Below are 144,179 nucleotides of genomic sequence, written 5' to 3' on the forward strand. Positions count from 1 at the left end.
AAGGCATTACCTCTAGAAAGGAGAGGGAGTAGTAATTGAAATAGACTCCTGAGAACTGACAATGTTCTCTTTTTTTTTTTTAAAGATTTTATTTATTTATTTGACAGACAGAGATCACAAGCAGGCAGAGAGAGAGGAGGAAGCAGGCTCCCTGCTGAGCAGAGAGCCCGATATGGGACTCGATCCCAAGACCCTGAGATCATGACCTGAGCCGAAGGCAGCGGCTTAACCCACTGAGCCACCCAGGCGCCCCGAATGTTCTCTTTCTTGAGTGGGTACTGGTTACATGGTGTTTTGTGTACTTTTCCATGTATATGCTCATTTTCAATAAAATATTTATTTTTTCCAATGAAAAGATTTAAAAAGAAGAGAGCTGACATAAAGAAAAATAGTTTTAAAATAAGGCAGCATAGTCAAATGACAAAATTCACAAAGGCCATGTATGAATAAATTATGTTTGAGAATTAAGGGATTGGATGACCCATGTACCTTTATGATTTGAGGATTCAGTGAAGTAATCAATAATAGGCATAGACAGAATAAAAACAGAGACAGAGAGAAGAGGAAACAGTAGTGAGGAGTAGCTAAGAGCATAAGCTCTGTAGTTAAAATGCCTGGTTTGGAATTATCGAATCATCACCTGTTGTTTCTATGACCTTAGGCAAGTCACTTAACCTCTCTCTACTCAATCTCCACATTTGTAAAGTGGTAATAATGATAATACCTATTTCCATGCTGCTCTCCTAGTTTCTGGTGATGCCTGATATTCCTTGGCCTTTCCTGGCTTGTAGATGCATCTCTCAAATCTCTGTCTCTTTCTCCACATGGTGGAGAGTCATTTTTAATATTTTGGGGGCCAGTATGCATTCCAGATTTTCACATTGTATTTGGTTTTATTCTGGAACAGTGTCCTACCTTTTCCCATCCTTTTTTCATTTCGCTTTTTTTTTTATATTTCATGAAATTTATCTTTCTAAGAAGTCAGGTCGGTAATTATATAGAAGATTCCACATTATGAATTTGTGTGGTTATTTCCTTTTGGTGTGTTTTAGCCTTTTCCTCTAAGAACTTCCTGATCTTGGTTCCAAATTGACGTCACCTTGGAATATTATTTTATCTGTGTGTGTGTGTGTGTGTGTGTGTGTGTGTGTGTGTGTATCCATACCACAAATGGCTGCTATGAAGTCCTTCGATGCTCACAATAACTTCAGAGGGAAGCAAGAGAGGAAATGGTTTTTCCACTTAGCAAAGGGATCTGGGAGAAAAGTAACTTATGTTAGGTCACATAATAAGTGGCAGAGCCAGGGCGTAAATCTACGACATTCCATCCTTCCTTCCTGTTGCTTCGAGGTAGATTGAGAAATACAAAAGTAGATGTAGATCCATGTTTGTCTCTATCCGTTGATGGATATACAAGTAACTAGTAACAGCAGTTGTCTGAAGTACTGAGTTAGGAGTCAGTGAGAGACTTTTCATCATTCTTTTATATTATTTGAATAATTTTCGTGAGGGTAGCAGGAATAATGTAAGTAGGTACCGAACACAAAAGAGCTTTATAAATCATAAAGCATCATTAAAATAATAAAGGTTTAATGTTACTATTATCTACCAACAAAAATTAAAAATTGGATGTTTGGAAAAAGTCGAGTAAATTAATTTAGTACGTCCACGCGTTCGAATAAGAGTCTATTTTTCTTTTAAAAATCACCCTTTGACATATTTAATAACATTGGAAAGTGGTGAAGTGGAAAAATATACAAACTACATATATGTAAGAGTACAATTTAATGTGTTCCCCGTGTGAACATAGAGATACACAAATAGAAAAGAGACGGGAGGGAACCATCCACAATGGTTAGAAGGGAGAGGGGTGATAGGAAGTATTTTCTTATATTTTTCGTTGTAGTACACATTTAGTACAAGTTAATAAATGTTATTTCGGAAGATAAAAAAACACAACTAAATCTTCAAACTTGGTCAGAAAGTTATTTTTTTACAGCTTCGTCGACTGACACGACGGGAGGAGAAAAACGAAAAAGCGTGCGTAGAGCGAAGGACAGAACGGAATCCTCCTCCCAAGCTCGGAAGTGAATTAAGGACTACAAGGAGAGTCGAGAGATGCCGGCCTCCACCACGGCTAGAGCGGCCACTAAGATACATCGGAACTTCCGGGGCGGGGCCCCATTGGTCCTTCACCTTCCGCGGGGCGAATGTGGGCGTCTTGCAACGTGAAAGTTTGCAATTGCTGGGCCGCGACTTCCGTCCCTCTGAGACGGTGTTTGAAGTTGGGGGCCACCATGGCAAAGAGCAAATTCGAGTACGTGCGGAACTTCGAGGCTGACGACACCTGCCTGGCCCACTGCTGGGTGGTGGTGCGGCTGGACGGCAGGAATTTCCACCGGTGAGCGATTTCGGCTCGCGGCCACATGGTGCGCCCGGGCTTCCTGGGACTCCAACGCAGCTCTTTGCGGCGCCTGGTTACCGGGCGACGCGACAGCCAATGAGCGCGCGGCATTGAGCATCGCCCGACGTGCCGGCTGCGACGTGCCGGCTGCGACGTGCCCGGACGCGAGCTGGTTTGAGTAGTTAGACTGAGGCCGAGTGCGCTCACGGTGAGCCGCGGGCCTGTGGTGCCGGTGAGCAGAGACCTGTCGGCAAAGTCTTGATGGGAAAAGTCACTCCCTGGTGCACTATTTGAGCTCTTCAGCCGAGGGCCTGGCTATGTCGTTAGCGGGTTTTGAGGGCCGTTTAGAGGCCTGTTAAGGTCTTGCTGTGGACAACACTTGACAGTATGTTTTTGTTTCATTATGATTAGGGACTGGACAGGTCACAGAAATACGGAGATTTAATTCTGGAAAGTGTTATTTTATTTTATTTTATTTTTTTTTTTTTAAAGATTTATTTATTTATTTGACAGAGATTACAAGTAGGCAGAGAGGCAGGCAGAGAGAGAGAGAGGAGGAAGCAGGCTCCCTGCTGAGCAGAGAGCCCGATGCGGGACTCGATCCCAGGACCCTGAGATCATGACCTGAGCCGAAGGCAGCGGCTTAACCCACTGAGCCACCCAGGCGCCCCTGGAAAGTGTTATTTTAATAATGGTTATTGTAACTAACATTTGTGGAGCACTTCCAAGGCGCCAGGCACAGTTACACTTTGATCTCTCTCTACTCTTCAGAACAGCCCTATGACGTAAGCAAGCTTTATCTCCATTTCACAGAAAAGGGAATGGAGACTTACAAGTTAGGCCCCTTTTTCTCAGGGCAGGAAAAGTCTAGAGTTCTTAAGGAATGAATGAGCCAGGTTGTGGCTAGTAGAACTAGTACGCAGCTCCCTCTCTGTGCAGTCTTTGATACCTGGTGTTAATGACAAGCTCTCTTCCGCTCATGCCCTTTTCTCTCCTCTCTTCCCTCTATGAAGGTTTGCTGAGAAGCACAACTTTGCAAAACCCAATGACAGCCGCGCTCTCCACCTAATGACCAAATGTGCCCAGACTGTAATGAAAGAACTGGAGGATATCGTGATTGCATATGGACAGAGCGACGAGTACAGCTTTGTGTTCAAGCGCAAAAGCAATTGGTTTAAAAGAAGAGCCAGGTAATTCCGCGGCCTAGCTCCTTCAGAATATTTCTTACCAGCGCGTTTTGTTTTGCTTTTTTTTTTTTTTTTAAAAGATTTCATTTATTTATTTGACAGACAGAGATCACAAGCAGGCAGAGAGGCAGGCAGAGAGAGAGAGGAGGAAGCAGGCTCCCCGCTGAGCAGAGAGCCCGATACGGGACTCGATCCCAGGACTCTGAGATCATGACCTGAGCCAAAGGCAGCGGCTTAACCCACTGAGCCACCCAGGCACCCCTGGTTTTGCTTTTTTATTGCTGATTTACGAACTACAGATAGAGTCTGCGGTATTTGCAACGGCAGAATGTCTGTTTTCTGTTTAGACTATTGTACTTTCGTCTGGTATTTGAACATACGTATGCCTCTCAATCTGATTCCCCTCCATTCTTCATCACCTTAGCTTCTAGATAGATCTGGCACTTAAATATTAAGACTAGAAACAGAGGCCATCAGAAGATTATAATTTTAATGATTCATAGGTTTGCTCTAGCTAGTGACAGCATATATGTGCCTTACAGTATTGCTCAAAGTTTTAGTTAAGGAGGGTCTCGAAATAGACAAATTAGATATTTCATTTGGCAGACATATTGAAACTTTCACAGAAAACAGAGCATATAGCGAATTGGCATGTTTTTAAAACAATGGTTCCCTTCCTTCCAAGACTGAAACAAAAAATCTCTTGAACCATAAATTTACATCACATTCTACAGAGAAAAATTTGGTATTAGGAAGTTACTGATAGGACTGGAGAGAGGTGGGCTGCTTAGTTTTTCTTGGCTCAACACATTTTATGTTGTGGCGTGCCGAGTAGTTTGTGTAATCACTCTGTTGCACCCACAGGCCCTTATCATGGTTTTGAATTAATATCTTGTATTTTCTCTTTTCTTGCTCCACCCAATGTGCCTTACTTTTGCAAGTAAGTTCATGACTCACGTGGCTTCCCAGTTTGCCTCCAGCTATGTGTTTTATTGGCGAGATTACTTTGAGGATCAGCCCCTTCTGTATCCCCCAGGCTTTGATGGAAGAGTCATAGTGTATCCTAGCAACCAGACCTTAAAGGACTACCTCAGTTGGCGGCAAGCAGATTGTAAGTAAAACCAAATAAACGGATGTAGTTAAAACCACCAATTCCATACATTAGAGGTGATGATTTGGTTCAGTTTTGGTGCATGTATATTTTGTTCAGAATGGCAGTATTTCAGTTTTTTTTTTTTTAATTAGTTGAAAACAATCAAACTATTGGGAAATTTATGTAAATAATTCCTTTTTTCCAAGTTTTTTGGGGAAAATCAGAAGACCTGGCAATACTAGGACATCATTCCAACTTAGTATTGGACATAACCTGTACAGGGCAGTGACTGCTGTCTTAACACAGAGACACACGTGTGCGCAAGGTGCCATAGTCTCTACCATTCTCTCTTATTCCCCCAGGGGTCACCTATTCTGCTTTGTGCTTTTATATTTAAGGTGGCCTCAGTGGGTGATTTGAGTTGTGACCCCTGCCTTACATGACTGTGGTGACACGTTTGTGAGACTTAATTCATTTTGTATATCTTGATTTTGCCAGAAGAACTGGAAAAGAGCAAGGAATAATCTAAATCAAATAACTTTGAAAGTATTCTTAAGTGTAGTTTTCAAGTTAACCAGTTCATATAATGCATAACTGAAATGACAGAATAGAACTTTTTAGGAAATAAGTTTGTTTATACTTGACCACTTCCCCACTGTGTTCCCAGTGTATGGTTCTGGGCATATCACTAAATGTCTCTGAGATCTCTCTACTTTGGAAGAGAGAGGTGAAGTTCTAGTATTCTTTGAACTGTGAATATTGAATGAAGATTATGTATAAACAGTACTACTCTTCTCTTACAGGTCACATCAATAATCTGTATAATACAGTTTTCTGGGCACTTGTACAACAGTCTGGACTAACACCAGTACAAGCCCAAGAGAGATTACAGGTATAAGATCTTACTGCATTAATACTTAACCTTGGGGCTGTTTTCTATACTCTCCCATGGCATTTTGCATTCTTTTAAAGCTCTCTTTACTGCTTTGTTTTGAGAGGATATAAAAATCATACTAGTAGCAGCTCTGCTGCTTGCTTGCTCTGTGACTGAGAGTGAGTTACTACTTTTCCCTAGGACTTAGTGTCCCCAGCTGGAAAATGGAATTAGTGACACTGGCTCTACCTTCCCACATGGTAATGCTTGGCTGGTGCTGCATATTGGTTGCCTTCTTTAGACAGGGCATGTGCTCTTCTTTTTCATCAGTCCCACTTGGCCTCTTCATCATGGCCATTCCCTGCTGGGTGTGTGTATTGGTAAGAGTATAGGCTCTGGGAGTCAAATAATTGTACTCAGGGACTTCTGTTTAATTTTATCTTCTCTACCTTAGTTCTTTATTTTTTTTCTTTAATTATTCTTTTTTTAAAAAGATACATTTATTTGTGAAAGAGTGAAAGTGTGAGCAAACAGGGTGAGGGCAGACAGAATCTTGAGCAGACTCCCTGATGAGCAGGAAGCCTGATGTGAGGCTCAGTCCCAGGACCCTGAGATCATGACCTGGACAAAATCAAGAGTCAGACACTTAACCAACTGAGCCACCCAGGTGCTACCCTGCCTTAGTTCTTTATAAGTGAAACATAGGAAATAATGTTCCCACCTCATAGGTTTATGGTGATAATTAAGTGGCATGATGCATGTAAAACACATAGCATAGTATGAAGCACATTGTAAGTACTTAATAAAACACTGGCTTTCATCATTAAATGACAGCGCTACTTGTAGGATGACTGACTCTGCAATGAGGTGATTTATCGTAACGGCTCCCAACACAGTGCCTGATACATCGTAATTACATGATAAATGGTTGTCATAATGATGATGAGGATTTGCAGATACCATTAATAGGAATACTGGTAGATTTATCCAGAGCTTGGAAGAGCCAAGTTTAGATTTTGATTTTTCTTGGAAGAATAAAAGCAATCTTTAGCTTTAGGCAACTTATATAATCTTTCTAAGCTTCGGAGTTATGTTCTCTCAAGTGGAGACGGTAATAAGGATCAAATAAGATAGCGTTAATGATGTACGTAGTACAGAACAGGTCCTCTTACTTCTAGTTCCTGTCACCCTATCACAGTAGTGACTTCTGAAGCCAGTTGTTAAAGAAGACAATTCTTTGAATTTATACATCTAAATAAGATTTAAGCTGCTCTCTAAATGCACATTCATTAATATCTATCAGAGGTTTGATAAAACCCTTCCACTTTTTGATTTGTGGAAATTTAGATAGAGTGGGTAGGTACGATTATGGCAGAGAGCAGATATAAAAGTCTGTTTTTTATCTTTTTATTTTTCTCAGGGAACTCTTGCAGCAGACAAGAATGAGATTTTGTTTTCCGAATTCAACATCAACTACAATAATGAGCCACTGATGTATAGGAAAGGGACTGTGTTGATATGGCAGAAGGTAATGCTGTTGTGTCCAAAGAAAAATGGAGGTCAGAAAGACAAAAGCCTGTGCTCATCCCAAGCTTTGTCTTGCCTACTACATGTATGCAGAGTGATTCTAGTCACTAACATGAATTAGATCTTTTTAAAAATGAAATGCTGTATATTATTTTGGATGCTTTTTTTTTTTGTCAGGGCTAATTTTGCTAGTTAGTGTTCTTTATGGTTTAGAATTTCTTCTCTAAGTGGCATCACCAATTTTAGAATTAGTACACTTATTTTTCTGTGTCCTAAACTCTCTAAATCAAATAAAACCCTATAAAGGGTACACTGCAGATAGAAGGATGATTGCATTCATAGAACATTTCTTCCACACTGGATAATACCATTAAATAGTCCATCCATCCCATGACAACTCTAATATGAGGCAGTAGGTATTGTATATGAGGGTTCTGTCACTTGCAGAATATTCTGGAGATTCCCCAGATAGTCATACTTACCTTAATATTCTGTAATAAGTCTGTACATTTACCTAAATTCTTAATTTTCAATATTTTCCCTCCATAGCAGCTTCTGAGCATGATTTCTCTAAATTTATCTCCTTCCATGTAAAGTAGTTTTTCTTTTTAATGAGTGTTTCCAGGTGTTAAGTGGTGCCTTAAGAATTAGTCATCCCATTGGCAGCTTTAGCTTATTAGTATTTTTAAAGCACATTTGCTCTTTAGCACAGGCTTGGATACTTCTTAATGCAGATGAGAGAGCAGAATTACCTTTAATTCTGCTGATAAGGAACATGGAATCACTCCTTTGTTCCTAAGATCTTGTTTGGAAATATAGCAACATAACTTTTTTAAAAAGTTTTTAACTATAAGCAAATTCATAAATGTTGAGATATGTGTATCTGTATATCTACTTGATAAATATATATCACTCAGAAATATAAAATAAAAAACTAAACTTCCCTCATATCCCCCTCTTCTCTCCCAAACCCAGTTAACAATGTCAGTATTTTAACTTTTCCTTGTAGGTGGGTGAAGTCACAACAAAAGAAGTTAAACTGCCAGCAGAAATGGAAGGAAAAAAGATGGCGGTGACCCGGACCAGGACAAAGCCAGTGCCTCTATATTGTGATATAATTGGGGATGCTTTTTGGAAGGAACATCCAGAGATCCTAGATGAAGACAGCTGATCCTTTGCTTTTAGCCCTGGCATGCATAACCATGCAAGACCTGCTGTTTCCCACCCCCCAAGTCTCCTGGCCTTAGGTGCCATAGGATCCCTACTACTAAGAACAGTGTGCCAGGAGTGACACATGACTGCTCTGAGAGGGAACAGGAAAGAAGGGATGGATGGGGTGGTTATCTTGTTCTGCTTTAAGTAGAACATTTTTTTACAATGTTGGAACTTGGTTCCTTCTGTAGAAGTGCATTTTTTTTTTTTTTTAAATCGTGGTGCTATTTTTATAAAGCAAGAACTATTTTATGCTTTGCAGAATGAATCATTTTTAGATTGTGGCATAAGTCTTATAAAAACTTGTCAAGCCTTTTCTACCTATGATAGAATATGAATCCAAACTTTATTCTCAACCACCTGTTCTTAACTACAGACTCCACTAACCTTGAAAATCTCACCTTTCCTACCCAGGAACACTGAACTGGAGGTAAATAATGGGTTGGTGGCTGCATGATGCCTCTGCGTTCAGAATTCCAGGGAGAATTAGGGTTTTGTGCAGTTCCCAAGTTGGCAACTTTGGCCGAACAAATGAGTAGTAGTTTGGATGTCCTTGAGTAAACATTCCATAGATTGATTTGTGGAGTTGTCAGCATGATCATTGTCTCACCAGGGGTATCTCCAAGGCCACTAACCTCTTTCTAAGAAGAAAGAATTATGTGTATATATGAGGAAAAATGTGAAAATGAATGAAAAAGGAAGAGAAAACACTGACTCCATGTCCTGTAAATACTTCAGTTCTAAAATTTACCTTCCTGCTGGACTTCCTGAAAATGATTCTCAGGTAGCCTCTATGTAATCAGAACACTGACATTTGAGTTAAGACAGTAGAGTGGTCAACACTGGGTCATAAGTGGCAGGTGTCAAACAACACCTAATGGTCCCAGCTCCTGATGGGCCCTTGTAGGTGAGGGAGGAGCAGCAGTAATTGCATGTTGCCACGCTGCTAGCCTCTGAAGCGAGGATAGGTGGTGGGAGAACTCACATTGCCCATTGTCCTCGTTTCATATTTCAGAGGAAGATGATTTGGCTCCATCAGGAATTAATTAAGGGACACCTGAGTGGCTCAGTTGGTTAAGCATCTGCCTTTGGCTCAGGTCATGAGCTCAGAGTTCTGGGATCAATCCCCACGTCAAGCTCCCTGCTCAGTGGGGAGTCTGCTTCTCCCTCTCCCTCTGCTGCTCCTCCTGTTTGTGCTGTCTGTTGCTCTGTCAAATAAAATCTTTCAAAAAGGAATTAAGCGGCAGCCTACATTTTACAGTCACGAAGAAAATGTATTTTTGAAGGCAACAGCTGGTGGTCTTCACTAGCTGATACCTCATCTATCCGAATCATTATTTCCCTTCCTGTTCTCATTATACAGGAAGAGATTTGGTGCATGTTAAGTAATTAATAAAATCTCTTTAAAAAAAAAAAAAAAAAGGTTTCAACTCCGTTGGCCTCGTTTTTCATTTACTTTTCTCATATGAATCCAACTTCTGTATATATGTGTCTTCTACATAAGCCAGGATAAATGTACCTTCATCACAGCAGTGGTTCACAGACTTCTGCATACAAAAATTTACCTGGAATGCTTATTTTAAGTGCTATTCCAGCCTCCACCTCTCCCCCTATGAAGATAGAAAGTTTGCTAGTTCAGTTTTTAACCAAAGAGGCTTGTGATGCCCATGGTAGATGATACATGACACTTGGGGCAACGTGGCCCTCAGTATACTGTGATAGGCCAAATGAGGCAATAAGGTAATGTTTAGCTCTTGACTGTCCAATGTAACTTAATGGTAAGTGAATGGATAGCATTTTAGGTCAAAATCTACATAGGTATCCACTATATAGATGAATTTAAATACGGGCATTAAATTACAGACTTTCAGGACAAAACCACCTGAAGAAATGTGCTTTCTGTGGGTGCTATGTGATACTACAGAGGCCCAATTTTGTCCTAAGATAGGGGTGTGAGCACATAATCATTGAACTAGCAGCAGTTTGCAGCTTTGTTTTATGTTTGGGCAGGAAGTTTTGAGCAAATGGATAGACATTTAATAGCCCTGCCATAACCCATAGTGCTCTGCGGAACACCCTTTGATGGCTTTTCTTTGCTGCATCATGTATTCTTTCCAGGGTTTCACAGTTGTTTATTAACTTTCATCTTGCTTTCTAAGGTAGAGAACAGCATTCTCTTGGGCTTTCCAAAGCTTAAAGAAATGTTAAAACACAAACGGCCAGTATACAATTATAGTTAAGGAGAGTGGTGGCAGGAAGGTGATTTGTGTGGCTTGTAGGTAACTGGAAACACCTTAGCTGTGCTGGATGAGGTAGTAATACCTGGCCTTCCGTACAAACGTTTACTTTAATATCAAAAAGCAAAAATGTTTTGCTGAACAGAAGCTAAAAAATAATCAAGTGGTACAACCAGGTCTTCTAAATCTTCCATCATCCTGGCTTCCAAGAGCTGGATCCTAGTTTCCTCCACTTGCCTAAGCAGTGCTTTAGGAAATCAGTAATCCAGTGAGTTTTCTTTAATACTAAGGTCGCTCTGGTATTAGTGCAATTTACTTTTTGCATAGGGTGCAGGAAATGGAGGACTGGGGTCCATCCTAGCTTCATTGTCTAATCCTAACTAACATAGAGCGTTTATATGCTCTCCATGCAGTATGTCTTCATTTCTTAGGAAAATTTGGTGGGTTAGGTACTATTTCTATCATATTTCAGGTGAGAATGTAAAGACCCAAAGAAGCGAAATAACTTGAGCCCAGGTAGGCTCGCCCCCAGTGAGGCTCAGCATGAAAGCATACTGGGACTCTGCCCTCTTCCAGCCTCTTCCCACCAGCTCAAGCTGGGAGTATACTGCAGTTTGAGAGCAGGGAAACGCCTAGGGAAGCTCGTTAAAATGCCGATTCCAAGATCCACCCCCGGGGAATCTGGAGTATTAAGAAACACCCTAAGTGATAATGATATAATTGGGGAAACACGCGTTCAAACAGATTAACCTGTTATCCAACCGGTGCAAAGGGCCCGGCGGGCCTGAGCGCGGACAGATGCTGCCCTCCGGCGGCCACGCCAGCGCAGTGCAACCCCAGTCCGCGGCTGCGCAGTGCCGCCCTCTGGCGGCTCCGCTCCTTCTTCCCATCGGCCTCGGCTTGCGGGCCTTTCAAACATGGAGGAGCGGGAGCGGGGGGCGAGGTCGGCTCGCGCCGGGAGCCCCGCGCGCCCGCCGAGCCCGCGGCTGGATGTCAGCTCTGACAGCTTCGACCCTCTGCTGGCCCTGTACGCGCCCCGCCTGCCGCCCATCCCCTACCCCAACGCGCCCTGCTTCAACAACCTGGCCGAGTACGAGAGCTTCCTCAGGACCGGGGTCCGGGGCGGCGGGCGCGGGCGGGCGCGGAGCGCGGCCGCGGGCTCGGGGGTCCCCGCCGCCGCTGCCGGGCCCTCGGCCAGAGCCCGCCGCCGCCAGGACGCCCCCGCTCCAGACCCCGAGCGCATCCAGCGCCTCCGTCGCCTCATGGTGGCCAAGGAGGAAGGGGACGGGGCCGCCGGGGCGCGCCGGCGGGGTCCGGGTCGGAGCAGGAAGGCGCCGCGCAATGTGCTCACGCGAATGCCCTGTGAGTCCGGCGGGCGCGGGCGGGGTGGGGGGTGTGGGGACGAGGGCCCCGCGGGCTGCCCGGAAGCTGGTGGCCCAGGGGGCGTTTGCAGGGCGCTAGGGACTTGGAGTAGGTCCGCACGCATTAGGGGGAGGGTCTTGGTGAAGGCTGCGGAGATAATCCTCCACCTTAAGGAAGTTCTCCATGAGTCAAATGGCTAATGGGAGTGTGGGGAGGGTCTTCTGGAGTCATGAGAGGTCTGCAGGAGCGGGGAGCGGGGGAAGAGTGCTAAGGCTGTAGAGGTAATGAGGAGCCATGGGAAGGGTCTGGCGGGTAAGGGTGTAAGTCCGCGGAGGTAAACGGGGTCCGTACAAGTGGCTGCAGGGGTGAGGGGCCTGCAGCGAGGGTCTGCGGGTGTGATGGGGATCAAAAGAGGTGGTGGGGCCCGGAAACGGGACATCACAAGGAGGATCTGCAGAGGTGATGAGAAACCTTGGGGACCACGGCCAGAGGGGAGGGCACAACCAGTATTCAGGAAAGGAGAGTGTTTGGTTAGGGGGATTGAGGATGGTAGGATGGAGTGTGGGGAGACCTGTCTGTTCAGTTAGACCAGAGGGCATAATCTCATAACTCCTGCACATTGACAGCTCCTTCCAGGGTGCTTATAGGAGAAGGGCTATGGGGTATTGATACACATGTTTGCATTACCAAATCACAAGTGCTGGAATGCAGCAGGCACACATGCCACTTAAACCCAGACACTGCTTCACAGCCATTCTGCCAGGATGGGCGCAGGAGTGTGTCTGTCAGACTCATATTACCATATGCGCAGGTTATTTTAAGTTCTGAAGGTGTAAAATGCCACAAGGGAATCTCTTGGACCTTCCTAATAGATCCTTGGAGTAAAGCTGTAAACAGGGGAGGTTGCTAATGTGTGAGTTAGGTCTTATGCACATGGAATAAAAACAACCAAGGGTTATGTCTTTTGTCATCTGGCAAGCATTTCTGACATCTGCCACTGAACGCCATGACCTAGTTAGCCATTCAAAGAAAGCATCTGTATCCTGATAGCTAAATTGTAACATTATTAAATCACTGCCTTTAGAGGGTTGTGCTAAGCAGGGAGTATTTTGTTTCATTCCTAGAAGTGTTTATTAAGAAAGAAACATCCTGAAAAGCTGTCTGCAGTTAGATGTATCTTTGTCAGATCATTTACTGTGACAGTGCCAGAGCATTCTTGCCAAAGCTAGGGTGAACCCCAGCTTGCTTGCCCAACAGTAACACAAAGATAAAGTATGCGTGTTCCTAAAATAAGAGCAGTTTGGGGGACCTTATTTTGCCTAGACTTTTTGCCACTATCAGATCTTGGAAATGCACTCCAAGCCTCAGATTGTAACATTTATTTCCATTTTGCCAGTTGTTGCTTTGCTACTGAGACTGGCAAGGGAAAGACTTATTTCTATATGGCAAGTGGTTTTAGCTTTACCTATAGAGCACTGTGGTATATTGGGATGACAGCATGAAAACACCTTTGTTGATTTCCCATGGTTAAATATATGCCTGGAATCAATATCTCAGAATGTGCTATAGACGCTGAAAATTTTATTTTATTTTTAAAGATTGATTTTATTTATTTATTTATTTATTCGTTTATTTATTTATTTATTTATTTCAGTCAGAGAGAGAGATAACAAGCAGGGGAAGCAGCAGGCAGAGGGAAAGGGAGAAGCAGGCTCCTTGCCGAGCAGGGAACCTGACGCCAGGCTTGATCCCAGGACCCTGGGATCATGACCTAAGCTGAAGGCAGATGCTTAACTGACTGAGCCACCCAGGCACCACAGCACTGAAAATTTTAATCACATCACTAGAAATAGCTGTTTCTCATATACATGATAGTATACGTAATAGAGTATATATGAGTATACATGAGTATCCATGATAGAGATGGGTAGACATCACTGAGAACTGGTGAGCTTCAGGAAGCAAGAAAAGTGCAGGCGTGTCTGGATGTCTCAGTCGAATGTCTGACTCTATTTAAGCTCGGGTCATGATTTCAGGGTTGTGAGATCTATCCTGGGCCCTGCCTGGGGATCCCCACTCAGCAGAGAGTCTGCTTCTCTTCCTCTCCCTCCCTCTGCCCCTCCCCCTGCTCATGCACACACTCTCTCTCTAAAATAAATAAATGAATCTTCAAAAATCAAAAAGGAAGAAAGTAAAAAAAGTACAGAAGCAAGGGTGAAGATTAAATTTATTCAGAAAGAGTTCCCGGAAGATTTTGGCTTCAGATCTTAAAGTTAATTTTAAGGAGGGACATGGTTGAAGATAACAGTAATTATTTAAAAATTAAGCTATTGAGGTATAATTTACACATAACAAAATAGCTTTGAATGGCTAACTAGGTCACTGTGTTCAGTGGCAGATATCAGAAATGCTTGCCAGATGACAAGCATTTTGAGTGAGTTTTGACGAATGTGCAGTTGTGAAATTACCACCGCAATCAAGATACAGAACAAATCATCATCCCAGAAAGTTCCCTCATGTCCTTTTTTAAGTCAAGAGACAATTTCATTGTTGCTAATTATAGCTACTGTTATTTAGCTGGTAAGTGCTGTGTACTTTGCTGTGTACTTTGCTAAGCCCTTTAGATGCCTTTTATCTTATTTTACCCCTAGATACTATTTTATAAATGAAGTTTGTTGTGCTTAACTACTTGCCCAGGATCACATAGCTAGTTAGTTTGCATGTGAAACTTAATGCTGAGTTTGTCCAAGTCCAGGGCCTGTGTGTCTGGGCCTTTATGCTAATCTCAAGTAAAGGAAGAGGGGAGTACATTCTCATTTTTCTTGTTTCTTTGGTGGGTGGAGGGTGCCACATAACTGAGGCAGAGGGGTGTTTGTCTAGGGTAATGAGAACTGAATTTGGGTCCAGAGAAGGATTTATTAAAATACTTTAAAGACCAAAGAGTTTCTCTTTGACTTTGTTTTGATAGACAGTGGGAACCATCATGTGTATTCTTAAGTGAAAGCACTTTTAGGGCAATGTTTCTAATAACTTACTTTCTAGTAGTAAAATGTATTTATGGAGGTTTAGACCACAAACTCAAGGGTTTGACTGCTGACTTTTTTAGTTTTGAACACTGACTCCTCCACTTTCTAGCTGTTTTCAGTAGGTAAGTCACTTAAACTCTTTGGGGCCTCAGTTTCCTCATCTGTAAAGTGAGAACAGTAATAGTATCTACTTATAGTTGTTAGGTTTAAGTTAGTTAACCCATTCAAAGCTTTACACGTAGGGAAATTCTCAGTAAATGTTAAATGTCATTGTGATTGTTACAGGTTATTGTTGTGGTTATTGTTTTAGACTGTCATAATTAAAAGCTCCAGGTCAGGATGTAAATATACCCTGCCTGTATCGGGTGTTGGCTCAGCTGTTCACTAGGTAGGTAACCTTGAGAATTTACTTATTTATTTTAAGGATTTATTTATTTATTTATTTGACACAGATCACAACTAGGCAGAGAAGCAGGCAGAGAGAGAGAGAGAGGAGGAAGCAGGCTCCCTGCTGAGCAGAGAGTCCGATGTGGGGCTTGATCCCAGGACCCTGGGATCATCACCAGAGCCAAAGGCAGAGGCTTTAACTCACTGAGCCACCAAGGTGCCCTGAGAAATTATTTACATAAACATTTCTGAGCCTCATTTTCCTCATCTATAAAGTGGGACAAAATAATAGTACCTATGTGTTAAAGTTGTGAGGATTAAATCAAATAACATGCATAGAGTTAAACTTACCCCAAGGCCTGGCTCATACGGAGTGCTCAGTAATTGGTGATAATTGATGGTGTCAGAGATGATCTGAGGGGAACTGGGAGACTGTTGTAGTAAACCAATCATCTGATAAGGCACTGGACTATATTATTGGTTGGGGAAGGAGAAAGGAAAGGTTATGTCTTAGTTATTGAGAATCTATTGTCTGAGCTTAGTGTGGCCACAAGTAAGGAGACAAATGGAGTTAAGAATGACCTGGCTTGGGACGCCTGGGTGGCTCAGTTGGTTAAGCAGCTGTCTTCGGCTCAGGTCATGATCCCAGCGTCCTGGGATCGAGTCCCACATCGGGCTCCTTGCTTGGCAGGAGCCTCTGTCTCTGCCTGCCACTCTGTCTGCCTGTGCTCGCTCTTTCCCTCTCTCTCTCTGACAAATAAATAAAATCTTAAAAAAAAAAAACAAAAAAGAAAGAAAAAGAATGACCTAGCTTGGGGCACCTGGGTGGCTCAATGGATTAAGCCTCTGTCTCTGGCTCAGGTCACCATCTCAGGGTCCTGGGATTGAGCCCTACATCAGATTCTCTGCTCTGCAGAAGTCTGCTTCCCTCCCCTACCCCCCATCCCCGCCTTTCTGCCTACTTGTGATCTCTCTCTGTCAACTAAATAAATAAAATCTTTAAATTAAAAAAAAAAAAAAGGAATGACTTGGCTTTAGAATAATGACAATGGAGAAGGAGATCTGGAAGAATAACTGTCTTCAAAGATAAGGCATATATTTTTATTGTATTAAATTTAAAAGACTGGCTTATACATATCCATTTGGAGTTTGTTATAGAGACTGCTGTAAAGAGATCAGAGTGTGCATTCCAAGTCAGAATGTGGAGCTCATTTTTGCCTTGGCAGTTTGCTGTGATAGGTGGTGCTAGTGTTATATTTTTGATGATAAGGAGTGAAGTGGTCCCTGGAATTACACCTTATTAAATCTTTGGAAGAAAAAAGTCAAGAGAAAAGTACAGATATGAGAGTTGAAAGACCTGAGTTTATCATTTGTTTAACCAGAATAAGAAACTGTTGTTAAGATGTGTGTTTGTGTTTTCTCTCTGGTTTGGGGGCTCAGGGGGCAAAGTAGTACTTCTGTTTATTTACAAGTTAGAAAAAGAATGGTCTTCCCACTGTTGGAAGAAACACACACGGGGGTGGGGGGAAACAGGGAACGTGTATATGCAAAGAGACTGATCCAGGCAGTATGATCAGTTTCCAAGAAATTGAATTATAGAGACTTATTTCTGAGATGAATCTAGAAGATAACTAGCCTAACTTCATTTTATGAATAAGGAAACTCAGACTTGTGGAGAAAAAGTCACTCAAGCATTCATATAATTTCAAAATACTGCTATTGCCATAGCAAAGGTAGATGATGAAGGTCAGACCAAGGTGCTCATGTTCCTTTCCAAGGCCTCTGTATCTGCCACACACTGCCTTCAACTGTGCCTTCTTGCTGATTTTTCAGTCTGACACAAACTCCTACTTCTCATCTGCTAAGTTACTTTCTTCAAAGAGTATTTTCTTTTATTAAATTATCACTGCCATCATTTATAAGCTGATCTAGGAGTGAGGGATAGGGAGGGGGAAGGGGATAGTGAGGGATATGAGTGAGGGGTAAGAGGGTCAAGAGTAACCTGCTTAGTTCTACAAACCGAAGTGCAGGACTGCTGTTCTCTTTCATGCCACTAGAAACAAAACAGAAATTTTTGTGTATTTGCAGCTGATGGCAGTAATCAGTCTCCAGAGGATTTTCCCTTGCAAATCTGGGAGGAAAGACTGAGACTGTGTATGCGTGAGTGTGAGTGTAAGAGTGTGTGTGTGTGCACATGTGGTTTTCTTTTGGAAGGTTTTATATAGTATAGCCTTCATATTGTGAAGGCTAAGTTAATGTGAAGTAATAAAAATAAAATTCATCTCCGTTCCCAAGCTCTGAAAAAAAGAATCCATCAGAGTAAAGGCTGCAATTTATAGTCCCAGCATTCTTCCCATGAGTCGTCATACTCTTTTTATGTGATACTTATCAGCAGTATCATAGGAGCCTAATGCCTAGCAGGTGCCTCTGTATCAGCCAGGCTTGGAATGCAATCACGTCTCTTCCTCCTAGTGTGAAGACGATGTGCACTGGAATCTAGCGGCTTCAGAGAGCTTAGGCATGGAGTGTCTTCAGATGGGTGGCCGAAAGTCCCTTCTGTCTTAGAGCACTGCACATGATGAAGGGCGGATGTTTTACGTGGTTTGTTTCCTTTAAACATATGAACATGCTGTTTGGTTTTGGGTTTTTTGGTAAAGAGTCAAGCTGAATATGTGCTTCATGAGAATTATCCTTAAAAATGTTGTCCTGGGGCACCTGGGTGGCTCAGTCAGTTAAGCGTCTGCCTTTAGCTTAGTTCAGGATCTCCAGGGTCTTGGGATCAAGCCCCACATTGGGCTCCTTGCTCAGTGGGGACCCTGCTTCTCCCTCTGCCTGCTGCTCCCCCTGCTTGTGTGCTCGCTCTCTCTCTCTGTCAAATAAATAAATAAATAATATTTTTTTAAAAAAGTTTTCTTACCCAGATATAGAACTTAGAAGAATTTTGCTGCTGATGTATACATTTAATATGGGGTTTTTCCCAAAAAAACATTTTTAAATAATGGTGCATCTTAGAATCAATGACATCATAGAACACAGGATGTATGAGTAGTGAAACACTTCGATGATAAACAAATGTATGCTTTATCTCCGTCTGGTGGAATCTTGCCTTATTTCAGTGTATGTTGCCTGCACTAGTTATGTTGCCCATTGGGCCTTCCTCTTTCCATAGTGAGGTTTCCACTGCACTATGTTGCCTAATGTTGCTAGAAATGGTTAGGTGGTCTTGGTTGTTAATTCTGGGAACGAGAGCAGATGTTCATGCTATGCTCACTGTTCTTGTCTTGTTTCAGTGCATGAAGGCAGCCCTCTGGGTGAGCTCCATCGTTGTATCCGGGAGGGAGTGAAAGTGAATGTTCACATCCGCACTTTCAAGGGTCTTCGGGGCGTCTGTACAGGCTTCCTCGTCGCCTTTGACAAGTTCTGGAATATGGTAATTAAGCCTTTCTTAAGAGGCTGGAGAACTTCTTAGTGATTACATCTTTTGTCTGTCTAAAGTAACCTTATTTAGGAAAACCTATAGAATAACTTCCCAGAAGAACTAGGATTTTTGCATTCTTGGCTGACAACAAAAGAGTACTTTCTGTTGATTCCTTTTCTTTAAGGCATTGGCTTTCAATCAGAATAGTTTTACTCTTCTCTCCCTCCTAGGGACATTTGCCAGTGCCTGGGAATATTTTTTAAATTGTCATCACGGTGGCATAGGGTATTATTGGCATCTACTGGGTCGAGGCCAGAGGGGCTGCTGCACATCATACAGCACACAGGATAGCCCACCAACAGCAAAGAAGTATCTGGTGCACGATGTCAAATGCTTACTGTGTATTTACCCCAAAGTTACAGATGTAGTGAAAAGAAGGGCCATCTGTACCCCAATGTTCATTCAGCAATAGCAGAACTAAGATGCCCTTCAAAAGACGAATGGATAAGGAAGATGTGGTCCATATACACTATGGAGTATTATGCCTCCATCAGAAAGGATGAATACCCAACTTTTGTATCAACATAGACGGGACTGGAGGAGATTATGCTGAGTGAAATAAGTCAAGCAGAGAGAGTCAATTATCATACAGTTTCACTTACTTGTGGAGCATAAGGAATAACACAGAAAACATTGGGAGATGGAGAGAAGGAGTGAGATGGGGGAAATCAGAGGGGGAAACAAACCATGAGAGACTGTGGCCTCTGAGAAAAAAACTGAGGGTTTTGGAGAGGAGAGGGGTGGGGGATTGGGTGAGCCTGGTGGTGGGTATTGAGGAGGGCACGTATTGCATGGAGCATTGAGTGTGCTGCATAAACAATGAATTTTGGAACACTGAAAAGAAAAGAAAAGAAAATGGAAAAAAAATTGCATAACCTAAAAAAGAATGTCAAGTGCTATGGTTAAGAAACCCAGCCTTAAGGAATAGTTACCTATTCCAACTGTTTAGGAATTTTTTATCAATTTCCTACTGACCATTTTTCATTCATTTCAAAATATTTATTGATTTCACACTTTGACTAGTATTTTACCACAGAGCTAGGTACAGAAATTTCAGAAAGGAATTTTACTCTACAGTTTTAGGAAGATAGATGAAGATAGAGGGGAAGCAGGCATCCTAATAAGCCAGACACGTTGTGTGGTATTTCCTTAGGAAGGAAGTGTGCCCCCAGTCTCCTAGAGGCTGTCTGCTTACTAGACATTTGTGGGAATAAAGAGATACATTATAGCACAACTTCAATATGACGCAGTTAAAATAGGAACACCAGGCTTTCTGGTACTTCTTTTTCATATGGTCTTCCATCTCCAACTTTTCTTTTTCCTGCATTTTGTCTTCATCCATGCATTCTCCTAGATGAGTATAGTAGTTGCTGGCATTTATTAAGCACTTAGCATTTGCTGGATAGTATACTAAGGGTTTATCTCAATGAGCAAAGTTTACTACTGCTCTATTTTACAAATGAAGAAATTGAGGCTAGAAGTATTGAATGATTGGCCCAGATTATCCTGTCAGTAAGTGGAAGTTACTGTCAGTATCCTGTCAGTAAGTGGAAGTTAATTCCAGGTGTTTCTGACTCCTAAGACCATTTTTTCAACCACTGTGGAATGGAAAGACCTGGATTTGAATCCTAGCTTTACCACTTGGTAGTTGTGTTACTCTAGGCAAGGTAATTTCTCTGAGGCCCACTTTTCTTATATCTAAAATGTAGGGAAAAGTACTTTACTGTTACAATTTTACCTTTGAAGGAAAAGTATTTAAGAGAACATCTTTGATATGATGGCCATAATAATAATCCTGACAGCTTATATTTGTGGGATGAGTTACACTTTTCAAATTGATTTCTCATACATGATCTCACTGAATCCTAAATAGCTGTCCTCTGAGACTGATCTCTCAGGGACAAAAATTCACCAGCAATTTTATATGAAACTCTGGTTAATACCTGTTCATTGCTGTCATAAGACCTAGAAACTGAGGAAGGAAAAGAAGCAGTAGAATAGTGTTTCTCAAAGTGTGGCCTAGGGGCATCCTACATCACAATTGTAGAGTTTCTGGTTAAAGCAGAAAGTTCTTGGGCTTTATCCCAAATCTACTAAATCAGCATATCTAGGAAGTAGCCTTGGATTGATATTTTAACAAGCTTCCTAGATGTTTATGCATACTGAAATTTAAGAACCTCTACCATACCTTTGGAAAGGCCCCTTACCATATAATACCAATATTATATGATGATAGCAACTTGGAAATCTTACACAGAAGGTACCAGGTATTACCATTTTTTTCTGCCCAAGAGCAGAGTCACTTGGTAAGTTTAGTTCCTTTAAATGAGATGTTTATTCTGCTTTTTAAAATTTTTCCTGGAAGCTATAACAATAATATTTTTAATTTTCTGAATTTTTTTCTCCTTTGGGTGTTTTTCTAGGCACTTACTGATGTGGATGAGACCTACCGAAAACCTGTTCTAGGCAAAGCATATGAGCGGGATTCTTCATTGACTCTAACTAGGGTAGGCTGTTTCCCCTGACTTCCTGAGTACCCAGTGTGCTTTCAAGCTTAGAAATGGAGATCACTGAGTGTGGCAACCAGATTTCCTAGTGGGAGAGCTCAGTTGCTGTCCACTATGTATGCCTGAACGAAGATCTTTGTTAGTCTCACTTCTCATGCTTTCAGTTAATCGTAAATGAGTCTGCTTTTGACCTGGATAGTATTTAAACAAGAGGTTACCTCTTGAAATCTTTCCATTTTATACCAAAGGAAAAAGAAGGTACCTTTTCTCTTGACATTATTGATTTATCTGTATTATGGCTACACACAAAAGATTTATTACTAACTTTTTTAAAAAATGCACAACAGGGAGCCTATAAAACCTAATTAAGCAATCTGGTGGGGTTTTTTCTATATATTCAAATAGGGATGTCGGAGGCTAAAGAGAAGGCTGATACTTATCATTGCTTTCCTTATAGCTGTTTGATCGCCTAAAACTTCAAGATTCTTCCAAAAAAGAAGGAGATTCTAAGTCTGCAGTTGAAGACTCCACTCTGTCCAGATATTCCCAGACGTCTACTTGGAAGGTGGCTTCAGTGTGGGGAAGAGGAGATACTGACCGGGGCTCACGCAGGCGTTCCCGCTCTGTTCCTTCTTCCCTGCAGGCATCTGCAAGGGAGGAGTCCAGGTCAGAGATGTCAGGGAGGACTACACGGACAGAAGGGTCAAGTGCGGGAGGTACCTTTTCCAGGGCCACCACCCTTTCCAGGGGCCAGCCCCGTAAGAAAAAGCGAAAGCCCAAAGTGGATTACCAGCAGGTATTCACTCGACACATAAATCAGATTTTCATTCGAGGCGAGAATGTCCTGCTGGTTCATCTTGCACAGTGACCAGCTCGGCCTCATGGGAGCTTTGGTTTTTAGAAATAAAATGCATGAATTGCTGCTATGCTGTATCCTAGTACCCCAGTGAAACTCTGAGTTGGAATAATTCCCTCTGGTCATGCATGTACAGAGCATAGAGCCAGGCTCAGGCCCTCTGGAAGAGGAGCTCCCTCCAGGGCACAGAGGCCTTAGGAGGGTGGGTATTTGCATTAATATCAAGTCAGAAGCTGTACGGAGGAAACAACCTGCATCTTATTTGATGTCATGGTCAACTTTAGACATTGAAACCAAGTATCAAATCTTCATTTGAATTAGAGGTCTGGTATGAATTAAATTCACCCCAAAGATACTATAAGGATGGAAGGGGAAAAAAACACCTCAAAAAAAGTTATTTCATTTCTAAAAGCTAGTGCCCTAAGTACTCATGAATTTGATTCTAAGAGTAGCAGTATAAATTTCCCAGTAGTCTTGTATCCACAACTTGTAACTGACCTTTGAATTTTGCTCTACACCATTCTTCCTTCATCAAGATATGTAATTTATTACCTTTGAATAGCTATAAAACTAAGAAAGCTACTAACTTATGAAAGAGTAAAATTCAGGTAGCTGGTATGCTCAAAGCAGCCAACAACGAATATTCTGTTTTTACCCCTCCTTATTATTTAAAGGGATACGGGACTTTGGGAGTCTTCCCCACTTACCAGAGGTAGCTTCTGAGACTGGCATGCCAGGTGGGACTAGAAGATTCTCATGAGGTGGCTTCTTGTCCTTTTCCTACACTTCTGTGGCATGGTGCTAGTGCATGTACCCAAGTATTGCCCTTCTGTATGTAGTGTGAACTGTTCTGTGAGCTTTATGGCAGGTGACTGTGACCTTCATATATGGCTTCAAAGAGTTCTGCATGAACTCAGTAGTACGTATGCATCACATGGTTGAGAGTTCCCTTTCCAGTTAGGGCTGGACTGTGTAGAGTAACTTTCAGAATGGTATTTCCATGAAACAGGAGTGCTAGTTTTATTCCCTCGTGTCATGCCGAAGAGATTCTTACAAAGTACAGTGGGTGGCATCTATAAGGGACACTTTACTCACAGCCTGGCTTGAGTAATGGGAACACTGTAGCACCCTCTGTTACTTCTACTTGAATCATAATATATGCTTTTTCAATCACTAGTACAGAACAGGCTACATCTAGACACAGACTGTTAGGCAATATTGATTTTTCATTTTGTTTGTATTTGGTTTTATTTTAGAATAACTTGTTCAAAGTGAGAATAAGAAATAGATAACTAGTTAAAATGCTTGAAAAAAAAATTCCCCTTCTGTGTTTTTTTATGTAACTTAGGTAAGCCTTCTGAGAAGCAGGGTGAATAACGTCGAGGGAGTTAGGCCACCTGGTCCTTCTGCTAGCTGGGCCACAGGCTCATCATGCAGTAAAGGGAGAGCAGACTTAACCCCTCCGTGCCTCAGTTTTTCCCCTCAGACACCTACCTCACAGGGGCACTGAGACAGAGAATTTTAGGAAGGCATTTTAAAGTCTCTAAACATATTTAAGTGCCATGAGTAACTTTTACTAACTATATTTCATAGCTTGGTAAGAGTTCTATGTCTTAAGAGCAGGGTAGGTGCTACATACGAAAGTCATCTCTGTAGGTGTCATAATTTTGAACTTGTCCTCAGAAGGCAGTGATATCTTCAGGAACTGTTTTCCATAATCCATTTCTTTCTCCTAAGGCAAATGGAAGTTCTTAGAAGAATATCCTCAATAAAAGAAGAGTAGTGTTTCTTTGCTGCTTCCCTACATCCCAGCCCCAGCCCTTTTCTGATTATCGTCAGAAAGAATTCCCCTGAACTTTTCAAGGGATTTATACGGTAGTACCAAAGGGACAATGCACATCTAAAAATGACACATCCCCAAAGGGGAATTGTGGAAGATGTTTTGTTTTGTTTCGTTTACTTGCTTTTATTTTAAAATGCATTGTAAATATTTTTCTTTAGAGCCATATCAGAAACATTTAGAGAGGTTCCGTGTTACAAAGTCAAGCAGTTACCTTTGGAATCTGCTCATCTAAATTCTCGTCTAAGTGGTATGTCTAAAATCTCAGTTACTCAGTTAATAGTTATCTTGTTTAATCATCAGGCACCCCTGCCTCTACCTCTTTACCAGTCTTTCCTGTTAGGTGTTTTTCTGTGTCTGCCGTTCTGTCCCTCGGCTAGAAGCTGCAGTAGATACCAGGTTTTCCCAATAAAATATAAGTTTGGTATCAAAAGGAATATATCCGTTTCCATTCATTTTAGTGCCTGACTAAATCTAATGTGATTTATTTTAAACACATGCTGCATTTTCATGTTTGTATATAATGTTCATATGTCTAGATAACGATTGGTTTGCTACTTTTCTGTCTAATCTAATAATTCTGGCTCTGAAAATTATTTTAAACTCATGTGATCAGTCTGATGTGCCCATATGCCCCTCTTAGTGATTCTAGGATGAAAACTATTTAAATAGTACATGTGGTGTTTTCTATAAAGTATGACAATTCTTTTTTAGGAAAGTCAATTTTTAAAAGTATTGCCTTTTCTTTATTATTGTAGAAATATTTCAAAAGGAACAAAAAATTGGTTCTATTAACTTACATGCTGCTCAAAATATGTCATCACCTAGAACATTTTAATAAGTTGCTATGAAAATAACTGAAGTCTTCCTCAGGAGAAGGAAAGAGAAAAGGAAAGTGATAGCCAGAATGGTAGAGTTCTGGAGGCCCCCACAAGCTCACTTGAAGGGGTGCCCTACACAGCTGAAATGCAACAAAACTGGTTTCAGGTGTTCTCCAGGGATTTGGGCTTAGGACATTCAGTAGGAATAGTACTTATTTTTGAACATCCAACATGGGTTCTTCAAAGTAATCTCTAAACATGGGAATTCATTTCCGAGACAGTTCATGGGGCATACCTGTGCACTTCTTGAGGTCTTCTCAGGAGCACTGAGCCATGGGAGATGTGGTTTCACACCCAGAGTGATTTCATGTGGCATTCTTTGTGCACAGAGGTGATCCTGTGCCTCTACCACCAGGAGAACTTCTGCTTTAGGTTGTTTGTTCTAGAACTTGGGAAGCATTTATGCTCTTTCAGAGACCATCTTATGATGGCGGGCCATTTGTGAGATGGGTAGCAGCGTTAGCTGTGTCTAAGGCAGATGGCTTTACACCAGTCAGTTTCTTGCTCTCTGTGCATGGTGTATATCAAGTCAGAAAGCCTAGAAACCATTCGCATTAAAGTCTAGGTGCATGAGAATCCTTGCTCTGAGTTGTTGGGTCAGGAGGGGCTTCATCTCTCCTTGTGATAAAACTGTCCAGGCATACCTTTAGAGATTGTCAAAGCATGAACCACGAGCTGTCTTTAATCCTCAGAAGCTGTGTACAGAAGTCTAGGAAGCTTGAGAGAAAAATAGAACCCTAAGTTGATGCTGAGGGGTTTTATATTTCTATTTGCAATATCCCCAAAGCCACTGACATGGGCAAAATCATGAAATAGAATTGATTCTGTAAATTTTCTCTTAATTTTTGCTTTTAGGAAAAATTAAAGTTATTCAAAGACAGCCGGCTGTCACTGGTGCTGCCTCAAAGCTTTTCCATTTTTATGTATTTTTTGTGAACGAAGTGGTTGCTATGGGAAGGCCAGGATTCACCTTCGAGTATCATGGTATAGATATAATGGTTTAGCAAGTGTTTTAATTTTTCTCTTCCTGTGCCAGATACTAACTTCAATCAACCCCTTTTCAGTAGCTTCTATGCATCAACCTCTGTTTTCCTGGGCAGTAACTCCCAGATGCTTTTCTTAGGGATTGTAAAGCAAGAAAATCTTATCTGTGCCTATGTTGCAAAGGTGGGTGGTCTGTCATTACTTGCAAATTGAGTTGGTGGATTTTAGATAAGTCTTTGGGGTTCCTGTCACAGGTTCCTGGGCTCTGAGGAAGGGTTGCGCCTCTTTTACTCTCAGTGTTTTGAGTATTTTTCAAGTGTTTGTAACTTCTATTGCACTCCTCTAATAAAAATGAAAGCTATCTGTCAAGGAATGGCTTTGGATGGCTCAGAGATCTAGGGAAAAAGAAATAAGTACACCTGAGACCTTCAGTTGGTCTTTTATTTATTTAGAATGAGAAGTAGTTTGATAAGCTACCAGAGTTAGTGCTGCTTTAAAAACACTCTCTGAAAAGATGGCAACTGTCCCTCAGGAAAGCTATAAAAGCTATTCCCAATACATTGCAATTGCTTTTGATTTTTAATCCTTTGGAGCAAATGTCTGATGTTATGTCTGATGTTATGTTTTTAGAGCTGTGGGGGAAAAAAAAGTCTAAACAATCTTGGGAGGTATTATTTAAATGATTATCTGGCTGAATTATGTGTAAGCTAGGTTCTAGGGCAGCTGTCCAGTTCTTTTTCTGTTGTCCTGACAGTAACACAGATAGTGAGCGATATCTTGAAAAGTGATTTGCTTATTTCATATTAACATCTAAAGACATTAGCCTTCTGTTTGGCAGCCCTGGGGATACCCCTCTGCTCCGTGACTTATTAATGTTTTTTTAGACAAGGCTAACCTGGATGACTCTCTGTATTTATAGTTTGAGTATTCATATACCAGCTGCTAAAAGAAAAACCATAACTTATAATCTTGTCTTGAAATTACTCCCAATTGTGAAGTTCACCTAAATTCTTCATGTTTAGGGAGGATTGCTGCTAATAACGTCAGTTTGCAGTGTTCTGCTTTAGGTATGTGTCATATGGGAGTCTGGAAACTGTAATAAATATGATTGTATTAATGTACTGACTGCTTTGTCTCTGCTGATTTTGAGGGGTAGTGGAGGGGAGGAGGCAGGGGAGTTTATTACCAAGTGAAGACACCCCTTGAAAGTTAATGCGTTTCAAGCCTTCTGCCATCTCATTGTTGTAACCTTGTGCCTTTTCTTTACCAAAGCACACACATCTACATCAACTCTCCTTGGGGTGACTTTGTTCTTCCATGTTTAACAGAAACTCCTTCTTAGAAAAGGAGCTAGGCCCACATCATGAATTATCTCTTCCAAGCTCCAAGCAGTGGTAATTGCCCTGTGAATTTATTCTACCTAGTAGCTCACTGGCATTAACCCCCTCTCTTCATGCTAAGGTCACCCTTCACTCTGCTCCCTCTAAGGGTTTGACCACATTTGACTAATTGATCCTCACATGGTTCCGAAAATATTTGAATTTGTCACCAGCTTCTTTCTGTGCATGTACCGGAATTTGAACTGCCCCAAGATTTGCCACATGGACTACTTGATCTCCTCTGTGTGCTTCCAGAACTGAGTCACTGGGGTAAGGTAGACAAAAATCACACTGATGCTTAAGGAAACCTCAAGTTAACCATCAAGATCCAATTCTCCGCTTTCAAAGAATATATTGAGCTGGGCTTAGCCGACATACAAGAATTTTCTAACCAATACAGTGGAGGGATGAGAGGCGAGACCCACGTACTCCAATTCTTCCCCTTGCTTGTTTGTTTTGTATCTCAAAGACTTCTGATTAAATGAGAATGTCCTCATTAATCAAAATAAAGGCAGAAGAGTCAGCTAGCTTGATATTTAAAATGTACGGTGACAGTTAAATATGGGCAGGGGGATGGAAGCCAGTGGAAGGAGAGATATCTATTATCTTTCCCTAAACTTCCTGGATTTGAATGGCAAGGACAAGAAGTTGATTGCCCCACCACATTCTTTCCGAAACGGAAGAGAAGCACTCCTCAATCTGCTCAGCCGCCGCTAGGTGGCAGTGGGTTCAAGAGAATGGCGAAACTGGAGTCCCCAGAAGGACGTGAGTCTCCCGCACGGCTACCGCTACCAGTCATTGTTAAAAGCTCACCAGTCTGAATCTAGATGATGGAGGAGAAACAAGCTATAATCAACCCAAGTGGCAATATAAACGTTTCTTCCCAATATTGGATTTGCCTAATTTGAAGCCTAGGAAAGCTGACTGATGGCAATCAGCCACTGAATGTGCTTGGAGAAGAGTGGTGAACAGCGAACTTGCTAAGCATCCCCTGTTTCAGAGTGGCTGTCACTGGTCTCACATCATGGTCTCACGCATCTGGTCAGCTCCACCCAGCCTCTTCCCAGCTGCTGGCTAAGGAGTACCCCAGGGAAACCGTCTCGATGCTCCCATTTATCAGCAGTTGTCTCACTTTTGGAAACAATTCAGTTCCACCTAGTGTTGATGCCCAAGAGCCCGCTTATGAGAAAGGTTGCGTTTGTCTTACGGGTCCATGACCAGACTTGGGTCTCCACTCTGAGACCAAGTAAATATGCTCCTGAATCAAAGGAAAACTTATAATGGACACAGAAAAGTCTGTTGTTTTAGGCTGGACTCGGGGGGTATAAAGGGTGAGTGGTCAGTGGTAGTGAGTCTCCTAGCACTTCACGTCAAGGCCTTCAAAAGACCTAGTCCCCTCTATCTCAAGAAATAATTTCTCAGAAGCATATAATAAAGAGGATTACCAAATATGAAATAATAAATAGCTACGGTCTCCAAATGAATAATTAAAGATAAGATTATAATTAAAAAATTTATCTTGTGCCTTTTTGGACTATAGTAACTTGCATCACATTTCACTCAATCATGCTATGTGAAGGGGCAGCAGACAGATCAGGCAATAAGAAATACTGTCATTTTTGAGTATCTCAGCCCTGTGCCAAGCATATTATAGGCATTACCTTATTCAAATACAACCGCCATAAGAGAAAGATTTTTGTCTCTCCTACATAGGTGAGGCAAGTAAAACAGAAAGTAACTCGGGACGCCTCAGTGGCTCATTAGGTTAATTAAGCATCTGCCTTCGGCTCAGGTCATGATTATCGAGGTCCTGGGACCACCCTGCTTTGGGCGTCCCTGCTCAGCGGGGAGTCTGCTTCACTCTCTCCTTCTGCCCCTTCCCTTGCTTGTGCGTGCGTGTGCTTGCTCTCTCTCTCGCTCTCGCTCTCTCTCTCTCAAATAAATAAAATCTTTTAAAAAACCCACAAAAAATAGAAAGTAAATTGCCAACACCTCTGCTAATCATTGGCAAATTTGGGATACTATCTAGGTCTGACTATTGAGTTTATTATTAGCCCGCTGTAACTTTAAAATATTAATTTTCTCAGGCACTGACCAGGAAACAGACAAAGCTGAGTCATCCCCTCTGATTAATCAGAAACCAGAGGGCTGTGTTAAAATATAATTTGGGGATCTGCTTCAAGTGTCTCTAGTCCCTTTTTGATTCATACTGTTCTTTAGCTGGAAGTGAACATGCACACAGGGCTTCGTGGCTTCCAAAGAGGATAAGGGTGGTGGGTACCCCCAGGGCAACAGGCCCACTGTGACTGTGGGACTAGTGGCTGCCAAGTGAGCACCAGGAGGTATTTCATCCATCAGTAAGTTTGGCCCTAGAAGGGGTATCGATCCAATAGCCTTGTTAAAAAGCAGCTGGGGTAATGCAGGGGTCTTACCCAGCTCTTCAATATGCATAGTCTGCTGTCTCTTTCCTTCCAATGTTTTCCAACATTTGGGAAAAATACATTCTTTGGGCCTTGACTATAAATTCATCTTTTTTTTTTTTTTTAAAGATTTATTTATTTGACAGAGAGAAATCACAAGTAGACAGAGAGGCAGCCAGAGAGAGAGAGAGAGGGAAGCAGGCTCCCTGCTGAGCAGAGAGCCCGATGCGGGACTCAATCCCAGGACCCTGAGATCATGACCCGAGCCGAAGGCAGCGGCTTAATCCACTGAGCCACCCAGGCGCCCATCTTATTTTTTTTTAATAGTAATTCATCTTCCTAAGCTCTTGTCAGGGCTGAGCTATGGAAGTGCTAAAGCAAAGAAAAATAAAGAGTACTTGAAGGCTTCCAGTCTTTCTTCTGAGACCTGAAAGGGGACACAAGCAGAAAGGTTTGGCAAGCTGTCTGTCCATCTTGTAGAATTTCCCTTCAACCTGATAATGTGTGAATTTCCAGAATACAGCAATCCTGAAAGGAGTTCACTATTGTAGGCTCCTGCAAGAGTTACTTCAGAGCCTCAACTTCCTGATCTCTAAAATAGGGATTAACCTATATCAAACGTACCTCATGGGGTTGGTGAAGGACAGTGGTTGGTCCAGACAGCAATCACTTAATGTCATTTACACTGTGACGAGCTTGCTGTGAGATGCTTAGCATTCATAACCTCCCTGTGCCTGCACTCTGTGTCCTGAGACCGGGCCTGGCAAACGATGGACAGAGCGGAATGCTGTTGTCATCCTTTTTTCTAGCACACAGGTGTTCGAAAGATTGTTCTCAGGCTTCTTGAGTTCTCCGTGCTTTCTTACTTAGCTTTCCCTGGGTTAAAACATCGGAATATCATCAACTTCTCCACTTCTGGGAGATCAGTGTGCTCCCCCAGGAATGACATTAGGCTCCACGGGACATTCATTAGTTGGGGTTACGAGAGGACCACAGGGCACTGGAATGGTAATTTCCTACATGGGACCCCAGTGACCCAGAGTGAGCTAGCTCAGCTGGTCTGAGCATGTGGCTAATGAGGGAAGGGTCATGGTTTCACTCCTGTGTGGGCCAATTAGTGTCACGTGGAAAAGCACGCTCCTGGGGCATCAGGCAGCAGCCTTACATGTGTGTGGCACTGGTCTCCAGGATGGCTCAGTGTGGCCATCATCACCATCGGAAACTCAACCCAAAGCCCACATCTTCTTTCTTTTTATTACATAGTTCGTTTTTTCCAAAACATGGGTTAATTGCAGAGCTCTTTCACCATTTTTGCTTTATCCGAAAGAGACTACTGCTTAATTATTCAGTATTTTTCCATAAATTGACTCACTTTTTAGCTTACACTTAAAAAGAAGCTGTGCATCACTACCACCAATGGCAAGTGCGAAAATTTGCCCTAAATTGAAAGTACACATTAAAAGAAATATACAACTATTGAAATTAAAATGTTTGTCTTCATACATTTTATCTGCAGACCTCTCCCATGCCACAAGTGATCCGTGTACCTGTGTGTTAGTAAATGCTGCAATATATAAGCTTCATGTGTTTTATAATACACACAGTGTCTGTAATAAAATGGTCACATTAGCCGAGACAATATTATGAAGCTGTTGCTTCAGTGGGAAGAGTTGGGTTCAGTGACTGGGGAGTTTCACACTTGAAGTGATGAAATTATTCTTGCAGGAATTTCAACACCAAAGGTCTTTCTAAATGCCGTAAATGTATAGCTATAAAACCTCAACTCTGAACAAATCCAGAGTTTAATTTACATCTAGCTTTTGCTCAAAAGTCATGGCTTTTGTTCACACTGTCTACTGGTGCTATCATTAACACTGTGCTTCTTACACGTCCTTATCATTATCACCTGTTTTATGATAAACAAAGCACAAACATGCAAAGCAGATGTGTTGGCCACACATCTTTGTTCCCCTCCAGTCATGAGCCAGTTCATACTAATCTGCCTGGTTGGCCAGTTCCTTATAGAGATCGAATTATAACCAGCAGTGGTGTTGGTAATAAAAATGTATTCCCTAATTAATTGAGCATGTTACATCCAATCCAGTTATGAAAATGTGCACTGGAGGAAAAATGCACATAAAAAGATACACACACACACACACACACACACACACACACACACCCCTTCAAGGTTGAGAGAGGGCCCAGCCACTTCCATTATTGGAGACTCCCAATATACTAAAAAAAAATGAAGAAAGGTCAAAGCCAAGTTGCAAACTTCGCAGTATATTTTAAAAATTCAAGTTGAAAGATAGCATTACATCCTCTTGGTGTGCCTGTGAGTAGGTGTGTAGCCTCATTTAGAAATAGAGTCCCAAGGGGTGCCTGGGTGGCTCAGTGGGTTAAGCCTCTGCCTTCAGCTGAGGGTCCTAGGATGAAGCCCCATATTGGGCTCTCTGCTCAGCAGGGAGCCTTCTTCCTCCTTTCTACCTGCCTCTCTACCTACTTGTGATCTCTCTCTCTCTCTCTGTCAAATAAATAAAATCTTAAAAAGAAAGAAAGAAATAGAGCCCCAAGTCTGTACGTGAGGTCTTCATGAATGTGAAGTCCAGAAGGTCCGCCCTTCCTGCCCCCACGTCCAGAGATGAGATTCACCAGAAAAAGGGACTTATAAAGGGATCTGGGTTCAAATCTACCATAAGGCAGAGCCTAACATTTTAGCAATGTAGGAACAGAGAGTGTATTTCCTTCTGTCTCCTCCCTTACCTTATGGACTCTTGCAAAAAGCCACTCCTGTTACTTTCGTGCTGCCTGGGTTTACTTTTATACTGGTTACTTTTATTACTTTTTTACTGGTATACTTTTATAGGTTTCTCATGATCCTTGGAAAGCCATTGATTGGGTAGCAAGAGGGCCAGACCATTTTATAAATGCCAGAAGACTTACTTAGATCAGAAAATCAGAATATTAAGAAGCAGGAATGCAGTTATAGTTTTCTTCCACTGCATGTAGACCTGATGAGTACTTTAACCACAAGAACCACTTAATGACTGCACACTCGTGCACTTGTGTACACACACCCACACACCGTACAGAGCAAGGAAACGACTCCATGCCATTAACATCTATAGAATTCTCAGTGCATGATTCTTGCTGAAACAGTAAGACTGTGTAATGGGGAATGTTGTGTATGTATTTATGTAAAATAGTATAAAATAGTATTTACTTAGGAATATCTGTTGGGTTTCTGTTTGTATGACCTTGTTCTAAGATTGATGCATACTTGTGATCTTTGCCTCTGAGGGCAGAAAGCAATTAGTTCATTTGGTAGTCTGTGTGAGAAATCTTAGACCTGTGTACAGCCTCTTCCCTACCCTTGCCAGGTCCAATTATGCCTCAGCTTAGTCCTCTTACCCCTCCTTCTCCCCGGTCCCCAGAGTCATCTGAGCACATCTGTTGCTCCATGAAAAGTGTTTTGGCAGAAACTTTCCTCACCTCTGTTGGGAGTCATCTGTCCTCACAGTCTTGGAACTGTTTTTTCTTATTTTATTTATTTAGATAGATAGATAGATAGATAGATATAGATAGAGGCACATCTATATATCCTTATATATTAATATATATGTGTCATTTTAATAGAGAGATCAACATTATGTATGACATCAAACCAAAAGTAATACAGATTCCAAATCGTTTGGGAGAAACTGCTCTAAACCCTCACATGACAGAGGAAGAGTCTGGAAGAAGTCAGAATGTTCCCTTCCAGCTCTGCCTTCCACTTTGGTCCTTCCTAGATCTAACCCTCAGTGATCATATCTCAAATCTACGTTCTCTTTGAGTGAGTATTCAAAATTTAATACAAACTCTTCATATTGAAAACTATTGGCAAGGATCTGGTAGACCTCCTTCAGGTCACAGAGATCTTCTTGGCAGAATTTTTTTTTTTTTTTTTTTTTTTTTTTTTTTATTTGACAGAGATCACAGGTAGGCAGAGAGGCAGGCAGAGAGAGAGGGAGGAGGAAGCAGGCTCCCTGCCGAGCAGAGAGCCCGATGCGGGGCTCGATCCCAAGACCCTGGGACCATGACCCGAGCCGAAGGCAGAGGCTTTAACCCACTGAGCCACCCAGGCGCCCCTTCTTGGCAGAATTTAACATGCCGAGGAACACACCCCGCATAGGACTGTCCGAACAGTAAGCCATGGCATCTAGAGTGATATAATAGATGACTCCGTTCTTGTAGCACCTGGAAACTCTGGACCAGTCACCTCCAGCCAGAAGCACTGACAGCTTCATCAAGGTCCCTCGAGGGTGGCTGAGTGGAACAAGGTAGGAAGATGTAGCCCATGGTCATGTCAACATTGAACCTGGTGAGCCTGATGATATCCAGATCGTTACGCCACCTGTCAAGGAGCCGAACACAGAACCTAAGAGGTTGCTTCCTGACTCAAAAGGCAGCGGTAACACATGCCATTGTCCATCGTGGGCAAAGGCACATGGTGGCTGCTACTGGAGGAGTGTGTGTTCCAGGTGCCCCAGAGACCAACACCAGCTACATGACTTGCAGGGCCCAGTGAAAAATGAAAATGCAGGGCTACTTGTTCAAAAATCATTTGAAGATGCCAACAACAAAGCCAGAAACCAAGAATGGGGTCCTTCGGAGTGCAGGGTCCTGTATGGCGGTCCAGGTTGCATACCCAGGGAGCTGGCCCCGCAAATCGCACAGCAGCAGGCCGAAGTGTAGCTGGTTGCAAGTTCAACAGGGGCAGGGAGGGAGCACAGAGGTTCTTGGCAGGCACAGCGCCGAGTCTGTCTTCACACGTATTGGATTCTTCCCACTGTGACTGACGTGCCCTTTCCGAGGTGTCCAAGTTGGCTGTGCTTAGTAACTACTCTAACTATGCATGAGTGATCTATGAATTAAAGCATTTTTATTATTTTGAAATAATTTGGTTTGAAAAAGTTCCCAAAGATTTGAAATGCAGTCACACAATCTCAAGGAATTCCAATAGGGCAATTGTCAGTGAAAGAAAAAGAACAGATAGATTCTTTAAATATGACTCAAATATTATAAAATTTGAAATGGCTTCAAAAAATGTTTTACTGGGGCCCCTGGGTGGCTCAGTGGGTTAAGCCGCTGCCTTCGTCTCAGGTCATGATCTCGGGGTCTTGGGATCGAGTCCCGCATGGGGCTCTCTGCTCAGCAGGGGGCCTGCTTCCCTTTCTCTCTGCCTGCCTCTCTGCCTGCTTGTGATCTCTCTCTGTCAAATAAATAAATAAAATCTTTTTAAAAAAATGTTTTACTTTGTTGGCATTACTAACTTGTGTGAACAAAGTTTATTGTTCATGGTGACTATCAAGAATTTGGAGAGACTGTGATTAAAGAATCTTGACTGGATTACGAAAGTCTTCTTCAGGAATTGCTATTTGAAGCACAAAATCTTGTGAAAAGCTATAGTCATAAAAAGCAAATGCTAATTTCTCATTAAAAATTAAAAACATTATTTTTTGGAAAGCTTATACAAATTCAGTGTTTAATATCTTCCCTAAATTCTGAATTTTATTTTCTTATAACTATATAATATAAAGAAAAAGAATCATAAAGGCTTTTGCCAAGCCCCATACAGATGCCCTAAGTTCCCTTCAGCGTGCCTTAAAATAGTGTCATTTTCTCTGTGTGTCAGGAAGTAAAAAAAAATGTTGGTGACAGCCGTATAGCCAGCAGCTCTCTCAAGGGGTCAGAAACAACTCATCTGCTTTCACCTACTAGTGGTGGCAGAGGCTACTGGACTTCAACTTGGCAAACCAAGGCTGACTGAAACAGAATTCAACCATGGTGACAATTCATGGGATTTTCTAGAACTGTTGAAATGATTCCATGCGCACTGCCTGTGAAGTGCTTAGAACAGAGCCTGGAACATGGGAAGTCCTCAGTTGAGGGAGATCACTGTTACCTGGCACCGTGGATAACTAGTACATTGACAGAGTCTGCTGAATCTTGCCCACAAGGCCTCTGCTCTGTTCTTGACCTCACTTTCCATTCCTCCTGTTCCATCCCACCATAGCTTAGTGTTGTATCACTGCTCAAATGGACAATTATATTAGCCTCTTAATTTGTCTTTTAGCTTTCAGTGTCTTCATTTTTGACCCATCTGATTTAGTTAAGATGCGTTAGGGGGCAAGTAACAGACTATCCAACTGAAAGTTATTCTTTCATGTAGTAGGATGTCCAAAGTTTCCAGAGTTGGTTCAGCCTACTCAACAATATCAGAGCTCTCAGGTTTAGCGTGTGTGTGTGTGTGTGTGTGTGTGTGTGTGTGTGTGTGTGTGTATACACGTGGGCAGATGTGTGTGTATACTGTTTTGTTGTTTTGCCTTCCCCTCTCATGGTCTCAATATGGCTGCTATAGCACCAAGTATTACCTTCACTAATGATGATATAAAAAGCATGGAGGGAAAATGTGTTCTTGTGTGTCTCTTTTTATCAGTAAGGAAGATCCTTCCAGAAATCCTCTTAGAGTTCATCAGAACACATCCACCATAAACCAATCCACAGGCAAAGGGCAATGGAATTACAATAATAGGTTTAGAATTTTCATCATTTATCCCTGGGCCTACATTCCCTAAGCATAGTACTAGTGCTGTAGCCAAAGAGAATGGGATTCTGATAGCCAGGAAAGAACAGAGGCTCTTGAGTAAACAACCAACAGTTTCAGCCAGTCCTTCCTACACACCACTGGTAGATTCATGAAACATTTCTTGCTTGAATAAAACTTCCCAACCTGCTGGGTGAAGTCCCTGTCTGTTCACCTGGAAGTAAGTGTTTGGTCCCTAATTTAGCAGAGGAGTTCAGATTTCGCCAGCAAAATCCTTTTGGAACATCCTATACTTTTCCTTTGTAGCCTGTTATCACCTTTTGTAATACACATGAATTTAGGGAAGTGCATGACTGATATCTCCAGTCCCTAAATTCCATCAGGACTGTGTCTGTTTGGCTTACTGTTATACTCAACACTTAAAACACAGTTCTTGGACGGAGGGGTATCATAAATATTTGTTGAGTGAATGGATGTCTGTACTTGTCGAAGGGAGCTAGCAGCAACTTCAACACTTAGATATTTAATCTGGCAAAAGCAGGTTTCTATGTAGCTATCAAAAGAGCTTGAAAGAATTTGGTACCTCAACATCACCAACATTTTGTTAAAGGACTAATTGCCAAGCCCCGTGTGCATGTGGGACCATTAGTAATTCTGTAGCTATGCAAATTAAAACAGTGATGTATGATTTATAGCTTTAATAACATTCTGAAGGCTCTTAAATTTTAATCACTTGCAACATCCTTTTTAATATTCAATTACTTTATTAACTAATTAGGTCACTTGCTGAAAAAGCACATAAGGCTGGTGCTATTTTAATATCAGCTGAGCCTCACAAAATACCTTTGAAATGGTGCAAATGGTTTATTTATTTTAAACAGATCATTAAGATGCTATAATTAATAAACCAATTACGAAAAAAGGCCCGATAGTGATAGATGCACAAGTACAGTAGCAGTGTCTGATGGATTAGTCATTCTCATACACATATATCAAGGGGCAAAACTTAAATGAAAACCCACTGTAAAAAGTGCTTTCCTAAATAATTAATTTGTGCAATGACTGATAACCCTATCACGGCAAACCTAACTTGAGGCTTGTTCATTACGCAAACCTGTAATGTGTACTTTCCTTTCATCTAATGACACTCAGGATGGAAAATCCACGGCACGCTAAACTTGGTGTTCCTTGATTACTTACAAAGCCTTAATTTGCAGACAGAGCTGGGCACTTCATGACTTATCAGTGCATTGGAGTGAGCCAAGCCTCCCAGAGGAGAATCAGAAGGAGACATATACAGGGTCGGCAGCATCCCTGCGTATTGATTTCTCAGCATCGTGTTAAGGTCTTCAAAGCAAACAACGTGAACAAAGAAAGCTGAGGCCAAGCCTGTGGGGATTTTTCACCCCATATTCACAAAGGAGACCGTACATCGTAGCACTAAGCCTGCATTGCTAATTCACAGATGTGTTGGGACTATGGCTGGGGGTGCAATTCTCAGGTTCAAGTAGAATTTTATTTTAAGGGTCAGGGAGAAGCAAGAGAAACCAAATCATTTAGCTGGGCTGGGAAAGAATATTGTCAAATCTTAGAGGCCAGGTAATTTTCTTTTTTCTGGCTACCAACAACTTAATCATAAAAACATAATAACCACCATTTACTAAGTGCTTTCTGTCTACTGACTAACATGTACTGAACGTCTGGATCATCTTGCTGGGTATTTCAGGGTATTTGTTTAGTGGACATTTATTTCCTGAGCACCTCTGGGGCCAGGCACTGTTCTAGACCCTGGAGATACTGGAATGAGCGGGACAGACAAGTTTCCCGCTCTTATGGTGTTTACATTCTATCGGGGAAGTGAGACAAAAGCCATACATCTCCAGGAAACAAGGTAGAAACGACTTCAGAAGACTCACAGTGCCTAGAGAGAATCGAGCAGGAGAGCGGAGGTTGTGACAGAGGGTGACTGAGGGTCAGGGAAGTTCTCTTGGAGGAAAGCAACATTTGCAAGTGGACGGGAGGGTCTGGTACAACTTCAGAGTGTGTTCTTCCTGCAGTGTTTCCAGTTGTTTTCTGCTTAGTGTCCCTTGCAAGCTAGTGGGGGGTGGAGGGGGAAGGCCACTGGGGAGGGGGAGGCAGGGTGGAGGTGAGAGTGTCGGGGAGCAGAGACTGAAGGAAAGCAGGAGGTGGTGCTCTTCTGTCACCCTCGGTGGTATCCTGGTCACTCGTTTGCAAGGGCAGGCGGTCGGTCGTGTGCAGTTGGCCTCCAGGGCGAACTGGCGTGGATCTTGTCATCCATATGTGCGCTGGGAGGCAGAAACCTACAGAGAGAGCGGTTTCCGGTCCCTACTTCCCGCCACAGTCGTGTTCCGCAAGTGGTTACAGTTCTGGTTTAGGTACCACCAGTCTCTCCTAGTGCCTTCGTGATGTGTTGATGGAACTTTAAAATATTCATAAATCTCCACATTGTCCCATGGATGCTAAGTTCTTTGGGAAGGAGCAACCCAGCCTAAACAATGAATCTGATGTGGGCTGCTGCTCAAATTTGTGGGGAAAAATATCATTCCTCCTGGGTCTCTGTCAACTGTGAACTAAACAGCATTCCAGCAAGATGTGCCCTTCCCTTACCTAGTGGGCCTCTGGGACTTTTCATTACCCCCACAGGGATCGATTTACGTCCAATTCCCAGCACAAGCTGAATGATCTCTGAGAGGTGTGTTAAAAACCTCCTTTTTGAATGACACAAGAAAAGGTTTATTGTAAGCAGACCCCTATATAACGAAGAGCTGCTACGGGGGGGGGGGGGTGTTTCCCCCTCTTCACTGACCCAAAATAGATCCTACCCAGGAGTGTTAGCGGAAAGAGCATGCTAGTGATACTTCAGTATTGAAGAGGAGAAGAGCCATGAGTTTTGTCCAGTGAACCTGGACGAGAGAAAGCTAGTTCAGTGTCTCTTTCATGTCCTGGAAGCAGACTAGGGGACCTTTTCAAAGTGTTTGCACGAGTCTCCAGTTCTCATTCTTGTGGCTTTCCCTGTGGTTCAACATAAACTGTTCTTAGACATTTTTGTTCCACTTAAATCACTAGCATTATAACAGCATAATAATCTATAAATCGTCTTTGCAACTACTTCTGCCACACTGAGTGTTAAATAAGTATTTTCTAAGAAAATGAATTACTATAAGCCATTTTTACGGGAAAATAAATTCCGAGTTATAAATGCATAGTGAGAAAATTTGGGAACATAGTCCATCTGTGGCCTGAGTTGTCTTTCCTTTTTTTAAATTTGGAACTCAAATAAGATGGTTAGGTTTTGAGATTTCCAAAGGGCTGTAAAAAGACAGCATAGGATTCCTCTTGGACACCTCTTGGACACCCTTCTTTTCTTCAGGAGTGAATTCTTCAGAGTCTTCTGCCTTCCCTCAGGAACAGATTGAGAGAGAGCAGGTGTACCTAGAGTGACAGACCGCAAACCCACCAACAGTATGTTTTTTCTCATATATGGTAGTAACTGAACTATTTTGACTAAACATATGATTCATTAAATGGTGTTTACTGTCCGACCCCAAATGTACATTCTTATAAAATAGATGTCTGCTCTGTCAGTGTGCCTATTAATCATTAGTAAAATTTATTTTTCTACATTTTAGATAAAATAAATACAGATAGATATCTCATCCTCGTCAGCCATGAGGGATCCTCTGGCATTTTCCCAGGGCCTGTGTGAACCTACCTTTGATAATCACTGTACTGAGCCATTGAGGTAACTTGAGATAGACGTATTTTCTTGCAGAAATATGTCCCATGTTGATGGAGAACAGATCTGCTAGAAGCATCTTAAGAGCGTTTTGAACATTTCTCACATATGAATCCAGATGGAAAATGTATTAAACAAAAGCTTCTTGCTTTTGACCCTCTCTGGAGCTTCTCTGGGGCGGGGGGTTCACTGATGAAAACAATGAAAGAGAGGTGGCATCGTGTCACATACCAGTGTTTCCCCAAGTTCTGCCCTTCTCATATTACCACCACATTTTTGCCTTATCAACACCATGGTATTGTTATTTTAGAAATACTTTGTTTTAAATTTTCTCATTTGCACTTAAATTATTATATTCAAAAATATCCTTTATATCATGAAGGAATTCCTTTATTCCATGAATGGAATGCCAACCTCACTTGCCATGAAGTGAAAGAAATAAAACAAGTAGGCATATAATTACTTTAAAAAACTACAATGAAGGGCGCCTGGGTTGCTCAGTTGGTTAAGCGACTGCTTTCAGCTCAGGTCATGATCCTAGAGTCCCGGGATCGAGTCCCGCATCGGGCTCCCAGATCCATGGGGAGTCTGCTTCTCTCTCTTACCTTCTCCTTGCTCATACTCTCTCTCTCAAATAAATAAATAAAATATTTTTTAAAAAACTACAATGACATATCACTTCACCCCTGTTAGAATGGCTGTCATCAGACAGACAAGAGAGGAGCCTGAGCGGTCTTGAGGTGACAGCAACTGCAACGATGACTCCCCTAGGTGGAGGAGGAGGTGGACAAGGGGAAGGCCAGGTGATGTCGATCTTCATCTGAGATTGTCACGGAAAGATAAAGGAGAAAGCCTTCATCTTCTGAGCCACCTAAGGTAACAAAATGTTAAATGGAAAACCAGAGGATGTTCACGTTCAGTCACCACTGTCCAAACTCAGAAGGGACCTCCCTCTGCAGGGGATACATAAAAATGAGTTTCTTTTAAGTAAACAGAAAACAAGAGATAAATGTTGGTGAGGAGTTGGTATGAAGGGAAACTTTGGGCACTGGCAGTGGGACTATAAATTGGTGTAGTCACTGTGGAAAACAGTGTGAGATTCTTCAAAAAATGATCCCGCAATTCCACTTGTGGGTACACATTCGAAAGAAGTGAAAAGAACATATTGAAAAGATATCTGAGAGGTGTGTGGGTGGCTCAGTGGGTTAAACCTCTGCCTTTGGCTCGGGTCATGATCCCAGGGTCCTGGGTTCAAGCCCTGCATCAGGCTCTCTGCTTGACGGGGAGCCTGCTTCCCACTCTCTCTCTCTGCCTGCCTCTCTGCCTACTTGTGATCTCTGCCTGTCAAATAAATAAATAAAATCTTTTTTAAAAAAGAAAAGATATTTGAGCTCCCAGGCTCATTGCACCATTATTCACAATAGCCAAGCTATGGAATCAACCCACGTGTCTGTCAGTGGACAAATGGATAAAGAAGATGTGGTGTACGGATATCCTGTGGGATATTATCCAGCCATGACAACGAAGGAAATCCTGCCATTTGTGACAGCAGGGATGGACCTTGAGAGGATTATGCTACATGAAATAAGCCAGACAGAGGAGGACAAATACAGCAAGGTATCTATCACCTATATGTGGAATTTTTTAAAAAGTTAAACTCACAGAAACAAAGAATAGAAAAGTGGCTGCCAGAAGCTGGGGGTGAGGAAAAAAGAGAAAGTTTGACAAAAGAATACAAACCTTCAGCTATAAGATGAATAAGGTGTGAGGAGCCACCATAGAACATGGTGACTGTAGTTGATAACACTGTATTGTATAAGTGAAAGTTGCCAAGAAAGTTGAACTTAAATGGTCTCGCAAAAAAAAAAAAAAAAAAAAAAAAAAGGGAAGAAAGAAGAGATAAATATGTGTGGGGCTGGATGTGTTGAAGAACTGGAGGGGGGGGGTGTTTCACAGTGTATATGAATGTATCAAATCACCACAACTTATACTCTAAATACCTTACAATTTTATTTGTCAAATATCCCTCAGTAAAACTAATATTTTTAAAAAGCCTTTAAAAATGTTCTCCCCGCACAAAAAAAAGTTCTTCCATATGCTCCCCAGTATGACTGAACCAACCCAAACAAGTGAAAAAACTCAAGCACCGCACGTTGGAAATATTGTCCTAAGTTATTTAAAAATTAATACAATACTTGCTGGATCTTCCTGATGTGGTTTTGCTGGCTGTCCTGACACCTGTGATCAAGCAACAAATTCTACCTTCAGCTCCATCATGTGCTTTCCTTGTCCATTTGGGGACCGTATGATTCACAGAGTATAGCCCTCTCTGCCAGGGCCCGGGGCTGGGGCCTAGCTCTCCCACTGATTCTGACGGACGCCCTGTGCAGAGCAGGGCTCCAGTCCCCACACCAGCCATCCACAGATCTGAATCTCTAAGAAGTCAGCACTACTCTCAGTTCTGTCAAATGCCAAAGGTTCACTTCCCACATCACACATTTCTGTTTTGTATTAAGGAAAATGACCCGGTGCCCAGGTGGCTCAGTGGGTTAAGCTTCTGCCTTCGGCTCAGGTTGTGATCTCAGGGTCCTGGGATTGAGCCCCGCACTGGGTTCTCTGCTCAGCAGGGAGTCTCCTTCCCCTTCTCTCTGCCTGCCTCTCTGCCTACTTGTGATCTCTCTCTGTCTGTCAAATGAATGAATAAATAAATAAATAAATCTTAAGAAAAAGAAAAATGACCTAATTTGGTGTTGGTGACAGTAAATATTTGAGAATTTACTTTTCTAGTCTCTGGAAATATTGAATCCCAGTTTTTCAATTGGCTCTCTCAACAAAATTATAGGACCCAGCAAATGACAGAGTAATCCACCGTGTAGGCCTGGTTCTACAGATGAGGAGCAAACTGGGGCTTGGCCAGAGGCGGGGAGGGGAGGATGAAACAGCATTGCTCACTCTTCACAGAGAAGAAAGGGTATGCTCACTGCCAGACTCTGGGTCTGGGTGAAGGTCTCCAGAGTCCTGGGGCCAGGACTGGATGGACCAGTGTCAGGGAAAGAGAAACAGGCACTCAGGGGGTCAGCACTGAGGAGTGGTTTCTTTGGGTTGGCACATGGGAGAGGAGCCAGGCATGAAAGTCTGAAGGTGTGGCCCATGATTAGAGGGCCTTGAATGCCTGGGCTTGATTCCACTGGGAATGGGGAGCCCTCGGTGATACACGAGTCGAGGAGACATGAACAAGACTCTTGGAAGTAAAAGAGGGGCTAGAAACACAGAAACCAGTGAGGAACCTGTTACAAAACATTTGTGAGAAGTCATTCTAAGCTTCACCAAGAGTGTTGGCTGAGGAATGGAAAAGATACTAGTTGATTTAGAGAAATGATAATCGTGTATATTTTTGGAGCAGATCTCAGATATTTTATTGTTCTTTTTTGCTACAAAGAGTTATTTATTACATCTTCTTTTTTTTTTTTTTTAAAGATTTTTATTTATTTACTTGACAGACAAAGATCACAACTAGGCAAAGAGGCAGGCTGAGAGAGAGGAGGAAGCAGGCTCCCTGCTGAACAGAGAGCCCGATGCGGGGCTTGATCCCAGGACCCTGGGATCATGACATAGGCCGAAGGCAGAGGCTTTAACCCACTGAGCCACCCAGGCGTCCCTTACTCCATCTTCTTAAAAGTTTTTACCACTCAACAATGAATTTTCTTAAAAAAAATCCTTTCAAGTATAAAGTATGGAATTCTGAACAACATATGGGAATTTAAGTAATGACTTAACATTATTGAAGGATTTTATGAACCACAGCACTGAGGGCTGAATCCTGAGACTGTAACTGTTACGGGAAGCCCATGGAAAAATCCCCAGTGTGGGGTCGGGGACCCACCTACACATGTTTCAGAAAAATAAAAACATAACATACAACCTTGACAGGGAAAAACACCATCTCCTCAGTACCAGCGGAAAGAAACTGAACTTATCATCTGCCCCAAATAGCTTTGAAATGAGGTGGGATAAAGGGAAAGAAGAAGAAGCGAATATTAAAAAGAAGTTGTCCTGCAAATGATTCACGAGGGGTGATTAAATAGTATTATTTACATCTCCTGAGTTTAAGCCATTGGTTGGCTGACGTCTGAGAGAGGCATGTCTAAGTCTGTACAGGATGTACCACGAGTTTTTAAGGAAATTTTTTTTCTTAAAAAGAAAAATTTATTTTTTCATCATATTTGGACTGAAAAAGATACAGTACTGTCTCTGCCCGTGTATGGCACTGGATTCCTTCAAATGTCTCCCCACCTGCTCAGGGTTAGAGAATAGTATTACAGATCCAAATATGACTTCCGACTGGATTGTGGTAGAGAATATTGTCATATTTAGGTGAAAAATATGAATTGTCCTTCCGTACCAAACCACTTTCTTGTTTCTGGGGAACCCATCATTTGAAGTTTTGGGTGTTTGGCTTTCCAATTGTAATATGAGCGTAGCAGATGTGTGGTAGTTGTGGTGGTAATTTTCATATAGTTTTGGGGGAAAATGAATCTTACATCCCCATGAATAAGATGATGATCTCTGGGTAGGAATTCAGGGTGTTGCTTTGTTTAATAAAGGAGCCACCCCCACAACTGAGAAATTAAGTGGTTTTACATATGTATTCAATGCTATGGGGCTTTTCAAAAAGAACCATAATTCTCAGCTTTTGATAGAACATCAGTCTGTGGTGTTGTAGGGAGTCACTGGGCCTTAATTCCCCCTGACTTCTTTTTAAAAACACTTATTCCCCATGATGGATATTTTTATTTATTTTCCAGACATGAAATTAGAAAAAAAAAATTAAAAAAAAAAAAGAATAAACTCTGAGGTTGTATTGGTTTTTTTCCTCAAAGGTACCAGGGAGGAAAAAATGGAATCTGATTGAAGGCGCTATGTCAAGGAAACAACCAAAATCCAAAATAAGCAAAATGACACTTCGTCAAAAATTAAACATAGAGTTACCGCATGATCCAGCAATGCCCCCAAAGAATTGAGAGCAGGAATTTGAATTCATAACAGTATTATTCATAATGACCGAAAGGTGGAAACAATGTAGATGTCCGACAGATGAATGGATAAACCAAATGTGGTGTGGACATACAATAGAATATTTTTCAGCCTTAAAAGGAATGAAATTCTGATGATATGGATGAACCTTGAAACATCCTAACAGGAAAAAGCCAGGCACAAATGGACAAATACTGTGTGATTGTACTTTATGAGGGATCTAGAGGAATGGAACTCATGGACAGAGGTAGAATTGTTGCTGCCAGGGTCTGAGGGGAGTCGGGAATGGGGGTTTAGGGCTTACTGATGGGGAAGAAGAAAATTCTAGAGAAAGCTGGTGGTCATAATTGCAAAACAATGTGAAGGTACCTAATGCCACTGAACTGTACACTTCAAAATGTTTAAAATGGGAAATTTTATGTTACTTACCACACTTGTACACATAAATTTACACACTTATACACATAAGATAAAATAGGCATGTTTTACCACGACTTAAAGAGATCATCAAAATGAAATAGAAATGCTACTTAAATTTACAAGAAACTTCCAGCCTTCCTCCTTGCCCTTAATATTCCCCCAAAACATATATGCAAGCACTTGGATGAGACTAGAGTGGCGGGTATATATTTAGCTAAGAACATGCAAGCTCTTCTAGGTATAATCTTCACTTAACCAGGATAATAATCTCAAGCAAATTCATAGAAAAAATTCATAGAACATGGCCCTCAAGGAATCCCAGCCAATAAATGGGGCAGGGATGGTCCTAATCACACAACCGTAAGACGGGATCTCATGGAGACCAGTCATGAGGGTCTGAGTTGCTACGTGCAGATGGGTGAGGGTTTCCCTCAGGAGGACCCAACAGTTCCCAGATTTCCTGTAGACACATGGAAGTTTAGTTCTAAACATTTTCCAATTCACTGGAAGTCCATCTCATACCAATTTGATCCTGATATTTTCTGCGTTTCTTATCTGGAGATGACGCCTTTGTTTTAAAGCATCTTGGCAAATGTGTGGTTTAGTGGAACAAAATGGAAGGGATTTTTGAAACACAGACGTTGTAAGGCTCAAATCAGGCAATCAGGAGCAAGAAGTTGTACATCAGATACGTGGCCATCAGTCTGGGAAGAGTGTTAGCACAAGTGCAGAGCTACGGAGACACGAGTAGCTAACAGTTGATTGTTAACCTCCCAAACTCGATTCAATGTGACAGTGACACTTCACAGCACATTGCATCCAATCTCATTTGAAGCTGACAAAGATTGTTTCTGCTTTACATCTATTGGTTTATTAATGGTCTACAGGCTCTTAAGCAGATGCATATTCATTAGGTAGCCAGCTGTTAGGAGGTTCCCAGATGTCGAATGTAACTCTGTCTTGGAACATTTTTTTTTTTCCTTATCATGAAACAAAGTAATTGAGGACTTATTAAGGAACCAGTTAATTACTAAAGCGGTACCTTATGGCACCCTTTTTATCATTCAAATCTGAGAACTCTTGGGACATCTAAAAAATTTGGTGAAGAGACAGTATTTAAGAGCCAACCTTTATTATATATTTATATAGAGAGACAGATACTGTTCTGTGTGGAGACATACATACACACACTTCCATGTTGGAGGGATTAAATGTGGAAAGTTCTCAACGACTGAGAAATTTTCAGCTACAGCATCGCTTCCTTGGCTCATTACAGGCGAAAGAGACGTTGGTAAAGCTAGTATATTTACTAAAATTAGAGATACTTTAACATTTATTTAATCTTATCACTTTCCTGTAAAAGATGACTTGAGAAATGGTTTTTCAGCCATTCAGTCATCTCAACTTTATATATACTTCATTTGATATTTTCTGTTAAAGCTACTATTTTTCCTATATAAAAAATAATTCAACTGCAGGCAAACTAGTTTTCAAATTGCCACATTTCTAAATGGCCTTTAAAAAGAAGCCATGTGTTTCTAAATGCTATTTAAAAAAATATTAAAAATAAATAAATAAAAACTTACTCTAAAGATGTCAATTCAAATATTCCCTTAAGAACACCTTAGATCTGGAAATCCCATTTCTAGTTTTATTTGGTAGCTGGGCATCTCAATTCTGTTTCTCAAATGCAAGAATCACAGGAGCAAATAAAAAATTGCCAAGAGCACACAATCTTTAAAAAACATTGCTGCGCACTTTTTGAAATGGATTTCTTAAACAAGCAATCCAAGGCCATCCACCTTTCCTGCAGTTTGCCCTTAACATCTCTTCTGATTCCTTGAGGGGCCTTTGTGCTATACTGCTCCAAGCCTGCTGGAATTTTCTGCATCTGATTTGGCTAATGTCTTATGCTAAGTTATATCACCATTTCTACAAAACAAACAATAGGTTTACTCTTCAGAAGAGATGAGTTTTTATTTGCTCTGTGGCTCATCTCCTGCTGGTGACCTTTAGAAAATGCAAATAGATTTCATAAACATTCAGTGCTTACTTTAAAAACATATTATTTAACAACCATTTCCTAGCTGTCTACCCTATGTGGAGTTTTACATGGCACTTGGGACAATGTGGTAAGAGATCAAGGAAATGGGAAGAAAAACCTGACGATCTGAATGGCAGGTACAATCTTTAAATTAAGAGGTCTGAGATATTAATAGAGGAGAACTGAGGGATAGTGGACTAGAACTAGAGTTGGATTCCAAAGACCTGTCCTGAGAGATCTGACTTCACTAACTACTTTGCTTTCCTGGAGCCAGTTTCATCATCCACAATGAGGGGTCAGTGATGGTCTTACCTTCTTAGCTTAGCTTAGGGTGACTGTGAAGATCAGGGAGGAAATGAGGTGACTCCACCCTGTAAACTATAATATGCAAATACAAGTAATTATTACTTGAAAGAGTTTAGGGCGCCCGGGTGGCTCAGTGGGTTAAGCCTCTGCTTTCCGCTCAGGTCATGATCTCAGGGTCCTGGGATCGAGTTCCACATCGGGCTCTCTGCTTGGTGGGGAGCCTGCTTCACCTCCTACCCCAAATCTCTGCGTGCCTCTCTGCCGACTCGTGATCTCTGTCTGTCAAATAAATAAATAAATAAGATTTTTTTTTTTTTTAAGATTTTATTTATTTATTTGACAGAGATCACAAGTCGGCAGAGAGGCAGGCAGAGAGAGAGGAAGGGTAGCAGGCTCCCTGCTGAGCAGAGAGCCCGAGGCGGGGCTCGATCCCAGGACCCCAGAACCATGACCTGAGCTGAAGGCAGAGGCTTTAACCCACTGAGCCACCCAGGCGCCCCAATAAATAAATAAAATCTTAAAAAAAAAAAAAAGAAAGAGTCAGTTTGTATTTATATAAGTGGCCCCATTGGACCATCCTTATATGCATATCAACCACTGATGTATTTCAGGTTGGACAGTAAACATCAAACGATTGCCATGTAATCTTCCCCTCGAGTTTTTCAAAGTGAACTCTGTGACTACCATGGGTAGGACAGCACTCGAGGTCTTCAGAATATACCATCTCGGATGGGCATAATCCCGTCTGAGGAACTTTGGGGGAGAGTGAAATAATTACTTACCTCAGCATCCTAAATATCGACGATTTTCTATCCTTGCCTATCTCCTCAGCTTTTCTTTTACATCGACCACCCACCACAGCCACTAAGCTTCTGATAGGTTTTGGGTTTTGTTTTGTTTTGTTTTTTTCCCCACTTGGGAGTCTTCACATGTCTGGTTCAAGTTCTGCTGATCTCTGTATAAAAGGTCCCTTCTCCGAGAGGCCTTCCTGAATTCCCCCGCCTAGATTAGGCCTCTCCGTCTATCTTTGTGTAAGAGCCACTTGACCGTGTCCTTCAGAACACTCAGACGCGCACACTGCCGCGTGCTGACCTGATGGGTAGGTTCGGTTGCAGTCACCACTGTGCAGAACTGGAGGTAGTGCCGGCAGCAGGCACCTAAGGAGGGAAGGGGGCACCCGGGAGGCTCAGTCAGTTAATTGTCTGACTCTTGGTTTTGGCTCAGGTCCTGATCTCATTGTGTGGGATCCAGCCCCTCTTCTGGTTCTGTGCTCAGCAGGGAGCCTGCTTGAGATTCTCTCTCATCTCTCCCTCTGCCCTTCGCCCTGCTCCCAGGTGTGCTCTCTCTCTCTCAAATAAATAAGTAAATCAATCAATGAATCAATCAATATTTTAAAAAAGAAGTAGGAATAAACACATGGAATAAAATTTAGGTAGTGGCCCATGGCCATATTACAGTCTGGTTTCCTAGCTAGGAGGATTTAGACGTTCTGTATTTTTATCATTGACTGTTTTGCTATTGTTCCTTTTATTTTTTGATTAACTGTGAAGTAAAAATACCATGAAAAATAGGAATACTAGGACCCAGTCTACTACCTAATATTTAACTGCATTTTACAAAGTAGTTTAATGAAACAGGTTTATGAATCACCAGACATGAAAGATCACATCTTCAGTGCTTCATTAACAGAAGCTGATTCTGTGCCCATTATATACTGATTTCCAAAATTTCCAAGAGGGAGTCCTGCCGAGGATTTCCTTCTCTTTCTGTGGCAAAAACTCTGCCAAACGTACTACCTGGGGGCTGACTTTGCTGATCAGTTACTGAAAATCGAGAGTCTCCCTTTCTGGGACCCTGCATAACAATCTTCGCAAAGTTACATTTAACTAGTTCCGGACATCCCTGTTCTGTATCTATCAGAGGGAGGACATTCTTCTCTAGCTTATGAGAACGAAGGGAGTTGATGTTTATAAGGTGAAGGTGTCCAGTACAGAGCTTGCTCCTGCAATTTCATGAATGGATGGAAACTTTGCTGGATCCCCCCAGTTCAGGAGATCAGATTTATCCAGGCTCACCAGGAACATGATCACTGTGGGTGCACGATTTCTATAGTCTTAGGCTTCTGTGAAGGGTTTGTCAGAGAACACAGTATACAACCTTGCAAGGCCCCCTCGGAAACAAGTCAGAGGTCTTCAGGTTTGACCCATTTTATGCTCTTCTCAAAGGGCAGAAAGGGAGGCTTAAAAGGTTTACAACACACCAAGCACTCAACACTCAGTCTCTCAGTCTAAGATTTTCTAAAAAACTCAACGTGGGTAAAAATTTTACTTCTTCATTAAAAGCTAGGAAATATGCACTATATATCAGAAGAAACAAGCTGAAAAACTGAGCAAACACTGATGTCACAGAGTTCTAGAACTCAGTATCCGGAGAGATTTCATGTGACAGTCATTCTGCCTGAAGAATGTGACTGAAGTGAAGAACAAAACCAAATTCTTTGTACCTCAAGCAGATTACCTTATAGACAATAAATCAAGCAAATGGATAGTTACTATGAAATAATCTTACCTTTTAATTCTCAATAGACAGCGATGTGGCCTGAGGACCACTGGGGAGCCCTGAGCAACTTCCCACCCTTTCCAACCTCATATCCCTGAGCCCAGACTTTTTTCATGTATTTCCACCAAAACAACATAGCACAGCAGACTGAATGCAGAAGAACTTAATTCAGCTGTATTCTATTAAGGGAGGTAATAAAGAGATTTTCAAAAATGTTAAAAAAAAGTTACTCTTCTCATAGATTTTTATTTTGGAAGTTTTAAAATTTTATTTATTATAATTTGAAATTATAATTTGACAGGGCACCTGGGTGGCTCAGTTGGTTAGCATCTGACTCTTGTTTTCAGCTCAGGTCATGATCTCCAGGTCACAGGATCCAGCCCTACATATGCATGCCACAGGGAGCCTACTGAAGATTCTCTCTCCCTCTCTGGCTCGCCACCCCTGCTTATACTCCTTCTTAAAAAAATCGTAACTTGACAGGTAATGGGGTTACTGTAAAAGTCAGTATTTTTAAGGTTGTTCAGGTTTTATTTCAAATACAGTAAATATTGATATGACCCACATAAACATGAAAGTTCTTTGAGGTTCTCAATAATTTTTAAGGTATAAAGGGGGTTCTGAGATCAAATTGCTATATATACTAACTCTAAGCACTCAGAATAAAATGGTAGAGCATGCTTGGAGCACTTAAAGAACACAGCTGCAAGGTGTATAGTTAAGAAAAATCAGATGGAGAAAAAATGCAGGGTTTCACAGTCCAGGACTCAATTATTTCAAGTAATGACATTTATTTTATTTTATTATTATTTTCTAAAATTTTATTTATTTGACAGGGAAATCACAAGTAGGCAAAGAGGCAGGCAGAGAGGAGGAAGCAGACTCCCTGCCAAGCAGAGAGCCTGATGCGGGACGCTATCCCAGGACCCTGAGATCATTACCTGAGCCGAAGGCAGAGGCTCAACCCACTGAGCCACCCAGGTGCCCAGTGACTTTTTGTTTAAAGAGTAACAAATAAAACCCATGTTTGCCCATCAGGAATTTCAAATCCCTCCAAAATCCCTGGGAGGCTAAGCATCTAAATTGGTTGGATGAAGGTTCCCCCACCCATTGGGCTGAGCAAGTGCAGTGTGAAGAGGTGCCAGGGGCTACCTATTGTCTGCGAGGAACAATGCAAAGTTGCCATTACTAAGAAGACACACACACACACACACATAACACACAAGAATTAAGGTCATAATGAGTAAAAGTTAAAAAAAAAAAAAAAAAAACTTTTCATGGATTTTTTTTTCCAGTCTTTGTATCTGATTGCTTATCTGGATGTAAGAACAGCAAGATCTTAGTCAACAGAACTGCAAGAAGTCAATAGAAAAGTTGAGATCTCGCCTCCTCCTAAAAGCTAGGAACATTCTAATGAGGGTTATTTGTGCAGCAAATCCCATACCACCTTCATAGTTTTCTCTCTCACATCTGCACTAATGTGGTTAAGTAGAAGTGAGTCAGTACATTCACAAAATAGCTCATTTATAATTTCCTTGTCTGAGATTGGAATTAAACTCAGGCAGATAGGAAAGCCCTCAGAAATCAACTGCGTATCAGTCTCTAAGGTTTTCTTTCTTTTTTTTTTTTTTTAAAGATTTTATTTATTTGACAAGACAGAGATCACAAATAGCCAGAGAGGCAGGCAGAGAAAGAGGAGGAAGCAGACTGCCTGAGGAGCAGAGAGCCCGATGCAGGGCTTGATCCCAGAACCCTGGGATCATGACCTGAGCCAAAGGCAGAGGCTTTAACCCACTGAGCCACCCAGGCGCCCCTCTAAGGTTTTCTTAACTACATACTTCTTTTAGGAATACAACTGGAATATCAGCTTTGGGGTTTGTTGCATGAATGGTGTGCATGTGAATTCTTGAGCAGTGACTGGCATGTAGCCTTGATAGGTGAGCGCGTTTATAAAAAATAAAAATGGGAGGCAGAGAAGTACTTTGTGCGCTTATGTCCATGCCAGTAGATCTGACACATCATTATTCATCCATCACTTCCCTATTTCATTCATTTTAGGAAAGATTTCTTATGGCCCAGAGAAGTCAGGTAAATTGATCAGTGTCACACAGATAGTGTGCATAGCTGAAATGGGCATAGATCTGCTTCCAAGTCCATGGTCTTTCCACAGTACAATGCTGTCTCCCAGCAGAGTTGAAACACAAAGCCAATTTACTTCATAAACCTATTTACTGGGTGTGTTCTGTGCTTAGGACAGTTAGCTTTATTTTGCTACATATAAATATTTGCTTCATAAATATTTGTGGAAGTAACTATAGGCCTCAACTTACTGATTACCCCAAACCCAACATTATGGGTATCATTGAGACAATTTATTATAATCAAAAAAATAAAACACCCAAAGTCCCATTCGAGAACATTTGTGGTTCCTGAAGATTTTGTCAGAGAGGTTAAAAAAAACCTCAAAAGGGAAAAAAATGAAATCTGGTATGGCAGTGGAGAGTCACCTGTACATTTTGAGAACAGTAACCATGTCCCTCTCCCCCAGCAACACACACACACACAGAACCACAACAAAAAAATGAAACATTAGGCAGAAGCTGGTAAAAGGGTGAAGGGATATAGGATCGGCAGAAGGGAGCTCAGCAGACTATTTAAGAGTATTTTCTTGCCAACTCCAAATTATTTGCGGGTATTTAGACCTTTCTTTGGTAATTTTGAAGTATCACTTAGTAACTCTTCCAAAAGTAAGTCACCGGACTGGATGGACCCCTTAATGAGGCAATTCTTTCCTTTCATGGGCTCTGAAACAAAAAAACTGATACCGAACTGTACGTTGAGGTGCAGGAGATAGGGCTGGCTCCCTTCTGTCTTCAGAGACACAATACAGGAAGGAGGCATAGTACAGAAAATGCTTTACAGATAAATCTTAATTTTATTAGAAAAGAACTTTTCAACACAAAAGTTTAGAAACAAAATATTTAATTCCTCCAAGAACTGTATGTATTTGGAAAGGTGATGCTAGACTCTCAGTTTAATGAAAAAATTCTCTTAAGATGACAGGTTTTAAATATCAGTGAAGATATTCTCCATGCTGCCACCGGAGCCTGGGTTGACTGTTCTGAAGTAACAACACTTGAAAGCTCCTATTCTTTGAAACTAATTTAAACACATTGAATTGTTGAAAGATTAAAAACCACAGTCAGCTAATTACACTCCCTCTCATCTCTTATTCAGCAAATGAATCACTTTTCATTACCACTTAGCTGAAGTACATGAATTTCTGCCTAATTAGAAATGTTGTAGATGGAACATTAGCAAGAATGGAGTGGGTCAGAATATCTCTGCTGCTTCATTTTTAATTCCTAACAGCAGAGTCTGAGAGGAAAGAATAGAGAAGTCATTAAATAATTTTAAATTATTTATAAAAATTACTTTGCCCAAATTATAATTATTTTTTCCCCAAACGGTCTCAAATGTCTAACAGAATGAAAGAAAAAGCAGTTCAACATTGATTTTAATGAACATTTTAATGTTATGTATAACAGAACATTATGAATACAATGGAAACAAAGTTTTATCAGTTTAATAAAAAAAAATTTCAACACAAAGTGGGGAGGTAATAATTTGATACCTATATTATAATATTTATTTTTAAAAATATTCCCAGCTTGAGGGTGAAACAATTAATTGTGCATTCCAAACTCTAGGATCATGATTTTCATGTGAGCTTAATGCAGAATTACAGCAGGAAAAATGAAAACATTTTAATTAATCTCCTTTATTTGCCATTAAATCAATAAAACCTTTTGACTGCTACAGGTCTCCTTTAATAATATATATTTAACTCCTCTCTATTGGAACCATACTGGTAACGCCGTATTATATACACTCAAAACCAAAACCAAACGAATACTGTATAAAATCTAAAAGCCAACATTGCTGAGTTCTAACATTTATATTTAACTTAAGGTTTTAATGAATTTTTACCTTTTCAATTTTTTAAAAGACACCAAAAAAATAAAAATAAATATTTTTCTCTTTCGACTGTTCCTGACTGAGAAGTGGTGGCTACACGGACAAACACGGAAAGAAGCCTTGCCAAGTTAACCACTGCAAATTGTAAATAATGACTGCTAAAAACAAACAAAAATACTGGAGGGTTTTTTTTTCTTTTAAAGGAAACCATAGAGCAGTCCTGAAAAAAAAAATTTTTTTTTCCTCGTTCTGCAAAGGATAATTATAGCAGAAGATATGGGAAAAGTCCCATAGCTATCACAAGTCGCTTGAAGAGGTTTTGTTACAATAAAAATTTGGAATAGTATAATAGGAATAGCAGAGTTGCTGGAACATTAGCAAAAGTATATACATTCCAGTTACCTTTGATTTAGCCATAATCACATATGTATGCCTTTTTTTGGACAAAAATATATATTTTTATAAAAAACTGATCATCCAACTTTAATGATTTCATTTATGGACTCAAGAGTGGTAGTAAAAGGAACAGACCCAATTATGACAAGGCGATTCAGGGACAGAAAAATCAAGTTCCTCAGGAAAAGAAAAGTATAAAATTAGAGATTCAAACACATTTATTCAGCCCTATTCCAGTCTTCCCACAAATCATGATGTTAAAACGGGCTCTTCAATTTATAAAGGCTTTCAAGGTCTCACTACCCCACGAGTGGTCTATTCTCACTGGGAAAAATAATTTTGACTGCCTCATCTGAAGTGCCCTTGCCTGGTCATCTGAAATACTAGATATTTCACTTTTATAAAACAGCCTTTTTTGGTTCTTTATGTAGATTTATTTTAACTAATTAATAAAAGAAACGGGAGTTGATTAGCATTTTCCATCCCAACATCACCTATCTTCACCACTAAAAATCCTTCATTCAATCTGCTCCTTTACCATTTCTCATTTGCTAAAGTTGGCAAAATTTGCAAAGGCATCTTGCTTGGGTTGCACAGTTCCAGAAGTCATGGCTAAGTTGGGCATGCCCATTCCCATTGTGCCTGTGAGGCCCATCCCAGCAGCTGACATCCCCATGTTCATGTTCATGCCCATCATGCTCTGGTTCATCATTGGGGTGTTTCCCAGAGGCGCTATTCCCATGGTGCCAGTCATCACACTGGGCATGCTCATAGGCATGGGTCCCCCCATCAAAGGGTTAGTTTGGGGCCGGACAGGAATTATGTTTGATGGAGAACTGAGGTTCACAGCTCCAAAGCTTTGGGTCATCACATTCATAGGCTGCTGCATATCTACCAGAAGGAAAAAGACAAAACTTTACATTAGATCCAGCAGAGTAATAATACAATATTCCTGACCATCAACACTTTAAAGCCCTAATAAAATTCCTTTACAGTGATTTTACAAAGTCAGTCAATTAACTCGCATTATTTGTTCTAGAAAAATAGTTTGTGGCTGTTAACTCTGGTTTCCCACAGACGTAGAAACAAAGAGTGGGCTGGGGGAAAACACGAGGCACTTTACAATCATTCCAACAAAATTTATTGTTGAATCCAAACTAACAAGGTATCAGGAGCCACTGTGTATCAAAAGCCTTGTAAAACTTTATACCCTTTGACTCACTTTATTTTTAGAACATTACATTAAGGAAAAAAAAATCCCAAGTACAAAGATTTATATAAAATCACGATGGAGCTGTTTATAATTGCAAAAAGCTAAAAACAACAGAAATAACCAACAATAAAGAAATTGTACACTGAGGGGCGCCTGGGTGGCTCAGTGGTTTAAGCCTCTGCCTTCGGCTCAGGTCATGATCTCAGGGTCCTGGGATCGAGCCCCACATCGGGCTCTCTGCTCAGCAGGGAGCCTGCTCCCCCCTCTCTCTGCCTGCCTCTGCCTGCTTGTGATCTCTGTCTGTCAAATAAATAAATCAAATATTTAAAAAAAAAAAAAAAAAAAGAAATTGTACACTGATATAATGGTAACTATAAATAGCTAAATCATTTTTCCCTAAGAATATTAAATACAGGAAAAATGATAACTTTATGCAAAATAACAACGACAAGAAGTAGAATAATATAAGCAGTGATTTCAAGTATTAAAAATGTGGTTAGAAAAGACAGAAAGAAATATCAATTGGGACGCCTGGGTGGCTCAGTTGGTTGGACAACTGCCTTCGGCTTAGGTCATGATCTCGGAGTCCTGGGATCGAGTCCCGCATCGGGCTCCCAGCTCCACGGGGAGTCTGCTTCTCTCTCTGCCCTTCTCCTCACTCATGCTCTCTCTCCCTGTCTCTCTCTCAAATAAATAAATAAAATCTTTAAAAAAAAAAAAAAAACTTTAAAAAAAAAAAAAAAAAAAAAAAAAAGAAATATCAATTAATGGTGATTATCCCTGGATTATGGAGTTATGATGATCTTTGTTTTCGGGTCATATTTACCTAAAAATAAAACGTTTTCTACACCAATTACTTTTATTTTAGTGATCAGACTCTCCAAACTCACCAAAATACAGTCAATGTAATCAAGCCAAAAGCAGAATACAAAGTAATCCAATATGCTGGGATGTCTATCAAGTATCACAGGAAAAAAATCCTAAGCAATCACACAGTTGCCTTCGGTATGGTCTGTGCCATGTATTCTTATTTCATGGCTTGAACCAGTCCTGGCAACAGGGTAAAGATTATAAGTGCACAAAGAATCAAGATGTCTGGCAGTAACTTACTCTGCTGTTGAATCATTGTGTTGAGTGATGGTTGCTGGGGTTTGGAAGGCTGCATACCAGGTAGTAAGTTGTCTAGGCTGATGTTTACACTGGGGTCAGACCAAGTAGAGGGCAGGGTTTTGCTGACTGGTTTCTGGACCATATCTGTATTCTGATTATAGAGAGGATTAGGCTTCTGCAGCACTGTGCTAACATTTTGCAAAGGCTGGAAAATAGAAAAATGCTCTAAAAATTAAGCTTGGGCTCTATAAAGGTCATCAGATGGCAATTTAATCACAATAACTCCAGATATACAAGACTTAGTAACAAACTCCTGAAACCAGAAAGAACCACAGAAGTGCTAGGCTAAGATCTTTAAGCTGAATCACTAGCTTCCCCCCAAAGTTCCTCTGAATCCCAAATCATACTTGGCATTAAAGGAAAAAAAGAAAACAAACCCAACATGTTTACATGAACAATTACTCTCCCATCACCCAAAGTCTAGAAGCCACCATCCCAGGGAATGACCAACTTCAGGTTAGTACAGCTTTAAGGAAATATATGAATGGAAATTTATTATCACAAGATGGAATTCAGGATATGACTTCCCATGTTATAAAAAGAAAAACTACAAAACCAACAAATTATATTGCACAAATTCTGACATCTTCCTGCTCCATGTACATTTCCCTTGCCTAAAGTGAGCAACATTAGTGGAACTTGATACATGTGGACCAATTCAGGAAATAGGAGAAATTCAGGAGAAAGAAGCAGGGATGCCTCGTAGTTACTAAGGAAAGCTATGAAAAGGACAGAAAAAAAGAAAAGGAATAGAAACAGGAAAAATAATTAAAAAGGTACCAATGTGAAGAATTACAACATAGCGCAATTAAGACTGCAAATAAGTAAACTGGCTTTATGTACAGACCACATGAAAGAAACTCAAAAAGAATAAACTGGTTTGGGCCTGTTTAGAGGTGCATAGTTCAATTTAATGGCACTGGTGTGCCTTTCATATCCTTTTTTTTAGTGTCAAGTCCAACTTCTGTTATACAGAACAGTCACCTTTCTGCTTCTTTCTTCTGTTCCTCCATCCTAACACCCAAAAGGAGAGAATCTACACATTAAAATGAGTAATTAGCATCATAAAAAATACTCAGAATTGCCTGAATCAAAAACAGCACTCTGGTACAACTCAGACACATGTACTCTAACACTGTGCTTGCTTGCTTGTCTGAATTCAAGTTAGTATTAGGTAATTTAGATTTAACTGTAAAAAAGTGAACTTAGGGGCGCCTGGGTTGCTCAGTGGGTTAACTTTGCTTTAGGCTCAGGTCATGATCTCAGGGTCATGAGATCGAGCCCCATGGGCTCTCTGCTCAGCAGGGAGCCTGCTTCCCCCTCCCTCTCTGCCTGCCTCTCTGCCTACTTGTGATCTCTGTCAAATAAATTAAAAAAAAAATCTTATAAAAAAAAAACTTAAAAGAAAAGTGAATTTAAAAAACTCCCATTTAGTTGTTTTTCTTTATGAAAATGAGCTGAAAGAAGAGCCTATATAAAAATTACATAATGTAGAGCAGGCCCAAAATAGGGAAGAGCATTCGTCATTTTAGAGAACGATTTTCTATATTGGTAACGACTGCTTGCAACCAGTAAGTGACATTTCTTTGAGGAACAGATATTTTACTAAGTGAATATAGGCCACGGGTGATCTCTAGTCCTTCTTAAAAACAGATTTTTTTTAAACACCAAATACCAAATTGTTTATGAATGCAATAAACTTTTAGCAATTGCCTCCTCTGTGCAAGGCATCATGCTTGGCTTTGCACGGACTACAGGATGGGTGAGAAAGCCTTGATCTAGAACTCAAATGACTACCAGGGGAACGAGTGTAAAGTAACATGCCATATGCAAAAACCATCTATGTATGGCTTTTTTTCCTGTCTCACGCAAGTCTACCATTACATTAGTCACAGAATCTCTAAGATTAGAAATCAAAGTTTCCAAGGGAGGCAGACAACTTACCTGTGATCTTGACATTGGCAACCCCAAGCCTACAGTATTAGTGCTCATCATAGAGAAATTCATACTCTGGGAAGATGTCATAGTTGCCTGGGATGAACCCATAAGATCAAACAGGTCCGAAGAATTTGAGGCAGCTGGAGGTGGGCCTAAAGCTGGTTGAGAGCCACTGACAAGTTCCACAGCTGGCTGTGAGGCACTGCCAAAGAGCTCACCACTGGAGGCACCAGGGCCTGATGGGGCTTGGTTGAAGGCACTCCAGTCACCAAAGTCTCCATTCCCACTTGTCGCTGTAACTAAGAGGGAATAGTAAGGGTAAGAAACTTTCTGAAATGCGCAGAGCAAAACAACAGAACTGAAAAAAATTAGAGCTGATCTGTGTCCATCCAGATTAACATCTGCAGGTACCATCTCCATCTGGACATTATTTTTCTCATGAATATTCCACAAATGTTAACAAGGTGGCAAAGGAAAGAAAAATCCACCTCTTAGCAGGTCTGAGGTGATACACAGAAACTACAATCAAAACTTTCCTCCAACCTAAGTTTGCGTATCATCAAATATGCTACCAGCTAAACAACTATGGATGAGTCCAAAACCCTGAAAAGTGAGAAAACTTAACTGGTTAAACTTTTGGTTGGGAGATTGAGAATCTTCACATGACGAGACACTCAATAAAATCAAAGAATTCAACTCATTTCACCCATTCATTATTTGGAAAGGTTCAGAGAAATTAAAGTATGACTTATATGGTCTCAAGTAAATAAAATCCCAAATTCACGATATTAAACTCATAAAGAAACAAAACAGAAAAGCATGGAAAAGAAAAACTCAGTGAAATCAAGAGTAGGGTTAGTAAGTTTCTGTAAGAAGTTCTTACCCTTTTGGCCACACTTTCACTGACAACACAAGGGCTGCAGAGAGCCATGGTATAACCCTAGTAGAGTGCTTACTCCAAACGGGACTGTTCTATTTAGTTATTTAACTAAAAACTAGGGTATAGAGGGGAACTCAGGGGGAACTCTTATCATTATATTCAAAGATAATTATAACAAGTTTAAGATTTAATGCATTCAATAATATAAAAATTGGTAATAGGTTAATTAATGGACTACAGTGTTTAAGAGCATAGATTTTGTACCTTACTAAATGAGTGACCCTGGGAAAACTACATAACCCTCTCCGTGTCTCACTTTTTAAAATCTAAGTTGTGAAAATTAACCTTTTTTGTGTGTGAATTTAATATGTTAAGTGCCCTTTAGGGTTTATTATTATTACTATGGATTAATTGTGAAAACATAGGTGAGGGCCAAAGGCATCACATTTTCTTTTCTTTAGGTACGCCATAAAATAGTATAGGCCAAACTTCTAAAATTCTGCATACATATACTATTTAGATCATAATAAATATAAAGGCAACAGATACTAAGGAAAAAAATTCTTTAAATAGGCTATGCATGACTCTAAGTAAATAAATCTAAGAAAGGAATAAATAGATAAATATGAATTAACAGAAGTTGAAAAAGCAAAGGTGAAGAAAGAGCTACATATAAACGGTCATCTGAAAAAGAATAGTATATATTTCCAAGTTAATTAACACCATCTCTTTGTACTCCATGTTCACTTACAACTTGGAAATACACTTTGTCTAGTCTATAAGGTAACCAACCACTCCAATACTGTGTCTCATTATGCTAAATATCTAAAGAGAACAATAATATTAAGTCTTTAAAATTATATTTCTCTATTACCATATTATAATGGTAATATATAATGTAAGCCCCTTCAAAAGAAAATAACTCAGAAAACCGTTCTACCAACAATTTAATATAAGAACTGGGCTAATATTCATCACCTCAGGGTTTTATTAAAATAGGTCTTTGATCTTCTTTACAAAAAAGACTGATTTAAAAGTTTTACAATTAATTCTATATATTAAACAATTTAAAGTAATTTAAGAAAGACTTGCTGGATATAGGTAAACTTTATGCTGATTTCCTATGTGCTTGATCTATAAAACAGAGTACAAATGGAAACTGGGGCAAAACGCGTTGCCCCATCTGAAAACTTTATCTGAAATGATTAATCATAGGAGGAAGAGATTTCTAGTGGGGCATATATTGTTCAGAAAAGATTAATTATTGTTACAACAGTTTCAGCCCCTTGCGTAATGGTGATCAGGTTATATTAATCACATGCATACAGATGAAGAGATGTATCACTTAGCAACATTAAGATATTCTAATTATTTGCATAGTAGGCAACTTTATATACATAAAAACTTTAAGAATTACACAGGCAGTCTGTAAAATTAGGGTAATGTTTATCTTCCACTTGATTTGCCTAAAGTAAGGTATTAACCCTTCGAAGACAAAACCATACTTCTAAAATGAAGTTAATTACTGCACAATTCCGGTTTCTGGGTAATACTCAGAATTTATACAAGAAGGCTACCAAAATAACCCCAGATGATTAAAGCCTATGTATCTTTCTTCCTAAATCCTGACAAAACTACATCAGATATTACTAAATATATGTTTTAATTCAACTAATCTAATGGCATTAACTCTACTTGAAACGAGTAAGACAAATTCAGCTAAATTAACACCTTTTCTTCCTGCTTCACTTCACGTTTAAAATTTATAACTAAATTGTCATATTCTCTCTCAAACTTCAGAGTGACTAGATTTTATACAAAAAACCACTATAGCCAACTCCTTTACAATTTGAAGAAGAAAGCACACTTAGCAACATAGTCCCTATTCTATACACTTCTACAGAAACTACTTTATATCCTTATAAAGAACCATGTCAAAAGGTGTTCCTCATTTTAGAAAGTTGGAGGCTCAGCAGCTTTTCCGAAGTTAAACAGCTACCATACTATATGGCAGAGGCAGTAAGGTAAAAATATTCATAATGGGGAGAAAAAGACAAATGCTTCACCTCAATCTTTGATGTTTAAACCTGTGTTGTTAGTTTCAAGTACACAACATAAAGATTTGGTTCTGTATATACTGCGAAATGATCACCAGAATAAATTGAAGGCATTTTAAAATTTCTAATCTAACATGGAGGGAAGTTTTGCCTGAGATTCAACTGCTCTCTATTTAAGGATGTGTCAAAATGTAGTTCGGTTATGTCTTATAGAAGTGCTCTTAATATATCTAAATAATAAAGAAATGAATTTTATTAAGATAATCTGCTCAATCCCAATGTCTTTGGAATCATTATCATATAACCTAAACATAAACCATAATATTCTTCCTGCTAAATTGAGATTATACTTTGTACTTATTCATACTCCCCACAACACTATCCCTCCCCCACCAAAAAAAAAAAAAAAAAAAGCTAAATAAGAGTTGCTTATAAATGAGGGCAATTTTATTTAGGTGTGCCTGCCTGAGTAGTTTACAACTAAATTAATTCATTTAGCATATTTAAGACACTGACCCAATAAAATACCTTTGTGAATAAATTCTTTAGGATTTAGGAATTATAAATACTATAAGGAGTAAAACACCAAAAAGAAGCTTATTTGGTAGAGGAGGGAACTGTTTGCTTTGATAACCTTTTCACTGCCCCTCAATTTCTGGCCGAACTGTATCATACCTTGGGAAGGGAAACTGCCTGATGCAGCAGTTGAGCCAAAGTCAGCAAATCCTCCAAATAAATCAGCTGATCCTCCTAGAAATTAAGCATGAAGAAAAGTTAAATTGTTAAAACCACAGAATAACCGATACCAATTTCAGGAAGCCATTTCAGCACCACACTTAAAAATTACCTAATATTAGAGGCTCCAGACCTATCACAGAAGCTAGCTTGCTGATCTAAGTTTTCACATCACCATGCTCCTTTTAAGCTACCACAAACTCTTACGTTCTTTATCTTTTAAGTAATTGACACTACATTTGTGGTTAGTTATCCTTCAGTTACACTGCCTGAACACAGCCTGGACCTGTGGTTTATCCAATCAATTATGCTTTTTATGCGTAATCCAAAGAACCTTTGGTGGATGCTAAAACTTGAGTAAAATGTTGCTAGGGAATATTCACATAATCACCAAACATCACCCCACAGATTACTTGATAAATAAAAAGGAATGAACCTACTTTTACAATAGAGAAATTCAATAGATATTGACCTAAACAGCTGATCAAATTTAATGCCACTAATAATCAGAGAAAACAGTATTCATGGGCACTTTAATGCAAGGGACTGAAAGGAGATCATCACCCATGTTAAGAATTCCAGCCAAAAATATTTAACCTGAATGTAATCATCAGGAATGAATCAGACAAATTACAAAATTGAGGGACATTGTGCAAAACAACTCTCAAGACTCTTCAGACAATGTCAACATTGTTTTTTGTTGTTTTTTTTTTTTTTTTGATAGAGAGATCACAAGTAGGCAGAGAGGCAGGCAGTGAGGCAGGCAGAGAGGGGAAGCAGGCTCCCTGCAGGGAGCCCAATGTGGGGCTCGATCCCAGGAGCCTAGGATCATGACCTGAGTCAAAGGCAGAGACTTAACCCACTAAGCCACTCAGGCGCCCCCAATGTCAACATTGTAAAAGACAAAGAAGACTAGGACTGCTACAAATTAAAGGAGCCTAAAGAAATATGACAAATTAATGAAATACATAATCCTTGATTGGATCCTGGATTTTTCTAAAAAGTGCTAACCTGAAATGACATAATTGAGACATCAAGGAAATCTGAAAATGGTCTGTGTATTAGACAATACTGTTTAAATGTTAAATTTCTCAAGTATGATAATTATATTGTGATTATACAGGAAAATGTCCCTGTTTTAAGAAGATACATGCTTAAGTAATTTTGGGGGCAAAATGTCCTGGCTATTTCCAATTTTCTCTCAAATGGTACACAATAAACAAATGGTATATAGTAAAAAATAAATGACCTAGAGAGAGAGATGAAGAAAATGTGGCAAATATTCTGTAGGTTCGAAATTTTTTTTAAATAAAAAGAGAAGAATTTTTGAGGCTGATTTGCATAATAATCAGTTTTAATATCTACATAGGAAAAAATGAATGCAATGATTTTGGTGGACTATTTGTTTTCTATTATCTACTCCACGAACAGGTAAATACTTTTAATCCATGAAAAAATAGCAGCTTTTTGCTACTTCTAGACTGGTGTTTTTAAAGGGGTGAGATCCAAAGGTTGCAAAATCAATCTCTGTGCATAAACAGCACATTCACATACAAATTTTTATCTGTAAACACTATGTGGATAAGAATATTTACTTTTACCTACAATTTGAACAATATTACACGAAATTTTAATATTCCATTTCTGTCCAATTCAGTTATCAACAAAATAGCAGTAGTCAAAGGATCTAAAACCTTAAATAGCTGTCCTTATTTTTCTTTGTCCTTAAAGATTTCACCTCTTAAGAGTCACAACCTTAGAAGTTTAGAGCAGCAGTTCAATTATGGTGCTTTTAGTGTTATGCGAACATTATATAGGTTACATCACAGCTGCTTAGCCCGCAGTGCTTAGAAACTAGCCAGGTGGGACTGGAACATCTGGGCTGCACTCAAATACCACCAGGGACAGATTCCAACATCTGGTGCCATTTCTGAATTGTCTTATCGCTGCAAGACATTCTGCCCCATCTGCTACACTCAACTGGGTTAATTAAACTAGAACCATCTTCCTTTCTTAATAAATGGCCAGCAGTAATAAAAGGAACAAATCAGTTTCTGATACATGTGTACCTGGTATTTCTTTTTAATGCACATTTACTGTAGTCAACTATCAGCAAGCATAACAAATTTCTCATTTCTTTACCTCATTACAGATGCACATATTCATGTATCCTCACTCACCATGAACTAACCTAACTCCCACCAAGGCCAAGATTCTCAACTTCTACCAACACTATAGCTCATCTGGCTAGTTATCCAAAGGATGATATAACAGCAATTTGTTTATCTCTTCTTTAAAGATACATAATCTGATAAAATGTGGTGAGAGGCAGAAAAGATCAATGAGCTATAGTTTTAAACTATATAAACAAGCACATGTATTAATAAATAAAGCACATGTATTAATAAAAAATAAAGCACATTAATTAATAAAGCACATGTATTAATAAAAACAAGCAAGGAAATGAATGTTGCAAAGAGATGCTGCTTTATATTCATAAATTTATCTTCTGTATTGCTCCTGAATGTTAAAAATATTGATCAAAGTATAATATTAGGTAATAGAATGACAGTTAAATCATTTGCTAGAACATTAAGGGATCTGAAAATTGGGGATTATTTTAATTTGCTTCATCCAGCAGTGAATAAACATCAATATGTAATTTATTACGCTAAACAAGTTAAGAGATTTTCAAATCTTATCCAGTCTGCGTTAAGAAGTGCCCATGTAGAAAAAGGCACTTGAATACTATAGGATCATAACTTCAAACCAGATATTTTAATTTTATCATATCCTGATTTAGTATTTCAGATAATTACCAATTTTGTTCTTCCACTGCTTTACCTTCTAACATCTGAACTGAAATTATATTGTATTCATAATTTATCTACAGCAAATATTATACCTCTCCACCCACACTATAGAAGTTTGATTTCAACATAACCAATTAAAGAATACTGCAAGAATGGAAACACACATAAGTATTTTACAAATAAAAGCTACCTTTTCTTGAAAAGGACTTAAGTTTCGTCTAACCTTCTGAAGTGCCACAGATTATGCTTCTCCTTGGGTTTTACACAATGTGATCTTCAATCTGAAAATGATCTAAACTATCTCAATAATTTAAAATCTTTTATTTCTTTTAGGAAATAAATCCTCTCTCCCAGGAGGGACTATCCTTATCTATACGCGTGATGTTATTCATACCAGTGCCTCAAATTCAACAGAAATTTTCTATACTGAAGCATTTTCCCAGATAACTTCTATCTAAGGGAATTTAAGTAAGAGTGTACCAAAAATTGCTGCACATAGAAGACTGCTAAATTTCACAAGACCTATCCTTCAAGATTGCCACATGAGAGCTGTCATTATAAATGAACCATTTCCATCTGCCTTTTCAGGATAGCAAGGAGGTTATTTACAATCACCAGCTGGGAACATGTATTTTCCAAAGCAATACTGTGAACAGGAAAAATATAGCTCAACTAGACAGTGCTTAGGCTTCAGATGAAAAGTTCTTCAACAAAGAATTTAATCTAGATTACATTATAAAGAACTGTGCAAGAAAAATTCTAGCAAATTTAAAATTAAAGGAACTGACAAAATGCAATAAAAAATTATAAACATATGACAAAGATTAATATATATGTAAGAAGCTTACATAAAAAACACTAAGGATAAATAGCTCCACTAAAAGAAATGGACAAAGGAACAAATGGCCTATAAGAACAAGGAAAGTATGCAAACTCAGGCATCAAACAAATACAAAATAAAATGAAATACTACTTTCTCCTTACCAAACTGGATGGTTTTGAAAGATGCTACTCCACTACTTTTCCAAAAGAAAAATTTGGAAACAAAACAAAACAAAACCTAATACACCAAAAATAAGAGACTGTCTGGTTAAATAAATTACAGCATACTCATACAATGTTAAGATATAAAGCAATTACCAGTCTGTAAAGAATACCAACAATCACAGGGAAATGGTCAGAAGAACATGGGTGAAAAGCAGTTCACAGTGAAGTAAAAGCCTTATCAAAAGTCTGAAAAAGATCTGCCATTTAATAAATGCTTAATATACTGGACTCAATATATAGAAAGTGTACTTAAAAAAGAGTATTTACCCCAATAATTATGCATCTAAGTCACAGTGAATCACTTTGTTTTCCAACAAATTTCTAAAATGAGCATGCGTGACTTTTAATGAATGAAGAGAAAATGTTAAAACATTTTATCTTTAGTAAACTTGACTTAAACTAGAGAAAACCCGATGGAAATTCTAACATATAAATCATTGTACTCAATATGTAACCACGTGGCTCATATTCATGTAAATATCCTCAACTAATTTTTGTGATTACTGGGTACAAGACAACAGGTTCAAATATAAATGTAATCAACATTTTGGATTTAACATATTTGATCTTTAAAACATTTTAAACTTAAAAAAAAAAAAGAATTCAAAACATGTAATGGCCCTCTATCTGTACTGACTATAGTGTATTTTCTCTTCAACCTCATTTATTGTACTAGAGATAACTTAAATAATAGTAGGTCAATCAAGACATCAATTCCTTAATTAGGAAGGGACAAAGGAGACGTGAACTTTTATAAAAGTGAGATACAGTAGAAAATGCAATGGGATGTTTCGGGAATTCTAGCTTTAACTGGCTTATTTTCTATATATTTCTGAATATTTTTTAAAATATTCACTTAGAAATGTACTATATGTAAAAGCCACCAGAATATCCTTAGAGTATAGCTTTTAAAAGAACCTCATTACAGTGGTGATGGATTCTTGGTGAATAGGTTTCACATGTTTATTTTAAAACTTGGTACCTATTCTCCAATGACTTTACCACACACAGTCTTAAAGATGTTAACAAAAAGGATGTAGTAGCATTAAAAAAAAAAAAAGAAAGGAAATCTGAGCATATTCTCAGAGGAGGTATTTATCTGGTGAGAGGTACAGATGCTGCCGTATCTGCTTGGGTTTACAGTTCATGCCCATATTACTTGCATGAGGGTAATATTGTAAGTACAGGCACATCTGGTAAATGACACCCATACGGCATACCAAGTAGCAATGCTAATATGGTAGATTCTTCGACTTTTTCACGTGTAGGTGGCGAAGCTTAAATATTAATATTTTTTCTACTGCTCAAGTTAATTTAAAATAGATTACTAAAGTATTTAAATAGAGATTTGGGAAACAAAATTTATGTACTGACTGAAGAGTGTTCTTCACAAACTGGGTAAGCATACTGTTTCAAGCAGAAGATAACTTTAAAAATAATTCTGATGCAGACCTATATTCAGTTTGTTTTTAGAGAATATTATGATAAAACAAATGCCAAGGCAAGGAATTTCTAAGATTTCAGACTCTGTCTTAATTATTGTAATAATATTAATTGCTACTTCTATTTAATTAGTCAATCTACTGTTTGCACTGGAGAAGAAAAAGCTCTCAATGGTTTCTTGCCAAACAAAGGAAGCATGTAGGGATTTAATAATTCTGTCTGTTCAGAGTAATCTTGGTATCACTGAGGAAAAAAGTTACATCACTCATCTGACCTTCCTAGTTAATTCTCTGATTGCTCCATTAAAACTTTCCACAGATGCATGAAAGGGGCTCCTTAATATTTCATGCCAGGAAGTCCAAAATAGTTGATATTCTGTAACACTATGTTTTATTATATGACTACACACTGTTAATACTATAGTTAAGATTTTATTTTTATTTTTTTTAAAGATTTATTTGACAGAGAGAGAGCACACCAGGGGGAGCAGCAGGCAAAGGGAGAGGGAGAAGCAGGCTCCCTGCAGAGCAAGGAGCCCTTTGTGTGGGGCTTAATCCCAGGATCCTGAGCTGAAGGCAGACACCTAACCGATGGGCCACGCAAACACCCCTACAGTTAGGATTTTAAACATACAAAAAGACACAACATAAACTGTTAAACAACTGATGTAGTTTTTCGTAATCTAGGGCATGAGAGTTCAATGGAGTTCACAAAATATTTTAGGAACATTTAAGAGTTATAGCAAAAAGGGAACAGGAACTGAAGCAGCTCAGAAACTTGGTTGAACCAGATGCCCCATGAAGTTCAATCCCAATCCAAGAATTTTATGGTAGTGGGCAAGGAGAAGGAGAAAATACCAGAAGATTTTTTATTAATTACATGTACTATACTATCAATGAAAGTACTTTCTATCACAGACTTCCATTTAAGCACTACTGTGAATTTTAAAACAATTCACTTGAAAAATCACTACACACATCAAGGAACAACAGATTTACTTTGCATATTATACAGCAATCTTACCATCTACATTTTAATGTGAAATAAACTTTAAATAGGTTGGGAAAGATCATCTTTAAACTGAAGTTGTATTTCTTAAGGTGTTTTGACTTGTAGCATAGCACTTTATTAGAGCTCCATAATCATCAAATGCAACCTAAAATGCCAATTTTCTTGGGAAAAAACAAAACAAAACAAAACAACAAAACCTAATATACAGGGAATTACTCAAATCAAATCTGGCATTTACTGAAAGTCTAACTGAAGAAATCATTAATCCTATCTCTAAGAAAATCTTGGTGAAGAGACTACTGTTTTACTACGGCCTCCTTAAAATATGTCAAGCAGGTGGTTATGTACTTTCATAGAATTCCCCTTTCCTCCAAAGCTCTCATCATGTGTACAACTAGGTAACTATTTGTGACTCATTAATTAATGACTACTTCTTCCACCTGACCTTCCCATGATGGCAAGAACTTTGTTTCACTAAGCACTATACCTTAAGCACGTAGACCAGTGTTTGGTTCAATAAATACTTGTTGAATAATTGAGTAAAAAGTTTAAATGAATGCTACTATAGCTAATGCTGAGAGCCAGAATTAAGAGTTAGAGAAAGGCAATAAAATGGGCAGAGCAGTACATTTTGCTTATAGAGAAAGCAAAGGAACCCATTCAGCATTAAGAAATTAAGGACACAGAGAGATAATACTGAATTATTGGTCAAATATTTACGCACTCCTCTTTACCTTAGGCAATTAAATCATTTTCCCAAATAATGGTCAAGGCTCATTAATTTATTAAAAATAAATGCAATGCAAAAAAATTTATTTTTCATTCTATCCTTTATTTGGCATTTTGAAAAACTACTCTGAAATCAAAGGTTACTGAAAAGAAAAAAGCCAATGTGGAAGCTTACCTGTCGATTGGCTGGTGCCATCAAATAGATCAACAAGGTCACCAGATGACTTGCTGCTAGGCACTGAAGTCTGAAAACACACGCAGAACTTAATAAAGCTTGGAAAACAAATTTCTACTATTTTCCTAAACCTGCTCTAGTCATCTCTGATTCTCAACTTAGACACAAGTAACTATAACATCCTACGGGTACCTTTAGTTTTCTGAAAAACTAACTTTCTTTTTAGAGTTAACTACAATCTGCAGGATATATAAGAAAAATGTTTTCCCCTTGCTACTTCTGATGTGAAGACACAAACTGGATAAACACAAGTTGGGGAGACTGCCAAGACATTAACTTGCGGCCAGGTATCTAGTAGGTGGATTTCATTTCCGTGGGTGAATAAAAAAAACAAATGAAGAAGGCAGGAGAAAGCAGTGTCGCTACTGATCAGTAATGAGGCAAATAAGCCTCCCTTCATAGGGAATATAAAATAAGACTATTTCCCCTATATATGTAGTTGTTCCTCTTCTGTCAATTCTTACAACTTCTAAATACTCCTGTTTTCCTTAGTGAATCTCGATTGTGTTCGGCAACTAGTGATGGTGTCTAGAAGGAAACAAATGCACTAAATTCTGACTTGCCACCCTTCCCAAACAAACCCAAAGTATCACTTCTACTTTCATAGGAAGTGCATACACAATCATGCAGCAATTTGGACAGGTTTCTTCCCCCAAAGAGATTTCTTATTATTGACTCTGAGTAATACAGCCCAGACGATCTATAATTAATATGATTGCCTAGGAATGCCAAACCCTATTAATGAAGTAATTCTAGAAGTAACCTGTAAGAACGAAACTATATATAGTGTGTAAACTCACGCCTTTCCCACCTTAAGTGAAGACTGAGGTGTATGAGCGGAAGCATTCTGATCTGGACTTGCTTTGTCCCCTGTGTAATGTGCTGCTGCTCCAAGATCAATGGTTTTAGAAGGATTTGCTGTGCGCTTGTGTCTGGTTGTGGTGGTCTCTGTGGCCTGTGTGATATGGATATGCTTTGTCGTCACAGTCTCCTCTTCATCTTTGAATTCACCTTTGGGAGATCTGCCTCTTCTTGCTTTCTTTTCCTCATCACTGTCGCTAAAAGATATTAAAAATGAAGCAAAATAATAAGACTAGGGATTATTTTTAAATGGAGCCCTCAGTGATTTGGTCTAAAGAATTTCAAAAGCAGTAGCTACAAAATTCCAAACCCTGACTATTTGACAGGGATCAACAGAATGTTACCCAAGCTATCTGAATAATGATATGTATGTGTTGGGGAGCGGTCAATTCCCTAGGTAAGTCTAAAACACTGCCACAAAAACACATTTACATAAATGTGTACAAATAAAGTCTGAAGTAATTCAAGTGTTTATTATAGATTTAAAGCTTAATTAAAAAATAAAATGGCAGTATTATCATATCAGAATCAACTGATGAGATCCTGTGTACTCAAACATCTGCATTTGATGACCATTTTCTTGAAATGGATGGTGTGCAAACTTCAGTCCCATTTAAGTAACAATTCTGTCACTGATTCATACACTTATATAAACATATAATAAAATACTACAATTTCAGTGGACACATTTTAAACACTATCCCAACTAAATTCAAATTATTAAATGCTCACCTGTAAATGCAAAAAAATATGAAGTATGGCACTTTACAACAACAGTGCTCTATTTTGCTTAGTATAAGAAGAATAAACTTTTACCTTACTATGAAAATTGCTTTATAGGAAACAAGTAAATTTGAAATGTTTTGAAGTAATTCCTTTTTAGTCATACCCAAAACAATTCTCTTTTTTAATGGGGCAAAAGAAAAACATATGTAATAATTTTTTAAAAATTGGGTTTTTCATATGCCATGAATTTAAAACATCAGCACTAATTTGTTCTTCAGTAATAAAGCATTGAGGCTTTTTTCTGGTTCTAGCAAGACAGAAATTACCTGAAATATGTTCCATTACCTATATTATTTAATTTTAGAGTAGATGGTTTAATTTATAAATATTCTGAAATAAAACACTTAAAATTATACTAATTCATCTCAGACAAATCTAAAGTCATTCTACTTAAAGATAAATCAATTTGGAACATCTATAATTCAAGGATCAAGAAGAGATTCTCAGATACAGCAAAAGGGCTAAAGGTATTCTTATCTATAAGCATTTTAGGGAATCCACAAGTTCCAATTAAGTGTTCAAAAGCCCTGTCTTACATCAGTTTTTTAGCAACAGATAACCTAAAGATTCCCACCATCAGCCCTGTAAGTAAAACTAGAATTTCTTACCTTTCTGATGTCCAATTTAGTATCAGTGAAAGGTAATTTCTTTATACGATGAGAATATAAAACTGACTGGCACATAATGAAATGGAAGCTTCGTATCTGATCAGTGTTCAAGAATTCCTGAATCTAATAATGAACTAATAATAAGTCTGGCATTTTGGTAACATGCCAGAGGTCACACACAACTTTGTCTAAAAGTCTACTCTTCTTTCACAAATACTTGAAGATGTAAAGTCCCCTGGTGTGCTCTTCAGTTACTATGATGAATAATACGCTCTATATTTTTACTCTTTTAAACCCAAATACACCATATAAAAGATTTAGGAACTAGAAGAACCTGTTGTAGAGGCAACATTTAAAAAAAAAAATAATCAAGCAGGAAACAGGAAAAAAAAAAGAGAAAAAAGAAAAATTGACAGTGGTAGGGTAAAGCAACAACACAAGAATGCACATAGATCTCTAACCAGCCTACCTACCTGATTTCCACATTTCTTCAGGAAATAGCAACACATTATATGGCCACTATGTTTTCTAAACCAAACTAAAAACGCAAACACATAGGCCATGAGAACAATAATAAGAGAAAAAAACAGAATATTCACAGTATATTTGAGTAGGCATGGTTTCCCAAGTTTAGCATTTATTATTATAACATACATACTCTTCAGTATAGAAGAGCTAAAAATGCAGTTGTAAAATAGATATATTCAAAGTATGAAAAGTAAATTTTGGCTCTTCAAAGATTATATTCCAGAAACAGTCTTTGAAAAAGGCATTTGAGAAGTTTAATACAGAAACATACCCAAGGGCACTGAATAAATATTTTAAATTTCAAATTATATTTTTATTTTTACTTCTTTTTAGTGACCCCTAAATCTGAACCTTGTTTTTTTTTTTTTTTAAGGAGAAAAAAGAGAGAGAGAGAGAGAGAGAGATGGTACTTATTACAGGAACTCCCCTGAAGAAACAGCTCCATCACTAACTGTTACTTTAGGAAAGTTCCACAAAGCCTGATTAGGCATCAGGTTTTACTTCTAAAAAATCACGGTAAATCCTTGATCTAGCCTATCCAAGAGAAATACTCTGAAGCACAAATGACAAAGAACTTGTAATACAACTTGCTTTTGCAAATGAAGTCCTTATATATATATTACCCTTTTAACTTTTATATAGGTATATTGGTAGGTAAGAACAAAAAGTGAATGCTGAGAAGTTCAAAGTATTGTTCTACATAAAATGAAATACAAATGCCCTAACAACAGAAAATACAGTTTATGAAAACACAGATCTACATTTGAAAGCATTTTAGCTTAAAAATTCATCTAGATTTTTTTTTCTGTAACACTGGCATGAAATCATAATAAAATGTCATAGAAAGAGTTAAATTTCAAACACTTTTTAACTTTTGTTTAAACTTATTTAAGTTTATTATTAACAAACTCCATTATTCCTCAGCAATAACTTGATGGCTGGCTGATCTGATGCCCAAATGCAAAATGAGCCACGGAAATTCTTACTGGGAAATTTTTTTTTCCCCAATAGTCTGAATAAAAACACAGAAAATGTAGTCAACTTTAGAAAAAAATGGACACAGACAACACGGAAAGTGTATCAATACTAATTACAAATAATGTTTGACCTAGCATCTTAAAAACAGCAACGGAGTGTTCACATCAGCAGCAAATGCATTAAAACTAGAGTAATACAGAGAAGATTAACATGGCCCCTGTGCAGGAATGACATGGAAATTCATGAATCATTCTGTATTTTTATACAGGGCATTTTTAGGGCAGAGCAACTATTCTGTATGGTTCTATAATGGTGGATATTATGCATTTCTCAACTGTACAACACAGTGAACCCTAATGCAAGTAACAGATTTTAGTTAAGAACAGTAGATCAATATTGGCTTTCAACTGTTAATAAATGTACCACACTAATAATGCAAGATGTTAGTAACAGGAGAAATGTATCCCTGTGTGCGTGCGCGCATGCATACGTGTGTACATATATACCCATACTCAGGATGGGGGGTTAACATGGCAACTCTGTTACTTTATGTACAATTTTTCTGTGAACCTAAAACTGCTCTAAAAAAAGAAAATCTATTAAGAAAAAAAGAAAATCTGAAATTCAGATAAACAAAAACCCAGCTTCATATGTAGAGTGTAGCATCCTTTCCAAGAGACCCAGGAAACAAAGTGTTAATACCTGCATCTTTCTGGAGAGTCTTCTCTGTCTTTCCTCCGGAACTTGCTGATGGTGTCATCAATTGTGCTTCCAATTTTATCACTCAGTTCACCCAATTTATCACTGAATGGAAAAGCACTCTTGTTTTTATCCCACTCTTCATCCCATTTTGATTTGGGTTCAGGATCGTATCTTTCACCTATATAAAGCATTAAAAAGAAAAGCAACTCTAAGGACATTAAATTCAAAAGGTGTCTATAGTCCTTATTTCTGAAGCTTTTCCTCATAATAAAATAGTTTTCAAAGGAAAATAGAGCGCTCACACAGTGCTGGATCAGCACAATTACAGCAAGGCACACCATGTAGTGCCAGTAAGTGGCAGGAGTGCAGATTCAAAAGCTTCTGTTTATGAAAACTTACACCACCTTAATGCACAGCACAGCATATCAGGAAGTTCTTAAAAGAGCAGAGGGAAACACAGAAACCAACGCAGGCTATATAAGCCAAAGAGAAATGGGAATATTTTTGTTTTTATAAGTCACACAATGCACTGTATTTCATTCTTATCTCTTAATAGTTCTTCAATTATTAGGAAAGTACTGGACAGCATTAGTCTCTTAAAAAAACACCAACTATAGGTGACAGCACTCTGAATGCTACACATCCTGGTATGCTGTAAATATGCTGATAATAACTGTCATTCTTTAAGTGTCAAACTAGAAAAATAATTCAATGGATTTCACGGCATGGGAAAACATCTTTTAATTATTATAAAAAAAAAAAAGAAGAATATTCTCACCACCCAGAACTACAGAGACTAGAATCACGAAATATGCTCAAGCAGTTCAGAACAGTGATGATCTATTAAAACACCAAGTCTAAACATATGCTGGGATGGCAAAACCTAGGGAGACTCCGTGTGAATCTGAGAATGAAAACAATAGATCATGGCAATAAACAAAAACCCCAAAATGTCAAAATTTGTTTTAGACCCTGACCTTGATGGCCTAAATAAGAGGGATTCTAAGCATTAAAAAGAACCTCTCCACTTCCACATCCAAACTCAACCAAAAAGACAAGAGTAGAAGGTACAGAGAAATCAGATGAGGTTAAAAAGAAGAAAACAATGAAAACTAAGGCAGGTTGGAGAGAAAAGGGAAAACGCAATGAGAAATAACAAAATAATTAAAAGGTGGCTGGCTGAGCCTTTGTGCTGCAACTTTTGTGACCAAGTTCTGGTGGCCAAAAAGCACTCTGGAGATTGAATACCATTCTGCAGAACTGCCTGCTAAAACTGCAAAGCCAAAATTTTTGTAAAAGGATTTTAAAATACGTCCATTAGATCTGAAAGTGACCACCAACTTAAAGAGAATTTGACAAAATTTTAACCAGAGGGCTTTATAAAAATTAGTGATTTTCCAATAATGTGAACACACATTTCAATGAAAATGTGATAAACTAGATTTTGAAAAGACAAATTTATAGGAAAAATGAAAGCAGATGAAAACAAAACTGATTAATGTAATGGATATCCTACTAAATGAGTGTCAAAGATACTGGATTATTGGCAAGACACCATCTAAGGTCAAAATGAAAATACACAAAACAGCTAAAGTTGATTAAGTTTTTGACCAATAAATATAACATCACAAATAATTTTAAAAGGATGCGATACAAATACATAAGATGTTCAACTCTCCCTCTAAGGCAGATGTTGTAATTAGTTCACACTGACTGAGTCTGAGAACTTATTCAATTTTATAAATTTTATCTAATTACATATTGTGCTGATAAAAAGAGGGTTACAAAGAAGTAGAATGAGGAAACGAGTTGCAAATAGCTATTTCTCCTCAAAAACACATTAAATTGCTCTATAACTACTTTGAAAAAGCTAAAGAACAAAATAACTACTTAGGTGAATAATCCAAAAATTTGTTATTCCACTAAACAAACAAAAACTCCAAAACATACAAATGATTTAAGAGAAATATTGTTGCCCAATTAAAGAACTGACGTTTTGTGATGCTTAGTCGTAAAAGGAATTTTCCTGTTAAAAACATCCTTTAATAATTAAATATAATTTTTTATCTTTGAGAGCAAGGAAGCAAAAAAGCATAGAACAAAGATATTATTTTGTAGATAATCACAAGAGAAGAAACAGAAAATTTTTACACGGTTCCAATGCAGGAGTTCTGAGATCCCAGTGTAATCCAAATACTAAAAAAACTGAGATATGGGTGGGGGGCACTGAGAAGTCTCAATCTGTGGCTAAGTATACAGAGCACTAGCCTATCTGTGTATACACAAAATGACCAAGGGATGGTCAGAGCTTACAGAAGACAGAATGAATCCAAAGCAACATGTTGTAACAGAGTTATTTTCTGTGCCTGTTTCAAGTACCTAGTGATCTATTTTGGGGAAACTGTATTAGTATATTAAAAATAAACATGAGCAATCAATGTTCTAGCTGCTCTTAAATGTGTTAGGAATAAAGTGATAGGCCTAGGTAAAAAACTGATTGTATTGTTAGTCTCCTTTTCCTATGTCAAATTAAAGTACTGTTTACTTAAGGGAAAAAGAGACTGACGCAAAACTAACTTATAGGAAGCTTAACTGTTTTTGGCCCCAGATAGAGCTGATTTGTTCAAAATCTCTTCAAACTTTGTATTTTTATGCTCTAGATGGTGAGGAAGAGAAATGCTTTTTTCTTTTAAAAAATGGTAATTCCAAGAGGAAAGGGTATATATCTGTTTTATTCTCTGTGTGTCAATTTAAAAAGTTTGTAGTCATTTGATTAACAACTAATGGTTAAAATTGTATTCTTGAACCCACAAAAGTAAAAAAAAAACCAAAAACAAAAAAAGAAAAGATAAGACAAGAAAGAAAAGAAAAGAAGATTCCTAATATCCATATAATAGTAGCCAAAATGAGTACTTCAGATACCTTAGTATTCTATTTCAGCGGTGGAGGCGGGGAGTGGGGGGCAGATTTTGGTCTTTTGTATTTCCGTGATTCTTAAAATACCCACAAGGAAGCTAAACAAATGCTTAGGTGTCATTGTGTCTTTGATACTTACTGTATCTGAATCCTCCAACACTGTCTGAGGAAACCCCAACATATTTGTCTTTGTTCTTCTTTGCTTTCTTTCGCTCCTCACGAAGCCTGTCGTCATCCTGGGCAAATTCAACCAATTCTTTCACCTTCTGGCGAATATTTATACCTTGATCCTTGCCATGCTCATCTGTGAGGATGGTAAGGGAGAAACAAAACCTTAAGAATTCAATTAATAAGTATCAAACCCTTTAACACAAAAAACAGACATGAAAATTTCAACATAAAAAACCCAACTTCAGTATTTAAAGTTAACAAAAAGAGGCAAATAGTGCTATGGAATTTTGTAATTTTTCTCATCAGCAAATTCTAAGTCTCGAGAAGCAATTCTGGCTTATAAAAGCCTGTAAAGATGTATCTACAAGGACTATAGATACTGGTGCTACACAAGATCAATGAAAGATCTATTAAAAAGCATTACTAATGATGGCCATATGAAAAAGACATATCCATAAATGTTTTCTTTTCCTACAGTATTCTAACCACCACCACCACCACAACAACAAAAGATCCACTTTAACATTTTAATGACTAAAATGTACTCAAATGCTCTGGTTTCCCCAATACAAGTTTGGAAATAATAATAATTACCAGAATTTAGTGTGGCTAAAAAACTGAATTTTTAAAGTGCTTTCAACTGGGGTATACTACAAAATGAAATGTGGTTTATTCTGTATCCTCGTTCACATTCAAAACACACTCTGGCCTTGCTGCCTTTGCACAGTAAATATTATTTGGTGGGAGGGGGAAAAAAAAAACCCAGCTTCAAACAGATGTGTGTGTTTTGGAGCTCTAACCTTTTCTTCCCATATGATTAAAGCTATTCCTTTATGGACACCACAGGGGACCAGTCTCCAGTGCATATTTTAATATAAACCCGAACACTCATGTTGTGTTGGTTCTGTTGTTATTAGCCAGTCTTTTCTGCAAGTTCTTGTCTTCACTAATTAATACTCTAGGGCCCCACGTCTTGGATTCTGCACTCGTCACACAACCAGCAATAGTCACATTCTAATTAGAGCGGAGAAGCTTCTAAGCTGGTTCAGGTGACTGACAACTCCAACTACTGTTTTAATTTGCTTATAAGGTTTTTCTATTGCTCACCTACAAAGTGGTAATTTTCCAGGGATCGCAAATCATAAATGTGTTCTCTGGCACTTGTAACAACACGCTCTGATCCATTCCTTATGAGGTAAGCTAGAAGCAGCAATGACTGTAAAAATACAAAGCACCAAATGATTTAACAAAATAAATTCTGATAGAGCTTTGGTAAATGGTTAAAAAAATAATTTCAACATCAGGAAATAAATAATCTTTGTGGGGTAAGTGGGAGGCAGGGAGAGTTTCTTTACCTGACACTGGACTTTAAATACATAGTCTAAAACTTATATTACCAATTTGAAATTCCTTTTATAACCACGGTAAATAATTACACTGTCCACTGGACACCATGCATCAAAAGGTTAAAAAAAATAGCTCTCCAATATCTGATGTATGATACAAATGAACACTAAGCTTTTAGAAAGTGGCTCAATTTTTAGTTTTCACCTGGGCAATAGAGAACTGTGAGGTGTTCGAAATATCAATTTAAAGAGAACAATTATTTGGTAATTATATGATCCCACAGCATTTTCCCCAGATTAAATTAAATTTTGAAGTTAATGATATGGCTTTTGTTTCAAGAACTGGCTGCCAACAAGTAAAAGAAAAAAACATTTTATGGGGTTTCATTTTGGGGTGATAAAAATAAATTCTGATATTAGTAGTGACTGCTGCACAACTTTGTGGATACACTAAAATTCACTGAATTATGCATTGTGAACTTGACTTTGCTTGGGACAAATCTGACATAAAGAAATATCAACTATTTCATCACAAATATTGTACAAGCTGAAAGAATGACAGTGAATGTTTTTAGAAACAAGTAACATCAAAAACATGGAACTAAATAAAGTACTGCTCTTCAGTCCTGAAAACCAACATACTGCTTTTAAAGTTTTAAATACACATATTATATGCCATTTTGAAAGCAAAGAAAAACTTATTCTGAATAGCAAAAAAATATGGTGGGTTTGGAAAACAGATGACAATCTGCAGAATTCCGCATGGATGAAATCAGGACTACATGAAAAGAATCTGATAAAAAGCTCATATTTGGAAATTTAAAATGCTAGAATTTTAATGTTTTACAATTTCTAATTACATTTTAAACTAACATATTGCTCATGTAGAATATTATAATATTGTAAATCAGGCAAATTTTTATGTAGAGATGAGAAACCATATTTATATTAGACTGTGGTTTTCATCTTAATCGCTCATCCACTAAATACACATCCATCTATAGATTTATTACTTTTGATATGCACAAATTATCTCCAGTAGAAAAAATTAATAAAATGAAAGTATTTTAAATACTATTTAAATACTAAAGTATTAAAATATTATTTTTAAGCATTTTACATTCAGAATAGTTGTTCATGGTTAATAGAAAACAACACACATAGCAAATCTTCTTTTACGTGTTTAAGAATATTCTGTTCTAGGATTTAATGTCCTTCATAATCACTTATGTATATATACCTTAAAATTTCAAGTGTTTGTTTTCAACATGTCAAATAATAAAAACTGATGTCCATACCTTGTAAACTCTTCTCCAATTTTTTTTGTTATCTTTTAACATTCGTGACCAAAGCATGTTCATAAGTTCTGGAAATTGTTCATACATAAATGTAGCCCTGAAAAAGAATAATTTTCCTCAAGACTTTGCAATATATTAATTTTAACAGTAGATGGCAGGCTTGTTCTAAGTTACTGTGTCTTCCCAAAGAGCTTAAAAAATTTTAGTAAGCTTAATTCAAAAAATTTAGATATGCTTTCATTAAAATATTTTTCTCATAGTTTATGTAATATGTAGCACACGTGAAAACCCCACTAATTCATATCATCTTTTACAAGCCCTTTACTTACCAGGATAGTGGTCAAGATGCTCATCAAAAAAATTTTCCTAACTTTATTTCAAGTTATTTTATACACATTTGTCAAAATTTTATGAAAAGCCACGGTAAGTCTTCTAAACTTCACTGATGAGAAATTTTTACTTTTTGAGCTCATTTTTAAAGGGAAATGGATTCTGTATAAAACTTTCTCTATATCTGGCAGCTAAACTGTTTAAAACTGAAAGCAAATTTTGTATTTCTGTGTAAAGATAGTTGGATTCTTTCTGCACTGCTGAGTCATATTATCACTTACTTGGCAATCTCTCCCATGAGTTGCCCAGAAGGTCCCCAAGGATCGTCATTCGTTGCTTCTCGAACCTTAGACTCAATCTCTGAATAATTCATAACCACATTGGTGCTGCAGAGAAAAAAAATGCACGCACATACACACAAAGATTAGCATCAAAACTGAGAAACACATGAAAACTTAATAATGACACTAGTGGGTGTCCTAATGAGATACCTCTACAGGGTGGGAAAGAAAACATCTTTTGTGCGTTAAGCTACTTCGAGGACACTATGTAACACATTTAAGTTGTATTTAAGAAAATTTTACTATTCCATTAGCCTTCCAGAATACAGATGAGAGATTACATTAGAGCTGGCATAAGTCCAGTAAAAAATGGTTTTGGGTCAAATTAAAAAGAAAACTGAACATACTCGAGTCTATTATAAAACTAAGTTATTAGTTTTCTGACCAGATCTGGTTTACATGCACTCTTGTTTCCTTACAGATTTTCTGCAAATTAGCAAAATTATATAAGAGAACATTATTTATATTGCATTAAAAAAAAAGGCAATGGCAAACCAAAGATAACACTAAAAATATTTGGAATTGCTATGAATATTTAACTGTAATCCCTTGGTCTTTTTTCATGTGTATGTTTTCTATGTCACTAGTCACCATAAGCCTCACTTTTGATGGCTACATAGTATTTCATCAAGAAATTGTATGAGGGGCGCCTGGGTGGCTCAGTGGGTTAAGCCGCTGCCTTCGGCTCAGGTCATGATCTCAGGGTCCTAGGATCGAGTCCCGCATCGGGCTCTCTGCTCAGCAGGGAGCCTACTTCCTTCTCTCTCTCTCTGTCTGTCTGCCTCTCAGTGTACTTGTAATTTCTCTCTGTCAAATAAATAAATAAAATCTTAAAAAAAAAAAAAAAAGAAATTGTATGACAACATATTTAACTTTCACTTAAGACTTCAGCAGTGTCAAGAACATGGGTTCTAGGGGCACCTGGGTGGCTCAGTCGTTAAGGGTCTGCCTTTGGCTAAGGTCATGATCCCAGAATCCTGGAATTGAGCCCCACATTGGGCCTGGCTCAGCAGGAAGCCTGCTTCTCCCTCTTCCGCTCCCCCTGCTTGTGTTTCCTCTTGCTGTATCTCTGTCAAATAAATAAAATATTAAAAAAGAAGAAGAAGAAGAAGAAGGGTTCTAGTAGTCAGAAAGATCTGACTCCAATTACTCTGTGACTTTTGGCAAAATTATTCCAATTGTCTTAATTTCAGGTTCCTCAAGTGCAAAATGGGAGTAAGTAAGAAGAACACTACTTCCAAGGGTAGAACCTCAAATGGTACCTATTAGCACAGTGTCTGACTCACAGACATCGTTCAATACAGGTTAGCTGCTATTAGTATTACAGATAATAATTACCTATTAAGAGAATTTAAAAATATTAAGTAATATTTTCGTAAGAAAGAATGAACTTTGAATAGAGGGCCTTAAAATTAAGATACAAGATGGCAAAAAGTTTGGTTATTAAAACAGAATTTCCATACTCAAATGGATTTAAGAATTTAGACATTACAAAGAAATACTGTGAAAATGTGACTTGTAGTAGTATCCAACTGAAATCTAAAGCTACAATTATTACCTAGCACTTGTTATAATAGATGCCTATGTATTTGGTCATTCAAATCTTCCACTTAAAATTAAGCCTCAGAAACAGGAAAAACCAAAATTTGTCCACTATTACTTCCATATACCCCACTCTTGCTATACAGCTTTTCAGTTATTCAAAGGTTCTATTTTTTTTTTTTTTCCCAAGTAAGGAAGGTTCAGCTATAATTGGTATTCAAACCTGTTTCTCAAATATAAGGAAATATAAATTTTAAATTCACTGCAAATAGCTCTCCTTCTTTACCTTCAAAGAAAGAGACTAATAAATGGTTTGGGTCAAATCTGAAAGGAACCATTACACATATAAATATGACTTGCCAAATCACAGAATAAATCTAGTTTCTAGATTTATATTCAGAAGACTGTTCTACTAAGGAGGAAAAGTGAAATCCTATTACTTTCTTTCAAATTTTGGAGAAAGCTGGCTCCTAAAATATCAACTAGTTTGATAACATAAATAGAAATTGTTTCCCTGCAACATAAATTCCACCGCCTCCTTTAAAAATTAAGACTATTAATTAATGTTCATAAAAACCCAATAATGATTCTATTGACAATAATTTTGTATGTAAATACAAAGGAGTAACATTTTTTCCTAATTTCTTCAACAATGGAAACAAAATAAAAACAAGGCAGCCAATGACAGATTTGTAATTTAAGATGCCATAAAATGATGGATTTCAAAATGCTTCTGTTTATCCTAGTGGCTGAAGAATGCGTGGCTTAGGCAGTTTTAAGTGTCAACATGCAGCTGTGGGAATGAACAATAGCAATTAGGATTATAATTCACCCAAGCATTTCATTACCAAGAATGCACTAACAATCTGTTTGTATTGTTTAATTTGCTAGAGAACAAGATGAAAGGAGTTAATCTTTACTCCATGCACATGAAATATTTTTACTAGAACCTTTATAAATGTTGTAGCTTTCAGAACACTACTTTCCTTGTTCAAGCTGGGTCAAATGAGAAAGGTCCTGTTTCTCTAACCCTTCACAAGATTCTTAGCTGAAGGCCTGTGTGTTTGAGTGCTGTGTGTTTACAGGGAGAGGTGGCAGAGAGCCAATAATTTAAAAGAATTACCTTATTTCCTTGGTTGAAAAACAATGGGAACTATGTAAAATGACAACAGCATTAGAACACTTATAGTATAGTTTCAAAGTATACCTACAAAAAGATAACAGCAATAGTACCAAAAAGTAACAAAGCAACACAACTTCCATGAAGAAAACCAGGCTCTACTTGAAAGCCATTTTCTACTGAAACTGCTGCTTTCAGAAACTGCGAAGAACTCTAAAATGAGATCTGATGGCCATAAAGAATTCCAAAACAAAGTATTTTTAAGCTGCACCTAATTCAGAAACAAATGTAAACTAAAACAAAACAACATGACACTGTATAGTTTGGCCTAAATCCAGCTCACTTAAAAATAACTATTTCTAAAAAGGTAGAAATGGCATTTTGAGCCTTCCTTTCCCATGTTTTCTGCTGCCCTTAATCCACACCCTACCCATAATTCCAGTGACCTTTTTAAAAAAGGAAAATAACCTCCTCCTCCCCCCACAAAAAGAAAAAAAAGAAATTATGTCCAGATGTGAAAGGAAAAATAGCTAGTTTAATTCCTAAAACTTCTAGGAGTGACAAAAATGTTTTAAAAATGGATACTTCAGACACTAGAGGGGGCCCTCCCAACAATTTTTTAACACACAGACAAAACTCAAGACAAAGGTCTGGGATGTGTTCTACAAACAAAATTATAGGAAATTACTAGGAGATAACCAAAGAGTGAAGAATGTAAGAAGCTGCTCCTGTTCTGAAGATATTACCTTAAAGCAATACTGAACCACTGTTTTTTTTAAAGGATAAAATCCACAATTAAAATCATTATTGTTTGTACTGGTAAGGCTTCATTGCGTCTATAGTGCTTTTTACATTTGCTCTTTTACAACACCCCAATAGGTAGGACAGGACTAAGGGAGTCAGTCCCCAGTGAGAGTACTTCAACGGACAACCCAGCACCACTCACTCACTGGATCTTTAATGCCAAATGCTGAAAGTTACTGTCCTCAAATTCTGCACACATGCTTCTATGGCTGTGTCCACACAGCGAATGTTCAATTATTCAAGGGTTGATTATTCACCTTCTAAATTATTAGTGTTCATTTTGGCTCTCCTCTTTATTTCTCATTTCCTGTTTATTTCACCACTCACTACTGAAAAAACACCAAGATATTTTATTTAATAACAGTTTGGGTCCAGGTTTTAGAGGCAAGAAAGGTTGAAATAAAAGCTAAAATGGGACACTTACTTATAGATGGTCAGTGCATTAATGACTGACAAGAAAAAGTATGAACAGTTCTAACTGATAATTTTTTCCTGTTTAAAAGTTTAAGAATGTTTTGTTAAAACAAAACCATACACCAAAAGGTCAATCTTGTATAATTCAGTTCCACCTGCTAACGAAGGAATAAATAAGGAAACTGAAACAGACTGATGTAGTATTTTTCCTAGCTTGCCTTAATTTTACATCCTTTTTAAAAAAATACTTATATTTTCAATGTTTTCTTCTTTTTGTTTTACGACTTCATTCACTCTGAGATCAGGAAAATATTTAGCAGTATTTTCTGTTAGACCTTTATTTTTATTTATTTTTTTTTTTTTAAAGATTTTATTTATTTATTTGACAGACAGAGATTACAGGCAGGCAGAGAGGCAGGCAGAGAGAGAGAGGAGGAAGCAGGCTCTCTGCAGGGAGCCTTGTGGGGCTCGATCCCAGGACGCTGAGATCATGACCTGAGCCGAAGGCAGCGGCTTAACCCACTGAGCCACCCAGGCACCCCGCTGTTAGACCTTTAAATCTGTGTTTTATTGTATGCATGCATATGTACATCGACACTTAGAGACACAGAGAGTCCAAGTAACAGGAAAACAGGCAGCAAGAGACAGAAACACAGCTTTCAAAGTTATGGCTTAAATAACAGTATTTTTTTCTTTATACTTTCCTGTATTGTGCTCACTTCAGCAGCACATATATTATACTTTCCTGTATTTTCTGAATTTCCTCCCATGAATATTATACTGAAACCAAGGGAAAAGTATTAAATGCCATTAAAAATAGAAAGTACTGTATCATCATTATATGCAACATCATTAGTAACACTTTAACTCTTTTTAGGCAAATTAGCATCATGGTAGACCATGTTAAGTATTATTTGTACTTCCAAAGTCTTGTTTTATCAGGCTAGTAAATGCAAGTATATGTAATACACACATACCAAGTGCTATATGTGTAAAACTATATGGAACCATTCAAGTACCTAATATTTAAATTAACACGTTTTAAAAAAAATTCTTTTAGGAAAGAATGAGTCCTGAACATTAAAACATACACTTAAAAGTCACCTCTTCATCTCAATGTCACAAAGATTTCAGAAGATACTTTTACAATACAGGTTAAACTACTGTATGCTCTCTATAAAGTTTCAATCTTTCAATAACTTAAAAAATTTTATAAAAACACCCACAAAATGAACACCAAAAGAGAAAGTTTTCTCAGGTAACAAGTTCCTTTGTTAATGCTTGTTTTTTTGTTTTTGTTTTTCTTCTCTTTTTAAAAGCTTCTGGCCCAAAATTAGGACAATAGTTTTAAGAATACTTGCTCTGAAAGTTTGATAATAGACGATGTGATATTCATTTTTCATCATGGGATAGCCTTTACCACATTGCCCTTGTCTGCAAGCTGAACATTTTACAGGTTCAATACTCATATTTTAAAATCAAGTAACATGTTATTACAGTCCTGTGAATAGAAATCAAATTTGTAATCAACAACCAAGAAGTCTAGTACTCCTAAATGAACAAATCCGTAACTTTCTTTGCAAGCAGAAATCTGAGGTTGCATAGAAATGGGGCAAGGAGGTGGAAAAACTGATTCATCTACTTGGCTGGGTATCTGCTACCCATAAAAAAAAGTCTTTTCTTGATCTGAAAATAAAACACACTGCAATGAAAAATGTCATAACATAAGCAATGGTTCAGTAGAAGAATTCATGTTGTTAAAGCGAATGTTATTATCATATTTGATTATATAAGATTTTAGATATAAAAGAGCTGATGTGCTAATATGAGGAACAAACTACAGTGCTTCCCTCCACACCAGAAGAAGAAAACTAGTAAAATAAGTACTGGAAAGTTCAGAAGAAAAAAATGTAACAAACCTAATGCTGGCCAGTTTCTCTCTACTGCTGCCATGCTGTCATTACCAGCAGCAGCCCCTTCAACCAAATAGGAAAAATGAGTGAACAGGAAGGAAAAATATATTTAATAGCAACCCCCTGGAACAGAAGTTAAATAAACTCACTATCACATGATTAGTAAACAACTGATGTTCAAACTCTGCTAGGTTCCCTAATTCCAAAGCCCTGTTCTATTATGCCTCAATGCCCTATCAATCAGAGAATTAGTAATACCACATGACCTAAAAGAAAAAGTTTGCCAGTTAATATATTAAGATGACCTCTGGGCATCCAGGTAACTCGGTTAAACGTCCAACTCTCGATTTCAGCTCAAGTCATGATCTCAGGGTGGTGAGATGGAGCCCTGCATCAGGCTCAGTGCTGAGGATGGAACCTGCCTGCTTAAGACTCTCTCTCTCCCTCTGCCCCTCTTCCTTTCTCTATCTTTAAAAAAAAAAAAAAAAAAAAAAAAGACATCACAAACTGTACTACTAAAAGAACTAAATGCTGAATTAATCTTTAAAGAAAGATAGTCATGGAAATTACATTTCCTTTGGTTTTACTAAATCTTAAATACAAAGTATCCAACTGAAAAGGAGAAACCAATATAACCCCACACAAACAAAAATACTCTAAAAAGCAAGGTAAAACAAATAGTTTGAATGGGGAAAAACTGAAATTGAAGACATCAAAAATCTGAGGTTCTCTTATTCATTCTTCTGCTGTAGTAAGATTCCAGGAGAGTAACCTGGTTACTTAAAAAACATATGCATCATTCCAATCCACTTACGTAATAAATATGTGGGATGCTCATATGTGTATTATTTATGATTTCACTATTTACACAGAGGACTATGCTGGATTATGCACCTTCTGCTTTCCTCTTTACTTTTCAAGAGGGAACATTAAAACACTAAATGCTGAAACATGAAACTCTGCTTTTCAAAATAACCATAAAGAATTTGCACTGAAATACTAAACCTCATCCTTTAGCTATCACAGTAAAAAAAATTAACACCAAATAAATATTAAAGAATACTTTACTGACAGGTTTTAATGGGGGGGGGGGGAAGTCCCGCAGTTCTTTTAAAAGCTTCAACTTTCTAAAGTTCTTTTTAAGGTAATTTTGGATACTCAAAGATCCATTTAGATAGTGTAACTGGACACCTAAAACATTTTAAAAACATAGCACAAATGGAAAAACTGCTTAAATCCAAACTCAAGATGCCCGCCTAAAAAATGTATTAATGTTCAAAACACCATTTTAGTTTTTCCTTCCTCACATGATACAACAGAAAAGTACCTCCAGCTGATGTAATTCTAACTGAAATTCTAATTGTTTTAAGTTGTAAGAAAATTAAGGGCTATCCATACTCTTTTCTAAGAAATGCTATTCTTCCAACACTCTACTACCAAATTCTCTGATCCATTTCTGAGTGATGTTGGCCTTCAATTTCAGTTACAGCTCAGTCCAGTACTATCATGGAGGTGGGAACTGGGAATATAAAATTTAATCACTCTTGATTTTTCCTGTTACAGAACACTGGTGATTGATACAGCTCAATATTCTTATAATCTTAACTCAAATTTTTAGACTCTGTATCATTTACAGATAAAGTAGAAAGATAAATTCTCTAAAAATATATTTTCAGTTTTTTGTGGGGGGACAACGAGGAGCAAATTAAATACTAAACATACTCTGCAGATAGAAAAGACTAACAAACCTAACATTTATGAACGATTAACTGAAGACCTTTGTTTACCATCACAATTACAAAAACACAAATGTTTGTAGAAGACAGTCTTCCAGATTTGGTCAAAAGTTTAAAGTATTCTGTACAGATTATACTTTCCCAACACAGAGACCAAGAAATTCATCAAGAGTTCTTCCTTAGGTAAGAAACTTATGCATGGCAGAACACTTTATAATTTTTTTACTGTTTCTGTATACATTTGATTATCATCAATCCAATGTACTATAAAACCCAATGTGTTCCCCTCTAAATACACTTTGTAATGCTACTATTTTCTGTCTGTTAATCATCTTTTTCTTAGGCTCTGCCACCTTCAGTACCAGTACTGGAGGCTGCTTTTCTTGAGTTGTTTTTCACAAAGAAATTAAGTTACAACAACCCCAGAGCTGCAGCATAACTAAACCAAGCTGCCTTGTTGATGCCAGTGACTGGCTTAGCTAAGTGACTTGTTCCCACAGATATCAGATTTGAATCATAACAAAACTATACATTATCTCCTGTTAACAAGTTTAAATTTATTTTAAAAAGTCAAAACTCAACAAAGAAATCAAGAATCTGTGACATTTTAGGGGTGCCTGGGTGGTTTGGTCAATTGGGCATCTAACTCTTGGTTTCAGCTCAGCTCCATCTGACTCTTGGTTTCAGCTCAGCTCATAGTCTTGGGGTCCTGGGACTGAGCCTCCTGTCAGCTCTGCGCTCAGTTAAGTCTGCTGGAGATTCTGTCTTCCTCTCCCTCCCCTGAATCCCCACTCTCGCATGGTCTCTCATTCCCTAAAATCAATCTTGAAAAAAAAATCTACACTTTAGAAAGGAGAATAGTTACACAGTAGGAAATGTAATGCAAAAAAACCTCAAGAACTTTTATCAGTAACTGTTATTGACTGACTCATGACATAGTTTCTCTTCTAATCTGTAAACATACTTATTACAGATTATCAATACTCCAAATGACATCTTTATTTAAAGATTTCAAGCTTACAAACTAGCATTCCAAATCCATACAATTTCAGATTTACATTAAATAAATACTTGGTCTTCTCTTGCTTATGGAAGTATTCCTAACACTCCAGAAAAATCTCCAGTAATGATTCAATATCAGTTTACAAAAGCCAAAACTTATATTTAAAGTTTCTGAGATTTCTTTTTTTTTTTTTTAAAGATTTTATTTATTTATTTGACAGAGAGAGAGATCACAAGCAGGCAGAGAGAGAGAGAGAGAGGAGGAAGCAGGCTCCCTGCTGAGCAGAGAGCCCGATGCGGGACTCGATCCCAGGACCCTGAGATCATGACCCGAGCCGAAGGCAGCGGCCTAACCCACTGAGCCACCCAGGCGCCCTAAAGTTTCTGAGATTTCTAATAATTAGTATGTTCATCACTTAAGTGTAAAGCTGTCCTAAAATGCAACTAGCAGAACTAATGTCTTAAAGAACTTTTCCCCAAAAAACACCACAGAAAATCATTACTTAATGGTTTACGTAGAATTCAAGGTCAGGAAAGGTAACATAAAATGAGTGAAGACTTAAAGAAGTCAGTATTTCCAAATTTAGTTTCACAGGCCAAACTATGTACCAGATTAGAATGTATACATAAACTGATCACTCAAATATTAAAAACTTATGGAAGCAATGACTAAAATACCTTTTTATGTTAAAAAGTCAATAATTGTTTATAAAGTCTTTTGGGAAACACTAGAAGCCACACATAATTATTCCAATGCCATAGAAAATTTAGGAACTGATCCAAAACAAAAAATACTTGAACCAGGATGGTAGTTGGATTTCTGCCCCTCAAAGTCTGTCATTTAATTCTCTTTTCCAACAGTTACTGACCTCTTGATCACTATTAAGTGTGACTTAAACTGGCAGTTTTCCAAGGAAATAGTTTAGTAATTTATGTAACAGATGTGCAAGAAAAACGACATGAATGAGATAAGCCAAGAAAAACATCCTGATGTCCACAACTAAATTATGACCTGTGGGAGGAAGAAACTATAAAACTATTTCCCTTTCCTTAAAACTTCAGTGGTTAGCAATACCAAATAAAATGAGTCGTTTGATAGCAACCCATTTTCGAACATTAAAATGGGCCCCATTTCCAGGAACTGTTCCAAAACACAAGGCCACCCTAAAGGAAAAATACACACATTTATGTATTTTCATAATCTGCTTCATCTTTTATGGCTGTTTTGTAGAAAAGCAAAATAATATGTATATTAACTGACCAATAATTTATTAGAAGTTAACAAGGCCTGAATTCTGTCTCGGGTTCCTGGACAAATCAACCCTTTGGGTCTCAAAGTTCCTCATCTCAGAGATAGTTCTCACATATAAGAGATGAAATGGTCAGTGTGCCTACCATTCAGCACACATGGTTATTTTTCTGCCAGTATGTATTATTTTTAGTTTGAAGATATTCTTTATGTGGCCCCTTAGAGTAAACTAGCATAAGTCTATTACTTACCCACATCTCATTCACTGCTGCAGAACTTTACAGTCACAGTATCTGGCAGCCTACCTAGCCCACAGTATAGACATTGAAATGAAGATTTTAAGGACATAAGTGTATAGCAAGGCAAAAGCAATCTTATTATTAAGAAGTGGCCAAAGACCTGGAAATGAGTATTACTAAGAGAGAGGACAAGTACCTACTACTACAAGCGCCAGCATAGAACTGCTACTTTACACTCAAGAGAATTTGTATTTTGAAATTCACTCTCCTTATTAATCTTGTGGTACCACCAAGTGTGAGCTATGGTTTTATTTTACATAAAGCAGTATTTTCTCCTTTAGTGGTAATCTGACATCAGCTGATAAAGTCTCTAACTTTTTTGGGATTCACTAAACTCATTCTTATCTACTACTGGAACTGAACATCCCAAAGCAAATCATACAAAAAACAAAGACTTTTAAGCTATTATAGAAAGAAGAGAAATTATCTAGCATGAGGTATTCATTTATGTACTTATTTGACAGAGAGAGAGAGATCACAAGTAGGTAGAGAGGCAGGCAGGGAGTGAGGGAGCAGGCTCCTTGCTGAGCAGAGCCGGATGCAGGGTTTGATCCCAGGACCCTGGGATCATTACCTGAGCCGAAGGCAGAGGCTTAACCCACTGAGCCACCCAGGCGCCCCTAGCATGAGGTTTATGTCTACAATTCAGGAATATAAAAACATGCAGAATTCTGAGCTTTCAAAATGCCAAAATAAAATTATATAATTCACTCCACGAGGTGGCTGGTTGAACAAAGCATTTAAGGGCCCAAGAGCACAAATCATTAAACTAGGAAATGTCTGAATGTTCATGGGTTTTGATGACATGTAGAAGCCCTTCTACTCTCCCTCTAGCACAGGTGCTGCTGCTACCATGAGTTGGCAGCAGATGACAGGCTTACAAAAAAGCTGTCCCAACCATTCTCTAAGTTAGTCCATTGATGTTAAAGAGTTACTTTTTGGAGAGGCACTCTGGTGGCAGTAAGATTTGGGGGAGGGGATGTTCTACTGGGGGCAAAAGAAAAGAAGGTGTTAAGTGGTTCAGGAAAGCAGGATAAAAAGTTGCTTCCAAAATGTGGCAGCAATGGTGCTTGGAACAATACAGCAATGGAACAGGCAGAGGCTGCCATACTAGAAAATATTTTTTCTCCCTGCCATAGAGAAAGAGCTCTCATTACCCACAACTGGTGAACACTAACCACTATCAACTATATAAAAACAAATGTTCATGTAGACAAAATCTAAAAGGAAAAAAAACCATGAAAAACAGTGTGCAAAGAAACACATTTGTTTAAAATTGTTTTTACATAGTGAAAAACTTAATCCCTCTTAAGGAAAAGAAAAACAGCTATATAAAACCTATATAAAAACCTCTCGCTTCATTTGCTAGGGTAGTGTCCCATGGCTGAGCTGATTTAATTCTGCTGAGGATCAGTTTCCACTCTTCTGGCTCAGCAGCATATATTTTCTATCAGTGCCCTGTCTGCACACATAAAAGCTTTTGAAGACAACTCTGGATGGAGGACCAGAAGGGAAGGGTGTCATGTGTTATCTTGGAGGCTAGCTGAACAGTGCTGGACACTTATTTCCTAGGAATGCCAGCCCCAACCCAAATCCAGCCTCAAGTCCAGCAGACTTCTTTTTACTGTCTATCTCTGTAACTTTTAAGATTTCCATTTTTATTTTCTTCTAAAACAGTATGCTAGTATCTGGTAAAAACTTGGTAAGGTTTGGGAGATGTTATGTAAAACAAAGGCAATTTTATTACTATAGCACTTCTCAGAGACTATAATTCTAAACTGCACTGAGAGTCTCCAAGAGCGGACTACACTAAACATTTCTAAAACTTTGGGTGTAACATATCTTCTTCATGGAGCATTTTCTAAGTGTCCCCCAAAACCCACTTTGGTGTTCACTATTTTTAAAAACTGCCCTTTATATTAGACTTCCAAAACTGCCTACACCTTTCCTCTTACCACTTGTTTTTAGTATCTGTTAGTTTTTCTTTTTTCTTAATGGATAGCTTTGCCTTTAACTTTTCATTTTTATGTTCTTAAATTCCTGTCTGATGGCTGACTTTCAGCCTTTTATCTTGCTTTACATCTCACTTATTTTTAATCAAACCTCTTGATTGATCTTTACTGTTGATTTCAGTTTCCTATCTTATTTAAGTCTCATCAGTTTTACTGTTTATGCCCTTTTTTACCCACTGGGTTTTAAAAACTTTTTAAACTTTATTCCATCCCTTCAAAGTTTTCTATTTTTAGCTTTAAGTGTTAACTTCTTAATCCTCTTTAATAACCCTAAAGATTAAAGATTAAACATCTTTCCTTTTTTTTCCTGCATGTTTGACTTCTTTTATGGTATTTTATAACGCATTGCTGAACTAACAGAAACAGGGCAAAGAGCTCAAGAAAAGAGAGGGATTGCCTCTTCTCACAGCCCTTACCTCACAGACTACTATTTTTATGGGCACCCTGATCAGGGGTAACATTTTTCACAAGGATTGATGAAATATATATATGAGATACTCAAAAAGAAATTAGCTTTATCAAGTCCCAAGGGTGAAAAAATTATTCTTCTTATGCGTTAGAGCTGCTTTTTAACAATATTAGTTTCAACATATTTGAAAAGGAGCCAACATGAAGGCAGCTTATTATTTCTCAACCTGAAAAATGATCTGAGGGCACGTCATTAAGCTGGGTAGACTGCATACAATTCTTGGAGGACGTTTGGAGTCATCTCTGGGAGTCTTTTCTCTCAATGCCTACTTCCCATTAATCTCCAAGACCTGTCGTGCTGCATTAAAAATACAGGCATCCCAGGGGCAAGGGTGGCTCAGTCGGTTAAGCATCTGCTCAGGTCATGATCTCAAGGTCCTGGGATTGAGCCCTGCATTAGGATCTCTGCTAAGTGGGGAGTCTGCTTCTTCCTCTCACTCTCTCTCTCTCAAATCAAATCTTTTTTTTTTTAAGATTTTATTTATTTATTTGACAGAGAGAGATCACAAGTAGATGGAGAGGCAGGCAGAGAGAGGCGGGGGGGGGGGGGGGCGGGAAGCAGGCTCCCTGCTGAGCAGCGAGCCCGATGCGGGACTCGATCCCAGGACCCTGAGACCATGACCTGAGCCAAAGGCAGCGGCTTTAACCCACTGAGCCACGCAGGCGCCCTCAAATCAAATCTTAAAAAAAAAAAAAAAGGCAGGAACCTAGGGGCAGGATGGGTGTGCTTGGATGGCTCACTCAGTTAAATGTCTGCCTTCAGATCAGGTCCTGATCTCAGGGTCCTGGGATTAAGCCCCACGTTGGGCTCCCTGCTCAGCTGGGGAATTTGCTACTCCGTTTCCCTCCCCCTGCTTTTGTGTGTGCTCTTTCTCTCTCTCAAATAAATACAAGAGCCACTGAACAATCTCTCCATTTTGGGTGTATTCTCTATTTATTCATCCTTCAAACCGTGACCAGATTCAGTTTTCCAACATTTAATGTTGGTCATGTTGGTCCATCACTAATTCATCGCCACCTTCCCCAAACATTTTCCTCTTCATGTATCAATGGACAGTAACATCCACAGTTATGGCTTCAACCTTATAACTGATGACTTCCCTCCCCTCTTCCCACCCAGCATCAAATCCATTCCCTGGCCTTTTCTCCTGTAGTTTGTAAGTATCACTAATATATCCATCTACTTCTCTCTACCTACACTGCCACTACCTGAGACTGGGGGTCCCAACCATTTCTTACCCAGATTACTGCCAACAATATTGTAACTAAAGTTTCTGCTTCTCCTCTATCTCCCACCATGCTGGGACCAAAGCAAACTCTTCCTGAAATACCAATCCTATCTATGCACCCATTTTAAATCCTACGAAGTCTTCCTTACTACCTTCAAGATGAAGTCCAAATTCCTTAACTGGACAAAAAAAGGTCCTTCATATGTGGTATCAGTTTACTTTTTTAGTCCCATCACTGTCATTCTCACCTCTAGAACCCTGTACAAGCTGTTCCCTCTGTCTGAAAGCCCTCTGCCTGTCCATCCCTGCCCCTGGCCTCACTTCACCTTACCATCGGATTTTAGTTTAAATGTCATTTCCTCCAAGAAATCTTCCTTTAACTCTGGAGATCTGCCTATATGCACTTCAAAGCACCCTGTTCTTTATCTTGACCTAAAACTAAAACTAGTGTACTATAACAGACATGTGTATTTTCTTGTCTTTCTCCCCTTCTGGACTGAAAACATCCAGAAGACACAAACTGTCTTTCTCACTTAAAGATCCCCAGTGCCTGTAACAGGCTTGGTGATAGCAGATATCCAATAAATATTTATTGAGTAATTGAACAAATAGCTTAAACAGGTTCTTTCTTCTGACTAAAAAAGTCCTGGTGATCAGGACCTGCTTGATATAGTCTCAAACTACCTGTCTAGCTTTTCCTCCCATTACTTCTGTTTGATTTCCTTTAGGGGATAATTATACTTTATTACCATCTGAAATTTAAACAGCCCTTTCTTACCTCAGTAACTGTTCACTCCTGGAATCATCTTTCAGCTAAATTCAAACCTAGTTTTTAACAAAGATACAAAAATGAAGCTTCCATGATTCCTTCTAACCCTTAACCTCCCCTTTCTATGATGAAATAAACATTACATTTATAGCCCTTATGAATTATAGTGCCCTGTACAATAGCTATGTATGAACTTAATCTTAATTCCCCCTTGAAACATTGTAAGTTTTTTGCAAAACAAGTATAGTTGATTCTCTTATTTGAGGATTCTGTATTTGAGTTTGCTCACTAAAATGTTTTTGTAACACTAAAATCAATATTAATAGCACTTTCACAGTCATTTGTGAAGATGTGCAGAGCAGTGAAAAATTTGAGTCATCTGTTGTGCATATTCCCAGATGAGGTCAGAAAGGTTATGCTCTGCCTTATTGTTTTAGTTCTCATACTGTAAAAAAGTGCCCTTTTCTCAGTCTATGCAGTGACATGATTTTTTACATCTGTGTGGTATTTTTTTGGTGATTTCACTGTTTAATGACCTTCAAGCCTGGTGTCAGAGTGCTGTCTATAGAGTTCTAAGTGTTAAGAAGGCTATAATGTGCCTTACAAGGAAAATGCCTGTGTCAGTAAGCTTTGTTCAGGCATGAGGTACAGTGTTGTTGGCCCTCTGCTCAGTGTCACTGAATCAACAATGTATATGATAAATGTGTTCATACAGAAATTGATACAAAACATGGCTATGCATTGATGGGACGATGAAAATGTGCAGAGAGGTGCACAGAAACCTAACCCGGGAACAAAGGTTCAGTATTTGCTAATTCAGTGTTAGCACTCTGGAGAACCTGTGCACCTCAAACAAGAAGAAATGACTGTACCACATATTATGCATTCTTATTTCCCTGTCCAGTATCTAACCATGAATGCCTCACATAAAATGGATATTTAATAACCAACCAGTGAATACATGAGTGGAATCCATAATCTCTTGGTAACAGAGAGGGGAATGTAAAACAAAGAAACTGAGATTAAGACATGAATAGAGAGGGCTAAAATAAATATCCTCTAACCAACAAATATACAGAGAATGACATGAGAAATATTACCTTCATGAAATTTTTTTTTTTGGGTGGGGGGAACCTGGCCAGCTCAGGCAGTAGAGCATGTGAACCCTGATCTCAAGAGTCTTGAGTTCAAGGCCCAAGATGGACATGGAGCCTACTTAAAATAAAAAGGGAGAAGAATAAAAAAAAGGACTCCAGAAGCCCTGAGCAGCCCAGGAGGAGCCGCAGCAGCCGCAACCCACCCAGCTCACCATCACAGCAACCCAGAGCAGCAAGACCGAGACCCAGCAGCCGCCTGCTGACCCCCGCCCTCAGCGCCTCAGACTCCAAGTCCAGCACCACGGCAGCAGCGCAGTCCGCAGCACCTGCCAGCGGGGACAAGAAAGTCATGGCAAGGAAGGTTTTGGGAACAGTGAAATGGTTCAGTGTAAGAAATGGATATGGTTTCATCAACAGGAATGACACCAAGGAAGATGTATTTGTACACCAGACTGCCATAAAGAATAACCACCCCAGGAAGTACCTTCACAGTGTAGGAGATGGAGAGACTGTGCAGTTGGATGTTGTTGAAGGAGAAAAGGGTGCGGATGCAGCAAATGTTGACAGGCCCTGGTGGAGGTTCCAGTGCAACGCAGTAAATATGCAGCAGACGTAACCATTATAGACGCTATCCACATCGCAGGGGTCTTCCACGCAATTACCGGCAGAATTACCAGAATAGTGCGAGTGGGGAAAAGAAGGAGGCATTGGAAAGTGCTCCCGAAGGCCAGGCCCAACAGCACCGGCGCAACCACAGGCAATGGATCCCACCTTACTACATGCAGAGACCCTATGGGTGTCGACCACAGTATGCCAACCCTCCCCTGCAGAGAGAAGTGATGGAAGGTGCTGACAACCAGGGTGCAGGAGAACAAAGTAGACCAGTGAGACAGAATATGTATCGGGCTTATAGACGACGATTCTGCAGGGCTCCTTCCTCGACAAAGACAACCTAGAGAGGATGGCAACGAGGAAGATAAGAAAAATCAAGATGAGACCCAGGGTCAGCAGCCACCTCAACATCAGTACCGCTGCAACTTCAATTACGGACGCAGATGCCCAGAAAACCCTAAGCCACAAGATGGCAAAGAAACAAAAGCAGCCGATCCACCATCTGAAAATTCGTCCGCTCCGGAGGCTTTTGACTCCCATTTACTCGCAGGGCTGAGTAAATGCTGGCTTACCATCTCTACCATCATCCGGTTCAGTCATCCAACACGAAGAAATGAAGATGGAATTCCAGGAATAAAAAATGAACAAAAGACTGGAGCTGAAGACCTTAAGTGCTTGCTTTTTGCCCACTGACCCGATAAACAGCTATCTGCATTATCTATGCAGAATGGGGTTATTATTATTTTTACCTAAAGACGTCTTTTTGGTAATGACAAAAGTGTTTTGTGTGTGTTTTTTTTTTAAAGCCTGGTTTTTCTCAATACACCTTTAAAGGTTTTTAAACTGTTTCGTATCTGGTCAAGGAGAGATTTTTAAGAACCTCATTTTTAATTTGTAATAAAAGTTTACAACTTGATTTTTTCAAAAAATCAACAAACTGCAAGCACCCATTAATAAAGGTCTTAAATAATAATAATTTTTAAAGGGGGGCTCTCCTGTTTCAATCTGAGGTCTTTTGAAGGCATGGCCAGAAAGACTTGTTAATTTGCTATATCCCCTAAAACTGGCTTACTGACCCCTAACAAAAACTTAGAGTTAAGACACACACACACTGGCACAAGAATTCTATGTCCACAGAAACCTGTGAATACCAAAATCTAAAGTTAAAAAATACTTCAAAACCTTTAAACCTCCTACTCCTGCTGTCAACTATGGATTAAGGGGCCATCAAAGGTTTCCCATCTACAGAGGCTTAATTCTTATACAAGCAGCTCTCACTTTGCATGGCACCTTGTTAACTGAAACTTGGACATACTAGTACTATGCCTTCGCTATACACTGTTACTGCAGAAGAGCTGTGCAAAGGACTCTGCACAGCAGTAACTCTTGTGTATTCTTTCCCAAATAAGGCAAACAGTACAAGCAACTGAGCACATTTTATTGCCCACTTCACATTTTATTCCATAAGAGGGCCTTATTTATGGGTTTTTAAACACTTACTTAACTCTGTGGGCCAGGCAATGTTCCAAGCCTTTTACATACAATCTAATCTATCAACTTCATGAGGCAATTACTATTATTATTCCCATTTTATGGATGAGGAAACTGAGATACAAAGAGGTTAAATATCTTGCTCATGGGCATACAATCATTAAGTGGTATGCTTAGAATTTCAACTTAGTCTGAATCCAGAGATAAAGGTTTAGGGCTTTTGCTCCTAACTGCTTATGTTATAACCACAATTTTAACCACTGCCCCTTTCTATTTGTCCCCTTTGTGATCTATTATCCAACCAAGTAGCAAGAGTAGTTATACCAATGGAATCATTTCACTCTCTTATTGAAATTCCTCACAGCTTCTTATTACACTTACAATAAATCCAAGCTCCATGCAATGGCCAAACATTCCCTGAGACTACCTTTCTCCATGTTCTTTCATACTGTTCTCTTTCTCACCAGCTCTTTCACCACTTTGCTTATTCCCTAGTATCTTCTCTCTGGGAACTTCCTTCCTCTACTCTCGTTAAAAATCTTTTAAGTCTTAACATAAACCCCATGTCCTCAGAAAGGCTTTCTTCTCCTATTCTACTTAAAATAGTCCCATTCATGATTCTCTACGTTAGCCCCTTCACTTCACACTTAAAAATATAATTTTATTTACTTGTTTTTTATTTATCTCTTCCTACAAAGAGTTATTTACAACTACACTTCAAGTTATCTGAAACAGTTCTAAATGATCAATAAATACTAATGAAATGAATAAACCAGGTCATCTGGTGGCTTTCTGCAATCCTTAACATAATATACCTCATTCTCTGTCATATGGGTATCTGACATGAGAAGCATACCTACAATTTTCGCTTTCTCATCAGAGATTATATAAACATTAAGAATATACTATAATTCATTCACTAAAAGATTATCATCATATATCCTAAAAAACTCTGAAAAATGTTATTTTCAAATTACTCCTTATAAATCCCAACATGACCAAAGAGATATATATTATCTGTGTTAAAATCAAACAGTGGTGTTGTATCTCCATAAATTTCTCAAACTCTTACTCTTAATGGGCAACTTATTTGTGTTTACTTTACTTTTTTAAAGGATTATTTAATAAAGATTTTGGGGCGCCTGGGTGGCTCAGTGGGTTAAAGTCTCTGCCTTTGGCTCAGGTCATGATTACAGGGTCATGGCATGGAGCCCCACATTGGGCTCTGCTCAGCAGGGAGCCTACTTCCTCCTCTCTGTCTGCCTCTCTATTTGTGGTCTGTCAAATAAATAAATAAATAAATAAATCTTAAAAAAAAAAAAAAACTTTAAAAAAGATTTTGTTTATTTATTTGACAGAGATAGAGGGACAGCGAGAGAGGTTTGGAAGCAGGCTCCTGCTGGGCAGGGAGCTCAATGTGGGACTCAGTTCCCAGGACCTTGGGACCATGATCTGAGCTGAAGGTAGACACTTAACTACTGAGCCACCCAAGGGCCCTGTTTTATTTAAAATTGTGTAATTTCGCTGCTTTTTAATATACACACATGACTTTTTTTTTTTTAACTGTTGGAAAAATGCCACTCTCAACATATAACCAATTTTTCCCAATTTAAGTCAAAAGGAGTTCATATTCCAAATGAATTATGTATTTGGTTTACAGATAAAGTAAGCATAAATCTAAACTTAACATATATATCAAAAGACTACCTATATAAAATTAATCCTCAATACTTAATTCTACAAAAGTCCCATAGATATTTCTACACTTGTTTGCTAAATGAAGTGTCAGCATCCAGCGTTCTAATTAGAATAGTGCTGTCATAATTGATACTTAAATTACTCAGTAATCAGTTGCTAGCATAAACAATTCAAAAACTGAACAAGAGTTATATTATGACAGAAGTATATGAATTATAGGTAGGTGGCTGTAACAGGAAATACCACTGGAAGAATACATTTTATAGAAGCATTTTATTGACATAATTATATTATCTACAATACATATACTTGTAAAGCATGTGTTTTGATTGTTTTTTTATACTAAACTGATTTGTAGAAAGCAAATTACAATGCTAGAAGTGGAAAAAGTAGGAAGAGACTAGCAATGGAGCAGGCTTCACATAGCTTATTCTCTTAAAGTTTAAAAATATGAAAACAAAACCTTAATTATCCAGAAGAAAATCACCACTGTTACTTCTCCCACATGCCAACTCTTTGTACTTACTCTAGGTGTTTCTACATACTAAGAAATTCTAACATCTTAATTGTGACAAATATCTCTCTATATATAATCTACCCTGTCATCTGTATTTTAAAAATCTGCCTCAAAATAAACAAACAAATAAATAAATAAATAAAATCTGCCTCAGTGGGTTAAGCCTCTGCCTTCGGCTCAGGTCATGATCCCAGGGTCCCAGGATCCAGCCCCGCATCTGGCTTTCTGCTCAGCAGAGAGCCTGTTTCCCCCTCTCTCTCTGCCTGCCTCTCTGCCTACTTCTAATCTCTGTCAAATAAATAAATAAAATCTTTTAAAAAGAAAAAAAATCTGCCTCAGCACTAAAAGTAACCAAGACCAGGGGGTCCTTGGAGAAATGACTGACTTCAGGGCTGAAGTAGTAAAAGTACAGGATAAGTTTGAAACATCTTATCCAGAAAGTAAGAAAGTGCCCAAAAAACAAAATGAAAATAAAACCAAACAAAACACACACTAAAAAGACAAAGGCCTGCTTTACAAAGCTCCCACTGGCCAAAACTGTGACAACTTGAATGCTGAAATAAATAAAGACAGTATGGATTACAACCCATTGAATAAAATGACAAGGGATTACAACCCACTGAATAAAATGATAAGGGAGGGATGTAGGGAAGGAGGGGGAGTAATGAAAGCTCTTCTGTATGGTACACTGATAAATACATACAAGGACAGAGTGTGGGGGAAGGTAATAGAAGAGGGTGAGTCACCAACTGTAACCATCACAATGAACACCAGTTAAAGCAAGAAGCATCAGCAGATGCTAAATCTAGGCGGGAGTTTGATGAGAAGAGATCTTAAACTATCTCCCCACAGACTGCTTATTTCTTATTACGATGAGAACAGTTAACTACACAGTGAAGAAACCAGACAACACCTTGACTTAGTGCTCAAAATTAACAGAGCATACAGACCTTGTGTACCTCCTGAAAAGGACATGCTATTAATGTACTATCCCAGCTCAGAATACATACAACATCAGCTAACCTTAAATTGAGGAATAACCTTAAGTACAGAAATAAAATAACTGGCTTATAATCTTCAAAAATGCCAATGTTATGAGAGGCAAAGAAAAGTTAAGGAACTCCTCATTAAAGGAGACTAAAGAGTCATGACAAATACATGATCCTGGACAGAATCCTGCACTGGAATGAGATGACTTAACACAACTGTAATACAGGCTACAGAGAGAGAAAATTATTCTTTCAATGTTAAATTTCTTGAATCTGATACCCATATTATGGTTATATAGAATAATCATCTCTGTTCTTAGGAAAGGCACACTGAAGTTCTGAGGCAAAGGTGGTATGTAACCTACTTTAAAAAATGTATCAGAAATGTACATGTGTGTGTGTGTGTGTGTGTGTGTGTGTGTAGACGAAGTGGAAGAGGAAGAAGAGAATGTAAAGCAAATACGGCAAAAATCTTAAAAATCGGTGAATTAGGATAAAGGATTACAGGTGTTTCCTTTACTATTCCTAGAACTTTAATTTCAGAATAAAACATTATTTAAAACTTTGCCTAACTGCATAATATTGTAAATGTATTAAATGCCACTGAATTCAGCACTTTAAAATGGTTAATGCTATGTGATTCTTACCTCAGTGTTTTTTTTTTTTTAAATTTGTCTCTCTAGGTAATATACATAACTTGGAACAAAAGTCAAACTCCATGAAAATGGTTAGGTTTATTACCTTTTCATTTTGAGCTATCATTTTCTTGATTCTACAATTTGGAGAACATTTATTTCAGTTTTGAACTAGGCAATGACTAGCTTTTTCAAGTGCAATCATTATTCTATTAATGCACTTAAGAATCTAGATGCAGAATGAACATTATGCTTTCAGATACAGAATGCAAAAGTTTAAATGTTAAAGTTTATCAGAGTTAAAACATAATGAAATTTAGGCTAACCTAAATTTTATAATTAATGTCATTTTATATTTAACTTATAGTAAAAGGAACAATTAATTAGTAATATAAAGTATGCATATTTTAACCTTTTAGTACAGCAAACACCACATCTCCTTTTCTAAAGCATGTTAGCATGTCAAGCAATCTTAAATACTTACACAACTGAAAAATCCTAATGGTTAACCATTTTCCTCAACTAATAAATAGGCAAAAAACACCCTTAATTAAGCTCTTAGGGCCGTTCTAGTTCTAAAGTTTCCATGTAACACAGTAACCTATTACCATATTTAATGACAATAAAAGCTAGCAAAATGTTGTATTTAGATACAACAGTGACAGAATATTTATGACTCTAAATAACCAGGACACCCATTCCCACTTGCTAGAAAAACTTAGTAAAATATTTAGCATAAGATATTTATTTGAAAGTTGTTTTGGAAATACCAGTCATTACAAATTCAACTGTATATCCTGTGGTAGACATTATCAATTCAAGTTCAAGTTCTTCAAGTGCAATTTCTAATAAATTTTAGAAGTCTAAGCTTCCAAGGTAATAAATTTTAAAAGCCTACCCTCTCAAGTCCCGTTTTTTTAAAAGTATGGAATATTATTCCTATTCAACAACCAAAACCACTCCTACTCTGTTCTTAAAGCAGCTTTAGACAATCTTTCGCTACTGATGGCAGTTGTTTAATGCCTCTTGCACAGATTTGTCAAGAAATCAAATTTTTCTTTTATAAAGAAAAAACTGTGATGTTCTTCTTAAGAGGTATTATGTGTTAAAATGGCTTCACAAACAGATCAAATATCCAAGGTATTAAAAAGTAAGTGTAGTGTTAATTTTGTGTTCTAGATCCCAATTCTAGTTTATACAGGTATGGATAAAATAGCCACTATAATAATTTTAATAGTAAAAATTTTACTGGTAAGGGGGTTTAACATTTAACAGTTTATTTAAAAATTTCTGCCAACTTTTAAATTTCTTTTAATTAGAACTAATCTAAGGAATAACAGTCTTTGTTCATCTCTTTTAATCCTGGGTTATTGTTTTTAAAGCAGTCTCCCAATGAGGAAACTAAATAAACAAAAGAAAAACACTGAAGAATTCATTGAGAACACAGTGATAACATTTCCATAATACAGTAACTCAATAAATTCTTTTAACAGTCCTGGAAGTTAGAACTTATCCCATTTTATACAGGAAAATTGGACAAAATCTCTTAATTTATCAGGTCTCTCTTCTAATTACCCCATTCCACGGCTCATTTAAAGATTTTATTTGAGAGAAAGAGAGAATCTTAAGCAGACTCCCTGCTGAGCACAGAGCTCAAAGACCAGGTTCATTCTCAGGTGGCCTACCACCACTCATTTAATAATAAAACTGAAATCCAAAGGAATCTGCTCAGCTTGGGCATACTCATGACCATTATCTTTCTGAATATGTAATTTTAGTAAATGTACTACCTGATTCCTTCATGAAAAAAATCTAAAAGGAAGTTCTGAAATTAGTTACCCTTAAAAAAAAATAGCTTTATACTATTCTAAGGGAATGATAAATTGATGCAAAATTCTGCACTGGGACATGAAAATTACATCATTGTAGACACAAATGCCTGACATTGTACGATATTGTACAGTGTGATCACATGACTGATTATTTTCACTTCTACCTGATTAAGTTCAGAAACACTGATAAAGGGGCGCCTGGGTGGCTCAGTGGGTTAAAGCCTCTGCCTTCGGCTCAGGTCATGATCCCAGGGTCCTGGGATCGAGCCCCCGCCGGGCTCTCTGCTCAGCAGGGAGCCTGCTTCCTCCTCTCTCTCTCCCTGTCTCTCTGTCTCCTTGTGATCTCTGTCTGTCAAATAAATAAATAAAATCTTAAAAAAAAAAAAAAAAGAAAGAAACACTGATAAATATCAAGCACTAACCAAAGTATGTAACTAACCCCCCCCTTAAAAAAAAAAAGATCGATTATTTATTTATTTATTTGACAGAGATGCAGTGCAAGAGGGAACACAAGCAGGGGGAGTGGGAGAGAGAGCAGTACACCTCCCCTGAGAAGGAAGCCTGGGATCATGACCTGAGCAGAAGGCTGAAGCTTAACAACTGGGCCACCCAGGAGCCCCTGTAACTAAAATCTTATCAACAAAGCTAAAATGAGAAATCCTGTACCTACTTCAATAGTGATGCTTGTAAAACTACCTCTATCTGAAGTCGAGTATTTGATATTTTGTTTAAATTGAGTTTTTCGTTTTTTACCCTTGATTGATTGAACTCAGATTTATCCATATAAATGTATATCCAAATCCTAAAAACTAGGTTCAACTTTTCTGACATACAGAAAATTACTTCCAGAACCCCGCCACCAAAATTTAATCCTCTATAATTTAGCTCCCCTGAAGCCATTAAAAAAATCCAAATATCTATACTTCAAAATTATTTACTTTGTACGATCTGATTGGAGTAGGAAGGGCTCTTCCTTTTGTGATGGAGCATCATCTCAGAAAGTATTCACTGATGTTATCCTATGTTTGGAACCATTTGGGAGCAGGTTCTTATCAGTGACTCTACATTGTTATTTGAATGGTTTCAGATTTTGCACTTCATGTTTGATACCTTATTCAGCCTCATCTTCCTTTCAGGCAAATACACGTAAAAAAGAAAAAGTATCGCAGGATGTATCTCTTACATGAAGCTTTTGCTATCTTGTTCTTTTTATTCTCTGAATTTCAACAGTATTTACACTCCTATACCCCAAATTCAGGTATCATACCATCTTGTATTATTCTCTATTTCTTTTTCATGTGCTTTTCAGGTACATCTGCTTGACAGAATCAAATGCTGCTACTGGAACCTTAAGGTCTCTCTCATCTTATAATACTCCATAGGGCTCATGGAAGATGTTTACTGAATACTCAGTGAAGGACCTTTTTAATGAATGGCCATGATTAGTAATGATTTTCAGTTACTGCATAACATTTAAATATTTATAACCTATACCAAAAACATAGTACTTAGGTAAGTATATAATGGACTCTGGAATATATTCTCAATCTGAAGAAAAATTGGGAAAAGTTGCGCATAAATCAGATTCATACAACATAGTAGTACATGCACAGCAAAGACCACAATCTAAAGATCAAAGGATTATATGAAACTTTAAAGTTGTGGAAACTGGCTATAAGACTACTAATTCTGGGACGCCTGAGTGGCTCAGTTGGTTAAGCAGCTGCCTTCGGCTGGGGTCATGATCCCAGCGTCCTGGGATCGAGTCCCACATCTGGCTCCTTGCTCGGCAGGGAGCCTGCTTCTCCCTCTGCCTCTGCCTGCCATTCTGTCTGCCTGTGCTTGCTCTCTGCCCCCCTCTCTCTCTGATAAATAAATAAAATCTTTAAAAAAAAAAAAAAGACTACTAATTCTGAAGCACATACTATAGCTCATAACTGTTATACTTTCTAAGATTAAGTAGTGAGCACCTTCACTACAAAACCCAAGATTTTCTTTTGCACATACACAAACATCTGTTTGCTTTCCTTCTGTTAAAGGGCATCCAAGTTACAGACATTATTCAAAGTTCTGCAAGAGTCCAGAAAGTTTTTCTTTTATAATAGGTACATACAGGGGGGAAAAAACTCACTGAATTTGGTTCAGGAACTTAAGAATTATAAATTTCTTTCTAATTAATTTTTAATTAGTGTAAGGTATACACTAGTAACTCACCCTTATTATAGTAAAATAAGGCATTCTTTGTTTAATGTCCTGTAAAAGTAGCAAAAACTGTTAAATATATGTCCTTACAGCTGTCATCTAGATTTAAATCTAGACTCTTATTTTCTAGATGTGTTACTCTGGGCAAGTGCCTGGACATCTCTGCGGCCCATTTCCTCATCAATACATTGAAGACGATAATAATGTTGTCACAATTGTTCTTAGCATATGGCAAATGTTAAATAACTACTAGCTTTTATTAAAAATATATGGACTTGGAAGATTTCCTCAGTAATATAAATCAGCTTATCAAATTTAAGATATTCAAAAATATTCATTGAGCACCTACTATATATAATATGCTGTTCTAAGAGTCAGTAATACAGGAGTAAACAAAACAAAGTCCCTCCCTTTAAGGAGTTTAATCCCTGAGGCAGCAGCTGTAAATAAAGGCAGTAAGAGGGGAAAGGAGTGATGCAGGTGAATGCATGCTATTTTATATGGGGAGTAAACAGAGAATCAGAGTGGTAGATGAGGTCACAGGGGGCAGTAGAGAGACAAATCAAGTACAGGCTAGAGGCAGTGAGGAGTGACAAAGGCTCTGAGGCAGATCCGATACAGTATTTTTAAAGAATCACTAGTGCTATGTGAAAAGCAGGTTATAGGATTAAAATTAAAATTTTCATTTGGCTTCATGAGAAATAAGCGACACTTCATTTAATGCCAAACTTATAAATACAAGCCAAACACATTAAACCAAGGGTATTCTTTAACTATTAAGGGTTAATTACAAAAACAGTTTTAATCAGACAACCTTAAGCTGAAGAATGAATATGAGAAAAATCAATAGGAAAAAACCCTCATCATATTTATTTGCACTGTTCTTTAATGATTTCCTAAAAATACATGAAAACAAATGGCAAGAAACAAGAAATTGAATATTCAAAGCAGGTGGTTTTTCTATTTAAAAAATTTAAGGCTAGATCTAGATGAGAATTTTTTTAAAAATTTTTATCCATTTGACAGAAAGAGAGAGAGAGAGAACACATAAGCCAGGGGAGGGCAGAGGGAGAGGGAGCAGAAGATGCCCCATTGAACAGGGAGGACAATGCAGGGCTTGATACAAGGACCCTGGTATCAAGACCTGAACTGAAAGCAGATGCTTAACCCCACTGAGTCACCCAAGCACACCTAGGTGAGAATTTTTGAGTGAAACATTTCAAAAGCATGCATACACATCTGCCATGTAGTGGTGAATGCAGGTGTAAGTTAAAATTATTTACATTTGAATTATATAGAACCTACTCCCCTAAGAATTTAGAAACTTAACAAAATCACATGTCAAAAGACATTCTTATTAGCAAACTACTTTCCTTAAGTACAAAACATGCCTATGGTTGCAAATAAACAAAATTATTCATATCTAATAGTTCATTAGTTGAATCTATCCACAAGTCACAAACAGCTATAAACTGTTTCCAACGTGGGAGTACATTATGTTCTTTTACCTGTATTTAATTTTCAGGCTGAAGAGCTCTGGTAAGCCAAAAAAAAATTCTTGCCAACTTGGGAGAATGGACTGAATAATTGGAAAACTCCTTCTGCGATGTTCTTTACTTGTATATATTGCTCATCTATTGTCAGAGGTTACAAATATGATATATTTTAGAGATTTCTTTTTTTTTAAGATTTTTTTTTTAAAGATTTATTTATTTGACAGACAGAGATCACAAGTAGGCAGAGAGGCAGGCAGACAGAGAGGAGAAGCAGGCTCCTGGCCAAGCAGAGAGCCCAATGTGGGGCTCCTCCCAGGACCCCTGGGATCATGACCTGAGCCGAAGGCAGAGGCTTTTGCCCACCAAGCCACCTAGGCACCCCAGAGATTTCTTTTTCTTGATACTGTTCAGTTTCTTAAGAATAAACCATCAACTTCAATTTGCCTTCAAAAAATAAATCTTTTTACATCTTAGGAGGAAAGTCTACATTAGCCCTATCTTTGAAATCTTGAAAAAAATACAAAACAAACTGAACAAAAATTAGCAGATGAAAACTGCAATATGTCTTCCCAAAGACTCTATTCCTCAACATGTCTTTTTAAAGAACTACTTCTGTAATATGCTTTACAATATTAAAGTAAAAGATTTTATAACTTGGTGAAAACAACACACAGCACAGGTAGTAGAGATATTTAGTGAGCTTTCCTTTATGTAGGTTAAGCTGTCCATTCAGATGAAGAGCTTTATGAAAGAGTGCCCCTGAAAATAATGATTCAGGATTAAAACACAGTTCTTACATACTTGTAAATAATGTAGTCTGACAACAATATTTTCTTTATTTTTTTAAACACTTATTCTTTTGAATTTTTTGTATGTTACAAATTACTTTTTGTATTACATAATAACAATAGGCATTTCAAGAGTTTATGTCAGATAATATGCTAAGTGTATCACATGAATTTAATCCTCACAAGAACCCTGTAAAAAAAAGTATCTCCACTTCCTAGACAGAAAAATGTAGAGATATTGTTTCAATGCCCAAGACCACTACTTCTAAAAAAAAAAAAAAAAAAAGACCACTGCTTCTTAGTAGTGGACCCAGATTTTAGTCAAGTTCTGATCTCTAAATCAAACTGCTTCACAGATCCATATTGCCTGGAGGTGTAGTAGGATAAGGTGTCTTGCTAGCAAATTACTATAAAAACAGGTGGATGGACAAACACACACAAGTCAACTGAACAAGGAAAACTTATGAAATGACACCTTAAAAAAGCATAAAGGAATAAACAGTTAAATATGTTGTTCTAGAATGTTAAGTAATGTCAGCTGAGGCTAAAAGGAGTTAACTCATTGTATCTAAGAGCTATGACAAATACTAAAAAAAAAAAAAAAAAAAAAAAAAAAAGAACTTTCTAAAAGCTAAATATATCCTAATATGAAAGATAAAACAGTAAAATTTCTTCAAGATTAAAACGTTAAACTGCCTATACTCTTTTTTCTTAAAAGAAATATAAGTAAACATTAGAAATAAATAAGAAAACAATACAAGAGCATAGAAAAAAAGGTTCAACTGTGGAGTCATACTGTAAAAACCAGGAGTACTAGTAAGTGTAATTTAAAATTAAAAAAAAAAAAAAAAAAAAAGCCAAGTACTTTTAGTGGATATATCAGTAAGCAGATGAAAAACTACTTGCAAACTAACACACATGGCACAGAAAAACACAAGAGGCAACTAAGTGATTTTTAAAAGCATTTTGACACTAGTACTAAATAGGCTAATTTAAACTAAAGAAATGCTGGCAGAAGATAAATTAAACCCTTCGTTCTTTGGAATTAAATTCTTAATATCTTCTTATAACCACTTACTAGAGGAGAAGGAGGATAATTATTTCAGCAGTAACAATTATCTGTAATTGGTTCCCCAAAATTTGATATGGGAATAATAAAAAGCAGACAGTCATGTTGGCTTTCAAATTCTAAGACACACACGGAAGAGAGATTTACTGGTAAGATGATAGGGAAATAAAGGGGAAACCATGTGCGGACTAAAAGGCAAAACTGATAAGTTCAAGTTGTAGCCTATCATATAATGTCAAGTTTCTTTTTTCTTTCTTTTTTTTTTCTTTTTAAGGTTTTATTTATTTATTTGACAGAGAGAGGGAGACACATACAGACAAAAAGGGGAATACAAGCAGAGTGAGTGGGAGAGGGAAGCAGGCTTCCCACTGAGCAAGAAACCTGATGGGGGACTCTGCTCCCAGGATCATGAACAGAAGGCAGAAGCTTAATGACTGAGCCACATAGGGGCCCCAATGTCAAGTTTCTTGAAGGCAGGTATTATACTTTTCAAGTTCAGAAAGTACAGTACTACTCCAAAAAAATAATAAATGTATTATCTGTTGAAATAACCGAATGAAACTATTTTCTATAAAAGCCAAAAGTTCTCCCTCCGGGTTGTAGACTAGAACAGCAGTTTCTGTCGCTCGATTACATGAGCTAAACATGCAGGTAACACCAACAAAAATCAGCCTTTGGGGGAAAATGCAAGCGATGCTTAGGAAGATAACTTAAAATGGACTATCTATAACAGCTGCCTTTCTATAGGAGTTAGCCCACGCCTGGAAATCACTATCATAAAAAGAGAAAGAACCACTGGAGCGCCTGGGTGGCTCAGTCATTGGGTGTCTGCCTTCTGCTTGTGTCGTGGTCCCGGGATCAGAGACTGTTTCTCCCTCTCCCACTTCCCCTGCTTGTGATCCCTCTCTCACTGTGTCTCTCTCTGTCAAATAAGTAAATAAAATATTTTAAAAAAGAAAAAAAAAGAGCAAGGACCACTAATGAAATAGATTTACCATTAATATTACTCCCGGAGATGAAAGATAAGAATTAGCCGCGTCTGAATAATAAGCAGCAGTTGTGATCTACTACTATCAGGTCACGTTCACTGTATTTCCAAAATTTGGAGAAAAAATAGAGAATTGCAGCACCTTTCAATCTATACCATGTAGGATGACGAAATATAAAAGTTATCCAATTTCATTACAAGAAGGCAGGTCACACAACAGTGGTCAAGCTAATCCTAGTCAGTAAGAGTGGTGCCACTTATCCTTTCCTGCCAACGCTGCCTTTTATGCAACTTGAGTACAAGTGGGAGGAATTTTTCCTCCAAGCTCTGGCTGGCCTATGACTTTATCTGCTTTTCTTCAGTGTTCTGCAAGACAAGCCATTTAATACTGCCAGGAGGTGCAAGAATTGTGGAGAGTATCTCCTCACCCTCCAGGTCTTCAAGCTCTCAAAAGCCAGTATTTGAAATATATCATTATGCTTCAGAACTGCCACCATACTTGATCTAACTGTAGCTCCAGGGAACTTATTCTGAAAAAGTACATTTTTCTTTCTGAAGTAAACCTCACTGGTTAGGGATATATGCTAAATGAAAGTCCTTGTTCTCCTGAGTCATGGGTTGCACTTATTTACTGCATAAAGCATTTACATATAACATATATTGATTACCACTTAAAAAAAATTCCCTTTTCAGCCCAAAATATCTCTGGAGGATAATGACTTTCCAAAATTTATCTGCTATTATGAAATACTACTTTCATTTCTTTCCCACTGATGGAAATTCATGTCTCCAAAGAGCCAGTGAAGTTGTAAAGTCTTTCTCTACCCTAGTCCCCTCATTTTACAGATAAGGAATCTATAATCTGGAGATCTATGTGATTCTCTCTAAAATTAGACATATGGCTAGCTTAAAAGGCAGTATCAGAATCTGAACCCAGGTCTCCAACTAGTGCCCGTAATCCAAACTCACTGAGTAATCCTTAATCACTCCGTTGTTTCTTTATGTCAAGTTCCCTCAATACCTTATCCCCCTAATAATCAAAGTAGCCATTCTATGGATCCATTTCTCCTCCACCATGGCATTTTAAGGTGAAGAGTCTAACTGAACACAGTAACAGAGGTACTGGTTCTTACATTTTGAGGGAAGATTTTCTTCTCTTCTGCCAGTGAAAGATGAAAATTAAATCCTGAGTATTCATCAGTAAAATAACCTCACATCTTAGTATCATGTGTCAGACACCCACAAAAGCTTTAAAAAGTCCTTGGTGCAACATTCTTACATGTTCTTGAATAACTTGGTTCAAGTCTCCATTCTAAAGTGGGTAGTAAAAAGGAAGACAGAGTTCTTTTTTAAGAACAGTTGTTCCATTACAACTTGATAACTACTTCCGTGGCAAATTTAACCTGAACACTTGAAGATTAGTAACATAGGTGATAAAGACAAAACAATATGAACTGTACAAGAGCAGGAACATTGTCTTGATTTCTTTCCCCTGAAAAATGTATATAGTCTCTGCAAATTTGTGAGTACCACAAACTTAGTCCTCCAAGATAACAAGGTGTTTCTTAATGGTTTCCTCTTCTGTTCTCTGACTTAGAAATAGCTAGTTTTGTAGAGACTTTTAGACTTTTAAAAACGATTTAAGCTGGTATCTAAGTCCTTGTATCGTATATTAAAAAAAAAACCCAAAAAACAAAACAAAACAAAAACCAACCAATGATCCTGCAGAGCATACATGGCATCCACAGGGGAAAAAAATTAAAGAACAACTAATGAACCTGGATCTAGAAAAGAACAATGATTTTATCTTTAGAAAGCAAAGGCTGTATAAATAGCAAAATAAGCCCAATATAAATGTCTGAGGGCTTACCCATCAAATGAATAGCTGATAAAGGAAAATTATTAAAGCAAATCACTCTTCAAACATGGTGCTTCTCTTCTAATGTTTATCTCACTCTCAATGCAGAACATCTGTTACAGTTATCAAAAGTATACCGATCTAAACATATTGTGTTAGGGGTTTTATATGTAAAGCCTTTAGCCCTTAATCCTTACAACACTGTAAGGTAGGTATCTATTATTATTTACACACTGCACCTAAGAAAACTAGGGCACTTAAAGATTAAGTAACTTGCCAAGGTTACAAAGCTCTTCAGATTCTGAAACCTATGGGGTTTTTTTAGGTGCTCTATTGCCTTGGTAGCTCAGAAAATCTGAAAATGTGGTCAAACCCTAAGTTCTATCCGATGCATTATCCATACCACTATGAATGGTGGTTTTTTGTTTTTTGCCTTTGTTTTGTTGTTTTTGGTGTCAAGAAAGACTCAATAGTTTGCCATTTACACTTCCTGATTTTAGGTTGGGCTGGTACCACAAAACGTTTTTTATCACCACACATATTGCGCAAGCACTAGAACCCAAAAGGAAGAGACCCAGTTAAAATCTTAAACTTTATTTCCTGCTGGCCTAGAAGAACTTACTTAACCATTGTTATGTCCGTTAAGTAAGGTTTTCTTAGTGTAGTGAGACACTGAAGTTATCACTTAAGTGTTAAGTGTAAAGGAAATCATCCACATTATTAGTCATTTTACCTGTGAGGGACGTTAACAGCAGATCAACAGGATATAAACCTGGGCTGTTTCTTTCTTTAAGGGAAATGTCTTAATGACTTGTTAATTGCCCCAAATGGAACAACTGGCCCTCCAAAAATGAAGTGTAGTGGAAAAGAAACAGAGGAAAGAAGAATCACAATAAGTTACATGGTGATCTACTTTCACTAGCGTTAGGAAAGCAAAGGATGAATCTCCTCTTGAGTAACTTCGGTCTGACCACAACCGCCACTTGTTACACCTATCACCCACTCCAACTCTTCAGGTTATTAGAATTAAAAGAAACCCAGAAGGTAAAGTACACAATCTGACGGGGCCCGAGGTCTCCGCACCACACCCTAAGGAACACAGAGCGTCAGTGCATTGCGTCCCTCACCCCCAAACCTTCGCTGCTACCCTGGAAGCAAAGCCCAAAGCCTGGGGCCAAAGACTGTCCTTCGGTCAGGGCAGCGACCCAGCTCTAGACAACCCCGCCCCCTCCCCTGACCAAATGGTCTGTGCCTAGTGGGATGGAGGTAGGGGCAAGATGAGGAAGGCCTGCACAGGAGAGGAAGGGGCTAACGGGATGTTCTGAAACCAGGAAGGGTCCCTTCTCAGTCTCGCCGGTCTGGACGAGCTCTGGGCCAGGGTAAGAGCCGGCCGCCGCCATGATGGGGCTGGCCGAGCCGGGGGGCGTGACGCGGGAGGCCCCGGGCGCGGGGCCAGCTCCCCTTCCCCCTTCCTCCCCTCCCCTGCGTGGGCCTCGGCCACAACTGACCCCCGATACTCACGCTTTGTCCACCAGCTCCCGCACCTTCCACATGTTCAACATTGTGCCCCGTGCGGGCCGAGCCGCCGCCTCCCTCCCCTACTCCCCACGGACCCCGGGACACTTCCGCGCCGGGGCAGATCCAGGCCGGGGTCGCTGCCGCCGCCCGCCGCCTCGAACTCCCCCAGTTAGGTCCTTCCCTTGCCACAGCCGCGGCGCCGCCGGTGACACGTCGAGACGCGGGGGCAGAGGCGCTGCGTGGAGCGGAAGTGCCCGACTTTCCGCCCGCTGTGCGCGGGGTACGCCGGGACTTGTAGTTCTCTGCGGACATAGCGGACCGGTTAAGCTGAGAATGTTAGTGTGGTAAGTTTGGTACTATATTTGTCAGACTTTCCCAGTCCTACGCACGCTTCCCCATGCCTCTGATCTCCGAAACCAGAAACTCTGGATGATGGGGCCCAGTTAAATGTGTTTTAACGAATCCTCCGTGCTCAAGTGTCAGAAGCATTAACATAGGATCTAGCTGCATTCAAACTTTTCAAACGTAAACCATTGCTTCTCCCCAGAAACAGTCCACAGCGTGCTATAATTTTGAGCCTTCAAAATGAAAGGATTTTCTTGTGAAATAAGTCTTGTTAAAATATTACCTGAGAAAGTACAGAATAAATAACATGGGAACAGTCCAGAAAAAATTAAGAAATATAAAGTATTGCTGTGTTATTAATAATGATTATACAGAAATGTTGTTGCCATATGTATTTGTTTTCCACAATGACAGAAGCATCACTGTATTTGGTTCCAGGATACCTCCTTCTTAGGGCCTGAATTTCCACACCTGTAAATTGAAGAGACTGTATTCTAAAACTTACTCCCCTTTAATTCTATGATACAGTGGTTTTATATTCAGGCAGCTATCTAATATACTCCGTAGATACTTCATCTTGAAGCTCAGAAACTCAGTTCACACTCTATAAAAAACTAGAAAGACATCACTAGGACATGACCAAGAACTTGGCAGGTTTATATTCTTAAGCATAGGTATAGACACGCTGCATTCAGTGTTTTATTGTAGTGGCTGCTGTCACTTCATTTTTCACTTATTCATTTTTAACAATGTTCATGTTAAAGCTGCAAGAAACCTTAAAATTCATTTGATCCAAACTGCTTAAATTTTACAGTGCTTTTCATTTTATAAATATTTATTGAGAATTTTCAGTGTGCTCGGAGTAAGGAATACAGCTGGGAACAAGATTGTTACAACCTAGGCTCTCTAGGATCTTAAAGGTCTTTAGAGCAAATATAATAATTAAAGAGACATTTAAGATCATTGCAGATAGATAGTGGTTGAAGAAAACAGGAGATAATGTTACAGAGAATGATGTTAGAGGAAAATAATGTTAGGGAGTGTTTAGGGCCTCTTTGAGGACACTGTATTTACGCTAAAACTTGAATGATGAAAAGGAGCTAGCCATAAAAAAGATCTGCAAGAAAAGAGTATCTGGTGGAAGGAACAGAGGAAGACTGATTCACAAGGGAGAAGTGAGATTAATTGCTGCCAGTTGTGACGCCTGTTAACAATGATCCTAAATCAAGAACCCGGAACTTCTGACCCCCTAGTTGCTCAGGTCAAGTCCCCTCTTCACATTGCATCCATATAATTATTGGAAGCATTTTCGAAAGGGTTTCAATGCAGCTTTGGGATTGAGGCCTGAAAGGAGCAAGTTGAAAGAATTGCCAGACAGGGAAAAAAAAAAAAAGCAGAAATTGGGACAAAGCTATCTCAAAGCTTTGCCAAGATAGGAGTGCCGGGGCAGACTTGAAATGTATTTGATTGGTGGGTGGGGAGAGGCAGGGAAAGATGAGAAGAGATAGGTAGAGAAACGGGGCTTTCAAATGAGAAGGTTGTTTCCTGTAGAAAGGACTGTCCAGCCCAAGATTCAAAGGATGGAATATGGCCAGAGGAGATAAGAAAGAGAAACTACCTTGCATAAATAATAGCTCAGCAAGTTAACTTTCAAACAAGCAGGTCCAGGGTACACCAGCAGAATGCGCCTGGTGTAAAAATAACCACCTTCCTTGCCCTGGGCCTGTTTGCAGATTCATAGCAATTCACAGTCAGCATCACCAGAATTACCTAGAGATTACAATGTCCCTGTCTACTTTGCTTGTTTCAGCACCAAGTTTGAAAGTGTCTAGACTTATTCCCGAGTTGTCATGCTGGGGCCTTCTAGAATGTAATGCCAAAAAACCTGCCTGTCTACCTTTGATTCCAGGGAATCGCTAATGGACTCAGAAGAACCAGACAAAGAGAGTCTGTTAAAAAGTGGTCTCCAAAGACTAACCATTTGCATGTCAACAAAGTGTTCTGTTTTTACCTTTTATCTTGCAAGTTTGGGAGCAGTTTCCATAGTAACTTCTTTGTGGCAATTTAAATGTGTCCATCGTAGAAAAATAAATGAGAAAATGTCCCACTCACCCCTCTTCAGGAAAACACATTTTTCACTAAATGAGCTGACACTTTGAGTAAGGCCAAATCAACGCAAGGTTTGAAAGCGGATGTCCTCAGATGTGTGAGGCGCTGTTGTAGATGCTGCCTCCATGTCTTGCATGGTTGGCTCCCTGGTGTTTCCTTCTGAGGATTTAATTCTTGGTACACAGGTGCGGCAACCATGGGAAGGCACAGCCCAAATCTCTCTTTAAGAGAACCAGTTGCAAGGAATGTGGATGGCTGACAGCTTCCAGGAGCCACTCCTTAGGGATCAACCACAACACTGACATCCAGGCTGCGCTCCCACTGGGTTACTCCCAGTCAATGAGTGAGCACATTGGAGCCAGGCCATTTCTCCCCAGTGCAAAACTTCTGTACTGGGCAAGCATTGCCCTGGGCTCTCCATCAGCCTCGCTCAGTATTCCTCTGAGTTTTCTTGCAATCGGGGTCTTCCTACTCAACCTTCCTTCATTCTCTCTCTCTCTCTTAACCTGTGTCAGAACTTCTTGGAGTCTGAGGCTGTCCCCACCTACTTTTATTCCCTCTTCCCTTTATTCTTTGTAGGTGTTTCCCCCAGTTGATCTCTTATACATTTAATTCCATCTTGGTTCTGCTTCCTGCAGTAACTAAATTGACAGGACGGGCAAACAGTTCTACCTTAGTTTCAGTATTTGGCCCAGTGAGTCCTGTTTCTGATCACACTGACTGTTCCTCTCTAGAAGTTGACATACTCGGTTTCTAATCATATTGTAAGAGTTGCTGCAAGAGCCATGCAGATTATATATTGCACAACCCTAGGGGCACCGTTTCTATGGACTGCGCTGAATGCCAGATGATTAACCACAGAGAGGAAGTATAAAGTAGTGGTTAGAAAGAGTAGATTCTGGATTCAGACCAACCTAGGCTCAAACTTTCCATCTGCTCTTCAGTGGGTTGGTCATTTTGGATAAGTTAATTACACCAGTATAACACAGTGATTATGAACTGGACTCTGGAGCCAGATTGCCTGGGTTTGAATCTTATTTTAGCTACTCACTAGCTGTGCGACCATGGGGAAATTATTTGCCACCTCTGTGAATCAATTTTCTCATCATAATTGTGAATAATAGAAACCTACCATAATGGGCTTTTCAGACAATTAAATAAAGGTAATGTTTAAAAACAATCTAAAACAGTACCATATACAAACACTCAGTAAATGTTAGCAGTGCTGCTGTAACTACTATTACTACTACTAGTCCTACTAGGAATTGTATTAATCAGTAAAATGTATTCAATGATCAAGATCCTGCTATTTTCCAGGCACTGTGCTAGGTGGTGGATATACAGTCGTAAATAAAACCAACAGAGTATACAACAAATAGATGTAGTAGACGTAGTAAGCGCAAAGCAAACTGCTGAGAAATAAATGAAATAATGTATATAACTCACTTCACACTGCATCCTACATGTAGAAAGTGCTCACTAAATTCTACCTCATTATTGCTATCAAATCACTTATCTTCTGTGGATCTCAGCTTTTTTCCTTATTAACTGAAGTGTTATTCTAGCGGAGTATCCTAAACCTAGCCAACCATCAGAAATTCTCAGACATATTTAAAAGTTTCTGGGTTTTTTTCATCCTGACCTATGAGTGCCTGATTCACTGGTGTATTATTTTCTATACTTCTGGTCCCAAGGGACAGTAAATCCAAACTAGCTTAAGAAGGACACAGGAAACTGGGGAGTTTCAGATAAACTGCCTTAGGAACTTAGCAAGTACCGCCAGAACTCTATTTCTGACGCTCATTTTCCTTTATTGCGGATAGGTTCCTCCTAGTTGGCAGGAAATAGGGCTACTACTTTGTGGAGAATGGGCTCCATTTTTTTTCAATTAGGCAACCAAGGGGGAAGATACACTTTTGTCTTTCATCCATTGAGTCTAATAACACAGGGAAGGACTCTGGCCCAGTTTGGATCACATACCTATCATGGGACCAATCCTCTAGAGAGAGTATATTACAGAATTGGTAGATCTAGGAGAACCACATGCAGTGGGGAAGAAAGAGTGCTCTGACGACAATCTCAAGAAAGCCTTGCCTTAGCAGACAAAAGCAACAGTTATTTATAACCATTGATCTGAGGAATCTGTATTTTTTTTTTAATCTCTTAAATGATTTTTCCAGGGTTTGGGATGCCCCAAGTTAGATGACACCCCATCCTTTCTAGGTCTGACACCTTTTTTCTCTCTTTTTTTAAGGTCTAAATTATACAAAGTTGAGTTTGGAAACCACAAAAGAGAAAAAAAATACCATGGGCAATAATAGGAGGAAGAAGTAATGAAGAAAGAGGGGGTTAAGCAGATTCCTGCATTGTGCAGCAACAGGTAAGCTGGTAGCAAGGCACACCCTTGCTAACTCTTTGTTCCGCTGACAGTTGGCCTCTTCTTGGCTGAAATTTTGTCTCCTTTCAAGGCTGTCAGCAGGGCTCAGGTGAGCCTACTCAGAAAGCCTGGTAGGGGCTCCAAAGGGCTAGCACACTTGCAGTCCTTCTGTGAGAACTTGAAGGCACTGGCAGGAGGTGAGATGGAGGTAGAAGTCCTCTTGGAATCATTTCCCTCCCTCCTGGGCTTCTCTGTCTCTTGACCAGAGGTGAACCCAGAATGGATATTCTGCTCCTAGTGTCTAGTTCTCTGAAAACTCTATGCACAGGAAGCCAAAGTACAGTCATTGAAGCAATGAGGCAGCTTGTGACTGTGGGAACTGATCCTGCATTGTCAAGTCTCATTCAGGGGTGAATGGTGCAGATGTCAGAAAACTGTGCTGGCAGGTTTCTGAGGCAGGGTCTTTCTCAATAAGGTCAAGTGTCTTGGGAAAGCCCACAGGTGTCCAGAATTCACACAGAGGCTCTGCTAGTCCTTGAACTTTATCAGTTCATCAGAAGAATTGTGCTCTAGAGAAAGAGCTCACTGCAGTAGACATCAAAGGAGTCTGATGGGCAGACCGCTGTTCTTTTTTTTTTTAAAGATTTTATTCATTCATTTATTTATCTGTTTATTTATTTAGGTGAGGGAGAGAGAGGCCACATGCATATGAGCACAAGCAGGAGGAGGGGGAGGGGCAGGGGCAGGATGGGAGGGAGAAGGACAAGCAAACTCCACTCTGACCGTGAAGCCCTACATGGGGCTCAACCCAGGGCCCTGAGACCATGACCTGAGCTGAAAACAAGGGTCAGACGCTCAACTGATTAAGCCATCCAGGAGCCCTGACCGCGGCTTTTTAATAAGCAAAACGAATGTGGCTACAAACTTGGAGGGTCTGTTAGAACAAGGCACCTTTTCTTGGTGAGAAAGAGTCAGCATTCAACATTTATTGGACACCTGCAGTGTGCATTGGGGTTAAACAGATGACTAAAACCTACTGTTACCCATAGACCTGCTAGTCTAATAGGGAAGATAAACATATAAACAAATAAAAACCACAGCAAGATATTTAAGGAGGCAGTGTAATGTGGGTAGAGGTCAGAGCACTGGCTGTGGCATTAGCAGGGTCTTGGTTCACATCACGTAGCTCTGGGACATTGGCTAAATTACTTGACCTCTCAGGTTTTGGGTCCCTCATTGGGAAAATGAGACTGATAAGAGCCCTGACTCATAGCATTGTTGTGAGGAATGAATGAGATGACACATTAAATTGCTTGACATGTACCAAGGACTCATTGAATAAGATCTATTATCTTTTTAAAATTGTTTATATCCACAGATCATGGGTGTTGTGGCAGAGGGTGTTAGAACAGGTTAATTAAATCTTTCAATAAACTTGTATTTGGACACTTGCCCCATTGCCAAGAATTGTCCTGTGAAAAACAGACACAATTCCTATTCTTGTGAATTTTGCAGTCTGAGAGAGGAGCAAATAAACCTTCCCCAAATCTATCATTTCAAACTACAATGAAAGCTACAGGAGGAAAAGAACGGGGTGCTGAGACAATGTAGCAGTGGTATATCATTCATTTTTCATTCCCAAGAAAGTCCTCCCTGGGAAAGTAACGTTTAAGGTGAAGGTGGCAAGATAATTTTGAGTTAATGAGGTAGAGAGAGGAGGAGGAATCCAGATAGAAAGAACAGTCTGTGCCAAGGCCCAAGGTAGGATATAGCTTGGTATGTTCCAGAACATGAAAGAAGGCCCAGTGAGACTGGACAGAGATGGGAAGAATGATCAGAGATGTGCGGGGGAAGGTGAGCCAGGACATGTTGCTTCTTTGCCTGCTCAATCCATTCTCCATCCTCTTCTGCCTTGTTGTGTGCTTCCAGACCTACCTACCCCCTTGGCCTCTGTTACCTACATTCTCCTGGCTTCTGGCTTCTGGTTGGGTTCCACCAGTGTTGTGAGGGTGGATCAGAAAATGCTGAAGCGATCAGTCGTGATATTTCTTTCCTTTTCCTTCCTGCTTCAGCAGCATGGTTCTCGCAGTAGCCTAGTCCCTCTGTGGCTACTCTAGGTGTCCCTGGGAGACCTGTATTTCAAGTTAAGGACCTGGTCTTTCATATTTTTATTTGAAGTGCAGTGAGAAGCTACAAACATGCTGTAGTTACTTTCTTGTCACATCGTTCCCCTACAGTTACAACCCATTTCTCATCTCCTCTTTTAACAGGAAGGCTGTTTTCTTCCCAAACAGGCTCTCTTATTTCTTTTCAAGCCACAATTCACCAATTCTTCCTTCTCAAAACTCCCTACTTTCTCAGCTTTCAAGATCCCACAGTCTTCTTATCTTTCTTACATTTCAGGCTCATTAGAAATTTTTTGTTGCTCTCCCCAGCTTGTAGGTGTTGAGGGGCTCTCTAGAGCTTACTTCTTTCCTCTTTTCCACTGGCAATGCCAACCACAATCATCTCTCATATGAACTAAATGTCTCCTCATTTGTTCCTCCAAGATCTTTTCACATCATAAATTGGACCATGTTATTATTTGCACAAAATTCTTTGATGGTTTTTCATGGCGTTTAGATTCTAAACCTATCAGAGACCCATCCCTGGTCTAAACCGCTGTTATCCTGGAGGAAGACTGATAATTGTCACCATCATGTGGGTTACAACTCAAGGCCAGTTCTGAGAAAAAAGGGTGGTGATGGCCATGGGCCCAGCAAGTACCTCTCAAGTCATTTAGTGGCAGCATGGCAATACTTTTTTTTTTTTTTCAAACATTTAAAAATATACGTATTTTCCAGCCAGAACCTCCCAAGGATAGGTCTTTGTGATATGGAGTGGATTATTATCACATCTTGGACTTTTGGTTTAAATCTGGAAGTTACTACAGTTTGGTTCATAATTTGTTTATAAACCCTTCCATGTGGTAAGGTTACTTCACTACTCTCATTTTTTTTTTTTTAAAGATTTTATTTATTTATTTGACAGAGGTCACAAGTAGGCAGGAGGCAGGCAAAGAGAGAGAGAGAGGAAGGGAAGCAGGCTCCCTGCTGAGCAGAGAGTCCCAGGAGAGGCTCGATCCCAGGATCCTGGGGTCATGACCTAAGCTGAAGGCAGAGCCTTTAACCCACTGAGCCACCCAGGCGCCCCTACTACTCTCATTCATGATGTGTCGATTTGACTATTTTCAGAATATATTTTTTTCTTTTTCTTCTTTTTAGTGCTAAATACCTATTCTGCTGACACCTTGTTAAAGAAAAGAAACCTCATGAGGGGTCTCAGCTTTCTCAGGAAAGCTGATTTCCTGTGTATTAGCAGTTTTTATGGTTTCTGGTGAGTGCTATCTAAACACAGTTCCTGTTGGGCATATATAACATTAGAATTTCCCTATCTTTGGTGATTCACCCTGAAGATGGCAGGTCACTGATCTGGCCTGGGAAGTCTAAGATCTGGACAGACCCAAACACCTACTGGGAGAGGAAGGAGTGGAAAAAAGATAGCAAGTATTATGATCATTTTAAGATACAGAATCATTGGGGCACCTGGGTGACTCAGTTGGTTAGGCATCTGCCTTCAGCTCAAGTCATGATCTCAGGGTCCCGGAATCAAGCCTGTTCAACAGGGAGTCGGCTTCTCCCTCTGCTTCCTCCACTTGCCCCCCAACCCCCGACTGCTACTGCCCTGGTTTATGCTCTCTTTACTTGCTCACTCCCAAATAATTAAATAAACTTTCAAATAAAAAGAAACAGATTTATTCTCTTTCTTTCAACTTTTTTCTGCAAAATTTTTTATTAGTTTTTTTTTAATTACAAAAGTAAAACATGTTCATACATCCTTATGTATCTATCCCTTGACCTAGCAATTCAACTGCTAGGTAATTATCCAAGAGAAATGGAAATTATGTTACAATTCTCATGTAGAATGTTCTTAGCAGCTTTATTCACAATAGACAAACTCTAGAAACAACCCAAGTGCCTATCAGTAGGATATGGACAAACAAGTTGTAATGCATCATTTGAATGGAACATGATTTAGCAGTAGAAGGGAATGAACTGTGAATATATACAACAACCTGGACAAGTCTCACAGACATGATAGTCAATGAAAGAAACCAGACACAAAAAGTTATGACTCCATTTATATAAAATTCTACAACCGGCAAAGTTCATCAAAGGAAATAAATGAGAGCTATTGTTGCTTGAGGTGGAAAGAGGGGTGGGAAGAGGAGAATTAAAAATAAAAGTTATACAAACTCATTTCAACAATTGAAAAATTCCAAAAATGCATAAAGAAAGTATAATCCCTTCCCATTTATTTTCACCCCACTATGCTAATCCTATTAAAAGCTTGATAGTACTTTTTCACACTCTTTCCCATGCTTTTAAATACAAACAAAAATACATGTGCACATATGCAGGTTTTGCTTTAGGGTCATACTATACACAGTGCTTGCTTTTTAAAATACCTGCTTGAGGGGCACCTGGGTGGCTCAGTAGGTGAGGCATCCAACTCCTGCTTTCAGCTCAGGCCATGATCTTGGGGTCATGGGTTTGAGCCCCACACTGGGCTCTGTACTCAGTGGAGCAGTGGAGAGTCTGCTTGAGATTCTCTCCCTCTGCCCCTCTCCCTGTTCTCTCTCTCCCTTTCAAATAAATAAATCTTTAAAAAATACAATAAAATACCTTCTTGATAATACATCATGGATAACCCTCCAGCTCAATAAATATAGATATAACTCATTCTTTTAAATATTGGTATAATTCCTTAATATGAATGTGCCATAATTTATTGAACCATTTGGCTAGTGATGAATAGTTAGGATGTTTCTATTTCTGTTTTTGCCACTGTAAACAATGTTACAGTAAAATATATCTTTGTACATCTCTCTTTACATATGGTGTTTAGATCTCAAAAGTGGGAACAGGAAAGGATAAGTATTTTTTATTTAATTGGATATTGGCAGATTGTATACCAAAGAGATTACAGCAGTTCTCACTCTCACTAAGCAACATATTGAAAAGCTTATTTTGTCATGTCCTCATTAGCTCTAGATGCTATTGCTCTTTTGAATTTCTGCCAATTGAATTGATAAAAATATGTTGCCTTAATCTCAAAGTAGTTCTAACAAAAGTAAACCTATGCTTTCATACCTTGTATAAGAGACTCTTCTAACATCTCTCCCATTTTTCAGTCCTGTTCTTGGTCAGTATGGCTCACATCCCTCAAAGTGGCACTTTCAAGTGTTTTGGGAGATAGACGGCAGGCATGTCCAAGAGGGAGCTAGTCCCATTATTTGTTGGTTTGTTTTTTGGCTAAAAATCTTCAGCCTAATGGGAAGAATTCCTTATTTTGTCATCCCTTGTCAGAGCAGGCTATATATTTTCATCTTGGTACCAACAAGAATCTGTGTCTGTTTATTTACTCACTTGTATTAGGCAGGATCACAGAACTTAGAACAGAAAACAGAACTCAAGTCAAAAGGATTTGATTGAAGAGAATGAAGCAAACAGACTATTTATAGATGCAAGGTCAGGGTTAAGGGTATTAATAAGGATGTCAAAGCACTTGGAAGTAGCTCTGGTGAGGAGCCATTTATTGCTTCAATTATTTATTGCTGTGTAAAACTGCTCCACAACTTAGTGTCTTGAAACAAAACAAAACAAAACAAAACAAAACAAAACACCACCATTTGTTTGCTCAGAATTCTTCAATTTGAGCAGGGCTTGGAGGAAATGGCTTATCCCTACTCTGCACTTGGTGGAGTTCTCTAGAGCAGCTCAACTGGTGCTAGAAGAGGGTCCAGGATGGGTTCACTCACATGTCTGGTGTGCTGCTGGGGGGGTTGTCTCTCCTTCCATGTGGTCTCTCATTTAATAAGCTAGCCTGAGCTGTTAATAGGTGGCTAGATCCCAAAAAAGTCAAAATGGAAGCTGCCAGGCCTTTTAAAGACTTATTGAAAAATTGATCAGCCTCCCATTTATCACATTCCAGTGGTCAAAGCAAGTCATAAGGCAAATCCAGCTTCAAGGGAAGGTGAAATAGATATTACCTTTTAAGCAGAGGAGCATCATGTGCATATAGAGTTGAGAGGAATCTTTAGTAGCAACCTTTAAAAAAAAAAAAGATTTATTTATTTACTTGACAGAGAGGGAGAGCATGCGTGTGCCACTGGGGGGAGGGGCAAAGGAAAGCGTGGGAGAGAGGGAATCCCAAGCAGTATCCCTCACTACCCTGAGATCATGACCTGAGCCAAAATCAAGAATTAGATGCTTAAGAACTGAGCCACCCAGGTACCCTATTAGCCATCTTTGAGGATAATCTACTACAGATGCTTCAGTACAAAAAGATAGGGAAGAATAGTTTCCAATAAGGTCTGGCTCTGTGGAGGAAGGTCTGTCCTACAGGAGATGTAGTAGTTGAAATCTGCTGCCATAACTGTGGGGCTGAGGCAGGGGGAGAAGGGCTGAATTACCCTGATCTCTTTCTTCCTGCTTTCTGATTTCCTGCCAGTACAAGGCAGCCTGATTAATATAATTCAGAAGTCAGCCCCACCTTTCTAGAAAGCAAAGCAGCTCAGAAAAGGCCACTGAATGGACTGGGAATGGATTGGGGCATTGACGAAGAACAAGCATTTTTTTTTATTATCTGTTCCTGACATTAGAATTTAAGTTTCACCAAGGGAGGGGATCATCCATCCTGATCATAACTGATTCCCTGGAGCTAACAAGTATCTGGCACTTCCTAGATACTCAAAAAAATGTTTTGAATGGACTTGAGGTTAGTTACCTGAGGAGGAGTCATACACTTGACCTTCCTTCTTTCTGATACTGCAGAAGAAACACCTAAAACATGGCAAGATGGAGGTTAAGTGACAGATGAAACCAGCCTGATCCTAAGGCCACAGTTACACTCTGGGGCTAGTCGTGGTATAAAATATGAATGCACTTCCCAAGAGTCTGACATGGAGTGCTGCTGGAATATGTTTAGAGTCATAGCATCCAATCGGATCTCCCTGGTGATTGTCAGAGCATTGTGCTTTCCTCTTTTGCCTCCCTGATGATGGACTTAGGTGCCCTAAATCAAGTGATTTGTTTTCTTTAATGTAGGACTATGAGAAGCCACAAGCTATGCTTTAAAAAAAAAACACTGACGTATAATTCTCATACTATGTATCCATTCCTTTAAAGTGTGAATTCAAAATCAATGATTTTTCATATATTTACAAGGTATGCAACCATCCCACTTATCTAATTTCAGAATGTTATCTTTGGTGCAACCCCCCCAACTCCTATTCATTAGCACTCACCTGCCTTCCCCATCTCCTTCCAGCCCCTGGCAACCACTACTGTATGTTTTGTCTCTATGGATTTGCCTATGGTAGACATTTAATATAAATCAAATCATACAATATGTGATCTGTCATTTCCGGCTTGTTATGCTAAGCATAATATTTTCAAGGTTCATCCATTTGTAGCATATATCAGTCCTTCATTTCTCTCTCTTTTTAAAGATTTATTTATTTTAGAGAGTGTGAGAGAGAGGAAAGAACATGCTCAGGGGAGGCACAGAGGGAGAGGGAGAGGATCCCAAGCAGACTCCCTGCTGAGTGTGGAGCTCTCTGCCGTGCTCCATCTCAGGATCCAGAAATCATAACCTGAGCCAAAACCAAGAGTTGGATGCCACCCAGATGCCCCCATTTCTCTTTTGTGGCTGAATACTATTCCACTGTGTGGATATACTATATTTTGTTTATCCATACATCAATTGATGTACATTCTTTCTACTTTTTAGTGACTTGAAGTAATGTTGCTATGAGCATTTGTGTAAAAACTTCTGTGTGGGGGCGCCTGGGTGGTTCAGTGGGTTGAGCCTCTGCCTTCAGCTTGGGTTGGGTCGTGGTCCCGGGGTCCTGGGATCAAGCCCCGCATCAGGCTCTCTGCTCAGCAGGGAACCTGCTTCCTCCCCTCTCTCTGCCTGCCTCTCTGCCTACTTGTGATCTCTGTCTGTCAAATAAATAAATAAAATCTTAAAAAAAAAAAAACTTCTGTGTGGACATATGCATTTTATTCTCTTGAGCATATACTTCGGAGTGGAATTAGGGGGTCAAATGGTAATTCCGTGTTTAACTTTTAGAGGAACTGCCAGAGTGTTTTCCGAAGTGGTTGCACCATTTTATATCCCTCCCAGCAACCTATGAGGGTTCAGATTTCTTCACATCTTTGTTAACACTTGATTACAGCCATTCCAGTACGTGTGCAGTGGTATCTTATCGTGGTTTTGATTTGTGTTTCTCCAATGGCTATTGATGTTGAGCATCCTTTTATGTGCTTACATGCCATTTTTGTATCTTCTTTGGGGAATTGTCTATTGAGGTTTATTTGTCTATTGAGGCTTAATTGTCTATTTGTTCATATATTAATTGAATTGTCTTCTTATTGTTGCGTTGTAAGAGTTCTTTTTATATTCTGGATATAAATTGCCGATCAGGTAAGTGATTTGCAAGTATTTTCTCCTATTGTGTGGTTGTCTTCTCACTTTTTTGATAGTGTCCTTTGAAGCATGAAAAAATTTTAATTTGATGCAGTCCAATTTATCAATTTTTTCTTCAGTTACTTGTGGTTTGGGTGTTATATCTAGGTTAATAATAGTGACTAGAATAATTACTGCTTCCTGGCTTACATGAAGAATTTTTGTTTCCTTCTATTTGAGCACTTTTGTTTCAGAGATCATTCTAGGATATCAAACTTGTATTTTTTTTTAAGATTTTATTTATTTATTTGACAGTAGAGATCACAAGCAAGCAGAGAGGCAGGCAGAGAGAGAGAGGGAAGCAAGCTCCCCGCTGAGCAGAGAGCCCGATGTGGGGCTTGATCCCACCTAGGATCATGACCTGAGCCAAAGGCAGAGTTTTTAACCCACCGAGTCACCCGGGTGCCCCAAACTTGTATTCTTGATTAACAGAACACTGAGCCCATCCAGGGAGGTGGCAGAGGTGATGGTGTAAGTTCCAGTTCAAGAGTTCAAGTCTGAAGACCTGAAATCCAGGAAGGCAGATGTCTAAGCTCAAGATAAAACAGATATCACAACTCACAGGGAGTTTAAATATGCTCTTCCTCTACTTTTTATTCTATTTGGGCCCTCAGTGGATTGGATGGTGCCTGCCCACACTGAGAAGGGCCATCTGCTTTATTTAGTTCACCAGTTCAAATGCTAATCTCTCCTAGAAACACCCTCATAGACAGACCCAAAAATAGTGTTTTACCAGCTATCTGGGCCTCCCTGGTTGACACATAAAATTACCTATCACAGGGATTAAGTGAGTTTAAAAAGATGCCGATGAAACTGTATTGGGGGAATAACTGTAAAATACTTTACAGATAAAAAGAAGGTAAACATCAAAGCTTTGGCAAGAGTTGGACTAGGTTGTGCAAAAACAAGCTTTGCTCTGTGATTAGCTGGGTGACCTTGCCCAGTCGCTTGAACTCACAAGTCTCAATTTCTTGGTCTATTGAGTATAGGTAATCTTGCCAAATCTAAAGACCTTTCTGTGTTATTATGAGATTAAAATGATGTAGTAGGTATAAGTGTTTTGGAGAAACTAACTTGTTATTTTGAGCATTGAGAATAATTCATAGAGACTCACTTGCTTTCATCCTAAAAACTGACTTTGAGTTGTTTATAGTACCGATTTATCCCTTTGCTTAGGACCAGCCCAAAGCAATGTTTACTGTAATGAAACATTAACATGAAATTTCTCACCACTTAGCTGGGTGATGGCCAGACCCTGGTACTTGGCTCAAAGAAAGTAGTTATACAGCGTTTAATAAGTACCAGGCCCTCAGGGAGTTCTGTGAATGCTTTTGGTGCTATGGTGAAATGTAACCAAAGACTATCAACCACAGTCTTTTATTGGTCACTTAGAACATAGAGGAAGTGTATTTAAAAAAAAAAAATGATTACCTTTTTGGCATTGCGGAGGAGTTGGAAGACCTAAGCCTTTGTACCCTCAGCCACTTACCTTCCATCTCTCCCAGGCATTTATGCAGAGAAAAGATGGTTTGCCCAGAGGAATCCAATTTGAAGGGGGGGGGCAGTGAAACAAACCAAAGTAACATAAAGCACTGATTCCATTGTTGAGAAAGACACACTTACAAATTATGAAGTATTGGGCGCCTGGGTGGCTCAGTGGGTTAAGCCGCTGCCTTCAGCTCAGGTCATGATCTCAGGGTCCTGGGATCGAGTCCTGCATCAGGCTCTCTGCTCAGCAGGGAGCCTGCTTCCCTCTCTCTCTCTCTGCCTGCCTCTCCATCTACTTGTGATTTCTCTCTGTCAAATAACTAAATAAAATCTTAAAAAAAAAAAAACAAATTATGAAGTATTTAGGAATGATATGGTATATCCCTATGGGTTGTTTTAGACTTAACTGCTTCTGACGGTGAATCTTTGGAAGATACAAGTAGATGCAACGGTTATTGACAGGCTAAGATAGAATAAGATCTTTAATTGTCACCTATTGTGTCAGAGAGAGACACACCAAAGAGGTCAAGATTCCTGGAGTACCAACAACTCCCTTCTCTACTACCCCACTCCTCCTGACAGATTTCTAAGTGTTACTCTACACTGAGTAACTCAGAATGTGAGATATTTCACCCCTGGTGAACACATCACCTGGTTGGGGAAGGGGGATAGCCCTGGGACAAGAACAGTCCCCATGAGGAAAGATGGCATTTTCCAGAGTGAGGTAGAGAGGAAGGAGATGCTTCCATATGAGAAAATGAAGATCCAGAAACAAGATTAGGATCTGGAGGTTTCCAAAAAGTAAGCTCTCTTTATAAAGGTTTTAACCTCTTAGGTACTTTTTCCTTTTACCACAAAAAGTCATACCCAGTATCTATAGTTTTATACAGTTTCCCTCATACTCTCTGATTTCCTTTTGCTTCTTCTAACCCTTCAGTAAAGTCTGATACACAGCTAGTCATCAACTGTGTCTCAATTTTCTTTCTTTCAAAATATTTTATTTATTCATTTGAAAGAGAAAGAGTGAGTGAGAGAGCACAATTGGGGGAGAGGGGCAGAGGGAGAAGGAGAAGCAGACCTCCTGCTGAGCAGGGAGCCATGCTGAGGAGCTGGGTCCCAGGACCAACTGAACCACCCAGGCGCTCCTCAATTTTCTTATTGTAAAATGGAGATAATACCCATGATGTAAGTGAGGATTAAATGAATTAGTGCATGTTAATTAATGTGCTAATTAATGTGATTTCCATTAGGACACCTGGTGGTACCTAGCACATAAAAGTCTTCTGTATATGTTCGCTGTTGTTGTAACTGTTATTACCACACCTTCTCCTCCTCTTCCTCTTTTTTTTTTTTTTTTAAAGATTTTATTTATTTATTTGGCAGAGAGAGATCACAAGTAGGCAGAAAGGCAGGCAGAGAGGAGGAAGCAGGCTCCCTGCCAACCAGAGAGCCCAATGTGGGGCTCGATACCAGGACCCTGGGATCATGACCTGAGCAGAAGGCAGGCTTTAACCCACTGAGCCACCCAGGTGCCCCTCCTCTTTCTCTTCTTGAGACCTTTCAAACATCAAGGGGGGGCAAGAGCTACTTTCATTTTTTGAGGCAACTAGTATATTAAAAAATAAGGAAATTACCAAATATGATTGCAAAATATTGTGGTATGCTTTAAACATTTACATATAACAAATTAATGCTTTGCAACACACACAAAAATACAAGCCATAAAACTGTGCCCTTCATGGGGTAATTACACAGTACATAAATTCCACCCTCTGGACGCCATAGCTCAGGAATTAGGATGCAAGCCTCAAGCTACAAGGCGAGCTTCGGTATCCTCCAGTACTGCCAGCCTATCTTCCTATCTTTGTATCTAACCTCATTTGGAAATAGCTTTAAAGGTAAATTTTAGTCCTTTCCTGAATGGGAGACCAGACAAAAAGGCTCTTTTGCATCCTCCTATCCCCAATCCTTTGGGCTCTAGGTAGTTTCATAAAGGGAAGTAAGGGCCCCTCCCCCCAGACCTCCTCCCACCACCTTTGCAGAGAGGAGTGGCCAAGGAACAAGCTGCTTGGAGGAACAGTGTCAAGAAAGCAATTCCAAAATGGACAAATCATTATTGCCTACCTCAGCTCTTTTACTGTATGCAGAGGGAGGTAAATCTGAGGGGAGAGAGAAGCTGACATTCCAGTGCCTGAATAATAGACCTCTTCCTCCTGGTTGTATACCATCCACAGGCAAGCCAGACTTCAGCTTCATGGGATCAACCTTTATTTATTTATTTATTTTTTTAGCTTTTATTTACATTCCTGTTAGTTAACATACAGTGTAATATTAGTTTCAGTGTACAATGGAGTGATTCAGCCCTTCTATATATCACCTGATGTTCAACACGCACAAGTCCGCTCTTCAATCCCCACCGCCTACTTCACACCCTGCCCCCTCCATTTTAATCAGTTACTATAGTTTCTGTTCTTTTTGATGTTCAACTTATCCCAACTTTGGCCAGGGAGAGCTTTTTTACTATGGTTCCTGAGTCCTTTTGACTTCATATTAGACTTTTTTGTGTTGTATCCTTACTTTTTATTATGAAAAGATATCGAGGCTGTCTTTTCTATTTCCTGCCCCAACCTAGAGTCAGCCATTTCTCTAAGGAAATGATAGTTAGAGGCCACAATCTGAAGAGAAATGCTGATTACTATTGAGTTTATTACTTCTTAGACTTTCTAATAGAAAGAGTTTGGAAATACTTTTTGTTTATTTTAAATAAAAAAGATATTATGAATTCATAATAATCTAAAATTTGTTATTACAGGGTATTATTTCTTTGGTTTATATTTTTTAAGATTTTATTTATTTATTTATTTATTTGAGAGAGAGAGGGAGAGAGAGAGCACAAGGAAGGGGAACAGCTAAGGGAGAGGGAGAAGCAGTCTCCCCACTGAGCAGGGAACCCTAATTGGGGCTTGATCCCTGGACCCAAGATCATGACTTGAGCTGAAGGCAGACACCTAACTGACTGAGTGCCCCTAACTTCTTTAGTTTATATATTTGATTTTCTTTTCTCCTATATTGAAATCTTGGTTCCTATAAACATTAACAATTACATATTTGCTTTATTCTACCATGTGTTTAATAGTTTCAGAATAATAATAGCAACACTATTGCTAAGAATATGATTATTAAAAATAGTTCAAGGTATTTTTTGTGGTTCTTTTTCTCTGCTAGGGATATAAAGTCAAATTACTATGTTTTAAAAGTCATGTGAAATAATTTCTTTCAAAATACTGTTAGCTTTTGTCTTATTTTGTTTCTGTTTCTTTGGGAGTATTTCTATTTTTATTTTTGGTAGTTAATCATGTGAATATTTATGTGGTTGAAAGTCAAATCTACAAAACGAATTCTGTTCAGAAGTTTAATTTCTCACTTTATCCCCTCTACCCTGTTTTACCCTCCCCAACAGGTAACAGTCTGTTTCAAATGTATATAAGCATTCTATATAAACTATACGTAAGTGTGTATGTGTTTAAACAGAATTCACTAAAATAACTTTTCTCTGCTTTGCTTTCTTACTTGTTACACCTTGGAGGTCACTTCATAGCCTTTTCACAGCTTAGAGAACTCTGCAGGCATGTAAAACTGTTTATGCAGCCGGCATCCTACTGCTGAACAAATAGGTTGTTTCCAGTTTTTTGCTATTCCAAATAATGCCAGCTTATACTTGGCAAAGTAGGGATATAACTTTTCATATTTTGTAATTTTTGGGGGGGCAGATACTTGAAAGTAGGATTTCTGGATCAATAAGAAAATGAAAATTTTTGAGATATTGCTAATTCTCCTTTATACAGGCTGTACCATTTTGCCTTCCCATTATCAAGGAATGAAAGGATCTGTTTCCCCAAAGTATCAATACAGAATACGTTGTCGATCTTTTGGATTTTTTTTTTTTCCAAATAAGTGGCAAAAGATAGGTGAGAAATGATATCTCAGTATTGTTTTAATTCACATTCTCTATCAGTAAGGAGGAACATTTTTTTTATATGTTTAAGTCATTTGCATTTCTTTTCTTTCTTTCTTTTTTTTAATGAAAGGGCCCTTCTTTCTGGCTCCTCCCTTTCCTGATCTCCAGTCCTTTCTGGGTCCCTGGTGCTTTCTGGTTCTGTCTTTAGGCCTTTAGGTACAACAGTCAGCATTGGACTTCCTGTACCTGCACCCTTGTCAGGGGCCATGGTAGTAGGAGGACAGTGAGAGAGAAAGGAAACAATAGGTGTTCTCCCCATCTCCTTGGGACCACAGCCTCTCTGATCAGAGAGGAAGTCTCCCCTCCTCAGAATGTTAGGCCTCTGTAGGCCCTGGCTGCTTTTATTGCTTTTTATTTTATTGTTTTTTCTGTTGCCACCATGGGATTACCTCAGGGCTGGTGCAGGAGAGGGCAGAGAAGAGAAGAACTCCAGGCAATTTTTCCATTTTTTTTTTTCACCTTAGGAGTTCCCCTTTCCTCTCCTGAGGCCAGAGCTAGAGGGCTTCTTCTGGACCTCTCTTTTTCCCTGGCCAGTAACCAGCTCCAGATATCAAAATGTCTTGAAACCAGGTTGGGACACCAGAAAAAAAGAGAAGGAAATTCCCTGCTGGCTTGGTGGTACCTCATCTTTTGGTCCTCTTCAGTTTGCCTTCTGTTTGAAATAAGAAAACACCATGCTTCCTAGCAGTGTCGAGTGGGAGGGCGAGAGAGGATGGAATGTTCTTACCCCATCTTACCTGGAACTGGAACCCCTGCCTCAGGCATTTTACACTTATTTCCTTCTCTGCTTGAAATGCTGTTCATCCAGATCTTTAGTTGACTAACTCCTACTCGAATTTCAAGTTTTACAGCAAATGTCACCTGCTCAGAGAAGCCTTTCCTGACCGCTCTCTCTCATGCAGCCTCTTCCAATCCTAGACGCCCTTTACCACATTCATCTGTCGTATCATCTTCATAACATTTATTACAACCTGAAATTATCTTCTTTATATGTTTAGTTGCTTCTTGTCTGTTTCTTTCCCTACTCTGGGAATGCTTGACCTATCTTGCTAATGTCTCACCTGCCTTTAGAACATTGACATGTAGAAAGTACTCAAAATAGGTATTGAATAAAAGAATGCAAAGGAATTAAGCAGCATTTGGGTAAAATAATATTCATTGGCCAGTGGTCTGAAGGAGGTGCTATCATTAATCTAAGACCACAGACATGGGGCTGTGGCCATTGTGGTGTAGGAGTGGGAATCAGGATTGTGGGGATCAACCTTCCCCTGGCTCTGCTGTGGACTTGCTCTGCCATTCTGGAGAAGTTGCTTCATCCCTTTAGGACTTAATTTTCTCATCTGAGACATATTAGAATGAGATTTGTTAACACAAAAGTCCTTCCAGCTTCAGCGTTTAAGGATTCTCAAACATTTACATCAACAGTAGACCTCTAAATTCGCACAATCAGATAAATAAATAAATAAAGGAAGAGAGAAATAAAGTAATTAATTAATAAGTTAATTAATTGATTAAGTTACTCGATCCAAGAAGATCAGTTATACTGGAAGAACCCATCTCTCTGCATACCAACTCTTCCCTGGCAGGAAGGTGAATGACATTATTATAGGGAAAAAACTCACCTTAGGTTCTGACCCTGAAATGATCGGCTTGCTTCTTTCTGGCAGTATATATTTCCTTTAACAATATTTCCTTTAACTTTTTTTCCTCCTACAATTTCGTGTATAATATCTACTCTTTCTCTTATTAAGGATTTTGTTCATTTATTAAAGAGAGAGAATGATAATGAGTGGGGGAGGGGGAGAGGAAAAGGGAGGAGCAGACTCCTTGCTGAGCAGGGAGCACACTGAGATCCTGACCTGAGCCAAAGGAAGATGCTTGTCTGAAAGACCCAGGCATCCTCATGTATAATATCTATTCTTTTTTTTTTTTTTAAGATTTTATTTATTTATTTGTCAGAGAGAGAGAGCATACAAGCAGGCAGAGAAGCAGGCAGAGGCGGAGAGGGAAGCAGTCTCCCTGCCAAGCAAGGATACCGATGTGGGATTCGATCCCAGCACCCTGGGATCATGACCTGAGCCGAAGGCAGCCGTTTAAGTGACTGAGCCACCCAGGTGTCCCTATAATATCTATTCTTAATATAGGCCCCACTTCTGTACCATGGTGTCATTTTGACTTTGGGATTGCAGGGTGTTTCATTATCCAGATTCCTTCCTTACCTGCCCCCCACCGCCACCGCACACACAGCAGACCTAAAAAGGGGGTTTCCTGAAACTTTTGGCACTGTCTCCTCCCTAAACATTTCCCAGCACTGACCCTCTGGTTAAGTCTGGAGAATCATGTTACATCTTATTAAAATCATGCCTCTCCTTCCTGCTGTTGTAAGTGTAGACACAGAGATCCTATTATTTGCAGCAGACATCCTGGGCACCTCTAATTTGGCTTAAGTATTTTGGTTTTCATTGAGTTCCTTGGGAGATTGGCTTTGGGAGACCTCAGGTCAGACCTAAACATGCTGAGCCCCAGAAGTCCGTACCAGGAATGTGGTTGTATGGAAATGATGTGTTTTGCTTTTGTATTTCTCTGTAGTGCTGGTGTGTGATCATCGTCAAGTTTTCTGCCACAATGGAGTGAATGGCATTTTCAGAGAAGTCAGGAAAGAAGTCCTGTGTTCTCCCCATCTCTAGTTTCCTACATGTTTTCATCTATTTACCAGGCCTTAATACTCATTCACCTACAAAACATCTGCTGTGTTCTAGATACTGTCTCACCCATGGCATGAATCTACATGCAAGGCGAGCTTGTATTTCCCTTCATAGATACTCTGACCTTTGACTGCTCTTCAGTTCTTCCAACACTGCCTCTCTGACTCTCTGATGATACAGCACCTGTGGTTTCCTTAACATCAAGATAATGAAATTGTCATTCATAGTATTTTTAAATGACCTGTAGAATGATCTGATAGTCTAGCTGCTGGGCTATGGGGTATAATTCAGTTTTGCTGTTATAGAGTTTTAAAGTAAGAGCATCTATGGACTAGATGTACTATTGGGAGAGAGTTACTTTTCATTATTTGTGTGAGCCCACACTGGAGAGTTATGCAGAGATTAAAAAATGAATTGTATAATCATTACGTTTTAAGCTCAGAGATGTTCATTACCATGTTATGTATCATCCAAAACATTGGCTACGATTTCTTTTTGTCCACCACTAGAGAATTAATTAAATAAAGTTGAAGAGAATTAAGTACAACATTACAATTGTTTTAGAATTGTGATACTATTATATTTATAATTATTATGAAAGAAACTAGGTTATAGCCACATGTGACCTGATTTTATTTTTTAAATTATAATACATATAAAAAAATACAAAAATAGTTAAAAGGGTAAAAACTGTTATAATTATTTACATGTAAATGAATTAATTGTAAATAAATATATTTATCAATAGAGTATATATACATGTATTTATGCCCAGATGTGTATATGTGTGTGTGTGTGTGTGTGTGTATTTGTTAAGTTGAAGGAAAACACCAAGTTCTCTCTCCATAATTATTAATAATCAGTGATGATCTCTCAATTAGGGTGATTTATAATATAGCATAGTGGTTAATCTCATGGACCCTTGAGCTGGTTTGCATGAACACAAATCCTGGATCTACCAGGCCATTTGACCTTTGGCAAGTTGTATAACCTCTATCTCTCTATAAAATGGGGATAATAGGGCGCCTGGGTGGCTCAGTGGGTTAAACCTCTGCCTTCGGCTCAGGTCATGGTCTCAGGGTCCTGGGATCAAGCAAGCATCAGGCTTTCTGCTCAACAGGGGGCCTGCTTCCCCGTCTCTCTCTGTCTGCCTCTCCGCCTACTTGTGATTTCTCTCTCTGTCTAATAAATAAATAAATAATTCTTAAAAAAAAAAAATAAAATGGGGATGATAAAAACTGTACCTGTCTCATGGGATTGTTTTGAGTAATAAGCTAGTTAAGATAGGAAAAGTGTTTGAAATAGTGCCTGGTATACAGTAAGCTCTATGTAAGTGTCACTACGATTTTCAGATTTATCCTTACTATTAACAACGATTATGTAGTCTTCTATACTTAGAAAACAATTCAGTAAATGTTATTTTTAACCAAAAATGTATTGCATTATTGATGTAATCTTTCCAGAAATGTTTCCCCCTTGTATCATAAGTGTGTCAAGTTAGTAGGAAATGACAATGAAAGTACTGTGCATTTAGGTTTCTAGAATAAATTATTTAAAAGCTATAAATAAATTCACCTTTTCCTGTCCACTTATTCTCAAACATAGGCAGATAATGAAGAGTTTCTCCTCCAGCAATGGTTGTCAAACTTTGGCAAGCATCAGGATCCCCTGGAGGTCTTGTTCAAACCCAGATTGCTGGGCCCCACCCTCAGAGTTTCTGATTCAGCAAGTCTGAGATGGAGCCCGAGAATTTGCATTTCTCAGAAGTTCCCAAGTGATGCTGATGCTGCTGATTCTCAAGACCACACTTTGAAAACCACCGGCCTACAGCACCCAGTACCATGATCAAATGGAAAAACCTGTGACTAGAGAATCATAAAACCCAGTTCTATGATCTTCTTCCTTTCCTCCTCCCTTCCATGAATGCTGGAAGAGAGGGGCACCTCCATGGGCCAGGAGCACCTACCATAGGCCAGGCACTGGGATAGATGCTGGGGATAAAAAAAAAAAACAAAAACCAAAAAACGTTCGTGGTCGGTGAGCTTGCAGTCTAGGGAGAATCTTAGGCAAAGTTACTTAATCTAATTTCTGATATCATAACCAGGAAAGGAAGGGTTTAAGTATTAAGTCATTTTAATGGCAATTATTGAACATTTACTATGTCCCATGTTCTGAGAAAGGCAAAAACAACACAAAACATTTGCTTATATGATGTTTTTAGTAAGCAAAATATATGCATAAATATTGTTTCCGTTGATCCTCTCACCAAGCATTTGTGCCTGATAAGATGTGTTGAACATTATTCCAGAGATAAGCCAACCAAATGTAAAGGGGTTGCCATTTTGCCTAAGCTGTGAAGTAGTTAAGAGGGCCTTGAACTCAGTTCCTTTTTTCCCTTTTCAGAGTCTTCCATCTATATACCATTTGGAACTGAATTTTCTCCAAAGTCCCTTTATGTTCTTTCTGTGATTTTTGTGATAAATATTGGTGGAATTAAAAGGTTATCATCTTTTACCTATTGTTCTAAAGCTGTGGGTAATACTTTTAGATAAGCATTGGAAACTCACTGAACATTGTTGGTAGTGGAGCTCAGCAAATATTTATTGACCATCTGATACAGAATAGAGACTATATTAAGTGTTGGAGATTAATCATAGGTATAAAGTATAAATATATATATCTTCTGTTTTTTAAAAGGTCTTAAAGTCTAGTAGGACAGATGAACAGGAAATAAAATACTTCAGTACAGTGTGGGAAGGACAGTGACAGAATGCCTACGGTGCTAGGGGACAACAGAGTGAGTATACAAACAACCTGGGGAAAGGATTGGGAAATATTTTTCTAGGGACCTTGTGTCTCAGCTGATTTTTTGTGAGATGAATGATCAAAAGGCGGGGGGGAAGCAAGTGATCCCAGCAGACAGACCCAGATGAACTAAGGCTCCAGTGTGTAAAACAGCAGGGTGTGTTCAGGGGGTTATATGTTCTTTACTGAATCTGAAATGTGATGTGTGGCTGTGCTTGTCTGGAAAGGTGGGCAGGAGCTTCATGAGTCACTCTTGGACATATCCTGTATGTGGTAGAAAGACTGTATCTTTCAGGTGGAAAGCTTGGGTTCTCAAGTCAGACCATGTGTCCTTGACCTCAGTTCTTACATGTATTAGCTAGTGATCATAGGCAATGTAATCTCCCTGAAATTTAATTTTCACAGATGAAAAATGGGGATAATAATGCCTACTTCTAAGGTTTGTTCTGAGGATAAAATGAGTTAATGCATGTATGGCTCTTGGTGTAGTGTTTATCACAAGATAAGCTCTCCCAGTAATGGTAATATCTGACAATAATGATGATGATAATTATTATTAGAAGGGCTCATCATAGATGCCTAGTTGTGCATCATAGTGTAATTATATTGAAAAGTAAATGTTTGGTGATGACTCTCAGGGAATTTACTCTCTTAGAGACCATAGTAGCTTGGACAAAGAAAACATAAACAAGTTGTGTAAGTACCTCTGCATTTCTATGCTTATCAATAAAGGTTTTCTATTATTTACCCAAAGTGGGAGGATAGAGAAATTACCCCGGTTTGGCATCAGGCAAGTTGTCATTAATAATTACTTAGCTTATGCTTTATTTTATTCACTGTGGTGAACTCAGAGGCAAAGAATGAGTGGCTCAATTTTCCATTCACATCTGAGGAAGGACAGGCAGCCTTGAATGTTGGGTTCCGTGATCCAAAGGTGCAGTGACAACCTTTTTCCTTCTGAGGCCGAGAGGGCTGTGCTCAAGTTCTGTCCTGTAGGTTGAGAGGGATAGGGTTCGTAAACTTCTGTATAGAGCATCTGAATTCCAGGCTGCCTCTTGTAAAGAAGCCCTTCAAAAATTGCAGGCTGTGGGCCAGCAGGTGGGTGTGGGGTTGCTGTGCTCTGGGGAAGAGTGTCTCAGCCCCTGTGGCCTGGGGACCTAGGGACAGGAAGAATGAAGGAACAGGCAGAGTAGCCAGCACCAACCCATGGAGAGAGCAGCTCTCAACTGTCCACACACATTAGAGGGCTCAGGGGTGATAATAGTGACTGCTGGGGCTTGAACCCGAGCTCTTACCTCTGTTTTCCCCATATTCTGATGCAGACGAAGGCAGAGAGAGGAAGCCACAAAAATGACAGATGCCAGTCTTCTCGCTGACCTCACAGCATAGGGCAGGAAGGTGGAGTTTCTGTGGTTTAGAAAAATAAAAACATAGGACATTGCTGAGAAATGGAGAATTGAGTCACAGTTTCTCCTCATTAAAATAACTTTCATACAGTCTTCAGTTCATTGCAAGTATTGGCAAGCATCAACTCACACTCCAAAGAAAACTGGCGTCCGGGTAGCCTTCCCCGCCCTACGGCCCCAACAAACACCTCATGGTGGGAGTTCTTGATCTTCTCACTTCCCTCCTTCTCTACTCTCAGTCCCTAGTGCCCACGTACCCTGTGTACTGGGAACAGCATGCATCAGAACGCTGGGTGGGTGCTTTTGAAGACTTCTGACCCTGGTTTTATTATAGTATTTCCTAATGGCGGTCAGGATGTTTTAGCAGGCACTGTATCTTTTCCTCTTAGCAGCTTTCCAGGTTTTAGACAGTGATCAACTCTGCTGCTGCCCTCACACACAAAGTCTTGGCAAGAAACTACCAGACCACCCTCTCCACTGCCCTCACCCACCTACCACCCCTTTCTCCTTATAAACCTCAAAGGGCTCCAAGGAAGGAGCAAGTTGCCACCTGCTGCACTGCCCTCCACCAGTCTGACTGGTTTTTCCTGCCGCAGCAGCCCAGTCTTTCTGCTTCTGAGGCCTTTGTGACCCGTGGAGACCTACATGGTTAGCAGCCATAGGACAAAAAAACTCAGGTTTGGCAGACAAACAGTAAAATTGGTCTTTTCAAGTGATTCTGAGAACCTGAAGAGTGACTTTGTTGTAAAGCCTGTGATTTTCCTTTCTGCTTCCAATGAGTTGGATTTTTGAACTATACTTAGTATTCAGAACTCAAAGTACTCTTTGTGCTCATTGCTTGAGAACGTATTACAAAGTGAACCCTTTCTCTCAGTAAGGGGCAAAGGGTTTTTGAAGAGCCCTGCTGCTGTCCTTCAGATGGTAATCATATTTGACACACCAACTGGCCATCATCACGCCAGGCCCTTAGTACATTTCTGAGCAAGGAAGAAGGAAAAACTATCCTCCTACTCTTAAAAAAAGAAAGGTGTAAAAATTACTAATTTAATTCAAGTCTTACCTGGATAGAAATGGATTCCTATAGAAAATGAGGTGAGAAACTCCCATCTACTGTCACACCTCGGATGTGCTAGGGACTCAGTACACATACTCTTGTTTAATCACCTAGCAAGTGAGCTTGGCAGGCTATCTGGCAGGCTTTCATTAATTAACATGGCAGCAGCTCCAGGAGAGCCGCACCGGAAGCTGCAAGGCCTGTTGAGTTGCCCACAGTCGCATATGCCATCTTCTGTTGGCTCACGCAAATGCTGAAGCCAAACCAGATTCAAGAGTTGGGGACAGAGACTCCACATTTTGGTGGGAGTTGCTGCAAAAGGGTGTGCAGTGGAAGGGATGGGCAGGAGTACCGAGGCCATCTTGGCTGCACTCGGCCATCACACTGGACCTGGGGGGAGATAAGGAGTAATGACAGCTGACTTGAACCTAATTCCAATAGTGTACTATGAAATGAAACAACATTCACAAAATGTGTTGAGGCCCTTGGCAGAAAAGTGCAGCCTACAGTCCAAGCAGAGGGGCAGGTATCCATTATAAATAGAGGTAGTTTCTGTTATCTTTGTGACCTGTAAAAATCCATCGGATAGACTTACATCAAATTTGGAGGGTAGGTTTGCAATGATTAGACAAAATATAGGCAATATTTATTTGGCAAGCATGGGATTCACTATGAGGAGCTCTGCGGAGGTCGTTCACTAGTGCAGTTGACGTTCAACCCAGGCCTGTGAACCGCTGGCTGGGAGAGACATGCCAGAGGATTAAGAAGGTGTGGGCGGAGGAAATGAACTGGTTTCAAATATGAGCCCTACACTGAAAGTCCAAAGGGTAGGTGCTCATGGCAGGTGCTGATCTGCCCCTGAGATGCTTCTCACATAAGCAATTCTGAGAAGCATGCTTCTGGATAAGCAAAGGCCTGGATTTATTTCTCTAAGGATGGTTAATGATTCTCTAAGCCACACCTGGTAGACAGGCTAGGTATTAGGGTCTATTGTTATTTCCCTATCTCCGAAGGCTTTCTGTTACCGACAGTTAGCGTGATAAGCAGGGCTTCCCATTTCAATGAGGTTTACTTCTTAGAATGGTCTTGGTGTGTCTGTGTTCTGGAGATGGATTCAGAAAGAAGCCAAGGAATCAGTGTACCTGGTAGGGGAGTGATGGAAAATTTTCTGAACTTGGAATATTGTACTCAGGGGAAGAAGGGCACAAGCATCAGATTGGGATGTAAAAGACCTGGCTTTAATTTTACCTTTGCCACTCACCAGCTATATATCCTTAGATGCTTCTCTTTTAACCCCCAGAACAGTATCTGTAGTTATCGCTTTGAATCTAACCACTATGCAGTGCATCTCTCCTGCCATGATCTAGTCCTTCATCAACTATGTTTTGGATTAAAGCAACCCTTTTGTAGAGTTTGTATCTGAACATATCACTCCTCCGCGGCTCTCTGTTGCCTCTCTAAGCACCTGAATTTGAACAACTCTTTTTATGTTCTTTGCAGGTTTATTGCTTGCAACTCTTCTCCCTCTGTGCTGGATTGATTTTAAGAAGTGGCCTGAATTCTTTCTCCCTATATCCATGTGCTTTGTCAAAAGATTCTGTAGCTTCTCCCATTAAGAGGTAGAGTTTGATTCCTCACCTCGTGAATCTGGCCTGTCCTTGTGACTCCTTTTGGGTTACCAAATGGACTGGAAGTGGCACTGAGTCAATTCTGAGACTGGGCATCAGGGGCATGGAGTGCTTCTGCTTTTTTTTGTGGAACCCTGCCACTGCCATGTGGACAAGGCCAGGCTAGCCTGCTGGGAGATGAAAGACTACTTGGAGGAGAGCCCAGCTGTGACAGCCAGGGCTATCGGAAACCAGGCTACGCAGCTAGCTAATGCCCAGACGTTAGCTGAATAAGCCTAGCTCAGACTAGAAAAGCTGCTCAGCTGACCCATAGATTCATGAACAATAATAATACTGTTATTAGGTTAAGTCACTGAGTTTTGGGGTGGTTTGTTACACAGCAATGACCAATTGGTACACCCTTCATGCACCGTCGACTCCAGTCAGGATAAATTTCAATTTTCTATATATGCCATCTTCATTTTTACCTTTTTGTTTGCACAGGCTGGTTCTTATCCTTCAGCTTCACTCTTTGCTGGGCTAAAGTCTGTTCATTTTTCATGACTAGCATAGATGGCTCTTCCTCCAGCAAGATTCCCCTAAATCTCATCAAGAGTAGGTTAGTTGTCACTGCCATGTCCTCCAGGAGCATCCTGCCCTTACCTCCTTCATGGCACTTGTCATACTGTATTATAATTACACATACTCTCATCTGACTTCCCACTCTCCTGTAAGTTCCCGAAGGCAGGCCTCCATCTTGTTTGAAGGAATATTGTCTACACGTAGCATAACGTCTAGTATATACTAGGGACAAAATATAACTTTGTCAATGGATAAATGGAGTCATTCTACTTTCCTCCATTTCAGATTTCTTGTTTATAAAATGTGAGGGGTGGAAAGAATCAGGCATGAAAATAGGTTTTGTTTTGTATGTCAGCTCTGATCCCTTGGTCTTGAACGGTTGCAGTTCTAAACGGAGAAAGGTTGTATGGCTGTGGCTGGAGTTACAGGGAAGGAACATCATGATTAATTAGCCACGTCTGCCGTGGTCAGGAAATAGGAAGTGACAGCAAACCTGCCAAAGATGTGCCAATCTAGGGAAAGATGATTTGTTTCTCTGATCCAGTTACTGCAAATTTGAATCTTGCTCGGCCCAGTCATATCTGCACTATATGTTGTGTTAATGAAGGGAAAAACCAAATGTTAAGCTGACTAGATGCTGAAATTAGTGTCCCTTGCTATGGTAAGTACTCACCAGTGCATGTTCTCTTCTGCCTGGGCACATACTAGACTTTTCTCCAGCCCCTTGCATTAAGTCTGGGGCGTATGATTGGTTCCCACAAATGTGATATAAGCTGAAATAATAGAAGTTGCCTCTGGGCTGAGCTGCATAAGGACAAGGAAGCCTTCTTTGTGTTCTCTCCCTCTCCCTTCTTTACCTATTCCAAAGAGAGTCCACTGGAAGGATCTG

The 144,179-nt window shown here is 39.0% G+C and overlaps 3 protein-coding genes, 1 long non-coding RNA gene, 1 other non-coding gene and 1 pseudogene across 14 annotated transcripts; 4 read left to right on the plus strand and 2 right to left on the minus strand.

Moving 5' to 3' along the window:
* The first annotated feature begins 1,991 nt into the window (after positions 1-1,991).
* Positions 1,992-9,705, plus strand: THG1L (tRNA-histidine guanylyltransferase 1 like). Of its 9 annotated transcripts, none has more exons than XM_059174159.1 (6): positions 1,992-2,401; positions 3,418-3,594; positions 4,533-4,702; positions 5,488-5,576; positions 6,979-7,086; positions 8,095-9,705. In XM_059174159.1, the coding sequence occupies exons 1-6, from the start codon at positions 2,211-2,213 to the stop codon at positions 8,254-8,256; spliced, it is 897 nt and encodes a 298-aa protein (XP_059030142.1). In that variant the 5' UTR covers positions 1,992-2,210; the 3' UTR covers positions 8,257-9,705. The 9 variants fall into 9 exon arrangements, with proteins under 9 accessions (XP_059030142.1, XP_059030150.1, XP_059030151.1 ...); XM_059174167.1 differs by having other exon boundaries at positions 2,266-2,401; positions 4,628-4,702; XM_059174168.1 differs by lacking the exon at positions 1,992-2,401 and adding an exon at positions 2,575-2,636 and having other exon boundaries at positions 4,628-4,702.
* A 1,723-nt stretch (positions 9,706-11,428) lies between these two features.
* On the plus strand, positions 11,429-26,976 carry LSM11 (LSM11, U7 small nuclear RNA associated). Its single transcript, XM_059174169.1, has 4 exons — positions 11,429-11,896; positions 18,600-18,739; positions 21,211-21,294; positions 21,752-26,976. The coding sequence occupies exons 1-4, from the start codon at positions 11,452-11,454 to the stop codon at positions 22,160-22,162; spliced, it is 1,080 nt and encodes a 359-aa protein (XP_059030152.1). The 5' UTR covers positions 11,429-11,451; the 3' UTR covers positions 22,163-26,976.
* A 26,951-nt stretch (positions 26,977-53,927) lies between these two features.
* On the minus strand, positions 53,928-114,454 carry CLINT1 (clathrin interactor 1). 2 transcript variants are annotated; one of them, XM_059174171.1, is made up of 12 exons: positions 114,227-114,454; positions 80,817-80,921; positions 80,206-80,302; positions 78,669-78,777; positions 77,530-77,694; positions 74,475-74,652; positions 70,823-71,069; positions 69,952-70,021; positions 62,674-62,748; positions 59,068-59,360; positions 57,064-57,214; positions 53,928-55,631 (listed from the first exon to the last, which is right to left on the minus strand). In XM_059174171.1, exons 1-12 carry the CDS (start codon positions 114,265-114,267, stop codon positions 55,285-55,287), a joined length of 1,878 nt encoding a protein of 625 aa, XP_059030154.1. In that variant the 5' UTR covers positions 114,268-114,454; the 3' UTR covers positions 53,928-55,284. The 2 variants fall into 2 exon arrangements, with proteins under 2 accessions (XP_059030154.1, XP_059030153.1); XM_059174170.1 differs by having other exon boundaries at positions 57,064-57,268.
* On the plus strand, positions 73,928-74,034 carry LOC131832864 (U6 spliceosomal RNA). Its single transcript, XR_009354220.1, has one exon. It is a non-coding gene; the product is annotated as a U6 spliceosomal RNA (small nuclear RNA).
* On the minus strand, positions 82,579-87,125 carry LOC131831841 (uncharacterized). The gene is made up of 2 exons (XR_009353819.1): positions 85,309-87,125; positions 82,579-85,091 (listed from the first exon to the last, which is right to left on the minus strand). It is a non-coding gene; the product is annotated as an uncharacterized LOC131831841 (long non-coding RNA).
* LOC131831484 (Y-box-binding protein 1-like) lies at positions 95,618-97,835 on the plus strand (annotated as a pseudogene).
* Positions 114,455-144,179: the final 29,725 nt, after the last annotated feature.

The sequence above is a fragment of the Mustela lutreola genome, chromosome 5 (genome assembly GCF_030435805.1).
Source record: "Mustela lutreola isolate mMusLut2 chromosome 5, mMusLut2.pri, whole genome shotgun sequence".
Classification (NCBI taxonomy): Eukaryota; Metazoa; Chordata; class Mammalia; order Carnivora; family Mustelidae; genus Mustela; species Mustela lutreola.

Coding starts and splice junctions, on each gene's coding strand:
- THG1L (XM_059174159.1), top strand. CDS start 2,211: ATGTGGGCGTCTTGCAACGTGAAAGTTTGCAATTGCTGGGCCGCGACT. Junction 3,595..4,532: donor TGGTTTAAAAGAAGAGCCAG/GTAATTCCGCGG, acceptor TACTTTTGCAAG/TAAGTTCATGACTCACGTGG. Junction 7,087..8,094: donor CTGTGTTGATATGGCAGAAG/GTAATGCTGTTG, acceptor TTTTCCTTGTAG/GTGGGTGAAGTCACAACAAA.
- CLINT1 (XM_059174170.1), bottom strand. CDS start 114,267: ATGTTGAACATGTGGAAGGTGCGGGAGCTGGTGGACAAAGC. Junction 80,922..114,226: donor CGGGAGCTGGTGGACAAAGC/GTGAGTATCGGG, acceptor TTTTCTCTGCAG/CACCAATGTGGTTATGAATT. Junction 55,632..57,063: donor CACAATGATTCAACAGCAGA/GTAAGTTACTGC, acceptor TCCTTCTGGTAG/ATATGCAGCAGCCTATGAAT.
- LSM11 (XM_059174169.1), top strand. CDS start 11,452: ATGGAGGAGCGGGAGCGGGGGGCGAGGTCGGCTCGCGCCGGGAGCCCC. Junction 11,897..18,599: donor TGTGCTCACGCGAATGCCCT/GTGAGTCCGGCG, acceptor GTCTTGTTTCAG/TGCATGAAGGCAGCCCTCTG. Junction 18,740..21,210: donor TTGACAAGTTCTGGAATATG/GTAATTAAGCCT, acceptor GTGTTTTTCTAG/GCACTTACTGATGTGGATGA.